The sequence below is a fragment of the Zalophus californianus genome, chromosome 10, assembly GCF_009762305.2.
Source record: "Zalophus californianus isolate mZalCal1 chromosome 10, mZalCal1.pri.v2, whole genome shotgun sequence".
Classification (NCBI taxonomy): domain Eukaryota; kingdom Metazoa; phylum Chordata; class Mammalia; order Carnivora; family Otariidae; genus Zalophus; species Zalophus californianus.
This window is the reverse complement of record NC_045604.1, coordinates 73,010,413-73,142,396: the sequence shown is the minus strand read 5'-3', so window position 1 is coordinate 73,142,396 and position 131,984 is coordinate 73,010,413. Positions and strand designations below refer to the sequence as shown.

The 131,984-nt window shown below is 50.4% G+C and overlaps 4 protein-coding genes and 1 pseudogene across 17 annotated transcripts; 2 read left to right on the top strand and 3 right to left on the bottom strand.

Annotated features, from left to right (window-relative positions):
- The first annotated feature begins 3,245 nt into the window (after nt 1–3,245).
- Nucleotides 3,246–8,829, top strand: UBALD1 (UBA like domain containing 1). The gene is made up of 3 exons (XM_027612862.2): nt 3,246–4,079; nt 7,354–7,416; nt 7,733–8,829. Exons 1-3 carry the CDS (start codon nt 3,810–3,812, stop codon nt 8,084–8,086), a joined length of 687 nt encoding a protein of 228 aa, XP_027468663.1. The 5' UTR covers nt 3,246–3,809; the 3' UTR covers nt 8,087–8,829.
- A 6,392-nt stretch (nt 8,830–15,221) lies between these two features.
- On the bottom strand, nt 15,222–52,166 carry C10H16orf96 (chromosome 10 C16orf96 homolog). The gene is made up of 16 exons (XM_027611879.2): nt 51,726–52,166; nt 40,916–41,020; nt 39,315–39,395; nt 39,065–39,151; nt 37,616–38,957; nt 36,227–36,312; nt 35,785–35,895; nt 31,761–31,835; nt 30,921–31,085; nt 26,515–26,633; nt 25,748–25,810; nt 22,960–23,052; nt 21,816–21,996; nt 21,580–21,679; nt 16,146–16,226; nt 15,222–15,439 (listed from the first exon to the last, which is right to left on the bottom strand). The coding sequence occupies exons 1-16, from the start codon at nt 52,143–52,145 to the stop codon at nt 15,222–15,224; spliced, it is 3,327 nt and encodes a 1,108-aa protein (XP_027467680.2). The 5' UTR covers nt 52,146–52,166.
- Nucleotides 52,167–60,785: 8,619 nt separating this feature from the next.
- On the bottom strand, nt 60,786–65,575 carry LOC113933107 (annotated as a pseudogene).
- A 4,027-nt stretch (nt 65,576–69,602) lies between these two features.
- CDIP1 (cell death inducing p53 target 1) lies at nt 69,603–94,694 on the top strand. Of its 11 annotated transcripts, none has more exons than XM_027609798.1 (7): nt 69,603–69,709; nt 91,225–91,313; nt 91,726–91,827; nt 91,969–92,124; nt 92,914–93,187; nt 93,309–93,445; nt 94,390–94,694. In XM_027609798.1, the coding sequence occupies exons 3-6, from the start codon at nt 91,743–91,745 to the stop codon at nt 93,418–93,420; spliced, it is 627 nt and encodes a 208-aa protein (XP_027465599.1). In that variant the 5' UTR covers nt 69,603–69,709; nt 91,225–91,313; nt 91,726–91,742; the 3' UTR covers nt 93,421–93,445; nt 94,390–94,694. The 11 variants fall into 11 exon arrangements, with proteins under 11 accessions (XP_027465599.1, XP_027465600.1, XP_027465597.1 ...); XM_027609793.2 differs by adding an exon at nt 74,171–74,326 and having other exon boundaries at nt 69,607–69,709; nt 93,309–94,694; XM_027609794.1 differs by lacking the exon at nt 69,603–69,709 and adding exons at nt 69,927–70,037; nt 74,171–74,302 and having other exon boundaries at nt 93,309–94,694.
- Nucleotides 94,695–95,406: 712 nt separating this feature from the next.
- Nucleotides 95,407–131,568, bottom strand: HMOX2 (heme oxygenase 2). Of its 4 annotated transcripts, none has more exons than XM_027609787.2 (6): nt 118,057–118,400; nt 99,715–99,840; nt 98,379–98,496; nt 97,465–97,956; nt 96,345–96,471; nt 95,407–96,252 (listed from the first exon to the last, which is right to left on the bottom strand). In XM_027609787.2, the coding sequence occupies exons 2-6, from the start codon at nt 99,798–99,800 to the stop codon at nt 96,125–96,127; spliced, it is 951 nt and encodes a 316-aa protein (XP_027465588.1). In that variant the 5' UTR covers nt 99,801–99,840; nt 118,057–118,400; the 3' UTR covers nt 95,407–96,124. The 4 variants fall into 4 exon arrangements, with proteins under 4 accessions (XP_027465588.1, XP_027465586.1, XP_027465589.1 ...); XM_027609785.2 differs by lacking the exon at nt 118,057–118,400 and adding an exon at nt 111,450–111,564; XM_027609788.2 differs by lacking the exon at nt 118,057–118,400 and adding an exon at nt 100,966–101,002.
- Between the last annotated feature and the right edge of the window lie 416 nt (nt 131,569–131,984).

The following is a 131,984-nucleotide window of genomic DNA, read 5'->3' as shown; positions in this document are numbered from 1 at the left end:
CAGTGGCCAGATCTCAAATCCTCTCAGTCAGCCAGCACTGGTTCTTTTGAAACAGACACTAGGCACAGTTAATGGGTTGATGAGTCCTTGAGTCCAGACTTCTTCCTTCCTGAGCCTCCTTGCCTATTCATTCTTGTGCTCCCAGAATCAGGCACCCAATGATCTATGGAGTATTTGAAAGAATGGAGGTGGAAGGGTGCCTGGCTGACTCAGTCAGTGGAGCATGAGACTCTTGATCACAGAATTGTGGGGTTGAGCCCCACATTGGGTGTGGAGAAAATTTAAAATCTTGGAAAAAAAAAAAAAAAGGAAAAGGAAAAAAGGATGGAGGTGGGAAGGAGGCCAGGGCAGGCTGGGAGACTTTAGCAGGGCACCCAACTTCCCAGAACTTCAGTTAAGATGTGGGCACTGCTAGAAATACCTTTTTGGGGCGCCTGGGTGGCTCAGCTGGTTAAGCGACTGCCTTCGGCTCAGGTCATGATCCCAGGGTCCTGGGATCGAGCCCCACATCGGGCTCCCGGCTCGGCGGGGAGCCTGCTTCTCCTTCTGACCTTCTCCCCTCTCATGCTGTTTCTCTCTCTCTCTCAAATAAATAAAATCTTAAAAAAAATAAATAAATAAAAAATCTTTTTAAAAAAATACCTTTTTGTCCCCCTGTCCTATCTACTGGTCCCAGCTGTCAGGCCCCATCTGAGCTAGCTAAGAAATCCAAAGTCCACTCTCCTGCCAGGCTGATCCTGGCTAAAAACAAGATTGTTTTTTCCTTCCCTGCTGCCCCTGGGAACACAAGCGGGCTAGGGGTGCCATGGGGGCCAGAGGAGTAACCTTTGCTCCTGCCAGCCTCATCTGCCCCACCCCAGCCAGCCTGCTGGTTTGGAAGTGCTCCTTCTGAGCTGGACAAGCCTGGGCAGGTAACTGAGTGTTGCTGGATAAGGATAGGTGGAAGGGGGAAGGTACTTCCTGTTTCCCTGAGCCAGAAAATCCCCTAGTGGGCCCTGCCAGGGCACTGCCCTCTCTCACTCGCCAGAAATACACCCTCATGGCCTACTGGGTGCCTGTTCTCCACTGGCTCTGAACACTGGCAAGAGCATAAGGTGGTTTGGATTCCAGCCTGTTTCTTCATCTTTAGTAAAAATGGGGCTTGGGCTCCCTAGAGTGGTCCAGATGCAGGCAAAGAGGTGAGTACTAGAAATGGTACACTGAGTTCTGGGCCCTTGCTGAGCACTGCACGGGTATTAATCCCCTCAGCAGGCCTGGGATTGCCCCACACTGCTACCTCGGGTTCTACAAATGAAACAAAGCTCAAGGCTGCAGTAGCTTATCCAACATCAGTCAGTAAGCAGCAGAGTTGACTCATACCCAGGTCTGTCTGGCTCCAAAACCCACTTACCTTCCAGCATGCCCTGATGCTATCCTGGTATAACAGGGACAGCAATAACCACTTTCAGAGCCACCTACCTCGGGCTGGGTGCTTTACCCACATTAATTCATGCTTAGGATGCTTTAAGTAGAGGAGCCATTCTTAACAAGACCAGAAATCTCATGGCACTATCAGGGTTTGCAAAAAATGGTGGAGCCTGAGTGATCCCATGTAGCAGAAAACACCCAAACCTGACTTCCCATGCGGACAGGTTACTTCTGCCAGAGCCAAGGTACCCCCTTGGGGCACCTCACAAGAGGACACTGTGAGTCCGCTACCTGCAGATAGACTTAGCCCAGGGCACTCTAGCCCTCAAAGGCCGCTTGGGGGGGTCTTACTGTGCAGGGCTCCCTTCCCTCCCAGAGCATCCGGGTGCCCCAGCCCACCCACAACCCCCACGGATTCCTAGGACCCTTCAGGCCCTGTCCACCAGTCTCCCATTATCCTCCCACTCGCCAAAGCCAGAACCTCTGGAAAGGTTAGGACCCAGGTAGGGCTTCTCTCCACCCCTCCAGTGTGGCATAGTTCCCTCCACCCAGTGCATTTCCTCTACTGAGGTGCTGGGTTGGGGGGGGCACTCCTCTAGAATCAGACACATCCAGAAGATCTCCTGATCCCCATTGGACCCCTCCACAACCTCTGGACCCCACACTAAGCCTAAAGCCAACAAGGGATCAAATATAGGAAAACCTGGGCGCCTGGGTGGCTCAGTTGGTCGGGCGGCTGCCTTCGGCTCAGGCCATGATCCTGGGGTTCATGGATCGAGTCCCGCATCGGGCTCCCTGCTTGGCGGGGAGTCTCCTTCTCCCTCTGACCCTCCCCCCTCTCATGTGCTCTCTTTCTCATTCTCTCTCAAATAAATAAAAATCTTTAAGAAAATATAAATATATATATAGAAAAACCTCCCAATGACCTTTCACCCCAAGCCCCCAGGGCCTGTGTCACTTCCCAGGGGGCACTTTTTTACATTTCCACAAGCCTACATCCGTCCCTGAGATTTTTTTTAAAGATATTTACTCGACAGAGAGAGACATAGCGAGAGAGGGAACACAAGCAGGGGGAGTCAGAGAGGGAGAAGCAGGCTCCCCGCTGAGCAGAGAGCCCGATGAGGGGCTCGATCCCAGGACCCTGGGATCCATGACCTGAGCCCAATGCAGAGCTTAACGACTGAGCCACCCAGGCGCCCCCGTCCTTGGGATTTCTGATACACGGTCCCAACACCCCCGCCCCCCCTCCCCAGCCAACCCTTCCGGGGTGCGCTCTCCGCAGTAACGCTGGGTCAGGGCAGGGCAAGAGAAAGGGCTCAAAGAACGGTTGCCCAACGGATGAAACTGGAGCCCAGGGAGCGCGAGGAACCGGGCCAACGTCCCTCAGAGCGGGGGTGACCGAGCCAGACCTCTCCCCGCCTCCCCCCCGCCCCTGGGATCCCGTTCCGAGTCCGCCCTGGCCCCGCACGCCCGACCCGAGAGATCACCCGGAAGCCGCGCGTGCAGAGCTGTAAACACAACACGCAACTCCCCCCCTCCCGCGCTCCCCAGTCCCGCCCCCGCCCGCCACGTGACGCGCCCCCGCCGGCTCCGACCCAGCGCCCGCCCCCGCTGCAGCCTCATTGGGCCGCCAGCTTTGTTTACCTTATATGGCCAGGTCCTAACACTCTGCGGCCGACCATTGGCGGTGGCGCGGCCTCACTCACTTGACGTCATTCGGGACAGAACGATGCAAATAAACCGGGGCATTCTGGGAATAGGAGTTCGGGGCCGCCCCGGAACTGTCTCCGCCAGGTCCTGGCGCCCGCATCCGAAGGCCGAGATTTCCGACAGAACGTACGAGATTTTGCGTGGGAAAGTGGGAGCCCCGCGGGGAGGGGACCCCGAGGCACCACAGCTTGCCCGCCTCGCCGGCTTGTTCGGGCGCCATGCCATCCCCAAACGTTCCTCGGGTCTACTGTGTGCCTGGTCGAGCACAAGGCCGGGAAGGTACCCGCATCACGAGTGGGCGATGTGAGCTTGTGCTCGGGGCGCTGGGGAGACCGGAAGGCTTCCTGGAGGCGGTGACTCTCTGCAGAGCCCTAAGGGGTACATTCATTCATTCAGTGAAGGAGTATTTATTGGCGCCTACTCTGTGCCAGGCATTCGGGGCTGTGTGTCCCAGTGCTTACGATTTATGCCAAAATTTCTAGGGGCCTCCTTTCCAAGTGTACGCCCATTCAACAGAGGGATGCCAGGCATACCGGGCAAAGACGCCAGCGGTCTCCGCCTGCTGGACCCCCACGAGCCTCGGTGAGGGCCTGCAGACGCGCCCGCCCGCTTCCGCACACAGCAGGGGCAGCGTCCGGACACACCTCCCTGCGCCCCCCGGCCGGCCGCGGCGCGGGACTACATCTCCCAGCATGCCCCCGCGGCCCCGAGCCAGGCGAGGCTCGGTGAGTCAGAGCCGCACAGTAAATATTTGTATTAGCCGGAGCCGGCTCGCTAATGGTGGACGCGTGAGGCGGAGGAGCGCGGCGGCGGGAGGCAGCGGGCAGCGCGGCGGCGGCGCCATGTCCGTGAACATGGATGAGCTCAAGCACCAGGTCATGATCAACCAGTTCGTGCTGACGGCGGGCTGTGCGGCCGACCAGGCGAAGCAGCTGCTGCAGGCGGCCCACTGGCAGTTCGAGGTGCGCGGCCGGGCCGGGGTCGGGGTCCGGGTCCGTCCCGCCAACCGCGCGTGTGCGGGCGGGTGTGGACACGTGCCGGTGCGCGCTGCGCCCGGGCCGGGGCCGCGCACTCGGCCAGGTGTCCTGGCGGCCGCGCGCCCCGGCGGTCGGGCCCTAGCGCGCACACGCGGCGTGCGGGTCCGGCCGGGTGTCGCGGCCGCGTCTACGCGGCCCCCGGAAACGCCGCCCGCGCGGGGTGTGCGGGAGGGGCGGACCGCCCCCGCCGGCACCCCGAATCCCCACCCCCCCTGCGTCCCCGGGCGGTCGGGATGCAGGGACCCCCCTCTTTTGTTCGGGTAACGGCCAGGGCGGGGCGGCGCGACGGCCCGGACGGACAGTTGGCAGGCGGCCGGAAGGAGGACGCCCCGGGCCAGGACCGCGCGCCGCCCCCATCTCGGGAGGCGCGGGGTGAGACGGGGAGCCTCGGGGCCAACGAGAGCCGGGGCCCCGCGCGAGTGGGTCTGAGGGTGTGCGTGCCCGATGGGCAGCTCGGTGGCGCCTGTGTCCACGTACATGTGCGTTTGTATTTACGCACGCGCCACGCTACGTGTGGGCATGTTGGCGTGTGTGTAAACACGCAGTCCACCCGGCGCGCGGGTGCGGGCTGTGTGTGTTCCGTGTACACACACGAGTGTACCGGTGCTGTGTTGGATCCCACACTACAGCTAGGGGTGTACATCTGTGCACCCCGCCCCAGAGGCGTGCCCAGGTGGCCGCCTCCGTGCTGGCAGGAGAATCTACCTGCTTAGTGCTCGGCGTGGTTTACATGGCTCAGTAGCTTCCAGTCAGCTGGGCAGGAGGTGGGGCTGCCTCAGTCAGGACCCCACCCACCAGGCCTCCCTGACCCACAGGGCACTAGTGCCCACAGCTTGTGCTGCCAAGGGGCCACTTGGCTTTGCCTAGCTCAACTGCCCCAGAAATAACCCAGGGTGGTATCTAGGAAAGAGGCCAGAGTCCTTGAGCTCCACCCCTCACAGGTGTAAGGTCACCGCCCAGCCAGTGTCTGTGCCCAGCCAGGACCCAGGGGCCTGGTTTCCTGATGGGGAGCCATCCCAGGAAAGGTGTTTGGGCCTGCTGAGGGGACAGTGAGCCAGGGGATTCCAGGGCGCAGTTTCCTGAGAGTGGGATGGGGATCAGAATTCCAGACCAAAGGTTTGGACAGCCTGGGGGAGCAGTGGCCTGTCCAGCCAGGGGGATCTTTGCTCACCAACGTCTACCAGAGCTTTGAGGAGGGACCGCTGATCCTTTGTGGTTCTCACACCCCAAGATGGGAGGCTCCTCGCTCTGGGCAAGTCCCTTCCCTCCTCTGGCCTCAGTTTTCTCTGCACCTCCAGTGTGGGACTTGACCTCTAAGAAGTGAATGGCCACTCCCTCCACCCTCCCCACCCCCACCCCCTGCAGGGCCTGCAGCCCCACCCTGCAGGAAGCTCCCTAATCAGCCTGTTTGTCTCAAAGGCTAGATGTGGCAAAACTTGTAAAACCACATTCATGGCAGTTTGCTTGAGTCCCACATCCACATACATGGTTCCCTCCCTGCCTGGGGCTGGGCAGGCAGGTGTCTGGTGGGAAGCCTCTGCGTGTCTGGACTCTCAGCCCAGCACAGAGCCCGGCACCCGCTGGGCTGTCTCTCAGCACGGGTTGGTGTCACTTCGTCATGGGAATTAAAATGTAGCTTTGAGGATTGAAATGCTGGGGAAAACTCTGTCCCCAAGAGGGGCAGGAGCAGCCTGCAGACTTGGTAGCTCTGGTCTGGGCTCCCTGAGTCTATGTTTCACATCTCGAAAATGGAGGATATGGATACTAGGGAGGTTCACTTAAGGTGAAAATGGGATGTGAACCCCCAAACCATAGGTTCTTGCATGAAAGGGAGTGAGGGGTTCCTCAGGGCTACCCTTCCCCCACGGTAACCTCCCCTGCAGGCTCACCGGCTGAGGGTTGACCCAGCCAAAGGCTGTGTTTTGGGGTCGTACCTTTGTGATTCAGGTGTTAATGAGGACAGGCGGCTGCAGGGGGAAGGGGACCTGTGTGTTTTTTAAGTGGTGGTGCTTTAAGGCAGCAGAATGTTCTCACTGGAATTCTCACTCAGGTGGCCTTTGGATCTGCTGTTGGGAAGGAATGGTTTGGGTGTGTCGCCTGGGGCTCCCAGGTGGGAGGGAGTCCTGAGGAGGTACTTAACCCCAGCCCGTTCCCACACCCTGTTTGGGGACACTGGAGTAGGAAATCTCCAGCAGGAAATTCCCAGAAAAATTAATCTGAATCCAAAAAAAAAACAAACCCCCAGGGCAAGCCCTGGGAGCCAGCTTGGTCTGGCTGTGCTGCGGGGGGGGGGGGGGGGGGGGGGGGCGTGGGCAGGGGATTGGGCTGGGTTTGGGGGGCAGGGAACCTAAAGGGGTGGCGAAGGAGGGCAGCTGGGGCTGGGGCTGGGACTTGGCACATACTCCCTTACCCAGCACTTTTGCAAGAGTAGCTGGCTCTCTTATTTTCCGCAGCACCTCCTCAGGCTCCTGGAGCCCCCTCTTGCCAGTCCCCCAGGGCCTCCACATGAGCTTGTCTGGCATAGACCTGCTCTCTGCCTCCTTTCCCACTCCCCTTCTCACCACTCTGGGTGCAGACCCCCTTCTGCCATCCTCCTGCTCTGCACCTTAACATTCCAAGGGAGGCTTGGGTGAGTGGGGCAACGAGTGCAAAACCCAGACCATCCTACGTAATTCTGGCTCTCCCAAGTGGAATGTGGATCTCAGGTTATTGCAGCAGGGGAGGGGAATCTGGAAACCACCCAGCCCAGTCTCCTTGTGGTGCAGATGGAGAAACTGAGCCACAGATCATAGCAGGCTCCTGTGGCCAGCCAAGGAGAGGGGCAGGCGGGTCATAGACTTAACATCTGGGAGTCTTTGCTATCCCCTGGCTCACAGATGAGGAAATTGAGGCTCAGATGAGGGACTTGCCACCCATGGAGTTGGTGACAGTCAGGTTAGAATCTGAATCAAAGGCCTTGCCCTGTGAGACCGGGAGAGGGTGCTCCCTGCTCTGCTCCCGAGGTCACAGTGACCACATAAGGTGTGTGCGGAGCTGGAGGCTGGCCTGCCCGCCCGGGAGTCTTTAGCGCCTCCTTGGGGGTTGACAGGCACACTCCTTCCATTCACTTCTCTGTAGCCAGGCCCAGGGCCACACCAAGTCCTGGAGATTCTGGAAACAAGGGCCTGAGGGTAATTAAATCTGGGCCTTCTTTCCACAGACGGCCCTTAGCGCCTTTTTCCAGGAGACCAACATCCCCTACAGCCACCACCACCACCAGATGGTAAGTGTCTTGCGGCCGCAGGGGTGGCGAGAAGGGGGTGCTCCTGGTCCAGGGCGGGGAAGCCGCAGTGGCTCTCTGCTGTGGAGGGTCCTCCTTGGAGACTGCCTGGGGGTGTGGTGGGCCGGCCTGTCTCGGCTGTGCCTTCCCTCTGTGAGCCCCGAGCTAGTGGACTGTCTCGCAGAGCCAGGATGCAGCCAGCACAGAGGCCCAGAAGCTCCCCACAGTGGCTGAGTGTGTGTCTCCTGGGAGGCAGCCGGAGGCCAGGGGCCCTCCCACAAAGGGGTGCTCACCCCACCCTCTCTGTTTTCCCCTACAGATGTGCACTCCTGCCAACACCCCTGCCACGCCCCCCAACTTCCCTGACGCCCTCACCATGTTTTCCCGTCTCAAGGCTTCCGAGAGCTTTCACGGTGGTGGCAGTGGTAGCCCAATGGCTGCCACGGCCACATCCCCCCCACCGCACTTCCCCCACGCCGCCACCGGCAGCTTCGCGGCCCCGACCTGGCCGACTGCGGCCTCGCCCCCAGGGGGGCCACAGCACCACCAGCCGCAGCAGCTGCCCCTGTGGACTCCGGCACCTCCCTCCCCAGCGTCAGACTGGCCACCCTTGGCCCCCCAGCAGTCCGCTTCAGAACCAAGGGCCCACCCTGCCATGGAGGCCGAGAGATAAGGGAGGCCCCTCCCCCCTCCCGGAGGCCAGGACCCTGTGGGGGGGGGAGAGGATGTCTCTGTGGGCCCCCTTCACCCTCCTCTGTCTGCACCCCCCGTACCCCGGAGCCCTGGAGGGGAGAGACCGGACCCTGGTGCCAGCACACAGGCTGCCCGCGCACAGACATGGACGCGCAGGCACGGAGCACCCACGTTGCATGGATTTGGTTCAGAGTTGTCTTGGTGCTGGTGGACAGAACTTCGGAGAACAAGCAGCCTTCCCCAGAGGACTTGCTCGCCCTGCCCCACCCCAGGGGGCTGTGGAGAATCGCCACAGCAGCGGAGACTTGGCTGGCTCCTGCCTTGGAGCTCTTTGGGGGCCAGCAGGCCCAGAGCCCCACCCTTGGGAATGCAGAGCCTTCTCCGCACGTGTGTGTAGCTGTGTCTGTATTTATATGTATGTCGTTCTCCAAGAAGCAACCTAGTTTAGGGGGCAGCTGGACTTTGCATGTTAGAGTGAGCCCCCAAGCCCCTTGCCCACCACCCCGCTCCCCAGGGCCCTGCCTCTCTCTCCCACCCCCTTGTCAGCCAGCCTTGCTGTTCCCTGCAGAGAAAAGAATTGTGGGAAACTCCAGGACTCTTCCCACCCATTCCCCAGCGCCTGCCTGCTGGGGCTGCCTGCATGCCTCCCCCAGAGCCCGGGGGTACCTCACACCCTTTCAATTCCCCCTTTTAACAAAAGAGAAGAAAGAGTTCAAACCACCACCAGGCTCTGTGGTCTTGCCTCACATCCTGAGCTTTGCTGCCGGCTGGCTCCATGTGGAGAGGCAGGGCACTGACAGAGCCCAGAGCAGAGGGCACCCCCAGTCCTGCCTGGCTCCACACGGCTCCTGTCTGCTGCTGTCTTTTTCAACCACAACATGGCTCTGGAACTTTTCTGCCCATCCAAGGCTCTTCCCATGAAGTTAGTTTCTGGCCTGTGTTCCCAGAATCCCTGCCTCCTGCCCATCCTTTCCCACTGTCAGGCTGGACTGATCCTGACCTCCAGGGCTAACAACTGCCTTCCCGTCTGCTTGGGTCTCACACAGGACCTTTCTTTGTGTCTTAGGGTCCCAATGGCTGGCTGCAGGCTGGACTCTGCAAGCCCAACCTCCAACAGACATGCTGGGTAGGGCAGGGCCCTCCCCCTCCAGAGGTACACATAGCCGGCCTCTGTGCAGAGCCAGTGGGGGCTTGTGGCAGGAACAGGACGAGCCCAGGGCAGAGTCCAACCTGCAGCTCAAACCTTGGTCACTAAGGAGACTGGCAACCTAGGAGTGATAAGGATCCTGGGCTACTCCGGAGCTGGGCTGGGGCAGACACCTGCTCTCACCCCAAGGGAGAAGCCAGGGGTGCCCCACTCTGTGCAAACCCCCCCACCACTACCGGCAGCTGCCCTTGCTGGGAAAGGGGCTTCCTGGGGCAGCCTCAGCCTTGTACCTCTTGTGAGGGGCTGGGTTTTGGGGAAGGAGGGAGGCCAAGGTCTCTGCCCAACGTTCAGTACAGGTGGACCTCACTCTCTAACTTAGGACCACCTGTCTGGCACCCACCCAGCACCTTGGTCTTCTGCGGATGACACCTGGGTTGGAGAGTTTCTTCTATCTCAGAAGGTCTGCTTGACTGACATCTCTGCGCTCCCCACTGGCAGTCCTGCCCTTGCTTCCAGGGATGGGGCTGGGTCTTCTGATGAAGATTCTCCTGTGTAGGGTGTTCTCCGAGCCACTACCTGGCTTCCCCAGCTTTGTCTCCACCCTGCTGGACCCTGGACAGGCTCAGGGGACTACTCTGCTCTCTGGCTGTTACTGAAGACTGACCGCTAGGCCCCACTCCAGCTGTTGTTTCTGTCCTGGAATCGTGTCCTCACCTTGAACCGCCCACCCCCCCTTCCAGCAGCCTTACTGGCCATCTTCCAGGAGGACAGCTCTGTGAGGAGTTACTATGGAGAGGGGAGGGAGGGAGGGGCGGGGCAGGGGCAGGGTCAGGGTGTCTTGAGCCTCCTGAATCTTCACCACAGCCTTCTGATGGGAGAAGATGCGCAAATAACTGCCACACAGCCCCCTCGAGTGGCAGGAGAGATGCAGAGGCAAGTACGTGTTTGTGGGTTCTCAGCTCTGTAGGGGTGTGTGTGCCTGGGTTGTCCTAGTGAGCAGATGATTGGGTGGTGTGTGTGTCAGAGACAAGGAGACCGTGCACCATCGAGAATTTGCACTCTTGGGAGGCAGAGGCTCAACCCCGGGTAGGCCAGCGAGGGGCCTATAAATAAGCCAGTCTTGCTACTCAGAGTTTTGTTAGATGCAGGACCTCAAGCTCCACATTGAGAGGTGTCCCCACACAACATCTCTACTGAGTGCTGACCTGTTGGAGGTGAGGTGCACTTCCGTGTCTGGGGGTCACCATGGGCTGGCCTGGAGGCCTCAGGTGGTCACATCAGGCTGGAAAGGATTTGAGGTTCCTGTAGGTTCTGGGTTTCTAGCCTGGGCACTGTGGATATTTGGAGCTGGATTACTGTCTGCCATGGGGCGTCCTGTGCTCTGGGATACTGGCCAGCATCCTGGCCCCCACCCACTACATGCCAGTAGCATCCCCTAGTTGTGACAACCAGAAGTATCTGTAGACATGGCAAAATGTCCCCTAAACCCAGGTTCCCATAGTTGGCTGCACAGCAGAGCCTCCAGGGAGCTCCGTAAAAAGACAAACCAGACTCCCAGATCCCATGGCATCAGAGTCCCTGGGGAGAAGCCCTGACAGTATTATTTTAAACGTTCCACAGGATATTGGTTGATCAACTTCAGAATAAAAACCACTTAATCATATACCTTGAAAGGGTGAACTCTAGAGAACGCCAACTGTATGTCAAAGCTGTTACTCACCTCCCAGGTGTTTGTGAGGCAGGAGCCAGGCACATGCGCCTCCCAGTGACTGGGAGCCACCAGACTCATGACCCCAAACTTCTAGGGCATAAGGGTCCCCTGCGTGCTTGAGGCAACTGCTCTGGAGGAGGGCCCAGGAATCTGACTTTACATCAGTGCTCCAAGCAAGGAGGGGTCAGAGAGCAGGGCCAGAGCCGGGGCTGGAGACTCCCCTAACTTCCCAGCAAATGCAGAGGCCCTGTCAGGTGTGTGCTGGGAGCTCCTGGTCTGAGATGCTCAGACCAGGGGAAAGGCTGCAAAAGCAGGCCAGACAAACGAGGGAGAGCCAGAGCTGGGAACAGAGAACCTGAAACCTTCCTCAACTTCCCTAAGGCTGGAAGCTCAGACGCAAGGCTGAAGGAGTCAGTAACCATCTATTACACATGAGAGTGTAAAATGGCTGGAAAGCAAAGGTGCTGGTGCATGAACGGAAGGGAAGAGACAGCCATCCTCAGCTGTCCTTGATCTCACCGCCTCCTGGGAGCTACCCCAGCAGCACACACAGGAAACTGGCCTTGTTACTTCAAAGCCCAGCCTCTTCTGGGCATGGTCACCCCCTACCTGCCTGCCAGACTTGAGCTCAAATGACCGTTTCCAAAGTTCTGCTCTAAACACCATTTGCATCCGTGACATTGCTTGAGACGATTTGAGCTCTCATTTCTGAAGACTGGACGTGGCAGCATGTGGGATGAAGGTCTAGCTTCCCCAGGTGACAGGCAGTGGGTGTGTCTTTCCGGTCTGCCGTTAAAACACCTGAGCGTGCTAACTTAGGGGTTTGCAAGCTCCTAGTGCCCTGACATGCTGCTGGGCTTGCATCATGTTCCATGTCTTTCTGAATGGTCTATCAACACTTTAAAATGAGAGTTTGCACGAAAAGCCTCACTTCTGGCTCACCTTGGACATTTGTAACAGCTGGCCCAGGTTCCTGCAAGGCTGCAGCTGGCTGAAGCAGACTGTCACAGTGGGGACACAGCCAGCCTGCCCCTAGTCAGCCAGGCCACTCCGCTGGCCACAGACATGTGTGTCCAGTTCCTGTCTCCAAATCGGTTGGAATCTGGAGGGACCTTGTTTTTTACCAGGAAGAGCTTCACAAGTGAAAGTCATACTCCGTGGGTTGGAGGGGGGCAGCTGGTGGATGAATGGAGACTCTAAAATGCTTTCTGCGGGCAGGCAGGGCTCCCCTTCAGACAGCTTTCAAAAGAGAAGGGCTTGTTCTCCAAGATTCTCTCCGATGAAGTGGACACTCCCAGGGCTGCTAAGGGTCCCCAGGGTATTTCGAGGGCTCTCTGAGATCGCATTGTGGCCAGCAGCACAAAACCACGCTGTCCCCAAGGCCGGCCCCCAAACCCGGCAGTGGGCGGGGCCACCATGGCTCTGGAAGTCTCTGAGGGGCTTTTATAGCAGGACTTATCTGAGGACAGATGCGAGCTTTGAGTTTGGTTACTTCCCAGGGTCAGTGTTGGGGAGGCTGCCTGGGCTGGACAAAAGGAGGTCTTTTGAGGCAAGGCTATTTCCAATTCCAGCATTTGGAAGGGTCTCTGGTTGCTTAGCCACAGCTTCTGTTCGGGCAATTTATGTGTTTCAGATGCACCTTAGAATAACCACTCTTTTAGGGGTGGGGGGCGTTGGGTCCCCTCAGACCCATTTCTAGGATGGCCGAGGCCGTGTCACCAGCACAGCCCAAGGTGCTGGGAGCCTGCTGGCCGACTTCTGCTCTGCTTCCCGAGGGCATTTCTCCTGGGGAACAAGAGCTGCACATGCTGGTGGGGTGGTTTCCTGTGGATCCTGCTGAAGCCATGAGCCAGGCAGATCTGGGACAGTTGGTCACCTTACCCCCTGTCCAGCCTGACACTGCTGCTGCATCACAGGCCAGGAGCCATGTCCCCCTGGCAAAGGAGGAAGCTGGACCCAGGACCTTCTGAAATTCCCACTCTGCAGACCCCATCCTGGTTCTGTCTGCTCCCCAAGCACGTTTCCCTGCTGGGAGAGGGTGGGCTACCTTCCTGAGGCACCTGCCTGGGGGTCGGTGCAGCACCTCCCTCCCAGCTTCCTGCAGGCCCCACCCTCTGGGGCTGGAATCTGGAGGGGCAAGGATTCTGCCTGCAGCTCCCATCTGGGACCAGGCCAAAGGCCAGCTTGTTCCCCCACAACCTCTATGGGGAACAGGACTGTTGTCTTCTGACACTGCTCCTGGCTGGCTGCTGGTGGTTTTCCCCACCTTCCTAAACTCTGAGGAGCCTATCCTAATGCTAATGGTTACATAGTCACCTACCTGGGCCTCACTCCTCGATGTCTGGGCTGCAGGAACCAACTCAATTGGTTGGATTCCCTTTGTAAAACTGAAAAATGGCTGGGAAGGCAGCTTTGAGGGGCGACTAGGGATGGATAGGAGGGTCTGAAAATCGAACCTGGATGTGTGGGTGCCCAAGGGTCAGGGCTGCAGGGGACAAGCCTGACATGGGATTCTTCGCCTGAGCCCAGGCCACACCTCCCTTTCCTACCGTGGGAGGCAGTGGAAGGAAGTTGGGGCCCTTATACCCATGTACAGCACCCAAGGAGGACAGCTACTGGGCAAGGGGCTGGAGAGCTGAGGCCTCCCTGAGCAAACCTGGGCAGCTCACACCACCACCCCTGTCCTCAGAACACAGGGTTAAGGCACCTCGGGACACTTTGCCATGGTGGAAAATGTAGCAGAGGCAAGAATGTTTGCTGTTGATTCTCTACTGGGACTCAGCCACGGTGGTTCTGGCTGGTGGCTCTGGGAGGCTGACTCCGGGGTGGGGGCCCGAGTAGGGACCAGCAGGTCCACTCACCCACGTGGGGCAGACAAGGCCACCCTCTAAAGAGGGCACCAGGCCAGTCACCCTCATCCACAGTCAAAAAGTGAAAGATTTTATTCTGGGGAGAAGTTGCCAAAAATACTCATCTGTGATATGGGGGTGAGTGCGGGGTCCAGGACTGCACCAGCCAGTGCTCCCTAAGGCATCCTGAACAGGTAGGTCGCCTGGGTCAGGAAAAGCTTGGCCTCATTTAGACACAGTCCTTGGAGAAAGAAAAGAGAAGTCAAGGTCTGGGAGTGGTCACCGATGAGGAACTGGGGAAAGCGCCAGGGGACCATTAGGAAGGGGGTAGGCATGCAGTGTTCCTGAACTCTGATGGCTGCCAGGCTGGGGATCCTCCTCCATGCCAGCTTCCTGGCTCCCCCCTTGGCAGACCCCTGGGCACCTCACCCCCCTCCAACTCCCTTACCCACCTGGCAGTCCCAGGAGCCTCTAGTGGATGTTGGGGGTGGGGGGAGAGTCATGTCCCAAAACCACGCAGAGGGAAATATTTTAGACTTTGTGTAATGTGTAGACACGTCAGAAGTACAAAAAGCATAGAGGACACAACTAGACAGAGCTGAGGAATGGAGAGGAAGAGGGAGAGAAGTTGACAGAAGGAGGGAGGAACAAGCTGCCTAAGGGGAAAAAATCAAGCCATGCATGCCTGGTGGCAGCTGCCCACTAAATGGCCAGATCAGGACATTACGACCTCTTTATTCTACAAGTGCACAGGCAGTTAGCACGGGAACCAGAAGGACATCAAACAGGCGTGCGGGATCCCAGCCCTTGGTGGGAGAGAGCAGTCCCGGAATATTCCAGGGCCGCTGCTCCAAGTTCCTCATGGATTGGCCAAAAAAGTAAATATAAACAATCAGGTTTTAAAAATATCCAATTCATAACCGTAATTACTGGTGGGAATAATCAACATGAAATAAAAAAAAAGGATGCACACAGTAAAATTTGGTTCCCGTGAGAAAATTGGTCTTGTTAGAAACAATGGCCCCCAAAGAAAATGTCCGTGGGCAGTAGCTGTAATTGGAACTGATTCTGATAGAGTCATTTCAGCAAAATAAAAAGGAAAGTGATTGTTTTTAAAAGCACATTAGCTGTTGTATTGAAAACTCGTCAAGGAATTATATTGGCTTAGTGAAAAATTCAATCTATAAAGCTATGTGCTCCACGAAGCGTAGGATAAGAAGGATTGTGTTGTATTTATATGCATGAGTTAAAATAGCCCCTGGGTCAAAATGATTCCCTTATGGAGGCCCCTCCCCCACGCCCAGGGCCCCTGCACCCTCCTGAGGCCAGGCTCAGGGCCCAGTCTCTGCGGGCAGGGGGAGAGGACAGACGGTAGGGGTGCGGGATGCAGGGGTGCGGGATGCAAGTCTCACGGATTGGTGGGCTCCTCGGATGGCTGCGTGCTGGCTCGGGACTCGAGGCGCAGAGCCCTTGGGTGCCGGGCGGGCCCTGGGGCCTGCTGGGGGTCCCGCCCGGATGGCGCCAGTGGGGGGAGCAGTGGCAGGGGCAGCAGCGATGGAGGCTGAGCTGGTGTCGTAGGCGGGGGGCCTGAGGCAGCGAAGCGCACGCTGGCGTGGGGGTGCAGGGCTGGGAGGGGCAGGAAAGTCGGTGATGTGTCCCAGGAACATGCCCTGGGGTGGGGGGGGAGGCTGGCCGGATGGGGTCATGCCCACTAAGGAGCCCAGAAGCTACCAGACTAGAAGTGGTTTCCCACGGCTCACCCAGTCCCAGGCACCCTAAACTTCCCCGGGGGGGGGGAGTGACCCCAGATAAATGACACCAGAAACGGACGCTGAACCCGACATGGACCTGGAGTCCAGGATCGGGGCGGGGGTTGCTGTGCCCCCAGCTCCACAGTCAGCCCGGAGAGCAGGGCTGAGGACACAAGGGTGAAAGTGCTCCCGCAGATGCCTGGTGCATGGTGAGAGGACTCCGAGGAGTCCCCCCAGCCTGGCTCATGGGGCCCCAGGCAGAATGAATGGGCTTCTGATCCCATCCCTGCAGCTAGCTAGACACCTGCGGACAGACATCGGGCCTTGACCCCTGGGACTGGCACCCGGGCCAGGAAGCCCCACTGAAGGGTAAACTAGGAGCCCAGAATAGCTGGAGGCACTGGCCAGGGAGCGGGTGCTGGGTGGGGGCCACTCAAGGGGCCTTCTTGGGCCCTGGCATAGAGCAGGTGAGAGACGCATGAGGTGGGGCAGGTCTCAGAGCCCCAAGTTGGGACTGGGAGGCACCAGAGACCTTGCCAGAATCCCAGCTGGGCCAGGGAGTTAGGAGGGCAGGTACTCACGGGGGTAGATGGAACCGTAAAAGGTACTCTGGCGTTCACGATCATACAGGTTTCGAGTTGGAGGGTGTGGAATCTTCACAGCTTCACCGAAAAGAAAGGGGAAGAGACAGGACCGGGTGAGGGCTCTTGCAGAGTTCGCCCCCTCCCAGAAGCCCCGCCCTGTCGCCCCCCCACCCCCGCAAAGGCCCCTTCACTGTTCCCCAGACCCGCCCATCCACACACCTGCCACCCAGCCCTTGGCAGAAGACTCCTCCTCCCACCTTCCCGAGTCTAGGGTTTCTCAAGGCATAGATATTCCCATTGAGGCCAGACCGCCACTGTGCCCCCGCCCCCACCTTCCCGTCCCTCGTCATGTGTGTGAATTTTTTTTGGCGGGGGGGAAGTAAAATTCACATACCACAAAATTAACCATTTATTTATTTATTTTTAAGATTTATTTATTTGACGGAGAGAGAGAGCGTGCGCACAAGCAGGGGGAGCAGCAGAGGTAAAGGGAGAAGCAGGCTCCCTGCTGAGCAGGGAGCCGCATGCCGGGGGGCGGGGCTAGATCCCAAGACCCTGGGATCATGACCCCAGCCGAAGGCAGACTGAACCACCCAGGTGCCCCACCATTTATTTAAAAAAAAATTTTTTTTAAGTAATCTCTATGCACAACATGGAGCTCGAACTCACAACCCAGAGATCAAGAGTCACACGCTCCAACAACTGAGCCAGCCAGGCGCCCCACAAAATTAACCATTTAAAACAGTTAATTCAGTGACTTTGTTCATTCACAGTGGTGTGCGACCACCACCTCTACCTAATTCCAGAACATTTCATGCCCCCCAAAGAAAACCCTGTGCCCAGGAAGCACTCACTTCCGGTCCTCTCTCCCCCAGCCCCTGGGGGACAGGGATCTGCTTTTTGTCTCTGCAGTATGCCTGTTCTGGACCCCTCACAGACCGAGGACGGTACAATATTTGGCCTCTTGGGTCTGGCTCCGTCCTTCACTTTTGAACCCAAGGCATCCCCTTCTCCATGTCCAGCCGAGAATCTCCATGACTGGCCACCCAGACCAAAGGCTGCACAAGAAGAGGTGGGACCGTGGGGGTGGGGTGGAGGCCATGAGAGTGAAGATGCGGGTGAGGGGGCGCCTGGGTGGCTCAGACGGTTAAGCGACTGCCTTCGGCTCAGGTCATGATCCTGGAGTCCCGGGATCGAGTCCCGCATTGGGCTCCCTGCTCGGCGGGGAGTCTGCTTCTCCCTCCGACCCTCCCCCCTCTCATGTGCTCTCTCTCTCTCATTTTCTCTCTCAAATAAATAAAATCTTTAAAAAAAAAAAAAAGAGGCGGGTGAGGACCCAGGCCTGCCCCTCAAGACGAGTTACAGGGGCACCAAGCTCCTTCCCATGAAGGACACCGGATTCTTCCTTCTGCCCAGACACTGTGTCCTTCCCTGGCTGTCCTGACAATTCTTGCTTCGAATGTCCTTTCTTTAAAGAGTCCTTTAGCTCAAGTGGTCATCCTCTCCCTCACTCCCATGTTTCATCCTACTCACTGAATTATTTCTTTAGTTTATATCTTATGGTCCCTCATGGGGTAAAAACTCTAAGGGGGCAGTAACTATTTTGTCCACGTCTTGTCTCCCCAGTGGTATCTAAAGTACACATGGCGCCAATAAGGGCTTGGGAATGACCAGCTGAGTGACCAGGGTCTTGCAGCAGCAGGGTCAGCTACACGAATTCCCTTTTAAGGAAAAACTCGCTGTTCAGCCGCAGGAGCAAAGGGAGCCAACGGTCTCCACCTGTTGGCACCTCAGGGGCTGTTAGCAGCTCCGGCCAATGGTAGGAGCGCAGGGGTGTTTGTTCAGCTCCCCACGGGGCTGGCATGGACCTCATCAGATCTGCTTACTATCTGAGGGTCTCTGCTTGCTCTCTCCCTTTCCTCCCCCCCTCTTTGTAACCCTCCCACCCCAAACCTCTTGTATTCCTAACTCTGTCTCAAGGTCTGCATCAACTCCTCCTTGAGTGTGAACTAAGAACTAGCTCCACTGTGCTTCCTGGGTTCTGTGAAGAGCAAATGCCCAGTTGAGGGGTACTCCCTGGCCCCCGCTCTGATCACCAGTTGGCACCTGGATCCCTCCACAGGTCAGAGGCAGGACCGGCCAACCAGCTGACCAGTGAGACTGTCTCACTGCTTCCCTGCCAGGTGAGGGATGTGGGCGCAGGGCACAGGTTCAAAATCGAGACCCAGTGAGGCTTGGCAACCCAGCTCTGACCCAACAGATGCCCTGGACTCGACACCTGACCCAGACACCTGCTCCTCCCAGGCCCTCCTCTGCGGCTTGCCCCCCTCTGCAGAAGCCAGAAGCCGATGAGCTGGGAGGCTCTCAATGGGAGGGGACCCTAAGCTCTGGCAGATGAGAAAGATTCCCCAGGGCTTCAAGGCAGGCACAGAGCACGGGCAGAGGCCCAGAGGCGGGAGACAGCCAGGCTCACTGACAGACAGGAAAACAGTTCTGAGATGCTGGAGGGAGGGGCAGACAGGGGACAAGCACCCCTTTCTACACCCCCCCTGCCAGATTGGCCAAGGAGCCTGGACTCGGAGGGCAGTGCCCCTGAGATATCCCCGTCCTAAACCCTAAAACCTAGGACCCTGAACTATCCAGATGGCCTAATGTAATTGCGAGGCTCTGAAGAGGGAGGCTGGAGGGTCCAAGTCAGAGAAGGGGAGGTGAGGACACAAGTGAGGTAGGAGTGACGCATCTTGAGCTGGAGGAAGGGGCCGTAAGATAAGGAACGCAGGAGGCCCCTGGCAGGTGGAAACAGGGTGGAAACAGAGTCTCCCCTAGAGCCTCAGAAGGAACTGGCCCTGCCAACAGCTTAGTTTTAGCTCTTTAAGACTCATTTTGGACATCTGACCTCCAGAACAAAGATAATAAATTTGGGTTAAGCCCCTTGGTTTGCGGGAATTAGTTACAGCAGCCATAGGAAACTCATAGGGATGGGCTCTGAGCCGGGGAGGGTCCCGGTCGCGGTGTGCGTTTTAGGCAGTCCACCCAGAGCTGGTGAGGAGGGCTGAGGCCTGCGCCCGCCCCTGCCACATCCTTCTCCGTCCTACCCAAGTCCTGCCTGAACTTAGCCTTCCTTCCAGGGCACTTCTCTGAAAGTCCAGCCTGCTGACCACCCACCTCAGTGCGTCCATTCCCCTACTGCGGGGGCACGGCTCACTGGGGACCAGCCGTTCCCCTGCCCTGGCCTGATCTCCTGACTCAGTGCAAGCATCCGGAGGGCACAGACTGCCCAGCTGCTCCTCAGTGTCCCCTGTGGGCCTGGCAAAGGGCTGAGTAAACGGCAGGGCATGCTGGATGCTGATGTGAACAGACGAACGCATGGGGCGGGGGGGGAAGGCTGGACCTGGGGCGGGGCTCATGCGGGCTCATTTAGGTTTAGCTTTCGAGCCTGTTTTGGATTAGAATGTTCTTTTGAGTACATAAATGAGCAATAAGAACAATCTGGTCAAAAGATCTGGCCACAGGCGGGTTTCTGATTGATTTCTAAGCTTTGTTGTCCCCAAGCAGGGCAAAGCAGTTGAGGAGTTGTGATTCAGGCCTGCTTTGCTGCATGGGTCTCGAGAATGAATGAGCCATGGGGAGAGAAGCCCCATCCCTCTGGGTGACAGCCCAGGGGAGGTGGGTGGAGAGGGGTCCTGTCTGGTGCCTGAGCAGGAAGAAGGGCCCCTCCACCAAGGGTGCACTTCCAGCCACCAACCCTCAGCTGCCTTTGTGCAATGCCTCAACAAGTTGTTGCTGGAAGAAAGGAGGCAGCACAAGCCTGGCAATAAGTTGGGGCTCATTAAATATTAGCCACCATTGTTATTACCCTGCCTGGTGACCCCTGAAGCTTAACCTAACAGCAGCTGCTGCCGGGGACTGAGCCTTGTCTGGGATGAGCCATGAACGCCACATGGGCCAGATCCATGCTGGGGGAATGCAGGGCTCAGATGGTGTCCTGCCCTCCTGGGTTGACGGGTGGTCCCCAAAAAGATACATCCCCCAGAACCTATGACTATAACCCTATTTGGAGAAACGGCCTTCGCAGGTGTAATTGAGGATCTTGGGCTCATCCCGACTTAAGAAGGACAAGTGTCCTTATAGGAGACAGAAAGACAGAAGAGAAGACACAGGGGGAAGGCCACGGGAAGATGGAGGTGGAGACTGGAGGGACACAGCCACCATCCAAGGAATGCGTGGAGCCGCCACAAGCGGGAAGAGGCAGGAAGGAACCTCCCCTAGAGCCCTGGAAGTGAGCACAGCCCTGGGACACCTTGATTTTTGGACTTCTAGTCTCCTGAACCATGAGAAATTCTGCTGTCTCAAGCCCCAGTTTGTGGCCATTTGTTGCAGTCATCCCAGGACAATAACGCGGGCTCTTCTTTCTTTGTCCAGCACCCGCAATTGAACAGTCCCCTTTCATTACGCGTCTGGTATTTCGTCCTCCAGTCAATAGGGACAATGTGGGATGAAGAAGAATACCATGGGCAGAATTTAACCCTCCAGCCACCTTGGGGCTCCCTGCCACGGGGCAGTGTATGGCTCCCACCCAGGGCAAAACTGAGAATTCCTCTTCCCAGAAGGAGAAAACCCCGAAGGGTGTGCACAGAATGTACCCCTTCTGGTATTGCCGGCCCACTGCTGGAGCCAAGGACTGGGGTTCCCAGTAGGAGCCAGCTGGAGCGGAAGCCTTGATGCTGCAGCAATCAGAATAACTGATTCCATGTGTCCCCTACTAACCCAAACCTCACCTAACCTGGGACACTAAGACACAGGCCTCCAGGGTCTGTCCACATCTCTTCATCATTCCCAACCCCTTCCTAATCTCCACCACAGGTAGACTCAGCTTCCTGAGTTCCAATTGTGCCTGGCTTCCAGCCCCCACAGGATCTTTGTACCTGCTATGCCCTCCACCTAGGCTACTCTCTTTCCACCTGGCCCCTTGATCCAGCTAACCTCTACTCCCTCATCAGAGGCCTCTTCTTGGACTGATGTCCTTCTCACAACTCTCCCATCCCCAGCCCAGCATCCCTCTTTCCTGAGGCCATCTGGCACCTGTCCCTAGGCCAGCATCCTTTGTCTCCAGGGTCCTCCCCTCAGGTCAGCTACTCACTGCTATTCCAAACAATGGGGCCTCATCTTCAGGTTATTTGCTCACAGTCTGCTTCTCTCACTGGTGTGGAAACCCTGGAGTGATAGCCCATCTTTCTTGGCTCTCCACCACCTCCCCAGTGCCTGGTGCAGTGCCTGGCATACAGTGGAACCCATTTCTGCAAGTGACTGTGTGAGGACCCCCCAGCCCAGGATGGGGCCAGCTCTGAGCCCGGCCTGCACCTCCTCATCCTCCCCAGCAAAGCCAGGACGTCCAGGACACGGGCTCCCAGGAAGTCCTAGAAGCTCTCACCTGTCCTCTTCTCAACGCTGGTCAAAGGCCGTGCCCCATCCTGGTTGGCCATTCGGCCCTTGTACAGGATCCCGTCCACTCCCAGAATGTCCACCTCAGCCTGTTAGATGGCCCGGATCCCAAGTCAGGGAGTGTCCTCCCCTGCATCTCTGGTACATGCAGAGGATCAGCAGACAGAGCACGGCCTCCCCGGGGTCACCCACGCCCCGGGGTCACCCACCCACGACACTACTCACGGTGTCATAGTCGAACACGTCAGGGTCCCCGTAGGGGTAGAGCGTTGACAAGTCATAGGAGTTGAACTGGAGGTTGGCAAAATTGCCAGGGCCATCGCCCCAGTCCTTCTGGGACCCCAGCGAATCCAGACTACTTTGCTGGTCTCCAAGGTCCCGGAGCTGCTGTAGCCGCAGGTGTTCCCTGGGGTAGGCAGGTAGGACAGCAGGCGCTGGGAGAACCCTCTGCCCCAGAGAAGCATCAGGATGGGCCCAAGGGCCCGCCCAGTGGCAAGACAAGACTGGAATTTCTTCCAGCTTGAGTTTGGGGGGTACGTTGGGCTGGCGGGTGGATACGGACAGGCGCAGTCGGGGCAGAGGGGAAACCCAAGGCCTATGTTCCCCCAGACCCAGCCACCCCTGGGGGCCTTGGTCTGGCCCGACAACAGAAGGCTTTTAACCTGTGATCTCAAGAGGGAGTGATGTCAAGAAGGAGTCAGGCACAGGAAGGTGGGGGTGCGGGCCCAGGTCCCCATGGCTCTCCCCTTCATGTGGCTGTGATTGTTGGTCAGCCTTCATTTCCCCACCTGACCAGAAGTATCTCAGGCAGGGTGTAGGAAGCACCCACAGTGCGTGGGAGGTCAGGAGGTTGAGGGTGGGGCCACCCAGGGAGCCCACCAGGTGCGCTGGGAAACTGTAGGTCAAGGCACCAACTCTGCCACTTACTAGTTGTGACCTTGAGCAGGTCGCTGAAGTTCTCTGAACCTCATTTCCTTCAACTACAAAATGTGGTGAAGAAGAATACACCTCAAAGGGAAGGCTTAAGGATTCACTGAGGTCGGCTAGGGCAAAGCACTCAGTGCAGTGAGCTGAGGCCATGGCCCTCGCTTACTTCCACCAGCTGGAGGCGGGCACGTCCATCCTAGCTCACAGGAGTGGTGAGATTTAAATGAGAATCCTTCCCGAATGGTCTCCGCCCATAATAGATGTCCAATAAATATGCCCATTCCCTTCTGCCAGTGTCCTCTCCCAGGCCATCTGCTGCCCCAGCACCTCCCCAGACGGCTCCCTTGCAGATGGCTGTCAATGCCCTGGGACTGGAGCTGGCATCTCTGCAGGGCTCCGGGCTCCTGAGGGCTTCTGCGGGGCAGGCCCCCAGCCCACTCACCTCAACTGTTGCTGCTGCAGGTACTCATACGTGTTGGCACTGGCTGGCCGCAGCCTCGAAAGCAGGTGGGCTTTGCGGATGGTGATGAGTTGCCTGTTGGAGGACAAGAGTTCAGGGGGAGACACAAGTGTCCAGCAGACAGCCCCAGCCTCCTTCCTCCTCCAGGAAGTCCACCCTTAAACCCATCCCTCTCTCTGGAGACATCCACAGCACGGCCCGCTGCGCTCAGGGCCCTAAAGAGCCCCAGTGATCTTTGACAGTCACGAAGAACAACTGTTCTGATTATAAAACTAAAAGCAAGAACAGGTGAATCCTAGAAACAGAACGCAGATCGGAGGTTGCCAGGGGGCGGGGGAGGGGATGGGGAATGGCCACAAATGGGGCTGGGGTTTCCTTCTGGAAAATTGGTGAAAATGCTCTGGTGCTAGAAGGAGCGGTGGTTGCACAATATTGTTGAGGTACTAAATGCCCCTGACCTGCCCAGTTTTAAATGGTTGATTTGTGTTGTGTGTTTTACCTCCACACACACACACACACCAAAAAAAAAAAAAAAATACATATATATATATCAGCTCTCTGAGCAGAGGGAACTATTGTACATGTTGATCTCAGAGGTGGTTATAAAGGTGTGTACACGTGTACAAATTCATCAGATTGCACCATAAACATTTATATACTTTACCATTTTAACCACAATAAAATGTTAAAGTAATATATACTGTCAGTATTTTAGAAAGGACAGACCACAAATAAACACAAAAAGCTCTATAACCATGTGACAAATATTTTGATATGTGTCCTTTCCAGTAATTTTCTGTTTATGTATTTTTTTGAAGATTTTATTTATTGGGTGCCTGGGTGGCTCAGTTGGTTGGGCGACTGCCTTCGGCTCAGGTCATGATCCTGGAGTCCCTGGATCGAGTCCCGCATCGGGCTCCCTGCTCAGCAGGGGGTCTGCTTCTCCCTCTGACCCTCCCCCCATCTCATGTGCTTTCTCTCTCATTCTCTCTCTCTCTCTCAAATAAATAAATAAAATCTTTAAAAAAAATAAAGATTTTATTTATTTATTTGACAGAGAGAGACAGTGAGAGAGGGAACACAAGCAGGAGGAGTGGCAGGCAGAGGGAGAAGCAGGCTTCCCACTTAGCAGGGAGCCTGATGCGGGGCTCGATCCCAGGACTCTGGGATCATGACCTGAGCCGAAGGCAGATGCTTAATGACTGAGCCACCCAGGCGCCCCTGTATTTTTTTTTTTTTTAACAAAAATAGGATCATGGGCAACCCCTTTGGGACCCCTCCCTCCTTGGGAGCTTTATACTATCACTGCTATCGCTCAATAAACCTTGCTAAAAAACAAAACAAAACAAAACAAAAATAGGATCACACACAAACTACTTGATTTTCTCATTTAAGTTATTGTGAACCTTTTTCCAGGCCACTAAATAATTCTTCCACAACTGTGCCATCCAATATGGCAACCACTGGACACGGGAAGCTATTTAAATTTATGGTTAAACTTAAATAAATTTAAATAAAATGCAAAATTCCATTTTCAGCCGCATTAGCCCTATTTGGCTGTCGGCTACTGCGTTGGACGGTGTAGCTGCAACCATTTCCACATCTCAGAAGTTTCCATTATACCTCCTTCTACAACATGACTTATATCAGCTGATGCAAATGTACAACTCATTCACCGCTTCACATTGTTTCCTTTTTTTTTAAATATTATAAATAACGCTGCAACTAGGGATCTGGGGCTTTAACCAAAAAATCTGGATATAGGCTCAAATCCCCTCCATGAGCATGGACTGATGATGTAGGGTGGTGAGCTTCGTGGGTCACGGGGGCCAGGCTAGTGTGGGCGCTGCAAGATTCAGGCTCTTAAACCCTACGAGAGTGTTGTTTGGTGGTTCTTCAAAGAGTTAGCCATCAAGGGACCACATGACCCAGCACTCCCACCATCTCCAGGTTTATACCCAAAATAACAGAAAGCGGGTGTTCCAGCCAATCTCCGTACATGCATATTCACAGCAGCACTAATCACAAGAGCTAAAAGATGTATCAACCCAAATGTTCATCAGCGTGTAAGTGGATAAACAAAATGTGGGCGGCTTATATAATGTGATACGATTCAGCCATAAAAAATGGAATGAGGCACTGACACCTGCCACAGTGTGGATGAAACTTAAGAACATGATGCTCAGTGACAGAACCAGGTCACAGGTTGTACGACTTCATTCATATGGAGTGTCCAGAACAGGCGAATCCACAGAGATAGAAAGTTAGTGGTTGTCGGGGGTTGGGGAGACTGCTAATGAGTCTGGGGTTTCCTTTTAGGGAGATGAAAATGCTTTGGAATTAGAGGTGATGGTTGCAGTTCACCATGAATGTGCACCAAATGACACTGAACTGTTCACTTTAAAATGGTGTGTGTGTGTGTGTGTGAATTTCACCTAAATAAATAAAAAGTATTAGACTCTAAAAATACATGCAAGGAAGTCCCACAAAGTTCAGCTTTTCCCGTTTCCTTCTATCCTTTTGCTTTTGGAGTTGACCTTGACTCTGGGACACAGCAGGCGCCAGGCAGAGCTGGTGAAGGAGGGGATGCCAAGTGCCCCTGCCCGGGACCGGGAGCAAATGAAATCAAGTGTACGGAATAATGTGTATGGAATAATGTATACGGACAGACGGACAGAAAAATGATGGACCTAGAACCTCCCCAGGCGCCTAGGTGGGGGAATCCAAACAGAGAGGGTGGGCGTGGGCGCCCCCTGGCGGCGGTACTCACGGGCCCGTCATCAGCTCCACAGGCCGGTCGCAGGAGATGCATTTCACCTGCTCAAACAGTTTCCTGGAAGACAGCCAGCCGTCAGCTGGTGCACCGTGGGGTAAGGTCTATCTGTTCCTCAGGGTCAGGACCTCCCTCCACACCCTACTCCCCTGCTGACCCAGCCCAGCTCAGCTCAAGTCGGCTCTGCTGGCCCCTGCTGATCCCTACCCTGTGGCTGCCTGGGGCACAGGTAGGGGATACAGTGTGTGTAGTTAATGTTCCTGCCCCAAACACAATGGAGGTCTTGAAAACCAGGGGCCTCTGGAAAGCTACCCTACACAGGGGATATTTGGAGGGATGAGGGGTCATCTGAGGACAGGAGACCCCTTCCCCACCCCAACACTGAGTCCGTCTGCCTGGGGCTCTATCTGGATGGGCTGGGGGACATGGCAAGAGGGCTCCAGTCCCAGATCCCCAGGCTCCCTGTGAGGCCTTGCATGGCCCCTACCCTCTGTGAGCCTTGGTTTCATTCGTGGCAAGAGGGCTTTAGAGCAGATGTGTTCCTGGAGCCCCTCGACAGCCAAGGCCAGAGCCCCTGGGTGCCCTCAGCTCCATCCCACCTTCACCCTCCTCCCTGAAGCCGGAAAGCCCCACCCCTTTCCCCTGGGTCCACAGGTCTAGAACCCTTCTTCCCAGAATCCGCTGGGATGCCCCTCTGGTTTCCTCTCTGGAGAGAGGGTCTCCCCAGCCTCTGGGAGCTGCACCCCTACCCAGGTGGGGCTCACTTCCTAAAGCCGGCAGCACTGTCAGGGTCAAATCGTAGGCCTTCAATCAGGAGATTCCTGAGTACTTTCCAGATCTCATCCATGTCTTTCTTCAGACCATTCAAATCACTGTGGACCAGCTGCAAACAGCCAAAGGGAAGAAAAGAGCTTTTAGTCAGCTAATTCATACACACACACACACACACACACACACACACACACACACACACACACACACACACTCCCCTGTCCCCAGCTTCACTCCAGAAAAGGAACTGCAGCAAAATTACACAGAGTGTAACAAGATTAAACTGAAACAGTGAGGGGGTCAAGGAAAAGGAAAATGACAAAGCTTTGGTTAAGGTTCATCTCCCTAATGCATGCTGTTGCAAGTGGTGAAGTGAGCTCCAAACCCCCAGTGTAGGCAACCCACTAATCCAGTTTTTGTCTATGGATTGCCCTGTTCTGGACATTTCATATAAATGGAATCACACAATCCATGGCCCTCGGTGTCTGGTTTCTCTCACTCAGCATCATGTCTGCAGGGGTCACCCAGGTAGCAGCATGAATCTGAGCTTCATTTCTTCTTATGGTTGAATAATATTCCACCACAATTTGTGGATGGATAGACCACAATTTATCTATCCATCTGTTGATGGACATTTGGGTTGCTTCTACTTTTTGGCTATTATGAGTAATGCTGCTATGAACATTTGTGTACAAGTTTTTATATGGACCCATTTTCATTTCTTTTGGGTACACACCTGGGCCTGGAAGTGCTGGGTTGTATGATGACCCTATGTTTATCTTTTTGAGAAACTGCCAGACTGGTTTTCACAGTGGGACTTGTGAATTTTTAAATCCAGCATGTGACTCTTGATCTTGGGGTCATGAGTGAGAACCCCATGTTGGGGGTAGTTTACATGTTTGTTTTTTTTAAGATTTTATTTATTTATTTGACAGCGAGAGATACAGCAAGAGCAGGAACACAAGCAGGGGGAGTGGGAGAGGGAGAAGCAGGCTTCCCGCCAAGCAGGGAGCCCGACACAGGACCCCAGGATCATGACTAGAGCCAATGGCAGATGCCTAACGACTTAGCCACCCAGGTGCCCCTGTTGGGTGTAGTTTAAAGTGTTCCTTCCAGTGCCCACATTTTGGTCTCTAAACACCACTCCCCACTAACAGGAACCGAGACTCTGTAGAGAAATGACTGAATCAGGTCTGAGGAAGGGAATGTTGAAGATGAGCCTGGAACATCTTGTCCTTTAAGGAACCAAGACCGCTTTCTGAGACAGAGGGTCAAGTCAAAGGGCTCAGAGGCCAGCTCACAGGCCAAAGATGAGAACATGTAAGTGACAAAAGAAATAGTAACTTAACTGATTGAGCAAATTGAATACATTAAAACCCATGATTCACAGTGACATTCACAAAAAAGAAAAGAAATAAAAAAAACAGAAACCCCCATTTGCCACCATATATTGGAGGTATCTGTAGCAGTGATATCATTCTTGAACACCAGTAATTAAAGGAAATAGCTCATCATTGTTCTCATCTTTCCTGCAAGAACAATATTTCAGGGCGCCTGGTGGCTCAGTTGGTTAAGCGACTGCCTTCGGCTCAGGTCACGATCCTGGAGTCCCAGGATCAAGTCCCACATCGGGCTCCCTGCTCGGCAGGGAGTCTGCTTCTCCCTCTGACCCTCTTCCCTCTCGTGCTCTCTATCTCTCATTCTCTCTCTCTCAAATAATAAATAAAATCTTTAAAAAAAAACATATTTCAGGGTAATTGGCTCAAGCTGATGAGGGAGAGCTCTTCTTTTGGGATTTCTAGCTGGTAAATGGAGAAGCAGTGCTAAGATTAGAGAACTCACTATTTTGCAACCGTGAAATAACCAGTTCAGGAAACGATTCTCAATTTATGAGGAAACCACTAGGAAAATGGCCAATGAGGCAACAGACATTTCCAGGGTGCCAAAGGGTCACCCCCAAATCACTTGCTGCTTATAAGGGGGGAATGTACCTTTACAGTGGTGCCATCAGCTTAGCATCGCTGGGCTCTGATGAATCTGCTTCACCACTGAAGGGACCACTGGCCAGCATGACGTACCTGCCGACCCAAGGTGACACGAAGTGCACAGCACCCCAAGAAGACTCTTTCCCCCAGCTTCCTATTTTGAAAACTTTTAAATCTACAGAAAAGTTGCAAGAATAATCCAAAGGACACTTGGACATCCATTTAATCAACTTTTAACATTTTACCACATTTTCTTTATCTATACGTGTGTGTATCTGTTCATTTTCTGAATCATTTCAGAGTGAATTGCAGACATAATATATCACCCCTACCTATAAAAAGTTAAACAGAGGATTACCATATGACCCAGCAATTCCACTCCTGGCTATCTACCCAAAAGAACTAACAACAGGCATTCAAACAAAAATGTGTACATGTATGTTCACAGCACCATTATTCATAATAGTCAAAGGTGGAAACAGCCCAAGTGCCCATCAACAGATGAATGAATAAACAGAATGTGGTCTATCTTGTCGATGGAATTAGTATTCAGCTATAAAAAAGAATGGAGATCTGATCCATAAATGAACCTTGAAAACATGATGCTAAGTGCCAGAAGCCAATCACAAAAGGTCACAGTTATGTATGATTCCATTTATATGAAATGTCCAGAATAGGCAAACCCACAGAGAAAAAAAGAAGCCCAGTGGTTGCCAGGGGCTGGTGGGGGGTGCTGCCTATATGAGTATGGGCTTCCTTTTGGGGAGATGATAGTGTCTTACCACCAGACAGAGGTAGTGCTTACAGAAAACTGTGAATGTACAAAATGCCACCGATTTAGTCATTTTAAAATGGTTAAAGGTTAACCAGCTGGGTGTGGAGCCTGCTTGAGATTCTCTCTCCCTCCCCTACCTCCCCGTGTGTTCTCTTTCTCTAAAACAGAAAGACCGTGATACCTCACTCATAAATACCATAGTACTCATGAGGACATTTTCTTTTTCTTTTTCTTTTTTTGTTTTTTAGCTTTATTTATTTATTTTTGAGATGGGGTGGGGCAGAGGGAGAGAGAGAATCTCAAGCTGACCCTGTGCTGAGCATGGAGCCCGACGCGGGGCTCAATCTCATGACCCTGAGATCACGACCTGAGCTGAAACCAAGGGTCAGAGCCTCCACCAACGGCACCCCCCCGGTGCCCCGCCACCGTGAGGACATTTTCTTACGTGACCGCAATGCCATCAGGACACCGAACACACGAACAGGAATTCCTGACTTTGCACCAATTCCCAGCCCATGTGTCGAGCTGGCACAACTGAACCAGGACACAAGCCAGGTCTCCTCATGAGCTGCATTTGGTTGTTTTGTCTCTGGAGACACTTGTAATCTAGAACAGTCTCTGTCTCCTCTCTTTTCCCCACCCCATCATTGAATTATTGAAGAAAAGTAGGTCAGTTGTTCTGTAGATGAGTGGACTCACTCAGGCTACAATTCCGCACTGATCTGTGTGACTTTTATGAGGAACGTGTCCCTGAGAGAAACACGTCCGTATCTGCTTTGCTTGTCATTACATCCACTGTAGGTGCCCACTGCGCAGTTGATGAACGAACAAATCCTCGTTTTGCGGAGGAGAAAGCTGAGGCTCAGGGAGGTCATACCACTTGGGGCCCATGGCCGCTCAGGGGAAGCTGGGACTTGCACCCAGGGCTGCCGGACTCTGAACCCAAACTGCAGGAGCTGCACAGCACTGTAATTGTTGGTTTGACTGTTGCTGTCTCTCTACTAGACAGTCTCAATCAAGGCAGGGGCTGGGACTCATTATCAACATTTCTCCAGAGTCTGGCTTATCACAGGTGGTCAGTAAATGACAGAAGAAGAAATAAATGATCAGCAGATTCCCCCCCGCCCACCACCCTGCCATGCCCCTTTGCTGGGCCAGGCAGGAGAGTTATGGTAGTCAGCCTCCAAGGTGCTCCCAGCCCACACCTCTCGGTCCTCACACTCTCTCACACGGAGTAGGGCTGGCCTATGGAACCACAGGATGCTACAGAAATGATGCGGTGTGGCTGTCCTAGAAGACAATACACAGCTTCCGTTGGGCTCTCCTGGGTCACTCATTCTGGGGAAGTAGGCTACCATGTTGTGATGCCACTCAGGCAGACTTGAGGAGAAGTCTGAGTGGCAAGGAAGTGCGGTGTCTTGCTGACAACCACGGGAGACTGCCATCTTGGAAATGGCACTTCAGCGGGCTGAAGCCCCGATGGCCTCTTGACTGCAGCCTCATGGGAGAATCTGAGTCCCTCAGCTAAGCTGCTCCCCAATTCCTGGCCCTCAGCAAATCTGAGCATTTGTCGTTTCAAGGTGTCACATTTCAGGACTACTTGTTATGCAGCAGGTGACAGCTGCTATGGGGTACTCACCTTGGTGCTCAGGTCCTTGCTCAGCTGCTCCAGAGCTTTCTTCCAGTCATCCTCGTGGGTCACGACCCTGAAGAGCATGCCCTGAATCATCTCGTTCAGCTCTGTCACTACTGTCTCCAGGTCGGCCCGGCTCGCCTTGCTTGCCAGGGTGCTCCTGTCGGCTTTCTAGAGACACAGGGGACTCAGGGAGCCAGGGATGCTGGCGTGGGAGCAGGAGGAAGTTGGGGGATCCAACCACTCTGGTCTGTGTTTTTTAGTCTGGGACCCTGAATGCCCGGCCTTGGTTTAAATTCAACCTTGGGGTCTAACTGGCTCAAACACGACTGTCAGGTCTAAGCCAAGGTCTTCCTGTGGATGGAGAAACTGGTGCATGGTTTTTAAGTTCACATAATAAATTGTCATTAATTCTGAGTCACTGAAAATAGGAGTTGACAGGACAACTTTGGGGAAGCTTCCCTAGCCCTTCTATATGAGAAAGATGGAAGGAAATTGTGGGATGTTCTCTGCCTGGTTTTTGTCTTGGCTGGATGACTCCATTCCCCTGGGTGGGAGAGTTGGGCTCAGGATGCACAGGCAGGAGGAGAGAGGAAACTGCTCACTTATCTCTTTCTTTCTTTCCTTTTTTTTTTTTTTAAGATTTTCTTTCAGAGAGAGAGAGAGAGAGACTGTGCATGAGCACAAGCATGAGCTCAAACATGAGGGGGGAAGGGGCAGAGGGAGAAGCAGACTCCCTACTGAGCAGGGAGCCCGATGCGGGACTCGATCCCAGGACCCTGGGATCATGACCTGAGCTGAAGGCAGACGCTTAACTGACTGAGCCACCCAGGCGCCCCCACTCACCTCTTTCAACTCCTGCTCCATCACACTTTTGTCCACCTTGTGCATTTCAAGGTTTTTAATTTGAGCATGGACAATCTAAGAACAGAAGAAAATGGCATGTTCCCCGTCCCTGGAGACCTTGGAAATAACATCTTCCTCCCATGTTGACACTTGCCACACTGCTAGGAAGGGACAATGGGGCCAGGTGGCTAGCAGGTAGGGTGGGCACATCCAAAGGTGTGGATTCCAGATGCCAGATCAGAAGGGAAGGAACGTGAGCCTTGGGACAAGATGTCCCCTCAGAGGTGGCATCATAGGAACTTGGCGGCATGGGGGGAGGGGGGCAGACTTGAGGAAGGAAAACATAAACCAATGCTAACACTTTGGTTCCCTGGAAGTTTGAGGCAAGTTCAGCTCTTATCTGTAATGGGGTCCCAGTGAGAACTGGAGTCTATTTATCCACCAAGCACTTGGTGGATAAATAGGCACATGCTGTGCCCCGGTGTCAGGAGGAAACTCTCATATCCCACCCCCTCACTCCATGAAGAACCAGCTCTGCTCGTTAACTCTGCCCGCTCTCCATTTTCTGGACCCTGCCTGTGGCAGCAGCAGCTAACCTGCTTGGGAAGAGCCTCAGAGCCTCACCACTTCCTGAGCCATGTCCCCAGAGCCTTGTCCCCAGCCATGTTTCCTCCAAAGCTGGAAACAGGCTTCTGTTTCTTCCTTCATGTCTGGTTTCCCTCTCACCCTTAGGAACAGAGCCCCTAAACTTTGAGCTGGCACCTGGCAGCCCAGAATCATGAATTCATTTCACACCTTCTTTTATAGCTCAGTATGACCACTGGGGTGTAAATGGAAGTGGGCAGGAAGTAGGTAGGAAAAATAAGAAATATTTAATGATGTATGTCCTCTCTGCTGCTGGCTTGAATGCAGAGTTAATGACTGGAGTGCCAGTAGCCATCTTGTTCCTTGAGGTGAGCTTGGGAATGGAAGTCATACACCATGGAGTTCTATACCAGCTCTGGACAAACCACCTCTGAGTTTCTTGAATGTGAATGGGAAATACACTTACACCTGGTTTAAGTCAGTTATTTGTGGGTGGGGGGGGCGGAGATTATGTTATCTGAAGTTGAACCTAATTCTAATAAGTGCCAAGTTCCATCACATCCACCTTGCCTGAAGATGGGTCCCCAAGGTCTAGAATGGGAAGTGGAGGTATGGAGGGAAGGCCCTGTTTGGGCCTCAAGTCAGGTTGCTTCCTCCAACCCCACATAAGCAGAGAGCCCTGACCTTTTGGAGTCATCAGGCCCAATATTAATACTTACATCTCCACTTGGCTCTTTCTAGTTAAAATCTAGAAATAAAGAGGAGTGATTGGGCTTAGATCTTCTAACTTCTGTTAGGGTCACCTGTGTACTGGGTTGATTAACATCTTCCCCAAAATCCATGCCTTCCCAGAACCTGTGAATGTGGCCTTATTTGGAAATAGGGTCTTTGCAGATATATTAGTTAAGATGAGGTCATACTGGAATCCATCGACTGATGTCCTTATAAGGAGATGAAGACAGACACGCAGAGGGAATAGGGAAACAAGAGATTGGACGGATGTGGCCACAAGCCAAGGAATGCCTGGAGCCACCAGAAATTGGAAGAGGCAAGAATCCTCCCCCAGAGCCTTCTGTCAGAGCGAGGTCCTGCCAACACTTGGATTTTGGGCTTTTAGCCTCCAGAACTGTGACGGAACAGGTGCCTAGTGTTTTAATAAAGAATGCAGTTTGCGATCATTTCTTACAGTAGCCCCAGGAGACAAATACACCCAGTCAGTGGGAGGACTAGGACGCAAGCCTAGGCCTATCTAACCCACAGCCAGGGCTCTGAACCCCAGCACCAGGCCGCCTCCCGGCCGGGTGAGCCCCACCAACTCCTTTGCCTGGATCGGTTTTCTGCTCTTTCACGGGGCACTAATCCCTTAACTCCCCCACAGCCTAGAGAGACAAGAAGTGGCATCTTCTGGCTAATTCTGGCAGAGTCAGCACTCCGTACCCACTGGCCGCCTTACCCGTGTCCTCCCACACCAAGCCCAAACTCTGAATATCACCGTTTGTTTCAAGAATGGTTTTGGAATGCAGCCTCTGGCTTATGGAAGACACTTGTCCCCTTGCAAAACGCAAATCACGTTTTCCGTAAGGTCCGTAAGAAAGAGTTTGGCCCCCACTTATTTTCTGGCTGGGGTCTCAGTGGGAAACTCTGAGAGAAGCACGCCAAGGGGACAGAAACATTTCCGTCTTGACTGGATGGTGGGGGCATGGCTACACAAACAGGCGGACGTGGACTGAGCTCTTGGACTTAAGACTCGGGCATTTCACTGTGTATAAGTTACACTCCAGTTAAAAATAAACAAATACACCACTGACCCCTCCCCCCGAAGGGCCTGGAGGGTGTCTGTCTTGCTGACTGCAGCATCCCCAGCCACTAGCAGGGTGCCTGGTGCAAAGTGGACGCTGGTAGTACAGGCTGAATCACTCAGTGAATAAATAAGAGGATTTCTTGTGCCACCTGCTGTGTTCCTGATGTTTCTCGCAGACATCCAGGGAGAGCTTCACATCTCCAGATGTTGCAAAAGAACCACAGCGGATGGGTCTGCCCTCCCTCATTTCCCCGGGAAGGGCTGCACAGGGCTGCTGATTTCTTATCGCCTGTATTCATTTAGGAAATATTTAACGAAGCATGGGTTGTATACGGAACCTTGCTCCAGGTCCTCCCAGGGCTAACTTTTATAAGCAACGGATTCCTGTTGGCACAGGGGAAGGGAGCACAAAGGCTGACTTGTTCTGTTTGGCACTGTTTGGACAGGCCTTGTCCTCTGCAGTTTCCCTTAACAAGCAACAGCTACTCGGAGGCAGACAGTGAGCAACTCCTTCCCCCGGCACAGGGTGGACCAGAGCACTGGGCACACATCACGCGTGCCCGGGCACTGGCTCCAGTCTTGGTCGGGGAAGGCACCCTGCAGGGCATGGCAGCCCAGCCTCCCTGTAGGGCAGTTGACAGGGAGGGCCGGCAGCTGGCCAGAAACAAGGGAGTTCCCAATCTCGGCACTCACAAAAGTCTGCGCCGGCAAGCCTGCGGCCCCTCTGGCCACACACAGCACCCTCACCCTAGCTCAGGCTACGACTGGTTCCCCTTTCAGGAGTTCTCTGCATGCCAAAGGCGCCCTGCGTGTGTCATAGCCTGATTCCTCTGTGTCATGGTCTCAGGAGGGGGAGATAAGCCTTCGCCTTGTGCCTCCTACATCCTCATGCATCCCACCAATAGCCCCCTGACTTGGAATCGGAAGCCCCCGTGGAAACCATCTCCGGTGGTTTTGTGTGGGGTTTTGTCTCTTATACTCTGAGGGAAGGTTATCTCCTCCTGCTAGGAATGACTCTGAGTGCTCCTCCAAAGGTTGGGGACACCTCTGAGACAAGGCATGGACTGGACAGCTCCTGAGGACCATCAATCAGGTCAGGGTCATCAGGCCAGCTGAGTCAGACCCTCCAGGCCCACGGGAGGGGGTGTCAGGCTGAGTGAGCCTCAGCTAGGTGCTCTGTGTCTGTCTACACAATTGTGGGGTCAGCAAATCTGCGGTTCCAGAAAGACACACACCCCCCGCCCCCGGCCCATGCCCCGACGCTGAGAATTCACCAACAATCTGGGTTAGGGGAAATGTTAGGAACCTAACAGTTGATGCAAGAAATCCTCTTATTCATTCACTGATTCCCTCAGCACATTTTGAGCATTTGCTGTGTGCCAGGCACCCTTCTGGGGGCGGCTGACCCAGCGGTCTGTAACACAGACATTGCTCAGGCCCTCTTGTTTCTATGTTTGGAGGTGCAGGTGGGGGTGGTGGGATTTGTCTGTTGCCACTGAGGTGTAATTCACACAAAGTAAAATGTCTGTGCAGCATCCCTAGTTTCCCCACCATCGGTGTATCCGTGAAACCTTCAGGGAGGGTCCGAATGTCCAAGCGAGGAGCCCTCCCTGCAGCTGCCCACCCAAGCCCCCAGACCTTCAAGTCATCCAAGCGAATCTGCAGCTTCTCCACTGCCCTGTCCAGCACGACGTGGTGGTTCTTTATCTTCTCTATCTGGTGACCCCAAACTCTCTCGAGTTCCTCCTCCTAAAAGGGGGAGACATGGACAAAAAGGCCTCTGCTTCTAAGGTCACCATGGCTGGGGAAGGGGCATGAAGAGTATACCAGGCCAACGCGTCTCCAGCCTGTCTCCAGCCTGCCACCTAGGTGACCCCCAAAGACCCTCGCCACGGAAACCACACAGGCACAACCCACTGGGACCCCTGCACCTGCCAGGTCTGCCTCCTCGGCCCCACTGACTCCCCCAGGCTGCCTTTCAGCTATGGGACAGACAAATGCTATCCTGGGTCAGGGACTCTGCCATCAGCCCACCTCAAGCCACCCGTCCCCTGAAGCTCTTTCTGTCTGGGGCACTCACCTTTATCCTGGATCTCTGGAGGGTCCCGATCTTTTCCTGCAGTACGTCCACTGTCGTCCCAAGCTTGGAAGAGGCTCCCATATTAGCTGCAAGCAAAGGAGGGGGTGGCTGTCTGGGGCAGGGATGGGGAAAGAGGCTTCATCTAGAGCTCCACCTGCTTCTGAAAGGAGTCGTTGGAAGTAGTACTGTCCAAAGCAAGAGAATGTGAGCCTGGGGGCCTCTGAGGTCATTTAAAATTTTCTAGTAGCCACATTCTTTTTTTTTTAAACTTTTTATTTATTTATTCATGAGAGACAGAGAGAGAGAGAGAGAGAGAGAGGCAGAGGGAGAAGCAGGCTCCCAAGGAGCAGGGAGCCTGATGCGGGACTCGATCCCAGGACCCTGGGATCATGACCTGAGCCGAAGGCAGATGCTCAACCATCTGAGCCACCCAGGCGCCCAGTAGCCACATTCTTTAAACAAATCAAAAAAGGAGGAGGCCCTGGGTGCCTCTGTCAGTTAAGCGTCTGGCTCTTGATTATGGCTTAGGTCATGATCTCAGGGTCGTGAGATTGAGCCCCCTGTCGGGCTCCATGCTCAGCAAGGAGTCTGTTGGAGATTCTCTCTCCCTCTCCCTCTGCCCCCACCCCCACTTGTGCTCTCTCTCTAAAATAAATAAATCTTTGAAAATAAAAAAAGGAACAGGTAAAAGTAATTTTGATATTTTCTTTAACCCAATATATTCAAAATAGTATCATTTCAATATGGGATAAAAAGAAGTGAGATATTTTATGTTCATGTTTTCATATTAAGTTTTTAATATCTGATGTGCGCTTCACACTTAGAGCACATTGGCACTGGACCTCGCCCCATGTCACAGGGTTGAAAACTACTCAACTAGACTATTCTGCCCTCCACTCCCCTCAGCGAGCATTTTGCCCGTCGAAGACATAAAATCAGAGCATAAATCTACCGTTTTGGCTGCCACCCAGAAAGCTTCTGTGGTCTTTAAGGATATGTATGTTTGCCCGGGAGTAGCTCCTAACCCCACACGGACCATGTCATCCGGGGTCTGTTCAGTGGGTCATTCTGGCGGGATCCAGACTTATCGAAACATTGTACGGTAGGGCTGTGTTGTATGGGCTGTGGAAAGGGAGTTTTCCAGAGTCATTGTGACATGCGATTTTCCTTCTTCAGGGCCAGCGTTAGACCCCAACCACCCCTCTCCCCTATGAGGAGACCTCACAGTACCTTCGTGATGAAGGAACAGACTAGTAAGAGGCAGATGCTGAAGCCAAAGGAATGAACAGCTAATGGTTAATACAGCTTTTGTTGGGGGAGCTCAATGAAGGAGACGAGGGACTTCTCGAAGGCTGCAGGGAGGGAGGGCCTGAACCAGGCCAGGCCTACCTAGGTAATTCAAGCGCTGTTGAAGGGTGGATGACAGCTGGGCAAACTCTTCTTTCAGGGAGTCGTGTCTAATGGGCATCTGGGCTATGCGGCCCATGGAGTACCTGACGGCCGTCTTCTTGTCTTCAGGGGTCACAGCCTTTTGGGCAGTCAGCATGACCTGGGACAGGGTCCTTTCGGGAGGGAGGCTGGTAGCAGGGTACAGGGGAGAGAGGTCCTCACCCAACACCTTCAAGTCCTCCACCTCTGTGTCCTCAGTGAAAGCCAAGGCCCCGCGGGAAGAGCCCGCGCCCAAGCTGTCTGCGAAGGCCCCTAAGGGCCCGGATGCAGCCACAGACGTTGCTATGGTGGCCAACTTGGTGGCAGGGGCATCCCTGATAGCCTTGGCGACAACCTCGGCTCTCCGGGCCGCTGAGGTGGCAGCAGCTGCGTAGGAGGCTGTAGCACCGGCCACGATGGCCGCAGTGGTCTTCGGGCGCTGAAGGGCAGACTGGGGAGTCTTAGCAGGTGCCTCTTTGGGGACCCCAGCCCTGGGGGCCCCAGCCCCGGGTGCCCTGTCCTGAGGGGCTGGCACGTCCTGGGATACATAGTCTTCCTCAATTTCTGAGACAGTTGGGAGCAGGTGCACCTCTGCCTGGCCAGACTGTGACTGCAGCGGACGGGGCCACGCTGAGCCAAACTCCCTGGCTGGCGGTGGGGCCCTGAAGTCCTGGGACTGTGCAGGCTCCAAGAAGCCTGAGCCCCAGAAGGGCCACGTGCTAGCCCTGGACAAGCCTCTGGGGGAAGGCCAGCGTTCTCGCGGCGAAGGCTGAAGCCCTGGGGCAGGTGCATGCCCGGGGGCAGTCCCAGGTCCGAGAGCAGGCCAAAGTCCAGGGCCAGCCCCAGGTCCAAGGGCAGGTGAAGGGCCAGGGCCAGGCCCAGGTCCGAGGGCAGGCCAAGGGCCAGGGCCAGGCCCAGGTATGAATGGAGGCCAAGGTGGTAGTGTGAACCCTGGTGTCAGACCGGGTCCCAGCACAGGCCCCGGAGCAGGCATGGCCTTGGGCTGTGGCCCTGGCGTGGGCACAGACCCGGGCTCACGTCCCGGAGGCTGCCCTGGGCCCTGGGCCCCAGTGAGTAGAACAGCTTGGTTATATTCCTCCTCCTGTAGCTGCCTGGGGGTCTTGTTATGCCAGATAGTCTCCAGTAACCTGGGGCTCTGGATGGCCTCTGAGACCTGGACATGCCCAACAGCTTCATGGTACTCGGTGGTCTGAGGAGGACCAGTATCTTGGAGCTGCTCCACCAACTGCCACAGGTCTGAATCCTCAATCTGTGTTGGACCAGATCCTCTTGCAGAAGTTCCCTGCAGAAAAGGGGCAAGGCTGCCCAGGGCTGCTCCAGGCCAGCTCAGCAGTCACCCTGCCTTCCCCGACCCTCCGCTGCTGCCCCTCCTTTTCCTCCTTCACTCACAGGGTTGAACATGGCCTCGTGGAGGCTGCTCCAGAGCACCACGTCCTCAGCTTTGGGGATGGTGAGGATTTTGCTCTGGAGAGTAACCTGGGGGGCAGGAGAGGAGGTTGAGAATGAGGGGTGATGCCCTCGGGTGGCTCCTTTGTCCACACTTGCCTTTCTAGATTGTGTTCTCTTCCTTACTCTTTCCTGCCCACAGCACCCCAGGCCTGGAGGTCACGGGACTGGGAAGGGAAGCGGAGGCTCTTACCACTTCCCGCTGCAGTGCATTCATCCTCCTGCTCTGTCCTTTCAGATCTTCGAACAAAGTATCCATTCTTTCCGGCTGTATCTGTCAAATAAGCCGAGTCCATGGGCCAGGGGTGCAGGTTCTGGTCCTGGCCCTGCTTGCCCCACAGCTCAAAGACAAGGACTCAGCTCTAGGTGACTGAGTTGGAGAAGGAAGAACAGATTCCAAAGCAAATGTCTCCCAGTGAGTGGGAAAGGGGTGGAAGAGGGTCTCCTGGGAAAATAAGTTTGGAAAATGCTGGGCTTAAAAAGTATTCAATGGGGGCGCCTGGGTGGCTCAGTTGGTTAAGCGACTGCCTTCGGCTCAGGTCATGGTCCTGGAGTCCCGGGATCGAGTCCCACATCGGGCTCCCTGTTTAGCGGGGAGTCTGCTTCTCCCTCTGACCCTCACCCCTCTCATTCTCTCTCTCTCAAAAATAAATAAAATAAAATAAAAAAGTATTCAATGGGCTTCTACAGTGCAGGACTTCTCAGAGCCTCTAGTGGGCAAAAAAAAGTACATTAAGGGGGCACCTGGGTGGCTCAGTTGTTAAGTGTCTGCCTTCAGCTCAGGTCATGATCCCAGGGTCCTGGGATTGAGCCCCACATTGGGCTTTCTTCTCTCCCACTCCCCCTGCTTGTGTTCCCTCTCTGTCATAAATAAATAAAATCTTTTAAAAAAAAGTATATTAAGAATCTCCAAGAGGTAGGCTGAGGAGGCACTGTTTTCTCCAACAGATTTGTTGAAGGAATCTTTTCAGTGTTTTGGGTTTTTTTTTCTTTGTAGGGTTTTGTGATGCCCTTTCTTCTCAGATGGGAGCTACACAGACCAAGTTCTCACAGTTGCCATGACAATCAAATGTGTACACTGACCTGTGAATTGGGGATAATACACTAAACCATGCTATTCGGGGGCAAGTTGTAAAACCTCAGCACAATACCAGCCTGCCAGTGTGGAGGCCTGGCCTCTGAGCCCAGCTCTGACTCACCAGCTGTGACCTCAGGCTTCAGAGATTCTGTGTCCTTACACATCATGGTAAGGATTGAGTATGTACCTGGGTTGATATCCTTGTGACTCTCAAGGGCGAGAGCCTGTATGCCTGTGCTGTTTGTTCCATATTTCAGTGTGGACAGAGCTTTACAGAATAGGAAAAGCTGTTCTCTTTCTGCTAAGTTGTTGGTATGCAAGCCTGGAGTCTTAGGGAGTACCTGCCTAAGAATGAAGCCAACCCACAGAAAAACATCACTGACAGAGAGATGTTGATGCGGTTGAGCACCTAGATCTGGTTGTACCTGAAGGCAACTATGGGCTTTTTAGTAAATGAGACATTAAATTCTCTTCTTTGCCTAAGCCACAATGAAGTAGGTTTCTGTTACCTACAAATGATGTCATAACCCAGAAGTGTGGGAGCCATGGAGAGTTTAGTGGGTTGGGCCAAGTGGCTGGGCAATGTCTAAGCCCTTCTCCTGCTCTCATAGCTGTGTTCTTTGACTAAGAACAGGCTCTCTAGATATGCCCTGTCACCCCAACCACCTGAGGTCCAAGCAGCATGGCCAGTATAGAGGATGCTGGAGAGGGTCTACCTTGTCAACTATGTCCTTCAGTCTGTCCACATCCTTTCTGAGAGTTTCAGTGGTGTTCCTGAGTGCATAAATATCAGTAAGCAAATCTTGCAGAGTCTTCATGGACTAAAGGGGAAGAAGAGGAGAAAATGTAAAGTTTGGTGTGGCTGGGGGAAAAGGTATATAAAATCCAGAAGCTCTCTGTTGTTGGCCATGATCCAAGAAGTCCTCTTGGCTCTATCAAGGCCTGGGCTGGAACATGCTCAGAGGCCAGCAAACGACACCAAAGTCAACAATGCTGAGATCTCAGGGTGGCCTGGGTGGGAAGGAGACAACTCTACATCGTCTCATCAATGCATCAATGCATGAGACATCAAAAGAGTCTCATTATGAAACACGTCAGGACTTTCAGTGGGAGTCACTGGAACATCAGCAAAGGACTTATGATCAGAGTTACATTTTTATTTATTTACTTTTATATTTCGTAAAGATTTTATTTATTTATTTATTTATTTATTAAAAAGATTTTATTTATTTATTTATTTATTTGAGAGAGCGAGAATGAGAGATGGAGAGAGAGCACATGAGAGGGGGGTGGGTCAGAGGGAGAAGCAGACTCCCCGCCGAGCAGGGAGCCCGATGCAGGACTCGATCCCAGGACTCCAGGACCATGACCTGAGCTGAAGGCAGTCGCTTAACCAACTGAGCCACCCAGGCGCCTCAAGATTTTATTTATTTATTAGAGAGAGAGAGCACGAGAGGAGCAAGGATCAGAGGGAGAGGGAGAAGCAGACTCCCTGCCAAGCAGAGAGCCTGACATGGGGCTTGATCCTGGGACTCTGGGATCGTGACCTGAGCCAAAGGCAGATGTATAACTGACTGAGCCACCCAGGCACCCCCAGAGTTACATTTTTAAAGGGTCCCTCTGCCTGCATGTGTAGACTGGCCCTGGGAGGGGAAGGGTGGAGGCCAGAGGACCAGTGAGGAAACCTCCAGACAAGAGCTAATGAGCTGATGGCTCATAGCTCAGCTCCACCACTGACTGGGATCATAATTGCATCTTCATAGGTTTTAGATTCTGTAATCATAAAATGAGTATAAAAAATGTAATGATGAGGGCGCCTGGGTGGCTCAGTTGGTTAAGCGACTGCCTTCGGCTCAGGTCATGATCCTGGAGTCCCTGGATCGAGTCCCGCATCGGGCTCCCTGCTCAGCAGGGAGTCTGCTTCTCCCTCTGACCCTCCCCCCATCTCATGTGCTTTCTCTCTCATTCTCTCTGTCTCTCAAATAAATAAATAAAATCTTTAAAAAAAAAACGTAATGATGAGGGACGCCTGGGTGGCTCAGTCAGTTAAGCACCTGCTTTCAGCTTGGGTCATGATCCCAGAGTGTTGGGATCGAATCCCACGCTGGGATCCTTGCTCAGCAGGAAGCCTGCTTCTCCCTCTGCCTGCTGCTCCCCCCTGCTTGTGCTGTCTCTCTCAAGTAAATAAATAAAATCTTTAAAAAATGTGATGATGAAAAAAAATGTGATGATGTATATGAAGGGTCCAGTGCATAGTTAGGCATTCAACTAACAAAAACAACTAACAGCAAAATGGCAAAAGTCCTTCTTATCAGTAATTATATTACATGTAAATGGATTAAACTTTCAGTTAAAATGCAAACATTGGCAAAATGGATAAGAAAACATGATCCAACCTCATGCTGTCTACAAGAGAAACAATGTATAGTCAAAGATAGGTGAAAAACAGGTGAAAAACAAAAAGATAGTTTTTGCTTGCATTACATGCAAGCAGTAATCAAAAGGGAATTTGAGGGGTGCCTGGGTGGCTCAGTGGGTTAAGCGTCTGCCTCTGGCTTAGGTCATGATCTTGGGGTCCTGGGATGGGCCCAATGTGGGGCTCCCTGCTCAGTGAGGAGTCTGCTTCTCTCTCTCCCACTGCCCCTGCTTATGCTCTCTCTCTCAGTCACACACTCTCTCTCAAATAAATAAAATCTTAAAAAAAATAAGTGAACTGGAATGGCTATTCTACTAATATTGGATAAAATAGACTCTAAGACAAAAATTGTTGCTAGAGACACAGGGGAACATTTATAATGATAAGATGGTCAATCCCTCAGGAAGATATAATAATTATACTTGATCTTAGCCAAAAGGCCAAGAAGCGATGGAAGATATAATAATTATAAACATATATGCACCTAACAACGTAGCCCCAAAATATATGAAGCAAAAATGGACATAACTGAAAGAAGAAATAGGCAATTCAAAAGAATAGTTGGAGACTTCAATACCCCATTTTCCATAATGAATAAGACAACTAGATAGAATATCAGCAAGGAAATCGATTTGCACAACATTGTTTTTTTTTTAAGATTTTATTTATTTATTTGAGAGAAAGAGAAAGCGAGAAAGAGAGAGCACGAGCAGGGGGAGGGGCAGAAGGAGAAGCAGAAGCAGACTCCCTGCTGATCAGGAGCCCAATCTAGGGCCCAATCCCAGAACCCCAAGATCATGACCAGAGCCAAAGTCAGATACTTAACCAGCTGAGCCACCCAGGCGCCCCTAGATTTGCACAACATTATAAACCAACTAGACATAACAGATACCTACAGAACACTCCATTGAACAATGGCAGAATACACATTCTTATCAAGCACACCCAGAACATTCTATAGGACAGACGGTATGCTAGTCATTAAAACAAGTCCCAATACATTTGAAAAGGACTGAAATCATGCAAAATGTGTACTCTGACCACAACGGATTTAAAGAAAAAATCAGGGCACCTGGGTGGCTCAGTCATTAGGTGTCTGCCTTCTGCTCAGGTCATGGTCCCAGGGTCCTGAGATCAAGTCCCACATCAGGCTCCCTGCTCGGCGGGAAGCCTGCTTCACCCTCTCCCACTACCCCTGCTTGTGTTCCTGCTCTTGCTATCTCTCTCTCTGTCAAATAAATAAATAAAATCTTAAAAAAATAAAGAAAAAATCAGTAACAGAGGAAACTATTGGAAACTCACAAAGAAATTAAAAAACAACACTCTCCTGAATAACCAATGGGTCAAAGAAGAGATCACCAAGGAAATTAAAAAAAAAAACAACCACTTTGAGATGAATTAAAATGAAAACATAACATACCAGAACTTATAGGATGCAGCTAAAGCTAACCTTAAGATACTGGGAAAAAGCAGAGCAAACTAAACCTGAAGCAAGCAGGAAAACTAAAGCAATAAAGAGTAAAATGGAAACTAATGAAATAGAGAACAGAAAAATAAGAGAGGAAATCAATGAAGCTACAAGTTGGTTCTTTGAAAACATCAACCAAGTTAGCAGATCTTTAGTGAGACTGACCAAGAAATAAAGAGAAGAATCAGAAATACAGGAGGGAACATTACTATTCACCCTACAGAAATAAAAGGACTTATGAAGGAATGCTATGAACAACTGTAAGCCAACAAATTAGTTAAGCTGGATGAAATGGACAAATTCCTAGAAAGACATAAACTACCAAAACTGATTCAAGAAGAAATAGAAAATCTGAATAGACCTAAGACAAGTGAAGACATTGAAATAGTAATAATAATAATAATAATAAATACCACAAAGAGAGGCCCAGGCACAGATGGCTTCACCAATGACTTCTATCAGACATTCATTTATTTTAATTTTATTTTTAGAAAGATTTTATTTGCCAGAGAGAGAGAGAGCACATGAAAGAGAGAGAGAGAGAATAAGCAGAGGGAGAAGCAGGCTCCCTGCTGAGCAAGGAGTCTGATGCAGCAGGACTCGATCCCAGTACTCTGGGATCATGACCTGAGCCGAAGGCAGACACTTAGCCGACTAAGCCACCCAGGCATCCCTAAAATTTTATTTATTTTTTTAAGATTTTATTTATTTATTTGACAGAGAGAGACAGTGAGAGAGGGAACACAAGCAGGGGGAGTAGGAGAGGGAGAAGCAGGCTTCCCATGGAGCAGCGAGCCTGATGTGGGGCTCAATCCCAGGACCCTGGGACCATGACCTGAGCTGAAGGCAGATGCTTAACAACTGAGCCACCCAGGTACCCCTAAAATTTTATTTTTAAGTAATCTCCACATCCAGTGTGGGACTCGAACTTACAACTCCAAGATCAAGAGTCACCTGTTCTACCAACTGAGCCAGCCAGGTGCCCCTTCTATCAAAAATTTAAAGGAGAATTAATACTAATTCTTCACAGGCTTTTCCAAAAAATAGAAGAATTCCAAACTTATTCTATGAGGCCACTATTACCCTCATACCAAAATCAGACAAAGACATCACAAGAAAACTAGAATATAGATGTAAAAATCCTCAAAATACTAGCAAACTGAATCCAGAAACAAATAAGACAACCCAATTAAAATGGGCAAAAATCTGAATAGGCATTTCTCCAAAGATAATATTCAAATGGCCAATAAGCACATGAAAAAATAACATAAAAAAAAAGAAAATACTCAACACTATGTCATCAGGGAAACACAAATCAAAACCACAATGAGATACCACTTCATATATATGAGGATGGTTAGAATCAAAAGCCAGAAAATAATGTGTTGGTGAGGATGTGGAGAAATTGGAGCCTTCTACAGACGCTGGTGGGTACGCAAAATGGTGTGGCCATTTTAGGAAATAGTGTGTCAGTTCCTCAGAAGATTGAACATAGAGTTACCAAATGACCCAGCAAGTCTACTCCTAGGTATATATCCAGGAGAAATGAAAACATGGGTCCACAAACTTGTATATGAATATTTATAGCAGCATTATTCATAATAGCCAAAAGTGGGAATGATCCAAATGTCAATCAACTGGTGGATAGATAAGAAAAACATGATATATTCATAATATGGAGTATTATTCAGCCATAAAAAGGAATGAAGTACTGATTCCAGAAAGATGAAACCTCAGAAATATGATGCTAAGTAAAATAATCCAAACAGGGACGCCTGGGTGGCTCAGTTGAGCGTCTGCCTTCGGCTCAGGTCATGATCCTGGGGTCCTAGGATGGAGCCCAGCGTCGGCCTCCCTGCTCAGCTGGGAGTCTGCTTCTCCCTCTCCTTCTCCCTCTGCCCTCCCCCATCCTGCTCATGCTCGAGCGAGCTCTCTCAAAAAAATTAATCCAAACACAAAAGACAGCATATGGCAGGACTCCATTTATATGAAGCATCTAGAATAAACAAATCCATAGAGACAGAAAGCGGGTTAGTAGTTGCTTAGGGCTGGGGGTGAGTTGGAGCGGGGACTGAGGAAATAGAGTGGTGATAAAGCATATGGGGTTCCTTTTGGGGGTGGTGAAAATATTCTAAAATTGACTGTGGTGATGGTTGTACAATTCTGTGAATAGATTAGAAACACTGAGGTGTCCACTCCTTCAATGGGTGAATTGTATGGTATGTGAACTATATCCCAATAAAGCTGATTGTTAAATCAACCAATCAAGCAATAGCACCCTGTGCTATGTATTTCTTGGGTTGGAAGACTAATTTCCCAAACTGATCTACAGATTAAGCTTAATCCCTATGAAGATGCCAGTGTGCTCTTTTTCATAGAAATTGACAGCTTGATCCTAAAATCCATAGGTTAATGCAAGGGACTCAGAATAGCCAAACAAACTCGAAAAAGAAGAACAAAGCTGGAAGACTCACACTTCCTGATTTCAAAACTTTCTGCAAAGCTAGGGTAATTGAGACAGTGTGGTACTGCCATAAGGAAAGATACATAGATCAATGGAAGGGAATTGGGAGTCCAGAAAGAAACACTCACGTTGGGGTGCCTAGGTAGCTCAGTCGTTAAGTGTCTGCCTTTGGCTCAGGTCATGATCCCAGGGTCCTGGGATCGAGCCCTGCACTGGGCTCCCTGCTCCACAGGAAGCCTGCTTCTCCCTCTCCCGCTTCCCCTGCTTGTGTTTTCCCTCTCTCACTGTCTCTCTCTCTGTCAAATAAATAAATAAAATCTTAAAAAAAAAAAAAAAGAAAGAAACACTCATGTCTAGTCAGTTGGTTTTCAGTAAGAGGGCCAAAACAAATCAATAGGGAAAGAGTTGTCTTCAACAAATGGTACTGAACAGCTGGAAATCCACATGAATGAAGCTGGACTCCTACCTCATACCATATACAAAAGCTAAGTGACAATGGCTCCTAGACCTAGATGTAAGAGATAAACCATAAACCATTTACTCCTGTGTTGTAGAAGAAAACGTAGGAGTAAATCGTCGTGACCTTGGTCAGGCAGTGGTTTCTTAGATATGCCACCAAAAGCATAAGCAACACCACACCAAAAAAGGTAACAAAATAAAGAGAGGCATACGCTGTACTTCAGCAAAATTTAAAACTTTGCATATCAAAGGGCACCGTCAATAAAGTGAAAAGACAATTCAGAATGATAGAAAACATTTACAAGGGACGACTGGGTGGCTCAGTCAGTTAAGCATCTGCCTTCAGCTCAGTTCATGATCTCCGAGTCCTGGAATTGAGTCCCGTATGGGGCTCCTTGCTCAACAGGAGCCTGCTTCTCCCTCTGCCTGCCACTCTTACTGCTGTGCTCTCTCTTTCTCTCTCTCCCTCTCTGACAAATAAATAAAACTTAAAGGGGCGCCTGGGTGGCTCAGTTGGTTGGGCGACTGCCTTCAGCTCAGGTCATGATCCTGGAGGCCCCGGGATCGAGTCCCACATCGGGCTCCCTGCTCGGCGGGGAGTCTGCTTCTCCCTCTGACCCTCCTCCCTCTCATGCTCTCTGTCTCTCATTCTCTCTCTCACAAATAAATAAAATCTTAAAAATAAAATAAAATGAAATAAAATCTTAAAAAAATTTACAAATCACACACATGGCATCATATATCCAGAATATATAAATAACTTTTTTTAAGATTTATTTATTTTAGAGAGAGATAAAGTGTGCGCACGTGCGTGTTTGAGCAGGGGGAGGGCAGAGGGAGAGAGAGAATCCTCGAGCAGACTCCCCACTGAGCATGGAGCCCCACTCGGGACTCAATCCCAGGACCCTGAGATCATGACCTGAGCCAAAACCAAGAGCCAGCCATTCAACCGACTAAGCCACCCAGCTGCCCATATATAAAGAACTCTTACAACTCAACAATAGAATGACAACCCAATTACAACTAGGAAAATAATCTGAACAGATATTTCTCCAAAGAAAAGACACAAATGGCTGGTAGGCACACGAAAAGATGCTCACCACAATTAATCACCAGGGAAATGCAAATCAAAACCACAATAAGGTACACTTCATACCCACGAGGGTGGCTAGAATCAAAGAGGTAGAAACTAAGAAGCACGGGTGAGGAGGTAGAGAAATTGGACCCCTCACCCACCGCTGGTGGGAACGCAAAATGGTGCAGCTACTTTGGGAAACAGCCTGGCAGGTCCTCAAACCTGAAACACAGAGTGATCGTGTGATCCAGCAATTCCACCATGAGGTATATGCCCAAGAGAAATGAAAACACACGTCCAGAGGAAAATGTGTGCCCCACTGTTCATAGGGGCCAAGACTCCTAACAGCATACAGGCGGAAACAGCCAAATGTTCACCAACTGATAAACAAAAGTAGTCTATCCATTCCGTGGAATAGCATTTGGCAATGATAAGAGTCAAGTACTGATACATGGGACAGCATGGATAAACCTTGAAGACATCATGGTAAGTGCAAAAGTGGGGCTCAAGGAGGAGCAGGAAAAAGAATGATAGCTAATGGTTAAGGGTTTTTTGGGAGGCTGTTGAAAATGTCCTAAAATTGATTTTAATAGTTGCAGAACTCTGTGAATATACTAAAATCCCTGAACTGTATACTTTTTAAATTTTTTTTAAATAGGCTCCATGCCCAACGTGGGGCTTGAACTCATGACCCTGAGATCAAGAGTCGCCCGCTCTACAGACTGAGTCAGCCAGGCGTCCCTGAACCATACCCTTTAAATGGATGAATATTCTGGTATACACAGAAATATATGTATGAATATATTTCAACAAAGCTGTAAAAAAATAGCATCCTTATTTTAGATAAAATTGGGGGAAGTTCAACACAAAATTATTGGATGGCTATTTGGGAGTTGTTAATTTTGTCAGGAGTGGGGGCACTGGGTGGCTCAGTTGGTTAAGTGTCTGCCTTGGGCCCAGTTCATGATCTCAGAGTCCTGGGATTGAGCCCCTCCTTGGTCTCCCTGCTCAGCGGGGAGCCTACTTCTCCCTCTCCCTCTGCCACTTCCCCTGCTTATGCTCTTTCACTCGCTCTCTCTCAAATAAATAAAATCAATCAATCAATCAAACTGGTTCTGGGCAAGGCCTGCGAGCCTGCAATTCTGGGAGAGCTCCGCAGGTGGGGCTGGTGCTTCAGCAGGCTCGGAAAGCCCTGGGTCGGAGCCTCCCAAGGGGTCTTCGGGGACAAGTACATACTGCGAGCAAGGGGAGCCCAGTTTTCCTTGCTCAGGAGTTCTCAATAGGGGCGAGTTGGCCCCCAACAAGCCATTTGGCTAAGTCTGCAGACAGTTTTGGTTGTCACCACTAGGGGTCGCTCCTGGCACCTGAACGGTGGAGGCCAGGGAGGCTGCTCAACATCCCCCAGGGCACAACACAGTCGTCACCACAGAGAATTATCGGTGAGGGTGAGGGACGCTGCAATCTCAGCGTCTAGTAAGGACTTGTGGCAGTGCCCGAGCCCCAGATCTGGCGGTGTGCTAACCATGCCTGTGGAGCCCCGCAAACCTTTCAAGAGCCCCCTTGTTGTCAGCCCTCATTTTCTGGGCACCATTCACCCCGTCTGGGGTGGGTGCTAGGGCTGGCAGGCTAGTCTTTCCCCACTTTGGGCCCTCACACCTTGACAGGTGTTTGTAAAGGACGGCAGAGGACACTAACCCAGCCAGCCCCAGAGGAAGGGGGGGTCAGCGGCAGGTGAGGTGACCTGGACATCGACATGACATTTGGTCCGCCAGCCTGACCGGCTGGTTGGTGCAGACACTTAGCTAAGCAGCTTGCACCATTCCAGAGCCAGCTACCATGGCAACCCACTCGAAGAGGAGGGGCTGGGAGATGGTCATTGTGGTAACTCCCAGCAACATCAGCCAGGCCTGGAGTTGGTGGGGCGGGGGGCACATTCTCTAATCCTAGGTGTGCAAACAGTCCTCTGAGGGCTGCACACCCATGGCCGAGCCTGTCTGCTGGCCTCCTTCACGAGCCGGCTGGGTCACTCTGTGTACTGTGCATTCCAGAAGCCTCCACCCATCAAGGGAGGCAGGGGAGGGGCGGGGGGGGAGCGGAGGCTGCTCGGACACTGTGTCCACGTTTCTAGCCTCCAAGGCCTCCGTAACCTGAACTGGGCCACCCATGCAGCCTTTTTTGTCTCTAGCAACAATTCCTGTCTTCAAGTCTGTCTTGTGTGATATGAGCCGCGTGGCCACTCTAGCTCTCTGCTGATTGCGGCGTGCATGGTTTATCTTTTTTTCTATCCTTTTGCTTTCAACCGATTGGTCTTTGAATCTAGAATGTGTCTCTTGTCGAGGGTATAGTGAGATCATGCCTTTTTTTCTTTTAATCCATTCTGCCAATCTCTGCTGTGTGTGTGGTAACACGAAGAATTCAGTGGCATTCGGTACATCACAAGGTTGGCAACTGCCACCATCTAGTTTCCGAACATTCTCAACACTCCGAAGAGAAACACCATACCCATCAGTAGTCACTCCCACTGCCCCCACCTCCTAGCCCCTGGCAAATGCCAATCTACTTCCTTTTGCTACTGATTTGCCTGTTCCCAATGTTTCATAGAAACAGAAGCATGCGGTATGTGGCCCTGTGTGTCTGGCTTCTTCACTGAGCACCTGATTTAACGTTGGTCCGTGTTGCCTCGCCTCTCAGCCCACCTTGGCCAGACCGCACCCTCTCCCTGTCCCTCAGGGCTCCCCGGTGCGTGACTTTGCTGAGGTCTCAGTTATCCCAGTTTCCCTGCTCAGTTCAAGCCTCTGGATAATACTAACAGTGGCCACAGATTGGATGCCCAGGATACCTGGAGCTCTGTGCTGAGCACTTTCCACACATTATCTTGTTTAGTATTAATCTTTAGGCAATCCTGGGAGGGGGAAACCATGATCATCGCCCGACCATTCCAGTGGGTAAGTGACAGCACGCTCAGCACTCTACATTCCTATGCCTTTCACTGACTTTCTTGGCCCAGGTTTGCACCAGCTCCCCATTTTCTGACACTGTGTGACCCTGAGTGGGTTAACCTCTCAGTCCTTCAATTTCTCACCTGTAAGCTGGGGGGTCGTAATCACACCTGTCTCACAGAGGTGCTATGAAGATCAAAGGAGCTAACAGACATAAGCCTCTGGCTCACCTGGAGCATAGTGAGTGCTCCTTCTAGCGGTTTCTCTCGGGAGGGAGCCAAACAGAGCCTCAAGGGTGAAGGGGACAGTGAGGAGATGAGGGAACCAGGGAATGGCGGACTTTGGTCTGTGTTTCCAAACTCTTTTCATCACTGCAAAAGGAGACCTCCTTTTGGGAGGCTATCCTTCCCTACCCCCCTCCTCTTCCCCCAGCCCCTGGCAACCACCAGTCTGCTTTCTGTCTTTATGGATTTGCCTGTTTCATACAAATGGAATCATACCATATGTGGCCTTTTGTGTCTGGCTTCTTTCCTCAACACTTGACTGGCTTCTTTCCTCAACACTTGGCTCTGCCTTACTCCAAAGCCCCATTCCTGCCCCTGTGTTTGGGGAGAGCCCATCACAAGGGGCATAAGGGAACAGGGGGTAAAATGCCTGGGAGGAGAACAAGAAGGGCAGGAAGCTTTGGGAGGCCAGGTGGTTTACCTTTGCCGTGGCTTCTTCGTTGCCCTCCACCATCTTCCGGAGCTTTATTAGGTGCCACAGGTCCTGGGCAGGCTGGCCCTTGCCCTGGCTGCCCTCCAGCAGCTGGGAAGTGGAGGGCAGGTCCTGCAGCATGGCCATCTGGCTCTCCATCTTGTCAATGCGGCTCACCACGTGGTCAAAGACATTGCTGAGCCTCTTCATGGGGCTGAGGACGGGCTGGGCGTCTGCTTCCCGGGGCATGAACACAACTGGTGAGGTCTGGAGAAAGTCCTCGTCTCCTGAGAGGACCTTCTTGAGCTCAGCCATGTGGATGTGCTCCAGGATGCCCTGAAGCAGGAGGTGCAGGGCCTTGAAGTTCACCACCCCGCACTGCGGGATGGCGATGTTGACCAGCTCGGAGAATGTGAGTGAGAAGCTCATCCCGCAAGTAGGCTCGGCGTGGCCGGGCTTCTGGGCGTCCTCGGGGACAAGTGGTGGCTTTCAGGGAACCCACAAGCTGTGTGGACAGGTCCTCAGAGGTCCAGGGAGGCAGCAGTTCATGGGAGAAAATGGCCTCTGTCCAGGCGGGAGTTCAGATGAGAGCTTCTGGTTGCTAGGACACCAGAGAACGTGGGCGAGTGGGCGTGATTCCGAGAGCCCAGAGTGGGGCAAGGGTGGGTGCTCAATTAGAAGGTGCTGGGTGTTTGAACAGATGGACGGTCAGCCTTTCAGTTCAAGCCCTTCAGTTATGGAAGACCGATGACCCCTTCCAAGAAGCATGCAGCGAAGGTGATGGGGAAGCAGCTCGCTTCCTGGAAGCCTCTAGAATCAGGACAGAAGAGAGTTCCTGGAGTTAGGAAAGCCTGGTTTTGAGAAAAGAGGATGTAGAGAAAAGAGACCAGCTTCGTGCTTCAAATGCCCTGCAGGTGTTAGGGTTTCTGGCGGGGGTGGGGCTGGTGGTAAAAAAGGGTAAGAGGCAGCTGGCTTCCCACAGGTCTGAACCCCGCGTGGCCCTGCCCACCCAGGGGCACCAACGAGGACGCCCGTGCCAAACCCTGCTCTGCTTCCCCCTAGAGCCAGGGCTCGCTAACACCTCAGTGCCCCGAGGACATATCTGTGAGCCAGCTGCCACAGGACCTGGAAACCGCATGGGGCCCTATGTGGTCAGGCCCCGCTTGTGTCAATTCTTGGACAAGAAAATGGCAGCCTGCTCGTCCTGGTCTCCGACAGAAGTCTACAGGGAAGGTCCTTGGCTTAACCCCTGGAGCCCCAACTCCTGGCCCACCCCCACCGTTCTGGGCATGATACACACTGCTTATATATAGCGCATGGCAGGAGTCCTGCTTGGGGGTGTCGTTGGCTAAGGGGCAATCTCCCCCAGCTTCCCCATAGAAAGTGGAGCACCCGTCCACTCTGGGTTTATGGAAATGGGTGCGTGACTCTTTATCAACAGCTGTGTGACCTTGTGCAAATGACTTAACCTCTCTGAGTTTCAGCTTCCCTGCCTGCTAAATTGGAAATAAAACCTTCCATGTGAGGTTGCCGCCGGGAGGGGCAATGTGTGTGTGTGTGTGTGTGTGTGTGTGTGTGTGTGTGTGTGTGTGTGTGTGTACATAGAAATAATACATGTGAAGGGCCAGGCCACTATGACTCAAAATAATTCCTTTCCCCCAGAACTGACCTGATATCCCACTCCTGCCAGTGATCGTGGCCATTGGAGAAAGAGCCCAGGAGGCTCGTTATGAATTCAATAGAAGTATATTTTCAGGGATGTTGTTTGCTAATTACATGTTCTTTTTTTTTTTAAGACTTTATTTATTTACTTGACAGAGAGAGACACAGTGAGAGAGGGAACACAAGCATGGGGAGTGGGAGAGGGAGAAGCAGGCTTCCTGCTGAGCAGGGAGCCCGATGCAGGGCTCGATCCTAGGACCCTGGGATCATGACCCGAGCCGAAGGCAGACGCCCAACAGTTGAGCCACCCAGGAGCCCCTAATTCCATGTTCTTGACCTCACATCAGCAAATGTTTCTGCTGAGGCCATTACTAGTCTATCCACAAAAGCTAGTTTTTCAGGAACAGTGGGCACTCATGTCAGACTCTCTACGCTACCGTGGCCACTAATCTCCAGACACACCAGCCTGCTTTGAAAGAATTGCTTAATTACATTAAAGGAATTTGCCCACCTCAAGAGGCAATAATAATAATAAATAAAATGACAACAACAACAACAAGAAAACACACGAAGACCCACTCCTCCCCCATTCAGTCTGGGTCCCACTTGGATACTCCTTTTTTTGTTGTTGTTTTTGGTAACAGCTTTATTGAGATATAATTCCCATACCATACAATCCACCCATTTAAAGTATACAATCCAGTAACTTGTAGTATGTCACAGAGTTGTGCAACCCTCACTGCAATCAACGTCAGCCCATCACCCTAACCAGAAACGCCATACCCATTAGCACACGCTCTCCGTTTCCCCACCCTCCAGTGCCTGGCATTCATTAACCTACATTCTGTCTGCAGATTTGCCTATTCTGGACATTTTGTATAAATGAAATCATATCATGTGTGGCCTTTTGTAACTGGTTTCTTTCTCTTTCACCCACCCAAGCATCATGGTTTCAAGGTTCATCCACATTGTGGCAGGTGTCAATACTTTGTAGTACATTGTAGCAGGTGTCATTCCTTTTTACAGTTAAATCATATTCCACCGTATGGATGGACCAGTTTTTAATCTGTCCATCCTCGGATGGATATTTGGGCCAATTCTACCTCTTCACTATTGTGGATAATGCTGCTACGAATGGTAGTGTACAAGTCTTCAGTTAGTTGGTGTTGATGGCTAGGGGCTGAACTGCTGGGTCAGACGGTGAGTCTGTGTTAACACTTTGAGGAACTGCCAGACTGTTCCACAGCAGCTACAGTATTTTACCTTCCCACCCCCAGCTGTGGGGGTTCCGACTTCTCTCCATCGACATCAACACTTGTGATTGCCTGTCTTTGTCATTACAGTTGTGGTGGATATTGGATTCTCCTTGCTATGTAGCTATCAGACATCAGGCTTATAGCCCCCTGTCATACACTCATTTATCCTGGGCATTCAGGATGGTTGTTTGAGATTTTCAGATGTTTAAAATGACCACCCTTCCAGTGAGTCACGTTTCTCTGAAAAGAACACCCAGAAACCTTGGAAAAGATGCAAGCAGGCTACCCGGGGCAGCACCCAGAGGGACGGCCACTCTCTCTCTCCACCAGCTGTGGTACCCACGCAGGGGTAACTTGGATGGATGACCTTTCCCATCCCAAACTTGTCTCTGACCCTAGCAGATGTCATAAACGACACATTTGCTGCCATCCCAGCGAACCAGGTGGAATGTACCTTCATGAGTGGATCATGAAGCCCTGAATTTCTTGTTGTCAACCCAGGGGGAGTTGATGCTCAGACAAACATTCTTGCTGCACCTATGTAAATGCTACGTAAATGCGATGGGTCAAGTAGAACAGTTTGTGACTAGGCTTTAAAAAGGAAAAGCCACCTGGCTCTCTAAGGAAAGCCAGCTGGACTCTGGGGCAGGTTTTCACAGCCTGGGTTTGGCAATCGAGGCCGCAGTCTTCAGGATCTGGTACCAGAGCCAGGAGCCAGGTTTGTTTCTGATAATGTGGCAGGTGGCTGATACATTCTGTGCATCTTCAGTGCAGCAACGGGTCGGGTGACCAGTGAGAGGCCGGACCAACTCACTCTGCAGGACGGCGGGAGGCAGGGTGTAACCCGAGCCCAGCTGCGGTGACGTTCTCTGAACCACCTCCTGACCAGCAACAGTTGGCCACGGCAAAGCTCTGGATCCTGGAGACCAAGCTTCTGAGGACCGACTGTGGATGCCTCTGGCTACACGGGGTGTGGAGGGAGAGAAAAGGAGCCCCTGAATGGGGAACTGGCCTGGAGCTATGGGCCCTGAGGCTGCTGGGAGGGCCTTGGTATGCTTCCGTGGACACCAACAACCTCACGGAACGCCAGCCCCCGACGGGGCGGCTCTGCCCCCATGATGGGCCGACACAAAACAAGACCAGCTGCAATCATGTCTGAACTCAAATAAAAACAAGAATATTGTCCAGACCAACAAACACGACCAGACAGCCCCCCATCCTGGCTAATATGAGTGACCTTGGCTTCTTGACCTGTAGAGCATTAGCACTCCTTCATTCCTCTTGCCTTCTAGATAAGACTGCTTGAGAGACCTGATCACAGAATTACCTCTGCTTCCCAACTGCGCCAATCCGAAACACTCCCCCATTACCTAACATGGACCCCAATTCTGTAAGCCCGTCTAACTTAACCCCCTCCAACATGCCTGTGGGTTCCTCAATTCAAGTGCCGCCCTGACATCTTTGAGCCTCCGAGGGCTCCTGAGTCCCCTGTACTCGTCAGATGTGACCCCTCCCGCCCCCCCCATGGCTGCCACCATTGTTGGAAAAAGCTCCCCACCCAGCCAGTTCTTCTGCCAGCCAGACCAGCCACACTCCACCCCGTCCTCAGTTTGGGAGGGCTTTGGTTTTCCTGCCAGTTTGCAAGCCAATCACATCCTCCTGGACGAACCAGGAGGCACCCCATCCCACTATTATAAAGGAGAGCCCACAGCTTTTGCTGGTTCACTCTGTTGCTGACTGCAACCCCGAGTGGCCCCATGTGGTGAGCGGTGTCCTCCTTCCCCCCCCAAGCCGTGAGTCCATGTGACTAATTAACCGCTGTCCATCTTACCCGGCCAGCACTGGGTGTCATACTATTGAGAGCGGGGGTCCCTACCACACCACCGCGTGCCAACAAGTCAATGAGCCCAGCTTTGCTCAACATAGTGGGTTCTTGGCTGGAGGGGCGGACTGCAAACTTAACGAAAAACCTTGCAGTGGGCAGAGCTTTGCGGATTTTGGAACTGCAGGCGAGGGATCGAGGAGCTGTATTATTGCAGAACCGTGAGCAAGACTTTCCTCAGCAGGCAAGGGACCATCAGGGGAAATGAGTAGGAGAGAGGAGCACGGGGCCAGACCAGGGGCTCCCCACGGCCCTTACGAAGACGTGTGAGTGCCAGAATTTGAAGCAATTCTTGGTCACTGGAGCTAAGCGGGTGTGGGTGTAATGGGGTATGGGTGTGGGTAAGTGGGTGTAATGGTTCTTTGTCATTTGGGGGAGTTGCCCAGCATCCAAACTATCCCTGTACTGGAGGAGGAAGCTTCCATTTGAGGAGTCCTGGTGGGAGGCGGAGAGCTGCTGACTAGCTCCCCAGATCACTCTGAAGTGAGGGCACGGGCATGTTTTGGTCACTCTGGGGCCCAGGGTGTGTGTGTTCCTCCGGGCTCGAAGAGAGTGAAGCTACTAAATCAGTGCAGGTTGCAATAGTTCAGAGAGCTGGAAAAGCACCGCAAAGAGCCCCATCTGGTCTCAGGCCTTCGAGATAAGGCTGCAAGCTGACCACAGAGATACCGATCTGTTCCCCCGCACCCGGCACTGGGCCTGGTGCTTTGTTCTTTTCTTCAACCAATATTTACTGGGCACCTACTATGTGCCAGAGGATGCTCTTAATTCTGGAGACCACAGCGAGCAGGTCTGAGGAGGTCTCTGACCTCAAAGAGCTTGCTGCCTAGCGGGGAAATGTTATTTTACAACAAAGAAATAAACTAACGTCAGGTAAGGATAGGAGTTAGAAACATAATAAAACACAATGAAATGACAGTGAGGGATGGGCACTAATTTAATCGGGCTGGTGGGGTAGCCAGGCTCCAACACTCGCCCGCCCCCCCCGCCCTGGCAAAGACACCCTGTGTGTGGCCCCTCCCACATGACACCAACAACCCTGTAAGTATATACCAGTGTATACTGGGTACAATGTATACATGTATATCACCAATCCATATCTACGGACACACTGGCCTTCACTCATTTCACATTACAGAATGGCAAGATTTGGGAAAGTTGTGTATGTTGCAGGTGATCTGATGCCACTAAATCAAAACAGTTGTGATAAAATGCAATAAATAAATAAATAAAGCCAATGCGTTAGACTTGAGAGGATTCGTAAACTTTATTTTTTTTAAAGATTTTATTTATTTATTTGAGAGAGAGAGAGAGAAACAGCATGAAAGGGGAAAGGGTCAGAGGGAGAAGCAGGCTCCCCGCTGAGCCGGGACCCTGATGTGGGACTCGATCCCAGGACTCTGGGATCATGACCTGAGCCGAAGGCAGTCGCTTAACCAACTGAGCCACCCAGGCACCCGAGGATTCGTAAACTTTAAAGATCACGTCATTTTAGGTCTGGAAATAAAACACTTGTTACAAAAACAAAAGAGCCGAAGACCGGACCATTTGAGTAGAAGAGGACACAATGTGACTTCACGGGCTGTGCCTTGCTCCCCAGGAAGCATCCCTGCCCTTCGGTCACCAGGCAGCACTTGTGATTTGGCATAGCTGAGTTCTGAGGGCAGAACTCCCGATAAGACAATTTCAGGACAGGAGCGCCTGGGTGGCTCAGTCGTTAAGCGTCTGCCTTCAGCTCAGATCATGATCCCGGGGTCCTGGGATTGAGCCCCGCGTCGGGCTCCCTGCTCAGCCAGGAGCCTGCTTCTCCCTCTCCCGCTCCCCCTGCTTGTGTTCCCTCTCTCGCTGTCTCTCTAATAAATAAAATCTTAAAAAAAAAAAAAGACAATTTCAGGACAAACTTGTCACCAGACATTCTTTGGATGGCTGGTTGGAGCCAGAAGCCAATTAACATGATTGGAAATGACCATTAGCATTTTTTTCCCTCTCAAATAAATTGACGTCAACAATTAAATCCGTTTTGTAAAGTGCTATTCATCCACTTTGCCCAGACAAGCCATTCTTCATGCTGCATAAATAAGCTAAGAAGGATAACCAGGTCACCTTTCCTCTTTAGCTCCAGGAAGAACCAGGCGCCAGGGGGAGGATAGAGGGTGAAGGATCAGAGTTTGCGGTAAATGTGTGCGGTTTCTGGCTGCCTAGTATCTGGACATTCTCCTTACTGGGGGACAGGGAGGGGCGGGGGTGATCTCATGACAGGTGCAGCAACCTGCCCCTTACTCAGAAGCTGTCAATCCCATCAGATCTCCCTCACCCAACCCACCTCAGTCTCATTCGTGGTTAGGTGTGAAAAATCAACAAGGCAACTGCTGTTCCTGGTTCTGAAATTCAGGACCAATATTTTTTAAATTAAGGGAAAATCATATCTGTACTAGCCTGCTGGAAACCGTGGGGCTGTGGGGGTGGCGTGTGGGGTCGGGTGACTCAGCCACTTGCCCTGTTAGGCAAGACACCTGACGTAATGAAGGCCACTTACCGCCCTGGGCCTCAGCTTTCTTGTCTCTAAAATGGAATTAATGGCCTTTCTCTCACTAGGGGGAAGAGCAGATGGAAAGGGAAGGAAGCTTTCAGGATAGCCCCAGCGGAGTTGAGGGGCTGATGGGCAGGTACATGCTGAGCTCCCCAGACAGCCTGTCCTGGGGTGGCATTGTGGCCAGGCCCAGCTTCCTGAGTCCCATGTGAGCTCTGTTCTCCAACTAGGAACATAATTCTGTGAGCAACCATGACCTTCCAGTTGAGCCCTTTCCTGCTCAGGTAACCAGAGTCAGGTTCTGTTACTTGCCATCAAGAACACCCAACTGGCCCAAAGTGCTCATTTGTGAGGCTGGCTAACCGTGAGAAACCACCAATGGAACTCAGCAAAGGGCAGGTGGATGTGTGTGTAGAGGAGGCCACAACCAATCCAAGCCGGTACCTGCTAGGGCCCCCAATGCCCACCCACCCAGGAGGGTGTGTCCAGGTGGGAGTGCGGGCTGCAGGTGCCCAAATTTCTTCTTGGGAGGCATAAAATCTAAGTTTACATTTGCACGGGGACCCGGACAGAGCACCTTAATGAGACCTCAGACTGGAGGTTTCCAGAGCCTCTTGGGAAATGCTCAGGGATCTGGGCGGGGGTGGGGTGGGGTGTCTTCCTCCCCCAGTCACTCACATCACATCCGCCATTGGGCCCTAAATATTTCCCAATGTCACCCATCCCTCTTTTTTTTTTTTTAAAGATTTTATTTATTTATTTGAGAGAGAGAGAGAATGAGAGATAGAAAGCACGAGAGGGAAGAGGGTCAGAGGGAGAAGCAGACTCCCCGCCGAGCAGGAAGCCCGATGCGGGACTCGATCCCGGGACTCCAGGACCATGACCCGAGCCGAAGGCAGTCGCCCAACCAACTGAGCCACCCAGGTGCCCACACCCATCCCTCTTTGTCCACCACCAGCCCTGAAGTCATTTGCCTAGGACAAAGACCAAACCACGTGAACTCTCACCTCTTTGGGCTCAACTTCCAGCAGCTCTTTCTACTCTGACTCACTGCCTGTTCCTCCTTCTCAGCCCCTGGCAACCACCCCATTCTGCTTTCCACCTCTATAACTGTGACTACTCTCAGGACCTTGTGTGAGTGGAATCACGCACTATTTGTCTTTCTCTGTCTGGCTTTCTTGCACTTTGCATCGTGTCCTCAAGGTCCATCCATGCTGTAGCAGGTGTCAGAATTCCTTTCCTTCTGAAGGCAGAATAGTCCATTGTGTGTACGCACACACTTTGCTCATCCATTCATCCGCTGGTGGACGATGGGCACTTGGGTTGGGTTCGCATTTCGGCTATCGTGGATAATGCTGCTGGGCACACAGCAGTACAAACGTCTGCTGTCAATTCTCTAAGCCAGGTGTGGAACTGCTGAATCATATGGTAATTCTAAGGTTAATTTTTCGAGCACCTGCCATACTGTTTCCCATGGTGGCTACGTCACTCCCACAGCAGCTCACAAGGGCTCCGGTTCCTCCATGTGCTCACCAGAACTTGCTATGTTCTGTTTTTCTGATTAACAGCCACCCCAGTGGGCATGACGGGGTAGTTCGTGGTTTTCACGGGCATTTCCCTAATCAGTGGTGAGCATCTTTTCATGTGCTTCTTGACCATTCCTGTATCTTTGGAGAAATCTTTATTCCAGTCCTTTGCCCATTTTAAATTTTGTTGTTGGGTTGTAGGAGTTCTTTTTTTTTAGGCAGGTGAAACAATTTTATTTCACAGTTGTCTTTAAACCCACAAAGACACTATGTTCTTCATATAAAAACATCAGTACAGATACCTATACTTTCCAGAAAATGATTATATAGACCCTTTCTTAAAGAAAAATGCATACCATTACATGGTTTCAGACAAGTTGCTAGGGAAAAACACATCTGGACTGATTCCTACACATAGATTATTGTCATCAGTACATGTTCCTGCATTCTTACAGATTTGATAATAAACATACAGACTGGCTTGTAACTTAATGTTCCATTGGTTCATCAGCCTTTTCTGCAGGTTCATCAGCAGGTTGAACAGGCTGTGCCTTTCTCTGTGGTCTTTCTTCAATACCTTCCAGGAATGGAGATACATCATCATCATCATAAATCGTAAACTCCCAAGTCTTTACCAACAATTCCAATGGAAACATTCTTTGTAGTTAGGTCCTGTTCTGCAAGGAAGTGTCTCTCATAAGGCACGCAGACCATGTTTAACCAGTTCATTCAAATTGCACTCCATAAACCCAGACATATGTCTCTCCAAGTAAGTACGAGCTGATTGAGAACAGGCTCCAATGGACATGGCTCTACAGTCAAAATAGTTGGCAGATGGACAGGTTTGGAAAATGTGAGGGCCCATATCATCATAACCAGCAATAAGCAGCCCAACACCATATGGTCTCCGGCCATATCGTTGTGTTGGTATCTGGGTCTTGCTTCCAATTAGAGATACAAGACGAGACACAGGAAGAGGTCTGTCAAATACAAATCTGGAATCCAAACACTCTTGGCGCATAAAATTACGTAACAGTCTAGCATTAGCAGTAAGTCCCACAATTGAGATACCAATATGGTTGTGAATGTGGAGAATTTTTTTCTGATGAGCTGCAAGCTCTGACTGTGCTCTCTTCAATGCAACCAACACTGCATGGGTTTTTGATTTCAGACCAACTGTGGCTGAACCTTGCTTGACAGCTTCCATTGCATACTCAATTTGATGAATCCTGCCCTGAGGGCTCCAAACAGTGACATCATTGTCATACTGGTTGCGAAACATGGTTCCGGCGCGGGTCGCGGGTCCGCCTGCGGCCTCCTGCAAAAATTGGGTTGTAGGAGTTCTTTACATATTCTGGATAGTGACCACTTATCAGACATATAATTTTCCAATTAACTTTTTTTCAGTCCCTGTTGGGGAATGCAATCAAAAAGCCGTGACCACCAGCTGACCTGTGAGCAGGGCCCACGTACTGGAGGCTCCTCAACCCCTCCCCTGTCCTTGGCTTCCACTTGCCCTCCCCACTCCCAAAAACTGCTCCAAGGACACAGCCTGGAGACAGTGTTGTGATGTTGAGAACGCCTGCATGCTCTACGTGACTGAGCCCAGTTAGGGCCCCTTTATAAGCTTTAAAAAAATTATTTATTTATTTATTTGAGAGAGAGAATGTACATAAGCGGGGCTGGGGGTACTGAGCAGAGAAAAAGGGATAAGCACACTCCCCGCTGAGCACGGAGCTGGACATGGGGCTCGATCCCACAACCTTGAGATCATGACCTGAGCCGAAATCAAGAGTTGGACCCCCAACCGACTGAGCCACCCAGGTGCCCCTTTTAAGCTTTTAAGACCTGGTGCATGAGTGTAGGGATCTACTTGTCTTGTTGCCTCCCAAGACAAGCCTCATATGTTAAGTTCCCTTTGCTATTATTTTTTTTTAAGATTTTATTTTTTATTTTTTTAAAGATTTTTATTTATTTATTTGAGAGAGTGAGAATGAGAGCTAGAGAGAGCGAGAATGAGAGCTAGAGAGAGCACATGAGAGGGGGGAGGGTTGGAGGGAGAAGCAGACTCCCCGCCGAGCGGGGAGCCCGATGCGGGACTCGATCCCGGGACTCCAGGATCATGACCTGAGCCGAAGGCAGTCGCTTAAAAAAAAAAAAAAAAAAAAAAAGGGCGCCTGGGTGGCTCAGTCGGTTAAGCGACTGCCTTCGGCTCAGGTCATGATCCTGGAGTCCCGGGATCGAGTCCCGCATCGGGCTCCCCGCTCGGCGGGGAGTCTGCTTCTCCCTCCAACCCTCCCCCCTCTCATGTGCTCTCTCTAGCTCTCATTCTTGCTCTCTCAAATAAATAAATAAAAATCTTTAAAAAAAAGATTTTTATTTATTTATTTGACAGAGAGGAAGAGAGCACAAGTAGGCAGAGCGCAGGCAGAGGGAGAGGGAGAAGCAGAATTCCAGCAGAGCAGGGAGCCCAATATGGGACTCGATCCCAGGACTCCGGGATCATGACCTGAGCCAAAGGCAGACACCCAACCACTGAGCCACCAGTCACCCCTCCCTTTGCTATTATTAAAACTGCCACCTACCCACTCGGAGTGGCCTGCCTCTTTCTTTGGTCTCTCCCTGCTCTCTGCATATGGGGGCGGTTTCAGATTACACCAGGAAAGCTCCCAAGAGGGTTGTGAACCTACGGTCCCCTTGTCTTTGTTCTGTTTCCTCCTGCCGCAGGCTCTTTGCACATGAAACATTTTTCCTGCCCATATTTATGAGGGAAAGGAAAGTCCTACTCATCATTCAGACCTCAGCTCAACTATCACTTTCCAAGGGAAGCCTTCCCCACCTCCTCGGTTGGGATAAATGCTCCCTACCCAGGGATCTTAGTACCTCTCATGTCCTGCCTTTACATGCTTGGCACGGTCATTTGTGTGGCTATTTGGTGAATGCCATTCTCCCTCACTACTCTCTGAGTTCCTGCAGTTAGATGTTGAGTTCCACGGGAGTATGGCTTCTAGCAAGCACACAGTAGATGCTTAATAAATACGTACTAATTGATGAATAAAATAGTCATTTGTAGAAAGCTTTTTTCCTAGAAAGGACCACAAACGGAGACATTTGCTTCTTTTGGCTAAACCTCCAGATGGGTGTAGAAGGACTGATTTTTACCTTCTGCCACGGTAATATTGAGCTGCCGCCGCCAACTCACATAGGGTGTATTAAATAACATAAAAGAGGCAATTGGAACTACACTGTATGATCCTTAGTAATGTGTTCAGAGAACTGCTGCGGTCAGACACTAAACTCACAGTTCCTGAGTCCAAACAATAATGCTACAACACAGAGGTTACCCTTATTTATTTCTACTATATTTTCCACTTGGAATATATCATTCCACTGCCTTGTGGCCTCTGTTGTTTCCAAGGATAAGTTAGCTGTTAATCTTTTTTTTTTTTAAGATTTTATTTATTTATTCATGAGAGAGACACACAGAGAGAGAGAGAGAGGCAGAGGGAGAAGCAGGCTCCCAAGGAGCAGGGAGCCCGATGTGGGACTTGATCCCAGGACTCTGGGATCATGACCTGAGCTGAAGGCAGATGCTTAACCATCTGAGCCACCCAGGCGCCCAGTTAGCTGTTAATCTTATTTGGGTTCCCTGGGGTGCCTGGGTGTGCAGTTGGTTAAGCGTCTGAGCATCTGACTCTTGGTACCAGCTCAGGTCGTGATCCCAGGGTTGTGGGATTGAGCCCCATGTCGGGCTCCTTGCTCAGCTTGAGCTGAGTCAGCTTGAGATTCTCTCGCCCTCCTCCACCACATGCACTCTCTCTCTCAAATAAATAAATCTTTTTAAAAAATCTCATTTGGGTTCCCTTGTAGGTGATGAGTCATTTTTCTCTTGCTCTTTTTTAAAAGATTTATTTATTTATTTATTTGAGAGAGTGAGAAAGAGAGAGCGAGAAAGAGCGCATGAGAGGGGGCAGGGGCAGAGGGAGAAGCAGACTCCCTGCCAAGCGGGGAGCCCTATGTCGATCCCAAGACTCTGGGATCATGACCTGAGCCAAAGGTAGTTGCTTAAACAACTGAGCCACCCAGGCGCCCCTCTTTTGATCTTTTCAAAATTTTTTTGTCTTGTCTTTTAACTATGATGTATCTGGGTATGGAGCTCCTTGCAAACTCCTCTTTAGAGTTTGTTGATATGCTTGGATGTATAGATTAATGTGGGTTTTTTTCTTTGATTACGTTTGGGAATTTGGGGGCATTATTTCTTTAAATATTTTTTCTGCTCCTTTCTCTCTCTCCTCTTTCATTCTGAAACGCCTGTTACACATATGTTGGTGCACTCAAAGTTGTCCCACATTTCTCTGAGGCTCTGTTTGATTTTTCTTCATTCTATTTTCTCTCTTTTTCAGATTATGTAATTTCTCTCAACCTCGCTTCAAGCTCATTTGTTCTTTCCTTTGCCAGTTCAAGCACTCTTGTTTTATAGATGAGGAAATGAGGATCAGAAAACTTAAACAATTGAGGTACCTGGGTGGCTCAGTGGGTTAAGTGTCTGCCTTCGGCTCAGGTTATGATCCCAGGGTCCTGGGATCGAGCCCCATGTCACGCACCCTGCTCAGCGGGGAGCCTGCTTCTCCCTCTCCCTCTGCCCCCCAACTTGTGCTTTCTCTCACTCTCTATCTCAAATAAATACATAAAATCTTAAAAAGAAAAAAGAAAAGAAAAGAAAAGAAAACTGAAATAATTGACTGAAGGTCTCAGACAGTGGATGAGTGGCAAAGCCACGACTTGAACCTTAGATCTCAGGTCTCACCCTGCCTATCACTTATTCCATCGTTCACTCACCCAATAAATATGTACTGAATGCAGACTATGTGCCAGAAACTATGCTAGAGGATAGAGAACACTGAGCAGACGAGATTCTTGCCCTCGTGAGAGCACCAAACACGTCAAAAAACAGGTAAACAAGGTACCTTCGGTGATGTACGTGTCATGAAGAAGATGAAACAGGCAATGGGTGATGCGGGCAGGTGCTCTGGGAGGCCAGTCTGCAGATATGACATCTGAGCAGATACCTGAAGAGAGGATGTCCCTGGAGCTCCTTCAGGACAGCTTTCTGCTTTTTTTTGTCTCTCTAGCACCAGCACACAGAGCCCAGCACGCAGGAAGGGCTCAGTAAATGTTCACTAAATGGATGATGGCTCCAATGGAGTACTCCACTCTCATGAGCTGTGTGAACAACAGAAATGTTACCAAATAGACGTTAACACTGAAATCATGCGGGTTTCCACTTAGAATCATTGAGCGTTTAAATCGGAGGGTCTGGCCATGCCAAGTGTTGGCGAGCATATGATGAGCAGAACTCCCATCCTCTGGTGGAGTGTAAATTGGGAGAAGCACTTGGGGAAAGCTGAATGCAGGCAGACCCTATGACCCAGCCACTCTACCCTTCAGCGGGCCACCAAAAGTAACGTTCTCATCCCATGCACTGCAGTATCTGCGACAGCAGTACTATAATAGCTAAGAATTCCCGTCTGTGAATTCCCCAGATGCCCATGAACGGCACAACAGAAGGACCACGCTATAGTCCCATAATGGACTGTCACATGGCAATAAGGATGAACATGGGCAGCTATGTGCACCCGTATGGATGACTTCCGCTGATATAAAATTGAGCAAAAGAAGCCCTATACAAAACAGCTCATACTGTACGAATCCCTTTCTATAAGAAAGTACAAACATGGAGAGAACTGTCTTTGCTGTTAGAAGTTAGGAGCATGGTGGCCATGGGGTGACCTCATGCTTGGGAGGGAGCGTGAGGCTGACTGCTGGGAGGTGGGCATACTGGTGTGTTCAGTTTGTGAAAATGCATCATGCTGTGCACTTCTGATAAGGGCCCTTTTCTGTATCAAAGGTCTGAGAAGCCGCAACCGTTCAAACAAATCAATGACCTAACAATGTGGGGTCCACAGGGGTCGCAGGCTCCCTTCCTGTCCTGTGCTGGGTGTAAGGACAGATTTTTAGGGAGAACAGGCCTGCACGTGATGGTTTCCTGGCTCACACAATCTCTGGAGAACAGCTGAGGTAGCGAGACCACCGGTCTAGAGTCACGAGATTTGGGGTCTGCCAGCTGCTGGGTCTGCACCTCTGAGCACGTTATACTCTCTGCTCAGGTTTAGGCAAGTGTGCACAGGCTCCTTGTGGGGAGGAAGACAGGTGTGCATGCAGAGTGCTTAACACAGTACTTGGTGCAAAGGAAGTGCTCCGTGATGTTGGCTGAACCTCTCAAAATGACCACATGATTTTGTTTGAGGCTTTCAAGCCAATGGTGGGTCAGCTTGACAGAGGAGGGGGTGAGGGAGGAGGCAGAGGGTTGTGGCAGGAGAGGAGAGAGGTGTCCCTGGCGATACCTGGGCTTTCTCCTTTGGGGAGGACTGTGCTGAAAATGCCCTTTGTCACCTGGAGTTTGCGCTGCATTACAGCAAGTGCACACTGCAAGCTCCAAGTGGTTCCAACTTGTAACGAAGATGCACACGCAGGCAAATGAATCTTAGGAGTTGGGCTAGTGACCTCCTTATGGGTGGACAGTGAGTGGAAGGGGGCACAGAGGAGGTTGCTGTGGGATGGTCACACTCTGTCTTGACCTGGTGCCTGCTGCACCAAGAGTGAGGTTCCTGAAACTCCATCAAGTTCAATACGTTAGACATGGGCACTTTTCTCATGGTTCTCATTGTAGGAGGGAGGTCTGGTTTAAACTCCAGCCTGAGAGATCTAAGAGGGATGAACGGCACTCCACATCGCAGGCTCCAAGTCTGGGAAGGAAAGGCACACAGGGGAGCGACCACTTCCCCTGCACCACCGTTTGAACAGCAGATGGCACTGCTTGTAGAGAGGATGGAGGAACTCCCACTTTTCCCATCTTTGGGCTGTTTTCTGTAAAACCTGGGAAACTGGGGTCCAGCCCCCGTGAAAGCAGACAGGTGTTCTTCCGGTGGCAGCAGGATGTTCTGGAGGCAGGGGCCAGCAGAAGGACCACGGAAGCTGTCCTGGGCCCAAGGCGCTCTAGCTGACCCAGTTAGGGTATAATCCTGACTAAAAATAAAGTGCGGCTGGCTTTGCAGCACAGGTGTGAGGCTCGGAGGCTGGAGGGGTAGGCAGATGACGGGGAAGCAGCCTTGTGTGTGTGTCTGTGAGAACAGCAGGTGTCAGCAGAAAGCAAACGCTCCCGGGAAAAGGTGAGATCAGCAGGACCACAAGTGACAACTCCCGACACCTCCTGGGACAGCCGTGGGCTTCTGGTCTCAGATGCGCCCCATGAGGATTCTACAGCAAACAGCACGGGGAACGTCACCCCATCTCTACACAGGCGCGGCTGTGTCTTATGATGTGTCTGATTCTTCCTGAGTTGCTTTGGGTATAGTCTCTCCCTGGTTGTTTGTTTGTTTGTTTTGGTAACTGCCTTAAGATATAATACACATTCACCCATTCAATGGCTTTTAGTATATTCACCGTGGCATGCAGCCATCATGACAATCTTAAGAGTGTTTTCATCACCCCAAAAAGAAAATCTGCACCCATTTCCCCTGAACTCCCCCAGCTCCAGGCAACCGCTGATCTCCCCATCTCTGTGGATCTGCGGGTTCTGAACATTTCATACAAACGGAATCATACAATATGTGGTCTCATGTGATTGGCTTCTTTCGCTCAAGCATGCTATTTTTAAGGTTCATCCATGTTGTAGCCTGGATCAGCCACGGTTTATCTATTTATTTGTTGGTGGGTTGTTTCCACTTTTTTGGCCGGAGTGAATGTGCGCATTCGTGCTATGAATATGAAGAAATGCTACAGACATTTGTGTACAGGTTTGTGTGTGGCCATATGTTTTCATTTTCTTGGCCATATTCCTAGGAGTAGAATTGCTAAGTGACTGTTTAATCTTTTGAGGAATATCTGCTTTTAGGTGTTTTTTGTTTTTGTTTTTGTTTTTAAGTAAACCCTATGCCCAACGTGTGGCTCAAATTTACAGCCCTGAGATCAAGAGCTGCACGCTCCACCGACTGAGCCAGCTGGGTACCCCCTGCCCTTAGTTTTAAGTGCAAATACAATTCAACCATCTCTTTTTTATTCCATGATTCCTCTAACAGCAAGTGAGAGATGGCAGTTCCCTTTTTGTAAGCAGGGGAACTGAGGCCCAGGACACCCTAAGGAGAGCAAATAATAATTGTGTCCGCTGTGGGCATGCGTGAAGAGACCCAACCGCAGTAAGCCCTTCCATCCTTACAGCAGCCCTAGGAGGCTGGCCTCATATTTAACCCCACTTTCTGGTTAGAAGATTAAGTATCTTGAACAAGGCCATTCAGTGGTGTGGTCCAAGACTTGACCCCAGTTCAATCTCACCCAATTTTAGCCTTTCATGGGCCCTTAAGCCCTCTGCTATTCGGTGGACTCTGGAGGGTCAGCGAATCTCCCCCAAGCCTCTAGCATAGTAAGGTTGGCCCGTCCTCTTCCTGCGTGACCTCTACTGCACAGGATACTCTGCAGCTTGGGGCTACACTTGCACACTGTTTTAAACAGCAAAACCACCAAGAAAACCCACAAAAATGCAAAAAACGTGGCACTAAACATATACGAGACACTTGTTTACAGTATGAGAGCTAAAATAAGAAGGCACAAAGTTGTCTTATTTGACCTCAGCTTGGACCCTCCATACCTAGCAAAACTAAAGCCTTTCCCATTCTGTGCATGTTCACAGAACACACAGCACCTAACGTCAGTGAGCATTGGTTGAATAAATGAAGGAAGGAAGACGCGCCTTGCTCGGACGGATGCCCTGGTGCTGCGAGGGCGGGAGGGAGCGTTAACTGGGTCCTTCCCCTAACCTCATGCCACTCTTCCGCAGGACAAAACCCTCCCGGGCCCTCCTACGTGTCCTGCCTTAGCCGAAGCGCCTCCGCTCTCCGTGACGTCACCAGGGACCGTCGCGTGTCGCCAGAAGCTCCGCCCCGGCGCTGACCTCATGGCTCCGCCCCTCGCCCTGACGCCCTGCTCCAAAGCCTACCCGCCTCCTTCTGACAGACGCGCGACCGCGAGCTGCGGAGGCGTGCGTTCCTGCCCCTGCGGTCGCCGCGGGTGCCGCGGGGACGGTGAGTCGCCTGGGCCGCTGGAGACAGTTTCCGGTGGAGCCCCCCGGGAGCAAGGCTTGGCGCTCCCGGCGCTCGGTGGGGAGGAGGGTGACCTCGGACCGCTGAGCCCCCAGCCCCCGCCTGCGCGGTGCATGTCGGACACTGTGGTCTCCCCGACCCGCGGAGCGCGCCTGAGGCACAGGGACGGACTACATCTCCCAGAGGTCTTTGAGCGGGCGGGGGGCGGTGTGTGCGCAAAGCCCCGCGGGGCCGAGGGTCTCGTCCTCCCAGCGCCTGGACCCCGGCCTGTCTCGGCGTTGGTTCGGCCTCGGGCGCCTGGCCTCCCGAGGTAAAGGGTCCCCGGGGCGGCGCAGCGAGTCCGTCGCCTCCTCCCCCGGCACTGATGCGATCCAGAGCGGCCCTCGGGGTTTTGACGTCGCACCGTCGCTGGGTTGGCCAGTGACCCGCGGGGCTGCGGTTACAGTTTGGCCAGGCCCGGGCGGGGCGCCGGGGTCGGTGCCTTGGGGGCTGCCGGCCCGCTCCTCGGGGTTCCGCTTATCACCCCTCCCGCATCCCCTGTAAGGAAGGGTGGGGAAATAACATCTCCAGCTTCCGCGGCGGCTGTTTCGTCGAGGAAAGCGGGTCGGGAGGAGGGTCCCGGGGACAGAGGAGCCCCTGCTGAGCTCCTCGGTGACCTTGGCAGGCCCGAGGGGCCCGCGCGCCTCTCCCTCCCCGCCCGTCCCCGCTCGGCGACGTCTGTAAATCTCTGCGCCCGCACTCGGCCCGCACGCGCCGGGGCTGGCGGGGAGGCAGTGACCAGGCCTGGCTTCGGGTCCAGCTTCGTGCAGTCGAGGACCTTGGTGTAGTTGAACCCACGGCGTCTTCGAGCCCAGCTTTGGGCACTTCTTCGTAGGTGTGTGCGTTTCTGTTTTTCTCTAAATGTTCCCAGGAGGCTTCTCAACAGGTGTCAGGTAAGGAGCTAGCGGCTCGGAGTGTCTCTAGTGTGGGTCTCAGATCCTCTGCCTCAGAATCACCAAGGGCTGATTCCTGGGCAGCTGCTCCCCCCATCCCCCACCCCGAAGGTTCTGATTCAGCAGTTATGGGATGTGGCCAGGACTGTATTTAATAAGCTCCCCAGATAATTGTCAGTCACATTTGGGGTTGAGAGCCTTTATCCTAAAGTGAAGAGGTTGGAGGTCCTGGAGCATAGCACTTATACCAGTTTTGTATGTAGAGTGGGACCTGCTGCTGGGCATGCAGTGCCTAGGCAAGTGTGACCTCTCTCCTTGGCACTTTCTTACCTCGGGGCTGACTTAAGAGTTGGGTAGGGAGAGGCATGCCAGCTCTGCCTTGTCTGCAGCCCCACATTTAATTATGAAGAATTTTAAACACGTAAAAGTTGAAGAAACTTTACACTGAATGCCAGTAGACCGCCACCTAGAACGCACAACATTTTATCGTATTGTCTCAAACCTAACTCTTGTTTGTTTAGGTTGTCAAAGTAAGTGTAGACATCAGTCTGTTTTCCTCCCAAATAATTAAACGTGCATATAATTAAGCAGACTCTTAGAATTTTTGCTTATTGTTTTTTAACCAGTAGAAGCCCTGGGTATTGAAGGGTTATCTCTGTCTCCCATCCCTGAGGAGCTGGAGGAGTTTGAAAGTTTTTCCATAGTATGGGCCTCTGGAATCAGGAAGGAACTTTACATGTGTTCTTACAGAGATTTGAAAACAGTAGGCCATGGCTCTGAAGTCACAAAGTGCAGAAACATGGAATGTGTGATGTGCAGTAATACTTAAGGGAACAAAAACGTTTTGAGGGAGTGCTAATGAAATGTATCCCAATAGTCAGATTGCCCCAGCAGGTCTCGGTGACACTCAATAATATAAGTTGTCAGCCTGCATACTCTGTTGCTACTCTTTACAGTTTAAGTTTGCCTGGTTTGAATCTGCTAGTTCCGTGTATTTTCTCAGGCTCCAGGGGAACAGGGCTGCATAGCCCCGTTGACAAGCTTTGAGTCCCTTGGGCTGAGGTACTGTGTTCTGTAGGCACAAACACCAGCCCTTAATCCTGTTCAGTTGTCTGAGAGGGAGAGGAGACAGGTCTGTAGAAATTCATCTCCAGCTTCAGCAACACTCTTCAAAGGACATGCACATCTGTTTATTCATGGAGGACACAGGGAAATGTGGTAGAGTCATGGCACCTTATACTGATGTCTCTGTCCTTATGTGAAGGAAAACTGTCATGCTGGTGAGAAGGCAGCATGCAGGGGGAGCTCTGCAGATAACGGAGGCCCTTAGTGCGGAGGAGACCCAGGCTTGCAGGGCTGGCACGAGGGTTATTAGGCCTTCACAAAGGGACTTGGAAATGGAGTGTGCAGAATGGGAATGTGCCAGTTTCTAGAACCCCACAGAGGGCTTCCGGCTCCTCATCTCTGCAGTCAGGACTCTCCCAGGCATGTCTCCCCAGGAGGTGGTAGAGGCTGCATTGCAATTTAGTGCTGCAGAGGAGAGGGGGCCCTTGATCTGGGCCTGTGGCAAAGCCTCTCCCCCCAGAGAGGGCAGCCCACCCAGGGAGATGCAGGTCTGGTCGCTGTTGAGGCTGCAGACCAAGACCCTCTCCTGCTCTGTGAGTTACCAGGTTCTGGTAATAAAGGTGAGGTCCTGGGACCAGTACTGTCTAGACTTGGCAGACCACGTTGGTGGCACTTCTGTCGCTTCCAAGCTGTGTGACAAGGCGTTTGCCCTGCCAGAACCTCACTTGCTACATCTGTGATAGGTGAAAAGCAACACCCAGGTGAGATGAAGACCTGTATCCACTCATGCGGAGAGGCTAGGGTCCCCTAATGTTAGATGAAGTAAAACCAGCACAAAACCACGCAATGCAGGGTAAGGAAGTCCAGTGACATTCTGAGTGTTTCCATAAAAGTGGTTGTGATGTGTTTGGTGATGTCGGATCAGTTTTCCAGAAAAACGTTTCTCATCATCTTTTTGGTTCTCCTGATCTATGGGTGCTGTGAGCTCCTTTGTGATCTGGCCCCTGGGTGAACCTGCACCATCGATTCTCACCACAAGGAGTTGTCATGAAGGTCCAGTAAAAACTGGATGCGCTGGAAACGTAATGTGTTCCCTACGTGTTGATTCAGTCTGAATCCAGATCTATTCCAGTGTTTGTGTTTTCCCCTGAAGGAGAAACAGAGGAAGGCAGAAGTAGGTAGAGAAGGTTGGAGGGTTGTTCTGGGTTGGGGTTTGAGAATTCTAAGCCTTATTACTATGGGAGGAAGTGAGACGTGTCGTGGTTCTAGGCAGCATTAAGAGCAACAGTCTTACAAGCTGGGGAGGCAGCAGGAAGGCAGTTGTGTTTGCAGGGGCTGCTCTTTGGAAGTGCTCCAGGTCCACTTGGCAGCGCCCGCACCTGTGCTCCGTCCTCGAGGGTCCTTGCAGCAGCGGGGGGGCCACACTGGCATTGGTCTCGCAGCCGAGGAAACAGAGTTAGTGAGTGGTTTACTGAAGATTGCCAGATACGGGCACAGCAGGGCTGAAGGGAGTGAGGCTGAGGGGAATGTGGGCTGTCCCCACCCCATCGTGGAAAGTGCTCCATGGAGTTGACTGTGACTCTAAAAGGGGGTCTTCTATCTGAATTTTTGGACATAAACCGAGCACGTTCATCCCTGGAAGCCAGGGACTCCATCTCTGCTAAGGCTGTGTTCTGCCCCAGTGGCTGTGGGTGGTGGGCATTTGGACAAGAAACAGCATGGGAAGCCTAGTTAGGCTAACCCCAACCCTCACGGACTCGCTTATTCAACGCACCTATGCCAGGGGCTGAGCAGGGCCTGCAGGGCCACTGGTGGGAGAGCCCCCCACCCCCAGCGTTCTCTAGGTGGGAGGTGAATGAAGTGTGGGGGAGTCATGGGGAAGGCTCGGGTTTGCTGGAAAGGCAGGGGTTGGAGGGCAGGGGGAAGGTGTGTGGAGGTTGAGGAAGGGTCTGTGGAAGGTCCTTTGGTAGGGGTGAGGTTTGGTTTCTTTGGAGAAGAGCGGATTACAGTCTGGGTGGCTGCAGTAGGTTGTAGTAGAGAGATGTGGAACATGGGGCCAAGTCTAGACTTTAGCCTTTAAACCTTGAGCAATAGATGAGAGAGTGGATCTGAGACCTTTTTGAACCATGGCATTGGCAGGACTTGCTGACAGGTCAAGGTTTAAGGGCCAGAGAAGAGTCTGGAACATCCATCTTCGTGGCTGGGGTACTGTTAACAGCACAGGGCCTATGGGACAGGGAAGAGCCCCTTCCCAGAGTACCAGCCAGACTGCATTACTTATCCACCCAGTGACAGCGAAGGTTTGATGTGCTGCTTGGGGCTATGGAGACACTGGCCCCAAACCCCATCCCTGCCCTCTGGGAGCAGCCACTCTGGCCTGGGGAGGCTGGGCCCTTGACCACAGTGTTCTCTTTCCCCTCTGCTTACAGTGACTCTTTTGTCCCAGACCAGGAATCCCTGCCCTCCTGCCTGCAGGGCCCACCCGGTGCCTGAAGCCTCCCCAGTGCCGGGACCCACAGACGCCCCTTCTCTCACCAGGAGCACCTGCTGTCATGGGTTCTCGTTTGGATTTTGCCAAGTATCTTCTGTAAATTTTTCTTAGGTGTGAGTTAGCTTCCTAGCTGGATCTGCAGCTCCCTGAGGGCTGGGGCCACAAAATGAGTGACCTCCATAGAGGGGCCCATGAAATGTTGGCTGAATTAAGGAGTCAAGAACCTGAAGGCTTTTTAAACAGGTAGTCACTTGAAAGAAAGAAAAAACAAACTTGGATAGTGATGGCTCTGCTGAATAAAACTGGCTTTTCCTAGGCCCAGAAGAATTCTGTACTGCTCCAGGCAAGAAGGCCCCCTGTGACCCCTTGTCAGCTCTTGGACTCTGGGCCATTCTGTACTGCCTGAGGCTCAGGCCTTATCTCTGTCCCTGTGTCGTCAGGCTCAGGTTACACGCATTTCTGTGTGCATTTACCTGCTTTATTTGGACAGCGTATGATCCACGCCATGACCCAGTTCTCTGTGGCTCCAGTCCAACTGGCCACGAAGAAACCATGCCTGCTGGAGGTGGGGGCTGAGAACTGACGGTCCCCCACCTCTAGCAGCCACCTCTTGATATCAGGACTTTGGGGGCCCACATTCGTACACCAGACATAGGGCAGGAAGTGGAGAGCCGAGACACAACTGGACGGCCTGATTTCCTGAGCCCTCCCTCTTGCTCGGGGAGTAAAGTGGACGTCCTTTAGCGGCTTGAGGACCTGGCCTCCCTTCCCTCAAGGGCCAGTCCCTCTTCCCTCAGCTCCTCCCACTCTCCTGGCACCCACGCCACCCAACCCCCAGCCCCCAGGGGGTTGAACGTGCAGGCACATTCTAGGCCTCTGCACTTAACTCTTTCTGCCTGGACCTTCTCTCCACAGCTGTGCACGTGACCTGTCCCATCTTGGCCTGAATGCTCCCCACTCTGAGAAGCCCGCCCTGTTGAAAATTGCATCCGTGCAGCGCTCACTCCCTTCCCTGATCATCATTCCTCTATGGCATGCGTCACTGTCTGACAAACTGTATACTTGACCTGTTTCTGTGTTATAACCCCCAAGCCCCCTGCAAATGTAAGCTCCACGAAGACAGGTTTTTCCCCACCTTCAGGGCCTGGGCTGATTCAGAGCGTGTGCCGGTTATTTATGTGTTGAGTGAAATTGTGTCCTGTGCCTGCATTTCAGCTGTCCTGGCTTTGGAAGGGCTGGTGAAGTCCTGAGGGGTGGGGAGCGGAGTATACATGTGTTCTGGCACTCCCTGCAGCACAGGTGAATAGAGGTGAATTGCCAAGCGAACATTCAGTGGCTAGGGTCTAAAGTCAGCTGGTAGAGCAGACACCTCAGGGTCCAACTGCCCTGTAGAGTCCTTGAGTTGCCTGTGAGCTCAGAGGTGTGCAGGAGCTGGGCCCCTGCGCAGACGGCATGCGTGTCCCTGAGTTCCAGTCCCCTCCCAAGCCCTGCCATCTCCAAGGGAAAAGCAGGGGGCCTGGTTGGGCTCACTTCAGTCGTTTCTCTTTTTTGTTCTGGCCATGGTGAAATCCATGCACACTCCCTTGGTGGAATTCCAGTGTGCAAAAGCCCTTTGTTGGGAGTGTGAGATCCTGCTTGAGGATAGTTTGGAGAACGTGTGAGAAAAGAGGGCTGAGACCGGTGCATCTAATGCGCATGGGGCATGAATCAGGTCTCCTCTCCGAGCAGCTGGGCTGGCTCCTGTCAGAGAGCAGCCGGGGGTGGGCGCTGCTTGTCTTGCCCACTGCCGTCTCCGGCACAGCACCCTGCCTCTGGGGGGGTTCAGTAAATGTCTGAAGAGTCATGAATGTCAGCTGAGACTTCGGACTTCGTGATCTCTAATGCCATTTCTGCCTGGAAGGTGGTCTCTAGGTGTTTGAATCATAGAGAAATCGCACGTGACCATAAATGAAGCAACCGCAGATATTCCATGAGCTCTCATTTTCCCAAGGAGAAGATTCAAAATAGTTCTTCTGTCCCAACTGGCATGAGTAAGCTCTCTGGGTCAGATGTGCGTTAGAGTGATAGGAATCTGAACTTCCATATACTCTTCTGTGTCATGTAATTTGAACCACTGACCTGATTTGTTGCTCACTCACACGTCCCAGAGCACTTTGTTCGCACTCTTCCCTTTCTCCACTGTGGACATCATGTTGTGGTCATGGACGCCGGCCCCACGTGCTCAGCAGCAACAGCTTGTCCAAGTGCCCCCAGCCCCTGGGACGCTTGCACTGGAGAGCGTAGCCCTGGAATGTTCTCTTGTCTCAGGTTTTATTCCACTGGTCCTGCAACATAGCTTCTTACCGTGCTGTCTACGGCAACACCCAACCACTGCAGTGGGCTCCGGGAACAGTGATAAATCTGTGACATGTCTGCTGGTTTTTGGCTTTTTTCTTTTGACTGATGCCATCCGGGTGACCTCTGGAAGCCTGTCACACTGGTACTGGTGAGGTTGCTGCAGCTCCTGTTCTCCATCCAGCTGTTCTCTGTTTAACTGAGAGAACGCTCTGTAGCATGAAGGATTTAAACGATGTACAGAAACGTCCTCACTGTTGGGTGGGGAGACCTGGGCCAGGCCCGGCTGCCGGCTAAGCTCCCCTCCGGGACCAGCAACGGTGGTACAGGGTTTGTGTCTGAAGTAAGATTCTTCCAGCTGGATGGCCATGACGACAGTGGCCAAGTGGCTTGGTTGCACGAAGGGCCTCGTGCTTTTAGCTGGGTCACAATGGTATGTCTTGATCTCAGATAACTGATTAAAATGGAGTCAAGCCAAAGACTGCTTTGTCAGCTTAGTGGAGGCAGAGGTTAGGACTTTTTCTTTTCATGGCTTCATTTTGATTGCCTGAGTGATGGTTTTTGAGACTCATCCTGCTTCTAAAATTAGTTGGCCTTTTAGTTCCCAAGCCCTGCCCACCTGACAGGTGCAGATGACTTGTTTCTTCACTAGTGGCTCCAGCTGTATCTGTTTTCCTCCCTTTGCTGCTCGTTCTCCTCCTGTGTCCAGCTCCGGAGGCCCTCCTGCCTGGGAGGCACCTCTGAAGGTGGAAGAGGTGCTGGACCACAGCTTGGAGGCCTGGGCCGAACTCCCCGCAGCTGCCCCGGCCGGCGGCCCCGCCCCAAGCACAGCTCTATTGCCCCGTCTGTCTCCGCTTCATGTGTGTCTGCTGGGCTTTTCTTACCTGCCCTCCTCTGCCAAGTGACCTCGTGCCGGCTGTCCCGGCAGGGTCTCCGAGGCCAGAACTACCTTGGATGGTCTTTATGTTCCAGCTTCACAGATCTAGATCTTCAATTTTACCGGAGTATGGTGAGGTGACCTGAGTTAGAGAACGGACGCATGCTACCAGACTCACATGAAACCAATATAAAGACCGTAACACCACTTTAGGAGAGAAAACTGGTAAATAGTCCCTGCGTTTGCTTCTTGGACTATTGCTTTTCCCGGAGAGTATAGTCAGAGGCACCTTTCTGGACTGAGGAGGAATACACATAAATTTAACACAATTACCATGAGCCTTTTTGAGGAAAGAACCAGTCAAAGGAGCTGCCCATCCTAGAAAAACTAGAAACTACACATGCCAGTTTCTATATATGTATCTGTATATAAACAAATGATCCAAAATCTTAACATCCAGAGAAAACAATTAACATTTGGTGTGTAATACGTATGTAAACATGTACTTTTAAAGTAGAATCCCTACACATACTGGTTTTACAGTGCAATATCAAGACCATCGTTCTGCCTACAAAAATGGGTCTATATCGTTTTGGGGGTGAATACAGTTACATTATGTAGGTAACCAGGGGGGTAACCAGTCCCTTTGGTGGAACAGAAGACATTGGTACATACAGACATTTGCCTGTAAATCTTTGCTCACATGCTCACTTAGCTCTAAGAAAAATGTCTTGAAATGGAATTAATGAGCCAAATAGAATGTACAGATAGCAGAATTGTCCTCCAGAGTTGTCGTGCTAACCTGCTCCGCTGTGGTCCGTTGCTCTTTTTTTTTTTTTTTAAAGATTTTATTTATTTATTTGAGAAAGAATGAGAGATAGAGCGCACAAGAGGGAAGAGGGTCAGAGGGAGAAGCAGACTCCCTGCCGAGCAGGGAGCCCGATGTGGGACTCAATCCCGGGACTCCAGGATCATGACCTGAGCCGAAGGCAGTCGCTTAACCAACAGCCACCCAGGCACCCTTGTCTGTTGCTCTTGACACTCGGGGAGTCAGAGTGGTTGGCCAGGACTTTGACAAGAATTCAGTATGACATAAATTGTTATGATTGTTATTATCATCACAGTTCCTAGAAATCTTACTGCTTTTTAGTTTAGAACCATTCTTTGAGTTCTGTCTGCCTTTTGATTTTGCTTCTAAGAGCAACCAGTGTATTTTTTCTCTCTTTTTAAATTGTGTACTTCTTTCTCATGCTCTGCTTGCGGTTCCTAAATACCAGTGATACAAGCAAGAATTTGTTTATTGAACACTGTGTGGCCGGCTCTGCACTGTGTGCTCTTCACACACAACCCCACTCAGGCCTCATCATGCCTCTGGAAAGCTGGGGAGCCAGATGGCTGGCGTGGGACCGAGCGCCTGGGCACCCACAGGTGAGGATTCTGTCCTGTCAGCTGACGCCATGACCAGGGCTCAAGCCTCCTCTTGGGGCCATGGGCTTGGGCTGGTGTAGTAGCTTCTTGGAGCCGTGATACGGATCAGGGAGGCGCGTTCAGGCCGGGTGGGACGAGAGGCAGATGGGAAAACCAGATCTGCTTTCTGGTCCTTTCTGTGTCTTAACTTTAGCTTGTTTTGAAGTATTTAGAATTCCCATGGCATCAGATAAGCCTGTGTTCACATGCGGTTCATAGCCCCCAGTGATGCTGTCTGAGGGAGGGATTACCTCTCCCGTCCTGCCTCCATCAGTAAGAACAATGGAAAATGGACCACAGGCAGGATTTCCCAGGCCCTCCAGGGCTAGAACTTGGCAGACCTAGGGGCTGCTCAGTGAACCCATGTGGAGGCCGCAGTGTCAGCTCAAGAAAGCCAAGTCAGTGGGAAGTCCGTAATGGGAGGCTTTCAGTTATGGACCACTTGTTGGCATACCTTCAGCCTGACTAGCACTATTTCTAAGGATGCCTGCTTCCTTCTTTGTTAATAATCTGGAAATTGACCAATCACAAGTAATTTCTGGCTATAGTGTGTTTGAGAATTGCTGGAAAACTAGCATTTCCGTTTCCCTTTGATTACTGGAATTAGGTCTGGCTGTATTTAGTAGGAAACCTGAAGTTACCAACTAAAACAAGTTTTGTTTCTTTCTCACATAGAAGACATGAGAAGTGGTCACTTCAGTGCTGGCATGGTATCTCTGTGGTCGTCCCGGGCCTGGGCACCTTCTGCTGTCCTTAGTATGGCTTCCATGCCCAAGGTCACCTCATGGTCAAGCATGGTTGCAGGCGCTGTCACAGATGTATTCCAGGCAGTAGACAGGAGGGCAGGAGGACGGAGGGTCCCCCTGGCCAGGATGGCACCTTCCTGACAGTCCTTACAGCACTCTGCTTGTGACTCATTGGCCGGAGCTTAGTTATGTGGTCACAGGTGACTGTAGGAAGGGCTTGGAGCGTCTTAGTTAAGACCCTGTTGCCCTGAATAAAAACGGAGTGTGGTGCTCTAGGTAGGGAAACTGAGGTTCAGAGGAATTCAGTAACTCGTCCAGGGTCATACAGTCTATCATGGTGGGCAGGATGCCTATGAACCCTGTGCTCTCAAACTTTATTGCTGGTCAAGGAAGGAAGTTGACGGCTTTGTTCCTGAAGACTGAGTGGTTGTGGATGGGGGCACCACTCAGGAGAGTGGGCTGGGAAAGAGGAGGGCTGGGGCGCTGCTGTGGGCTTCCTGGCCTGTGATCCTCATCCTGCCTCTTGGCCCAGGTCCCCCGTGGGGGCCCATGGTCTGTGTGCTCTGGTGGAGCAGCCCCTGTGGCCAGGTGCCCCTGAAGCAGATGGGCAGCTTGAGCGTGAGCTCCAGGCTTGTGACCTGCCCCCCCCGCCCCCCCACCGCGGGTGCAGCCTCCTTCCTTCAGTCTGTGACTCACCGTCCAGCCGCTCTTCACATCCCCTCCTTTGCCTGCTGGTCTCATTAATCCCGCCTCCTGGCTTGCTTAGAGAGACGTTCCCTGATCCCAGACCAGGTCCAATTTTCCTTTGCTTTCAAAGTCTCCTCCACTTCTGCATGCCACTGGTCACACTTTTCATTATGTTTGGCATTTCTGGTGTGATGATTTAATGCCTGTCTCCCCCTACTCGATTTTAAGCATCTGGAAGGCAGGGATCGGGCTCTCACTTCCTGCCACACTGTACAACTACCATCGTGAAGAGACAGGTGGTTATTCCCAGAAGAAGCGCCGTCCTCCCTCCAAGGGCCTCTGTGAAGTGGCCACCACACAGACTGTTCTTAAATCCGCTCCTGGGAAGTTGGAGAACAGGACAGTATGTGGTGTTGCCCAGGGTGTCAGTGCCCATCCCTGGCAACCAAGTCTCCCAGTCAGTGACACCTCATATTGCCTGGTCCTTACGTGGCTTCTGCACATCCGTGTCTCTGTTCTCACACAGGCCCCAGGGGTGGGCGGGCGGGATATGGATGATGCAGTCACCTATGGGCCAGTCCTCCTGTGAAGGGACTCAGCAGGGGCCAGGTGGGTTCTGCTTCTCCCCTCCTCTGGGTGGCCAAGAGGACCCAAGAGGGTGTTTGGCTTTTACTCTGGGCCTCCAACCGTTCCTGAGCAGTGGGAGGCTGTCGGCAGTGTAGAAAACTGTTTTTCAGTTTCCCCAACAAGTCCTGCCTTTGGCCAGCCACCTGGAACCTGTGTCCTGGGGACTGAGGAGCCCCCTGAGGCCTGCTGACATCCTAGCGCTGTGGCTGCTGGGAAGGTGAGTTCCTCTGGAGAGAGGCCCCTGGGAAAGGTGGTCCTGCAGTTGCTGTTGCCTGGCCACCAACCTGCCACCACAGTCTCAGGTAGACACCCAGAGTCTTGGGGCGGAGCGCCTTTGCCAGGGCCATTACTGACCGTAAAGTTGCCCGAAAGGAGAGTTGGCCCTGAGGAGGATTGCTGGTATCTCTGCAGGAGTCGCGCAGAGCAGGTGGCCTCCACTTGGCTGTGTCATGGATGAACTCTGCTGGGTGGGCTGCTCAGGTGGGGTTTGATTCCAAGTGTCCCCGCATCCTGTGAGGAGCACATACCAGGACCCCCACAGTTCGGGGGGAGGTGCTGAAGCTGCTGTGGCAGAGACCTTGATGCCTGTTTTGTTTTCCTTCCTGATGGAAGTAGGTCACAGTAAATGGTGCTATCAGCAGGTGCCGTTTGTCCCATGTTCTCATGTGCTGGGTCCGGAGCTGCTGCTCTGGGTATTTTGCACACACTAGTTATTTTAAACCTTGCTCCCACCCCTGGAGGTAGGCATGATTACCTCTGCTTCCAGATGAGGGAGTCTGAGGCTCAGTGAGGTCACGCAGCTACTAAGTGGTGAGCTGGGTCCAAGCTGGTCCGATGCTTCCTCTCAGGCCGGGCACACCGCAGCCTGGGCCGGGGCCGGGGCCAGGGTGCAACACCAGCAAGCTCAGAGGCTCACCAGGACGGGCCGCTCTGGGTCTCTGTGGTGGTGGAGCCCCTCATGGTCTTCGGGGCCGCCTCTAGCACAGCAGGGGCCGTGTCCTGGGGGCTGCCAGGGGGCTGAAGGTCAGGACTCTTTATGGCAGTGCCGTTCTCACCATGTTGGCCACCACATCTGTGGTGCAGAAGCATCGAGGACCGAACTGCTGTCTGACTCAAGGCAGAGGCACCAACCTGGGCTCATCATCTTTGTGATGATGCTCATCACACTCACAGGTCTCATTTAAGAAAAAGCAGTAAAAAGGATTTACTGTGTTAAATCATCTTGACCCTCAAGTGCACATCTCTACTATTCTGTGTGATGAAACATGAGACCTACATCACGCACCTGCGGAGTATGACAGATGCCTCAGGGAAAGCACATGCACAGTTGTTTGAATTGTGAGCTGAACTAGCTTTCTTGTGAAGCTCCAGATTTACTTGAACAACTGACACACAAACTGTGGTTATTCACACTTGGGGACTTAGTGGACATTCTCTTGAAAATGAACAGTGAGCCCACTAAAGGGGAAACCGCTGACGTTTGTTTTTGTAAATGTCACCAATGATAAATTTGTTAATCTACTTGTTCCCAATGATGAAACTGGGAACTTTCAAGGGAAAGTTAGAATTTTGGGAAACTTGTATCTGCTACCGTGAGCTTAACAGCTTCCCAGTAGTTAAAGACTTTTCCGATGAGATTGGTGGTGATGCTAGCAATGTGATTTGAGTGGGGGGAATATATAAGACACATGAGCGCTGTTCTGTCTTCATAATCGGGGCTCACATTGTGAACCTGTGTTTTCCAGATGACCCATGTGTGCTGTTAGAAACCATGCATGGGTAAAAGCCATTCCAAATGCAAGGTAGACGGATGAACTATAACATAACAGGAGGAAGAATTCATTATGCATTCAGATTCCGTATTGTACTACCCCATCAGGTTTGGGTGTGGTATGGGAGAATGTCCACAGTTCCGTACCTGAAGAGACTCTTCAAACGCCCCTCCCATTTCCAGCTGCTTTCTTTGGGAAGCTGGGTTTTCTTCACGTACTTCAACCCAGACACCGTAGCACGACAGACTGGGTGCAGGAGCAGATAGGAGAATCCAGCAGACTTCCCATAAGGGAAGTGAAAAAGGGTTGCAGAAATGAGAAACAATGCCAGCTGTCTCATTATTACAGTTGTTTTGGAAGGTAGTTATTTTAACTATACTGACATGTAATGAGTTTATTGATGTTTTTAATGAATTAATACTTTTAAGAAGCCCTCACTTTTTATTTCTAATATGGTAAGTGTTGATAGATATAACCCACAAAAACAAAACCTTTTTAGAGTCCTCAATAATCGAGTGTAAAGGAGTCCTAAGACCCAAAACATTGGGGAACTGCTGCCCTAGCAGATCCTGGGGGACACTGGTGTCAGAAAGTTCTCCTTCCAGGCACTGCCCTCACTGCCTTCTGCCTTCACCTCTGCCTCATCCCCCACCCCGGGCGCCCCCCCTCAGCCCTCCAGGAATGCCCACTCGTGCACAGATGGAGCTTAGCATCAGACTGTCCCTCCCTGCCCTCCCGGTCTGTGCCTTCCTCCAGAAGGGAGTGTCAGTGTGTGTCCCTGGCAGGTCATGTGTGGTGCAGCAGGGGTATCCCTTGGCTGTGTGCGGGACCGACCGTTCAGACTGCAAAATTGGGTTTGCAGCTGTGGCTGCAGCCGGGAAGGAGTGTCTCCTGCTGGCCTGGGCCCAGGCCCTCCCAACTCCCATGGGCAGCCCGCCTGGGCTGCCGTAGGCTGCTGCCAGTTGGCCCAGCTTTGGATCAACAGCAGCTCTCTGCAATGAATGATGAATAGTTGGGAGCCAAGCAGAACGCCAGAGGCCTTTCCCAGGGCCCCAAAATCTTTGCTTTTAAGTCCTCTCTGGGATGTGGGGGGACCCAGAGGAGAGCCACTGAGCTCAGTGCACAAGGAGGTGGAGACCCCCTGCCTCCTGTCACCAGGGATTGAAGTTGCCCATCTCAGCTCTGTCCTAAAATTGTATTCTTTTCAGAAATTTTAGTTCTGCAAATACACAGATACCTTTTTGTTTAAAATATGCGTGTGTAAGTCTGTAATGACAGAAATCCTCACCTCTCTTGACCGTTGGCTGCCGAACTTCAACCCCAGAGACGATGATCCTTGTGTCTGGGGTGTTTCTTCCCCATCTCTCTTTTATAACTGTGCACACAGAACTATCCACACCTGGGTGGGCTTTGCTCTTGGGGGGATGTAATTATAATTCATGTGCCATACAATCCACCCTTTCGAAGTGTACAGTTCAGTGGCTTTCATATGTTGGAAGAGCTGTACTGGCATCACTACTGTCTAATTTCAGAGCCTTGTCATCCCCTAAGTAGACCTGTGTTTGGACCCAAAAGTGCTCTGCTCCCCTGCCAGGTACTGGGCACCTGCTGTTGTCACCACTCTGCACGCAGCCTGGCCAGGAGGCAGGGGTTCTAGTCCCAGGTCCCAGGAAGACTGAGGCTCAGGGAGGGTCTGTGACTCACCCAAGGCCACCAACTTCAAGCCCAGGGCTGTCTGACTCCAGAGCGCCACACTCTTCATGTTTGCCCTGTTTTCCCATTAACTGATGACTGACATGGGGTAAATCCTTTCCCCCCTGTGAATGGGAGAAGTGGGTGGGTTCTTGCCTTCCTGTCCTTGGAGCTGTCATTGTCAGTAGCTGCTTAGAGTATTGTGTTGGATGCAGACGGGGCCTGGGATGGGGCGGGGGGCAATAAGGCAGTTTTGCTTGTTTCATGGCCCCACACCCTAAAACCCATAGCAGGCACCTCAGGACGTCATTTCCTTCCTCACACCTGGGGAAACTCTCTCCTGGTCCCACCAGTTCATCCGAGGAGAAGGGCTGCTCTGTGACACGGCTGAAGGTGGAATGGGGCTTCCAACATTGGGATGTGGAGCAGAAGTTTACATTTTGCAGTGGACCTGCGCTGAGTGCCGAGCAGGGCCCAGCTCTAGGGGCTGCTGGTCCAGCAGGTGGCACTCAGAATTCTGCTGGACTGGGATCCTGGGGGGCTCAGTCGGTTAAGCATCTGCCTTCAGCTCAGGTCATGATCCCGGGGTCCTGGGATCGAGTCCCACATCGGGCTCCCTGCTCAGCAAGGAGCCTGCTTCTCCCTCTGCCTGCCACTGTCTCTCTCTCTCTGGTAAGTAAATAAAATCTTTAAAAAAAAAAATTTAAAAAGAATTCTGCTGGACTAAGGAGGGGAGCTGTGGGCAGCTTTGCAGAAAAGGGCCTGGGTCTATGTTTGGCAGCCCCCAGAGGCCCCAGCATCTGCCGTCCTTGGGAAAGTGAGATGAGATCGCGGGCAGTGGGTCTGCAGAGAGATGTGAAGACAGGCTTCATCTTGTTTTAGGGTGACTTGAATAATTCTAAGTAAGACCACAGTGGGTGCTAGTTAGGCTGTGTTGGTTGTGGGCGCAGGGGCCAGTTTGGGCCTCAAGTGGCCCCATTCTGTCTCCCAGGAGGCTAAGGAGCATGTATAGGCCTGCCCTTGCCTCTCTTTTGCCAGAGACCACTCAGGACCCTCTCTCCTGGGCATACCACCCCCTGTCCCTTGGGGCTCCCCTACGTCTGCCCCCAGATCTCCAGGGCCTTACTGTTCCCCTTACAAGGGCAGGCTATGGCCCTTTCCATTCTAAGGGTTTTCTTGCTAATCTCCTGGACACAGGCCTGTGGTAACAGCATGGAGAGGCTGCAGGCACAGGGTATCTGTTGGACGCCACTGCACCTTCTCAAGTATCTTGAGCCTTCTAACTCATCAGCCACCTGGCCCATGCTGCCTCCCTGCCCTGGCAAGGGTCAGGACCATTACTGGCAGGCTCGCCTCATCCTGAAAATGCAGTCCAGGGGACATTGATCTCCTCTGTCAATTTGACCCCTGAGGCTCCTGTGCCCGGGTGCCATCTAGTAACCTCCACTCTTCACGCATTTCCAGATACTGATTAGTTTCAAATAGACTTCCAGCCTCTGGAAAGCAGCTGTCTCCCAAGGGCCAGTGGCTTCTAAAGTAGGAGCCATTGGGACTGGGGCAGTGGCATGTCACTTTTATCCAGGACTAAGTGGGAAGTTCCTCAGCATCCCCAAAACTGTGCTGAAAAACTGGTAAGCAGGAATTTAAAAGCTCAAAGAGAAATCGTTGAAAACACCTAAAACGCTATTGTGAGGCCATGTGACCCTGGGTGTGACATGAGCTGTGTTCACCTTCTCTAATGTGAAGATGTTAGCAGGGCTGCCCCGTAAGGGCTGAGGAGGACAGTTGAACACCCGTAGCAAGCACCCCAGGGGTGTCAGGATTATTGCTTCTCTAGGTGCATACTCAGTACCATCTCTTGGACTTCTGCAGTCCTCAAGAGGCATGGAAGATCCATGTCCCCGGAATACACTGCCCTTGCAGCCTGCATGGGATGAGCGTCTGACCCACGTACCTGCACTGTTCCACTGTGACAGGAGAACTTCATGTAAGAATTTTCCTTCTTGGGGCGCCTGGGTGGCTCAGTCGGTTGAGCATCTGCCTTTGGCTCGGGTCATGATCTCAGGGTCCTGGGATCGAGCCCTGAGTGGGGCTCCCTGCTCAGTGGGGAGTCTGCTTCTCCCTCTGTGCTCTCCCTCCCTCTCTCTCAAATAAAATCTTTAAAGAAAAAAAACCAAAACAAAACACTTTTCCTTCTTGTGTAATGTGCTATGGTTCACTGAGAGCGCTTCTCCCGTGTGGAGTGCAGCCCACGCCCTGGTGTTCTGGGTACCCCGCTCTGTACCCTCACACCTGTGTGCTGCTGGGGTCAGCACCTCATTGGCTGGCCAGCTGCTGAGCGGTCAGCTGGATCTCCAGTTCTGAGAACCAGAAGTGGCAACATCTATTCATCCATAAAATCCTCTGGGCCCCAGGGCAGCCCCATTCAGTGCGACAGACTTGGGAGGGTTTTCAGGCGATTATGTTTCTTCACAGTTCACATCTAAGAGATGGGAACAGGAGACTGAGAGGCATGTTTTGGCTTTCCAGGGCTGCATGCTGACTTCACTGAGCTTCCAGGACTGCAGGCCTGCCTCTCCTCAGGGGAACTGCAAACTGCGGGGACTTGGGTCTTGCAGCCCCTTCCATAGCCTCTAGTTACCAGTGTGGCAGCGCCTGCGCAACAGCAAAGTTGCCAGGGTGCCATCTCAGGTTCCACATTTGCATTTGTAGCGTCATTTGAGCAGTGTGCATTTTTATTGGAAAACTGTTTTGCTTTTAGATGTGTGATTTTTTTAAAGATTTTGTTTGAGAGAGAGCGCACAGCAGGGGGAGAGGGAGAAGCAGGCTCCCAGTTGAGCAGGGAGCCCAATGTGGGACTTGATCCCAGGACCCTGGGATCATGACCTGAGCTGAAGGCAGACACTTAACCTGAGACACCCAGGTGCCCTGACATGTGATTTTTTTTTTTAAAGGTTTTATTTATTTGACAGCACAAGCAGGGGAGCGGCAGGCAGAGGGAGAAGGGGAAGCAGGCTCCCCGCTGAGCAGGGAGCCCAACGTGGGGCTCAATCCCAGGACCCTGGGATCATGACCTGAGCTGAAGGCAGACACTTAAGCGACTGAGCCACGCAGGCGCCCTGATTTTTCTTTTTAAAGATCATAGCATTCTTAGTTTTTATTGCACCTTAGACAACATAGTTTTATGGCACGCCCCTTGGTTTTATATTGGGAGGCACTCGGGGAACTAAGGGTTGAATTCCAGAAAAGTTCACAATTCATTCTTCAGAAACCTCTCTCCTTCATTTTTTCCCCTAAGATTTTATTTATTTGAGAGAGAGCATAACTTGGGGGGGCGGAGGCAGAGGGAGAAGTAGACACCCCCACTGAGCAGGAAGCCTGACATGGAGCTTGATCCCAGGACCCTGGGATCATGACCTGACCTGAAGGCAGACGCCCAACTGACTGAGCCACTCAGGTGCCCCAACCTCTCCCCTTCATACTGAAGTGTCCTGCCCCCCGTCTCTGCCACAGTTGACAGCTCCAGAAGGCAGCTGGAGGATGGGTGTGGAGGGGAGGGGAGACGGAGAAGCAACAGGTGTGCTGGCCGAGGGAAGCTGTGGAAGCAGGTGGTGGCCCAGTCAGTGGCTGGCGTCCATGTGGCACACATCAGTGCCTGCTCTAGGTACAGAGGTTGGCTCAGTTGGGTGGATACCATAGAAGGGCTTTGCCCTGTGTGCCAGGCTTGTACCATCATTATGATGGCAGAATTCCAGAAGTAGAATCTTGTGCTCTAGGAAACCGGAACTAGATGTGTTGATGAAAAGGCAGGCCATGCTTGCATCCTCAGAGGGTGGTGCTAGTGGTATGTGCCCTCTGGACACGGAGGGGCCGGGAGGACCCAGGCTAGTTCCTCTCTCCTAGCACCGGAAAATGCTCCAGTGGCTCACCAAGCACAGTGCACCTTTTCTTCCTGGCGGGATTCCTGGTGAGCTGGGGCTGAGATGGACAGTGGTACCACCTGTGGCATCCCACATGCTGGTAGGATAGGAGTCTGTGACAGGTGCTGGCCCGTATTCTAAGACACTCAGCAGGATACACAGTTTTCCTCGGAAGTATGACAAGCCTCTTTCTCTGCCATCAGGCGGGTGCCTGGTGGGCTGGCAAGGATCTCCGGGCCCAGCACACACAGCCAGTCCTGCCTGGAAGGGGACTTTGTGTGATGTCCCTTTGAGGCTCTATAGCTTCCCTTCATCGTGCGCTATTGAAATTCACCTGCAGGCAGGGGTGGGTGGGAGAGTCATGCAGAGTCCTACACTCAGCTCTACCTCTTTCTCTTACATGCCACGTGACCTGGGTAAGTCCCATTTTTTCTTGGCTTTCATGTCTTTGAAGGATTATTATAAGTAGCAACTCAGAAGAGAAGGTCATAATATATACAAGCACTTGTGACATGTTCTGCTTCTTGGTGGTCAAAGAAATAAGTACCGACTGTCATTTTAACATTACAAATTAATGATAACAGTAGTATCCAAAGTGTGTACTATAAATCGCCATCATCCTTCTCAAAGGCACAAAATGGCCATACCCTTTGACCTAGTAATTTCATTTCTGGCAAGTTTAACCAAAGAAAATGATCCAAGAAAGGGAAAGAGCATTAGCCAGAGGTTTTCCCTGTTGGTGGTGGTGTTGGTTTTTTTTTTTTTTAAAGTAACAAGCATTCTAAATGCTTTAATAAGGGTTGGTCAGGTAAACAGTGATGAGCCCATTTTAGGGAATATTAAAATTGATGGTCATGGGGTCTTGCAAGACGGACAAAATATATAGGACACGATGTTAAAACTGTCACAACAGCAAGTATATAAAAATACACATGACTACATACAGACGGGCAGGGGCATGCAGGGAGACTAGCTGCATTAAGGTGGTGAGATTGAGCAATTTTATTTTATTTTTTAATAAGTTTTATTGACATAATAATCCACCTATCGTATGATTTCCCCATTTAAAGTGTGCAATTCACTGGTTTTTCATATAGTCACAGAATTGTATAACCATCATTACAGCCAGTTTTGGCACATTTTCATCACCCCAAAAGGAAACCCCGTATTCATCATTCTGTCTGCCCCCACCCCCCCCAAGCCCATGACAACCACGAGTATGCTTTCTGTCTCGATTTGTCTGTTCTGGGCGCCTCACATAAGGAGCACACCACATGTAAGCTTTCTTGTCTGGTCTCTCTGAGCGGCCTGTTTTCCAGGTTCATCCAGGCTATAGCAGGCTCATTCCTGGTCATGGCTGGGTACGTTTCCACTGGAGGCGTACACTACAGTTTGTTTATCCACTTGCCAGTGGTTGGACACCTCAGTTGTTTACACTTTTTGGCTACTATGAATAATGATGCTGTGAACATTCATGTACAAATTCTTGTGTGGTTTTCAGTTCTCTTGGGTGCGCACCTAGAAGTGGAACTGCGTCATGTGGTAACTGTGTTAGCACAGGGACAGCTGCCGGCCATTTCACACACCCCCACCCGCCCCCAGCAGTGGGAGAACTCCTGTGTCTGTCTCCACATAATACTTGTTACTTTCTCACTGTAGCCATTCTCATGGATATGAAATGGTACCTTATTGTAGTTTTGATTTGCATTTCCTCTAGGCTGAGTGTTCAGCTTCTTTTCAGGTGCTTATTAGGCTTTTTTTTTTTTTTAATCTTTGGAGAAAGGTGTATACAGATCTTTTGCCATTTTTTAATTGGGTTGTCTTTGTTAATGAGTTAGAGTTCTTCATATATTTTAAATACAAGTCTTTTAGCAGATGGATCTGTAAAACTTTTCTGCCGTTCTGGGAACTGTCTCCACTTTCTTGATGGTGCCTGTTGAAGCCCAAGGTTTTGTTGTTTTAACGATTTTATTTATTTGAGCGTGAGTGAGCAAGAGCAGAGCAGGGGCAGAGGGAGAGGAAGCAGACTCCCCACTGAGCACAGAGCCCGATGTGGGCCTCCATTCCAGGATCCTGGGATCACAACCTGAGCTGAAGGCAGCTGCTTAAACAACTGCACCACGAAGCCCAAGTTTTTAATTTTACTGACATCCAGTTTTTTTCTTTAGTTGCTTGGACTTGATCTCTTGGGCCCTGCCACTGATCTGTGACATTTAATAAACATAACTGACTCCAGGCTCCTTCTGCTCTGGTGGCATTCTTAACTTCCCTCTAGCGGGGCTCTCGGATGGAGCTGCCCTGGGAGAGCTGCTTTCACTGTGTGTCTCTTTGTACTGTTGAGAATTTTTTCTGATTCATACTATTTTCAGTTAAAAAAATTAACTGAGCTTCACTTCAAAATGCTACTGATTTCAAACCTTCTATGCTGAACAGTGAAAGGAAGTGCCTTACTAAGGGAGACAGGATGCTGACCCAAGGCAGGAAGGCCCCCTGGTTTCCTGCGTCTCCCCTAGGGCCCAGCAGCAGGTGCTCAGTGAGCCTTGGGAGGGAAAGAGATGAGGGAAGTGTTTCACTCTGTGTCTTCCTTCCCATCCTGTCCTCCACAAAAACGGGGCAGGGGCCCTGCGTGCACAGCTGGCTCTAGAGCTGCTGGGGTGGGGAGAAGCCTGTTCTCCTTCCTTCCTGCAGTAGGTGTGGGTCTGTGGGGGCTGGTGTGAGCCTGGAGCGGACAGGACCTGCAGCCGTGAGAGGGGAAGCGGAGCTGAGGAGTTGGCGGGCAGGCGGCTTGCTGCTATGCCGGTGGGAACCACCAGCCAGATGGGGTGGGGTGTGTTGGCTGTGCCTCTCGCCCTAGTGCTGAGGCTCTGCCTGTTGTTCTCCCCCTCAGGACAGCTCCCTAGAGCCCTGCGTGTCTGCTCAGGCCGCCAGTGGAAGGAGCCTGTCCTGTCTTCCCCTTCTGAGTACTTGGGACTTGAGGTAAAAAGTCTCCCAGATCCTCTCCCACAAGCATAGTGCTCTGGCACTGAGGCAGCCTCCTGCCCTGGGGGAAGGGTCTGCCTTACCAGCTTCTTTCCTCACAGGGCACCCTTGCCTTCTGGCTTTGACACAGGAAGCGGGGATGATGGTGGATGGTGGCGGCTCTGGGCCTGATTATCCTTGGTGATGGTGGGAGATCTCCAAGGCCTAGAGGGAGCCCGCTGACTCTAAACCGCTCTACTGAAGGAATCCGTCCCAGTCCACGAGCCCTGTCCCCACCCAGAGTGCAGAGATTGACGTGGGGGCGTGAAAGGCCACCTGAGTTGCTGGGGCTCAGAGAGCCATCACAGACCCACGCGTGACCAGCATGCAGGGGCTGGGAGCTTAGTTCATGTCGTGGCTTTCCTTCCAGGCCCAGAAGCAGCAGAGATGTCCAGCGAGCCACCCCCTCCTTATCCTGGAGGTCCCACAGCCCCCCTTCTGGAGGAGAAGAGTGGAGCCCCACCTACCCCAGGTAGGGTTCAGTGTTCCTGGCGGTCCTGTCCCTTGTGCCTTGCCCCTCCCCGCTCCTAGGAGCTGGTGCCTGGAGCAGCCCTCCCAGCGACTCTGCAGCCACCGCCCTCTGAGCTCCCTCTCCCTGCCCTTCTCTGTCCAGGCCGTACCTCCCCAGCTGTGATGCAGCCCCCTCCGGGCATGTCGATGCCCCCGGCAGACATTGGTCCCCCACCCTATGAGCCACCGGGTCACCCAATGCCTCAGCCTGGCTTCATCCCCCCACATGTGAATGCAGATGGCACCTATATGCCTCCAGGTAAGTAGGAAAGGGGAGCCCAGGGGTCTGCCCAGTCCAGCATCCAGCGTGTTATCTGGGCTGCCGTCCAGCCTTTGCTGCAGGTAGGTGGTCCTCCTGCCCAGTGTTTTCTCAGGGCTGGGGGCGTTGATTGTGGGTGTGGATGGAGGACATGGGAAGGTGTCCTAAAGCAAAGCACTGCTGTGCAGGTACTGTGGGCAAGCCACATGAGCCCTGCGCCCTGCTGGGAGGGGGGCTAGCTCCCGGGAAGGCCCTTCAGGCGCAGTGGCAGGTGCTGACTCGTGGGTGCTGTGGGGGCCTCTCCCTGCCAGGGTCCTGAATCCATGGGAGGCCTGGGCTCCTGCTCAGCCAGCAGTTCTTGAGGATTCCTCAGGCCAAAGAAAGGCCCAGGGCTCTTGCATAGGTGGCCCCAGGTTGAGGTGGGCCAGTCCCAGTATTTCAGTGCGGGATCTGACGCTGGTGGGGCCAAGAGCCCTGTGTGCATAAGAGAGCTGGGCTGGTGAGTGGCAAGGCTCTCCCTCCTGTGGTTGAGGTCCCCTGCATGTCAGAGGCAAGGAGCAAACACATCAAATTGAGACCGAGGAGAGATTAGGCCTTCTTCCTGGCTCTGCCATGTCTGGCTGGGCCAAGTAGCTTCTCTGTCTTGGTCTCACAGGGCAGGGAGAATGTAGATGGTCACCTTGGCCCAGGGCCCGGTCCTAGAGGCCTCCCCTTGTATCCTAGGGGCCACATGGGGCAGGTTTGGCAAGCCAGTAACCTGTCTTTACTCTGTCTTCTGTGCCATTCCAGGTTTCTACCCTCCTCCAGGCCCCCACCCACCCATGGGCTACTATCCACCAGGGCCTTACCCTCCAGGGCCCTATGCTGGCCCTGGGGGCCACACTGCCACAGTCCTAGTTCCTTCAGGGGCTGCCACCACAGTGACAGTACTGCAGGGAGAGATCTTCGAGGGCGCCCCTGTACAGACAGTGTGTCCCCACTGCCAGCAGGCCATCACCACCAAGATTTCCTATGAGATTGGCCTGATGAACTTCGTGCTGGGCTTCTTCTGCTGCTTCATGGGGTAGGTGATGTGGGCGCTTGGGGGGTGGGGGCTGTGCCCACCTGCCGCCAAGCTGGAGTAGGCCTGCATGTCCTCTGTGCCTTCTCTTCTCACCTCCCCGTCTTCCCGGTCTCTGATTCAGGTGTGATCTGGGCTGCTGCTTGATCCCTTGCCTCATCAACGACTTCAAGGATGTGACGCACACATGCCCCAGCTGCAAAGCCTACATCTACACGTACAAGCGCCTGTGCTAACGGAGCCGGGACTGGACTCCCTGCTGTCAGTCTGGCCCCCTGTGCTTTTGCTCCCCTCGCTCAGTGGCTCGCTTCCCTGCTCCCACTTGGGGGTGGAAGCCATTCCACCAGTCCCCTGGAAGTCTTGTCCTCTTTGGCTTGCCCTTCCCTGAGCATCTGACTCTTGCGGCAAAAATTCTGTTGGATTTAAGGCCAAGGGTCAGCAAGTGGCAGGGGAATAGCACTGAGCCTGTGTGTTGCTGGTTTGGTTGGTGTTTATGATCAGGAAGAGAAGCTGTGAAGGGTCTCCTCGCACGGTCTCCCTGCTGGGGTCTCGTTCCTCCATTTCTGTACAAAGTATAGATTTGGTCCTAACTCTCCCTGGGACCAAAAGCAGCCAGAGCAGACCTGGAGCCTGCAGTGGGGCTCTACCTATAGCCACAGTTATTTCTGTCTCCTGGGCCAAGAGTGGGGGAGTGGACCCAAGCAGGACAGAGTCCTAAGGCCTGGCTTTGTTCCTGGGGTGCTAGAGGTGGACACGATGATTAGAAGGATGACTCTGGCTCTTTGAACTCTCAAACTCTTAACACCCTGTCCAAGTGCCCAGGAGTCCCCTGGAGTAAGGGAGAGAGGTGAGCATATCTGCAAAGTCGTGGGATGAGTGGTTAGGCCCTGGCTTGCTAAGAAGGGACTTGCCTCTGGCCCCCACCCAGCTCCCTTTCTGGCCACCCCTCCACAACCCCCGTCTTTGCTAGGGCCAGAAGGAATGCCCAGGAGCCTAACCCATCTGTCCATACCATGTCCTTGCTATGTATCGGCAAGACCTTTGCCCAGTGGCTGGTGTGTTCAAACTAGGACTGGAGATGACAGAGAAGGGGCCTCCTTGCAAGCACACTCAGATCTGTCATGCACGCTCCATGGATCCTCTTCTCAGTAAGTGCTGGGCCCTGGGCCCTGGCTGACTTGCTGTCACTGTGCTTGTTTCAACAGCAGGTACTGCAGCAGGAGCAGCTGTGGCACTGGACTGGGACAGGCTGGGGACAAGGAAGGAGCAGCCCCAAGTGGCGGAAGTGCCCTGGTGGACACCTGCCCTGGGCCTGAGCCCACACTGTATTTCGTGGATGGTTTGTCTGTGAACTTGCTCACGTGGACCGCTGTATCCTGCTGCCGCCCCTCTCCTGGTCTCGCACTGCCACTGCATGGCCTCCTGTCACTGTGAATCATGGCTGGTCTCAGTTTGTAGTTTCTCATTAAATTGGCCCTTTCACTCCCCTGCCCTGGGCCTCTGCTCTCTTGCCTGGCTTCTTTCTTTGAGGGAAAGAGGGTGGGGGCTAGAAGTGGTCTAAGGGCAGGGGCTTGAGTCCTCGGGGTCTTTGTGCTTGTGCTGCACTGACTGCCCAGGGATGACACTAAGTATCTGATTAAACCACACCCAAACCCAGTGTGGACAAGCCGTGGGGTTCTAGCTGTGACTGGGTCGGGGTAGGAGTTGGCTTCACTGCGCTCAAAGGGCACCTTCCTATCTCTGACACTGGTTTCACCTATCTCCATGCCACGGCAGATGCCCACACTGTCTGCAGGGTGGAGCCCCCTGGCTTTAGCTCAGGGTCATCCCACCCTGCAGGCAAATACCCTTGCTCCCTTAAGCAAGACAGAGTCACCGGGGCTGAGGCTTCTGGTCTGAAGGCTAATGGGGGGCAGCTAGTCAGCCCCCAGGTACTGAGCCAGCTCCACCCCTACTAGCCCTCATCTGAACTGTGAAAAATGGGTAGGCTTGGTCAGTAGTCGAAGACAAATGTTTTCCCTGCCATTTAACCCTTTTCTGAATAAAACTTTTGCAGATCCTCAATATATAAAACAAGAAACTGATTCCTATCAATAAAAATATTTAAGTTCACATTTGTATTTTAGACAAGAATTGTTATAATACAAGTATATACTTTTTATCCTTACTTATAAACAAATTGTTTCAAAAAGGAAACCTCCCAGGCACTTCCGAGAGAATCACAAGACCAGATTGTGAGACACGGTGGCTTTGCTCTGGGCAGAGGGCTGTGAGTGACCAGGGGTGTTGGGAGCACAGGAAGAGCAGGAGTGGCTGAGAAGGATAATGCTGGCGCCAGGAAAGAGGGAGGCAGCTGTCAGAGTCCACTTTATTGAGTGCTGTAGCATTTACACAGGTCAAGGGAGGAGATAGGCCACAGCTAAACAGACTCCCCTCTTCTGGAGTTTCTGCTTGAGAGGGTGAGGATTGGCTGTTCAGGACGGAGCTCCCCAGGCCTCTGAGGTAGGGTGCAAGCCACCCCTCCCTCCCACAGAGCTACCGCAGTGTGGGCTTGCTGGCTGCTCTGTTCCCATCAGGGGAAAGGTACCCACCTAAATGCTAACATAAGGAAGTATGAAGGGAAGGAGCCTCAGGGTGAGCAGTGTGGAGGCCCCTGGAGCAGAGCTGGCTCCAGAGGCCCGGGCAGATCTGCTGAGCTGCACTGGCTGCTCCCAGGACCATGGCCTAATGGCTGCAGGAATGGTGGGCCTACAGCCAGCTCAGCGTCTAGTCCACAGAGAGGACGCTACAGGCAGAGGCTTTAGCGTCTGGCCTTTATTGGTTTTCTCAAAACCAGCATTTAAGAAAAGTCACCTGAGGTGGTAGTTTAGTCACCGGTGGAGGTGGGGGCAGGCCAGTGGTCACTCAGGAGGAGGGCGCCAACGTGGTATGATGGGTCCTTCACATGTAGTACCAGGCCAGGAGGCCAGCAACCAGGGCCACACCGGCGGCCAGAATGAACTGCAGGCTGGGCTTACTCAGCACAGCCAGGGCTGTTCGGAAGGGGCAGCTGCTGCCCTCCAGGGCACCTGTGTGGCAGCACCAACAGGGGACATGGCATCAGTGGGGAACATGGACACAACCCACCCCGGGAGGAGAGTTCAGGACAGGCAAGACCTACCTCTGTCTGATTTAGCAGCATAGTAGGGGCATTTACGCACATCTCCTTTCCCATCGTGCACGGGGAGCCCGTCCTCCAGGGTCTCTTTGGCCAACAAGGAGCCAGCCTGGTCCAGTTCATCGAATATCTGCAGGGGCAGGGGATGAACAGCCATCACTTGACTGTGTCCACTCTGCTTTCGGAGAAAAATCTCTTTCTTCCCCCATGCAGAGGGAGCTAGAACTGGTGAGACTTACTCAGGAGGGCAAACCAGTAAGTGAGCAGCCCCAATCAGCAGCAAGGACAGCCACACCAACCCAACACCTCTCTGGCCCAAGCTCTGAGAGGTGTGACCACACCTGTGCCCAGCATCCCACTGCTGCTGACTGTGGTGGCTCTTCCCTGGGCACTGACCAGACAACACAGCCCACAGCTGAAACTACCAGGGCAGAAACAATGAGGAGAGAACAAAAGTGCTGCCCCAAAACACCCTGTGAGCACTGGCACTATGCCATTTTCAGTGGCTAGGTATTTTTAGCAAGAATGACAGAGAAGAACATGTGAAAACTGAGGCCCCACCAGGGCTGACCCATCCTAAGTGGCCCTTGGAGGCTTGCTAATGTCAGACTAAGCCAGTGGGCCTGCACTGGGGCCGGTGCTTCACTGCCCCCAGCCATGGCCACTCTCCTGGTGCTGAGGGCTGGCCTGGGTTCCAGGGATGGAATCAGCCTCCCCAGGCTTGGCCCCATCTAAAGGCTACTTGTAAACGGAGTCCTGCTTCTCACTCTCCTTGGTTCTCTCCATGAACTTATCAAGTGGGGCTTTTCAGAACCCTCGCTAAAAAGGAGGAAATCCACTCAAGACCAGAATCCTATGGGCAGAGAGAGGGAGACAGCTTCATTTTCCCAAAACCCTCTGTGCTAGGGCCTCGCCCTTCCCAAAGCAAAAACACACAGGCTGTCTGTCAAACAAAGTGGAGCCACCGCTGGGCTCATGCCCTCTGTGGCCTATTTGGTCCTTCCACTTTCTCTCTGGCAGGCTACAGCTCATCTGGCCTAATGCACTGATGCCCGTTCAGGCAGCTCTGGATTGGCGCCCACCATCAGAGCAACCCCCCCCCCCCCATGAGCCCCAGCAATACCTGCATGTTGTACTCAAAGGCCCTATTGGCCTCCTCCACAATCCTCTCTTTGGTCTTCAGGTTCAGGTCCAAGGCATTCATCCTAGCCCGGTACAACTGCTTGAACTGTTGTGCATTGTCCACGTTCTCAAACAGATAGAACTGGGTCCCTTCTCCTGTGCTGGGGAGTTTCAGGGCCCGCTGGGCCACCTTCTTCAGCACCTGGCCCCCTGAGAGGTCCCCCATGTAGCGGGTGTAGGCATGGGCCACCAGCAGCTCCGGCTCATTCTGCCCCACATAGTGGATCCGCTCCACGTACTTTTGGGCAGCCTCAGAGCACTGCACCTTCTCCCCCCAGTCCTCACCAAAGAAATACTCCATGTCCTTGGTCAGTGCCTCCTTCCGGTGTAGCTCCATGGGGAAGTACAAGGGGGCAAACGCTGGGTGGTCCTTGTTGCGCTCCATTTCTTCCTCAAGGGCTGAATATGTGAAGTAAAGTGCAGTAGTGGCCAGCTGTTCAGGGCAATGGGGGAGACCATGGGATAGGGCTGTCAGCCTTGACCAGCAAGCACATTTCCTGAGCCCACCTGCCCCCGCGTCTGAGGAGCCACAAGTGAAGGCTCCAGCAGTGTGCCCCCATCACCCCAATTCCCCAGAAGCCCATTTTTATAGTGAATTATTTCACACACTCAGGAAACTTTCATGTTCCTTAAAGGACTGACATGGTGAATTCTTAGGAACATGGATACCTCTGCTTCCTGCACACTACCACTATGCTCTTCTATTTAAACTTCGTGAAAACCACAATCTGATGTCAAAAGAGTGGAGAATGGGTAGAGAAAGGCCCAGCTTCCACCTCCGAGTAGTTCCAAGGGGATCTTCCTCATGGGACTAAGGGCCCCAACCTGACCCTATCCACAACCAAGGACACCAACCTTAAACAGCTCCTTCCTGATGTTGCCTTTCAAGAAGTCCTTGACAAACTGGGTGTTTTCTGCCCGGTCATGTGCTTCCTTGGTCCCTTCCTTCAGGAGCTCAGAGAGGTCAGCCATCCTGTGGAGATGCGGGGAGGGGTGTGTGTGTGTGTGTGCGCGCGTGCGCGTGCATGTATGAATTAGCCCTTTCTCGTCTCAGGGTGTCCCCCTACTGAGCTGGAGGCAGAAGCTGCTCAGAAACTCCACTCCAGCATCAATACAGGGTCTTGCCAGAGAGCAGGCAGATATGAGTTGGCCCCAAGGACTTGGGTAACAAGGGGGATGACTGTGGCCTACTCCTTAACAGTGTCCGTGTATCTATGAACCACCCAAATAACAATGCTTTGCCTCTGTGCCCACCTAGTGCCTGAGGAAACACATACCTCTAATCCCACCACAGCGTTTGCTGGCTTCTCCAGGGAGCAGCCAGCCTTGGGGAACGTGTCTGGCAGAATCCGTGCTGCTGTGATGGACTCACAGTGGCTGTCCCAAGGCAGCCTTGCTGCCTTCCTCCCACTTTCCACCCACAGCCCTTTCAGGACTACATGGGGCTGGGCCCAGGTTAGGATCCGAATGAGACGGGCCAAGGCAGTTGGAGCCAGGACGCAGGTCTGTATCACTTAAAATGACACAGGATGCAGTTGCGCTGATAGGTGCCACAGCCAGTACACGACAAGGCAAACAACGCATGACCCTAAAGATGGACACACCGGGTAGCAGCTCACGCGGTCCACACAATCTATCCACCAGAGTGACAAAAACTTGGTCCTTCACGGCCCACCCTCCCTCTGCTGGCTTCTTTAGTAGAATTATTATTAGCAATTATTTCAAGATATAAAAAAGCACTTTGTCAGTGACAGGGCTACAACGAGAATAAGAACAATGAAGAACAGGCTTTGGTAACTTGAGGCTTAGCATGAACTATCCCTACCCAGTAAGAAAAATCCCTGGAGTTAGAGCTACTCCCACATTCTAAGGAGTGGAAAACACTGGTCAAGGTGCCAGTTTTGCCTAATGACCCTTTTTCAGCACAGAAAAGAAAACACTTAGGGTTTTAAGAAGAAAAAAGGATCAGAAATACCACCAAATTCCATTCCTCAGCACTCCTAGCAGTGCCTGACCTGCTTCCTTGGGAACAAAGGGGGAGAATGCTCAAGCAGCCCAGGGTGCTGTGTGCTATTCCTCTCTGCAGTCCCAATCAGGTGTCCTGGGCAGCTGCAGCAGCACAACACGACCCCAACCACACCCCGGCGCCCTAAGCCCACAGGACTCAACACAGCCAGCCCCCACCACTCACCTGGTGTGGTTCTCTTTTTCTGAGGCCCCAGAGCTCTTTTTCTCCGACTCATCCACCCCCTCCGCAGTCTCTGGTTCCGCTGACATCGTTGCCGAGTGTGATTCCTGCGCGCTCACTCTTCTGGTCCTAAGGAGACACAAGGAGCTGGTGATGTGGCACCCATGGCACCACTTCCCCCAAACACCTGCTGGTGCTGCTCTCATCTGAGCCAATATAATGGAGGAGTCACCCACGTGCCTTAGAGTGTTTTCTTTAAAAAATAAAGCTCTGCCATTACTGGGACCATTATCTGAGCATGGACAAAATTTGAATATGGACAGTGGATTAAGTAATAGCATCATAATGATATTGAACCTGCTGATTTTTATTAATTGTACTGTGATTATGTACGAGAATGTCTTTGTTTTAGGAACTGTATCCTGAAGTTTTTAAAAGTAAAGGAGCACACTGTCTGCAAGTTACTGTAAAATGGCTCAGAATGTGTGTGTGCATGCATATACGTAATAGAGAGAGAGAGAGGGAGGACATACCAAGTAAAAGCAAATGAGGCAAAAGGCTGGTGGTGAATTTGGATAAAAGGTACGCAAGAGTTCTTTGTACCATTCTTACAACTCTTCTGTATGTTTGAAATTATAACAAAATTAAAAGTTATGTAAAATACAAAATAACATCATAGATAAAGCTTAGAACAAAAACAAGAAGCGGCGGGTACAGTGGCTCTGAGTCGGGCAGCAAGGGCATCTGGGCTGGCCCGTCCCAGCTGTCACCGGCAGGCCAGCCTTGTGCACAGAGCAGCCCGAAAGGCACTAGACAAGCAGTACATGGAGTCACCACAAGGAGACCGGCCCCAGCCTACCCCTGACTCTGTCGGGCTGAAGGAAATAAAACAAGCTAGCCAGTCAGTTCCCAGTGCTGCTGCCAGGGCCAAGCCTTCGTCAGCCAGGGAAATAGAGTCCCACAAGACAAGCTAACCTCCCACCCCCGGAGGCCTCTATCTGGCAGTGCACAGGAGTAGCCCATCTGGGGAACTTTCCAGATGAACAGCAGCACAGTCGCACCAGCTACTAAAGGAACTTACAAAACCAGAGCTACTCAATCAAGCCAAGGAAAGAAGAGACCTTCATTTTCTACTTCCACCAGTATCTACTTATTGAGCATTTTCTACATGTTCACCCAGAAACAGGAGTCTAGGGGGAGAAAAAGTCCAAGTAATGGTCCTTCGAAGGTATAAAGAAGAAAATAAAAACCTACCTCCAGGGGGTGAAGCAAGATGGCGGAGGAGTAGGAGACCTGGATTTCGTCTGGGCTCAGGAATTCAGCTGGATAGGGATCAAACCATTCTGAACACCTACGAACTCAACAGGAGATCGAAGAAGAGAGTAGCAACAACTCTCTGAACAGAGAAGCGACCACTTACTGGAAGGTAGGACGTGCGGAGAAGTGAATCCGAGGCAATTGTTCGGGAGGATAGACGGTGGGGGAGGGGGCCTCCATCGGCCACTTCCGGCAAGTGATAGAGCCGCGGAGCACAAAATTGGAACTTTTAGAAGCCGTCTCCGCTGAGGGACGTCGCTCCAGTGGCTAAGCGGGGGGGGGGGGGGGGGGGGGGGGGGGTGGAACCCTCGCGGGACAGTGTGGTCTCAGGACCCTCGGGGTCACATAAAAAACCGAGGGTGCCTGAGTGGAGCAGAGCTCCCAGGTATCGGAGCAGGGAAGCCGGCTGCAGAGACAGAGCCGAGGCCCGGGCTCTCAGCTCGGGGTTGCCATAAACTGTGATCCACGGCCCAGTCGGGCCAATGCTCCTCCAGCAGGACCCAACAAGCGGCAGAGCCGGGGAGACTTCCCTTCCTCCCCGGGGAGGAGCGGCGCGGGAGCGCACCGCAGGGATCTGCTGGGTTTGGGGACTCCACACGGGGTCGGGTGCCAGAGATAGAAACGCTCAGTCACAAGCCGGGTGAGCACCGAGTGCGGCCGGAGAGCGGGGAGACGGGAGTGACTGCTTTTCTCTGGGAGCGCACTGAGGAGCGGGGCCCCGAGTTCTCAGCTCCTCCGGGTGGAGATTGGGAGGCCACCATTTTCACCCTGGTCCTCCAAAGCTGTACCAGAGCTTGCAGTGAAAAAAAGCTCCTGAGAGCAAACCCGAGCAGCTTGCTTAGCCCGGACTGACAGGGGCGGGGCAATTCCGCCTCTGGCAAAGACATTTGGGAACCACGGCAACAGGCCCCTCCCCCAGAAGATCAGCACGAACAGCCAGCCAAGACCAAGTTTACCGATTAAGGAGAACAGTAGAACTCCAGCACTAGGGTAATACTGCACATAGAATTCATAGCTTTTTTACCATGATTCATTAGTTTTTCAAAGTTAATTTTTTTAACTGTTCTTTTTTAAATTTTTTTTCCCTTTTTCAACCAACATCTTATCAATCCCTTCTTTAAAAAAAAACATTTTTTATTTTTCATTTTTAGAGTCATATTTTTATCCCTTCATACTAGTTACCCTTATTTTTGGCATATATATATAATAAGTTGTTCTCACTTTAAAATTTTGAGATACAGTTTCTTCTAACAGATCAAAATATACCCTAAATCACTAGTGTATGGCTCTGTTCTAGTCTCCTGCCTGATCACATTCTTTTTTTAAATCTTCTTTCTTTTTTCAAACAACTTCCTACCTTATCAATTCCTTTTATAGAATCTTTTATAATTTTCATCTTTACAGTCATCTTCCATCCCTTCATTGTATCAACCCTTATTTTGTACATATATGTCTTTCTTCCTTTAAAATTTTAAGAAGCACTTTTTTCTAACAGACCAAAATACACCCAAACTCTAGTGTGTGGCACTGATCTATGCACTAGCCTGATCATATTTGATCATATTCTGGGTTTTTTTGTATTTTGTTTTTGTTTTTATCTTTTTCTTTTTTTTCTTTTTTCTCTTTCTTTTTTCTTTCTTTCCCTTTCTTTTCCCCTGGTTTCAGGTCTTTTCTGATTTGTATACAGTATATTTGCTGAGGACATTGTTAACCTGTTAGCATTTTGTTCTCTCATTCATCTGTTCTCCTCTGGACAAAATGACAAGATGAAAAAAATCACCTCAGCAAAAAGAACAAGAGGTAGTACCGTCTGCCAGGGACCTACTCAATACGGACATTAGTACGATGTCGGACCCAGAGTTCAGAATCATGACTTTAAAGATACTAGCTGGGCTTGAGAAAAGCGTGGAAGTTATTAGAGAAACTCTTTCTGGAGAAATAAAAAAACTAAAATCTAACCAAGTTGAAATCAAAAAGGCTATTCATGAGGTGCAATCAAAAATGGGGGCACTGACTGCTAGGATAAATGAGGCAGAAGAGAGAATCAGTGATATAGAAGACCAAATGATGGAAAATAAAGAGGCTGAGAAAAAGAGAGAGAACCAACTACAGGATCATGAGGGCAGAATTCGAGAGATAAGTGATACCATAAGACGAAACAACATTAAAATAATTGGGATCCCAGAAGAAGAAGGAGAGAGAGGGGCAGAAGGTATATTGGAGCAAATCATAGCAGAGAACTTCCCTAATGTGAGGAAGGAAACAGGCATCAAAATCCAGGAGGCTCAGAGAACCCCTCTCAAAATCAATAAAAATAGGTCAACACCCCGACATCTAATAGTAAAACTTAAGAGTCTCAGAGACAAAGAGAAAATCCTGAAAGCAGCTCGGGAGAAGAGATATGTAACCTACAATGGTAGAAATATTAGATTGGCAACAGACCTATCCACAGAGACCTGGCAGGCCAGAAAGGACTGGCATGATATCTTCAGAGCACTAAACGAGAAAAATATGCAGCCAAGAATACTATATCCAGCTAGGCTATCACTGAAAATTGAAGGAGAGATAAAAAGCTTCCAAGACAAACAAAAACTAAAGGAATTTGCAAACACGAAACCAGCCCTACAAGAAATATTGAAAGGGGTCCTCTAAGCAAAGAGAGAGCCTAAAAGCAGCATAGATCAGAAAGGAACACAGACAATATACAGTCACAGTCACCTTACAGGCAATACAACGGCACTAAATTCATACCTTTCAATAGTTACCCTGAATGTAAATGGGCTCAATGCCCCAATCAAAAGACACAGGCTATCAGATTGGATTAAAAAACAAGACCCATCCATATGCTGTCTGCAAGAGACTCATTTTAGACCCAAAGACACCCCCAGATTGAAAGTGAGGGGTACAAAACCATTTCCCATGCTAATGGACACCAAAAGAAAGCTGGGGTAGCAATCCTTATATCAGACAAATTAGATTTTAAAACAAAGACTGTAATAAGAGATGAAGAAGGACACTATATCCTACTTAAAGGGTCTATCCAACAAGAAGATCTAACAATTGTAAATATCTATGCCCCGAACATGGGAGCAGCCAATTATATAAGGCAATTAATAACAAAAGCAAAGAAACACGTTGACAACAATACAATAATAGTGGGGGACTTTAACACCCCCCTGACTGAAATGGACAGATCATCTAAGCAAAAGATCAACTAGGAAATAAAGACTTTAAATGACACACTGGACCAAATGGACTTCACAGACATATTCAGAACATTCCATCCCAAAGCAACGGAATACACATTCTTCTCTAGTGCCCATGGAACATTCTCCAGAATTGATCACATCCTAGGTCACAAATCAGGTCTCAACCGGTACCAAAAGATTGGGATCATTCCCTGCATATTTTCAGACCACAATGCTTTGAAACTGGAACTCAATCACAAGAGGAAAGTCGGAAAGAATTCAAAGACATGGAGGCTAAAGAGCATCCTACTAAAGAATGAATGGGTCAACCAGGAAATTAAAGAAGAATTAAAAAAATTCATGGAAACCAATGAAAATGAAAACACAACTGTTCAAAATCTTTGGGATACAGCAAAGGCAGTCCTGAAAGAAAAGTATATAGCAATACAAGCCTTTCTCAAGAAACAAGAAAGGTCTCAAATACACAACCTAACCCTACACCTAAAGGAGCTGGAGAAAGAACAGCAAATAAAGCCTAAACCCAGGAGGAGAAGAGAAATCATAAAGATCAGAGCAGAAATTAATGAAATAGAAACCAAAAGAAAAGTAGAACAGATCAACGAAAGTAGGAGCTGGTTCTGTGAAAGAATTAACAAGATTGATAAACCCCTGGCCAGACTGATCAAAAAGAAAAGAGAAATGACCCAAATCAACAAAATCATGAATGAAAGAGGAGAGATCACAACCAACACCAAAGAAATACAAACAATTAGAAGAACATATTATAAGCAACTCTATGCCAGCAAATTAGATAGCCTGGAAGAAATGGGTGCATTCTTAGAGATGTATCAACTACCAAAATTGAACCAGGAGGAAATAGAAAACCTGAACAGACCTATAACCACTAAGGAAATTGAAGCAGTCATCAAAAATCTCCCAACAAAAGCCCAGGGCCAGATGGCTTCCCAGGGGAATTCTATCAGACATTTAAAGAAGAATTAATACCTATTCTCCTGAAACTGTTCCAAAAAAATAGAAATGGAAGGAAAACTTCCAAACTCATTTTATGAGGCCACCATTACCTTGATCCCAAAACCAGACAAAGACCCCATCAAAAAGGAGAATTACAGACCAATATCCTTGATGAACATGGATGCAAAAATTCTCACCAAAATACTAGCCAATAGGATCCAATAGTACATTAAAAGGATTATTCACCATGACCAAGCGGGATTTATCCTTGGGCTGCAAGGTTGGTTCAACATCCACAAATCAATTAACGTGATACAATACATTAACAAAAGAAAGAACAAGAATCATAGGATCCTCTCAATAGATGCAGAAAAAGCATTTGACAAAGTACAGCATCCTTTCTTGATCAAAACTCTTCAGAGTATAGGGATAGAGGGTACATACCTCAATATCATAAAAGCCATCTATGAAAAACCTACAGCGAATATCATTCTCAATGAGGAAAAGCTGAGAGCTTTTCCCCTAAGGTCAGGAATGCGGCAGGGATGTCCACTCTCACCACTGCTATTCAACATAGTATTAGAAGTCCTAGCCACAGCAATCAGACAACAAAAAGAAATCAAAGGCATCCAAATCGGCAAAGAGGAAGTCAAACTCTCACTCTTTGCAGATGATACAATACTGTATGTGGAAAACCCAAAAGACTCCACCCCAAAACTGCTAGAACTCATACAGGAATTCAGTCAAGTGCCAGGATATAAAATCACTGCATAGAAATCAGTGGCATTCCTATACACCACCACCAAGACAGAAGAGAGACAAATCAAGGAGTTGATCCCATTCACAACTGCACCCAAAACCATAAGATACCTAGGAATAAATTTAACCAAAGAGGCAAAGGATCTGTACTCAGAAAATTATAAAATACTCATGAAAGAAATTGAAGAAGACACAAAGAAATGGAAAAACATTCCACACTCATGGATTGGAAGAACAAACATTGTGAAGATGTCAATGCTACCTAGAGCAATCAACACATTCAATGCAATCCCCATCAAAATACCATCCACTTTTTTCAAAGAAATGGAACAAATAATCCTAAAATTTGTATGGAACCAGAAGAGACCCCGAATAGCCAGAGGAATGTTGAAAAAGAAAAGCAAAGCTGGCGGCATCACAATTCCAGACTTCCAGCTCTATTACAAAGCTGTCATCATCAAGACAGTATGGAACTGGCACAAGAACAGACACATAGATCAATGGAACAGAATCGAGAGCCCAGAAATGGACCCTCAACTCTATGCTCAACTAATCTTTGACAAAGCAGGAAAGAATGTCCAATGGAAAAAAGACAGTCTCTTCAACAAATGGTGTTGGGAAAATTGGACAGCCACATGCAGAAGAATGAAACTGGACCATTTCCTTACACCACACACAAAAATAGACTCCAAATGGTTGAAAGACCTAAATGTGAGACAGGAGTCCATCCAAATCCTAAAGGAGAACACAGGTAGCAACCTCTTCGACCTCAGCCGCAGCAACTTCTTCCTAGAAACATCACCAAAGGCAAGGGAAGCAAGGGCAAAAACAAACTATTGGGATTTCATCAAGATAAAAAGCTTTTGCACAGCAAAAGAAACAGTCCACAAAACCAAAAGACAACCGACAGAATGGGAGAAAATATTTGCAAATGACATAACAGATAAAGGGCTAGTATCCAAAATCTATAAAGAACTTATCAAACTCAACACCCAAAGAATAATCCAATCAAGAAAGGGGCAGAAGACATGAACAGACATTTTTCCAAAGAAGACATCCAAATGGCCAACAGACACATGAAAAAGTGCTCAACATCGCTCGGCATCAGGGAAATCGAAATCAAAACCTCAATGAGACACCACCTCACACCAGTCAGAATGGCTAAAATTAACAAGTCAGGAAACAACAGGTGTTGGCGAGGATGCGGAGAAAGGGGAACCCTCCTACACTGTTGGTGGGAATGCAAGCTGGTGCAACCACTCTGGAAAACAGTATGGAGGTTCCTCAAACAGTTGAAAATAGAGCTACCATACGATCCAGCAATTGCACTACTGGGTATTTACCACAAAGATACAAATGTAGGGACCCGAAGGGGTACGTGCACCCCAATGTTTATAGCAGCAATGTCCACAATAGCCAAACTGTGGAAAGAGCCAAGATGTCCATCGACAGATGAATGGATAAAGAAGAGGTGGTATATATACACAATGGAATATTATGCAGCCATCAAAAGGAATGAGATCTTGCCATTTGCAACGACACAGATGGAACTGGAGGGTGTTATGCTGAGTGAAATAAGTCAATCAGAGAAAGACATGTATCATATGACCTCACTGATATGAAGAATTCTTAATCTCAGGAAACAAACTGAGTGTTGCTGGAGTGGTGGGGGGGTGGGAGGGATGGGGTGGCTGGGTGATAGACATTGGGGAGGGTATGTGCTATGGTGAGGGCTGTGAATTGTGCAAGACTGTTGAATCACAGATCTGTACTTCTGAAACAAATAATGCAACATATGTTAAGAAAAAAGAAAAAGAAGAAGACAGCAGGAGGGGAAGAATGAAGGGGAGTAAGTCGGAGGGGGAGACAAACCGTGAGAGACAAACCGTGAGAGACGATGGACTCTGAAAAACAAACTGAGGGTTCTAGAGGGGAGGAGGGTGGGGGGATGGGTTAGCCTGGTGATGGGTATTAAAGAGGACACATTCTGCGTGGAGCACTGGGTGTTATGCAAACAATGAAACATGGAACACTACATCAAAAACTAATCATGTAATGTATGGTGATTAACATAACAATAAAAAATTTAAAAAAATAACCTATCTCCATCTCACCCCACAGATAAACTCATTGCTAGTATGTTGGTATAAATCCTGAGTTTCTTCTAGGCTTGTAATTACATTTTCTTTATCTTTTCAGATATTATAATAAATGGTTTGCTCGGCATGCTTTTTCTGAACCTTCACACCTTTAGATTTAGCATTTATACAGTGGGATTAATGATAGGAAGGATTAAGTGAGAACAGGGAAGGTAGTAAGGCTTTTATAGCACAGTGCCTACCACATGGTAAGCACTAAATATTAGATATTACATTTGTATTTTGACAGAGGCTTTTTAAAAATTTTTATTTATTTATTTGACAGAGACAAAGCGAGAGAAGGAACAACAAGCAGGGCAAGTGGGAGAGGGAGAAGCAGGCTGCCCACTGAGCAGGGAGCCTGATGTGCGGCTCGATCCCAGGACCCTAGGATCATGACCTGAGCCGAAGGCAGACGCTTAATGACTGAGCCACCCAGGCCCGCCCCCCTTTTTAAAAGATTTTATTTATTTATTTGACAAAGTGAGAGAAGGATGTATTTTAATAGAGGCTTAACTGATGTTGTCCTAGAATGCTTAGAAAATAAAAAGCAGAAAGTGAAATGAGCCAGGCAAAGATATACATGGTATCACTTGTATGTGGAACCTGAAAAAAAGATTTAAGGGGTGCCTGGGTGGCTCAGTCGGTTAAGCATCTGCCTTTGGCTCAGGTCATCCTGGGATCGAGCCCCACGTTGGCTCCCTGCTCAATGAGGAGCCTGCTTCTCCCTCTCCCTCTCCCTACCACTCTGCCTACCTGTGCTGTGTCAAATAAATAAATTCTTTAAAAAAATAAAAGTTTAAAAATAAAGATTTAAGTCATAGAAACAGAGTAGAATGGTGGTTGCCAGGGGCTGAAGGTGGGGACAATAGGGAGAGGTTGGTAAAAGGGTACAAATTTTCAGTGACAATTAAGGCCTGAGGACCTAATGAACAGCATGGTGACTAGAGTTAATAATAATTTACTACATAATCGAAATTTGCTAAGAAGTGTAGCTTTTAAGCATTATTACAAAAGAATATGTGAGGTGATGGATGTGGATTCAATTGTGGAAATCCGTAATTATAGACCATACTGTACACTTCAAATATATTGTAATTTACTTGTCAATTATATCTCAATATGCTGGAAAAAAAAACAACCCAGAATATATAGAAAATGGGACCTCTTATCTCCAAATCAGATATACTCTCATCTCCAATAATAATGATGAACTGTGCAGTTCATTAGTGTTAAGTCCAGAATGTGAAGGTAGGTGGTCATCACCTGGAGAGAAGAGTATTCAGAGAGGCTTCCTGGAGAAGAGAGGGCTTACCCAGGACCCTCAAAGACAGACAGCATTTGGGTAAGAGAGGAAGGGCCTCTAGATCAAGGAACAACATGAACAAAGTAAAATGGGACAGACCACAGAGTTGATGTAAGGCTGCCCAGCTATGCATCCTGCATTCTTTTACCAAGGGGCCAAGGTAGACTTTGTTGACTGCAGAATAAGCCCCACACCAGCTTGTCCACGCTGACCTCTTTTTACAGACTTTTAAGAAAGAACATCTCAGCTCTATGTCCTTGGGGACCCTGAGAGCCAAGATTTATCCTGGGCCACTCAGCACGCAGACTGCTGAGAGAACAGGGAGCTGGATGGGAGCTGAGGGCCACCCAATGCAGGAAACAGGGCAGACTAAAAGGTCCCAGAGCCTCTAGACAGGTGGAGGTGCATGTGGCCATGCAGAAGACATACCCCAGGCAACTGAAGACTGCAGGTCCCACATGCTGCTTGCATGTGAAATTAAAAGTAGGCAGACGGGCGCCTGGGTGGCTCAGTTCGTTAAGCGACTGCCTTCGGCTCAGGTCATGATCTTGGAGTCCCGGGATCGAGTCCCGCATCGGGCTCCCTGCTCAGCGGGGAGTCTGCTTCTCCCTCTGACCCTCCCCCCTCTCATGTGCGCTCTCTCTCTCAAATAAATAAAATCTTTAAAAAAACTAAAAAATGAATAAAAAATAAAATTAGGCAGACAAGAACAAGTGCAATCTGGTTGTCTAGGTTACTAGTTATGGTAAGTTAGGTAAACTTCCTGCACCTAATTATCATGCTGCACAACAGTGATTATATATGTGATTAAATCTGATCATTAATTGTTTTGTTTGATAACTGCACACTCTGGGAGGGCATGGTCTTGCTCTGGGAGGGCATAGTCTTGCTGGAGCAACAGAGCCTTTTGCTTATCTTAAAAATACAAAAGGGAGAAGAGCGCCTGGGTGGCACAGTTGGTTAGGTGTCTGACTCTTGGTTTGGGCTCAGGTCATGATCTCAGGGTCCTGGAATCCAGTCCCCGCACTCAGCAGGGAGTCTGCTTAGGTTTCTCTCTCCCTCTGCCCCTCCCCCAACTCTCTTGCACATGCTCTCTAAAATAAATCAATCTTAAAAAAAAAAAAAGTAGGAAGGGAAAGCCAGCTTCCACAGATGTCTTCTCCTTACCACTTTGTGGCAGTCTCCCTTTGGGTACACTTTCCTCCCACCTTCCTCAACCCCAGTCCTGCCTGAGACCCCTAATTCCCTCCTCTCAGCTCAAAGGAGGCCCAGCTCTGGCTCCAGAGGGAGGGCCACAGCTGTCTCTGGTGGAGTTCTAGAGCCCAGAAAATAACAAGTTCTCAACAAACACTTTCTGAATAAAAAATCCAAAGGAGGGGCACCTGGCTGGCTCAGTCGGAAGAGCATGCAACTCTTGATCTCAGAGTTGTAAGTTCGAGCCCCACACTGGGTGTAGAGATTACTTACATTAATAAAAACTTAAAAAAAAAAATCCAGGGGCGCCTGGATGGCTTGGTCGTTGGGCGTCTGCCTTCGGTTCGGGTCGTGATCCCGGGATCCTGGGATCGAGCCCCGTATCAGGCTCCCTGTTCAGCAGGAAGCCTGCTTCTCCCTCTCCCACCCCCCCTGCTTGTGTTCCCTCTCTCGCTGTGTCTCTGTCAAATAAATAAATCAATCTTAAAAAAAAAAAATCCAAAAAGGAAAGGCAGGCAGGCAGTGTTCTCATGCATACTGCCAACAACATGGCACCTGTGGACAACAAAAAGTTATCTGCTATTGACTACTTCAATAGTCTTCTAAACTCCAAGCATGATTTAACAATTTTGTTTTGAATGAAAAATAGATACAGTCCTACTCCAATTAGAGGCAAGAATACTAAGTCCTTAATGTGAACTAAAAGCACCATCTACACAGACGGGAAGAAGGTTCTGGGGAAAGCTCCATTAGCACATTCAACCCACACAAGCAGGGCCCAGGGAAGGCAGCCTTTGTCCACCCCTGTGGCCTGGTCACTGTTCTTCAAGGGAGTGGCTGTGTGGGGCAGCATGCAGAAACCACCTTGCAATGTCAGAAGCAGAATTCATTTCATTCTCTGAAAAGCTACGTGTCCAAACTTGGTCTGACTGGCCTCTACACTTGGATCCTTTTTTCTTTGCAGCAACCACTGGAATCCCTAGAAAATCAGAGGCCAAATCATAAACGTAGAAATTTTCTAGACTTCAACCTCTCATTATCAACAAGCTGCTGCCACACTCCCCCTGGGGTCTGCTTAGGTTTTTCTCTCCCCCTTTTGTTGTTGAAAAACAACAACAAAAAAATTCCACTCTGGGAAATACACTTCAAGATGTATTAATAGTAATCTGTACCAAAATGGTAGGTAGCCATACTATGATGTTAGAAAAAAAGTCACACAGCCTAACAATACAGGGTAGGATTGCTCGAACGACAGTAAACAAAAGAATCTTGGCACAGATGGGAAAAGTTGATAGGCTGCATTCACTATGGAAAAGTCTACATACACTTGTTTTACCTAAAGGACTCAAAATACTGACTACAAGTATGTGCAAAAGTATGTAAGTAAAAGTGGCACCTGGATGGCTCAGTCGGTTAAGTATCCGACTCTTGATTTCAGTTCAGGTCATAATCTTAGGGTTGTGAGATTGAACCCCACATGGGGCTCTGTGCTCAGCTGGGAGTTGGCTTACAGATTCTCTCTCTCCCTCTCCTCCCACTCGCACACGTGTTCTCTCTCAATCTCTAAAATAAATAAATCTTAAAAAGATATACATCTATATACACAAAAATGAAAAAACAAAGTATCTAAGTATACTGATAACAGGAAGGCAGTTTGGAAAGGTATAAACACTTGCTATTTGTTTGACTTTTTAGCTAATTGGCTCCTTCTTTTATATAAAGTGGCCCAATTATCTTGAAGAGTGGGGGAAAAGATGGGGAAAGAAGAGAGGGAGAGAGACAAAGAGAGGAACTGGACCAAGCAAACCAGCTAAGGTAAGATACTGCACTAACTAGTCCATAGGAAGTCACCTGGGCCTTTATTTTGCTTTTACAAATTTCAGAAAGGTCCACCTGCCGTCTGTATTTTAATTCCAGAAAACTGTGACCCTCTGTTTATAAAATCTACCTCCGTAACTCCCGTACTAGCTGTTCACCTGACACAGGTTTTTACTCCTGTACCAGATCTGACAGAAATAGCAACAATGTCCCATCACCAGTGTTCCTTCCAGCAAAGGTCCCGTGGACCTGCCCAGCAGATCCAGAACACTTATTTCAAAGCCTTTGTTCCTGGTAAATTGCAGGCTCAAGGCACTAGGGCTCTTGAAAGAACAGATGTGTTCAGGACTTTTTTTATTATATCCTCCTCCATGGACACGTCCTACAAACCTCAGAAAGCGCAATGCTGCCAGACAGGACTACATTATCACTCATTCCCCATTTGGTGATTCAAAAAGCCACAGGCGCGCCTGGGTGGTTCAGCTAGTTAAGTATCTGACTCTTGATTTCGGCTCAGGTCATGATCTCAGAGTCATGAGACCAAGCCCTGTGTCAGACCCCCACTCGGTGGGGAGTCTGCTTGAGATTCTTTCTCTCCCTCTCCCTCTGCCCTTCCCTGCGCTTGTGCTCTCCCTCTAAAATAAATAAATCAAAAAAACCCAAAAAGGCACAAAAAAGACTTAATCTGTAATAATTCTTTTTCCATTTTGATTCTTTTTCTTTGCCCTGGAAAACCACTGAAGAAGGGAGCATGTTGCTGAGCTCAGCCAGCACTAGACAGCAAGGTGGGAGAAAGAGTAAGAAAACGCATGGCAACCGGCTCCCTGAAATTAGAACAACTCTCCCACTCCGGAATTGACAGTGACCAGCTACAGATGCCCACAACATTAGCTAGTGTTGTTATCCCAATGTGCAGAGGAGGAAACCGCCACAGGGAAGGCATAAGCAGCCACTCAGACTCCTATACTGGGTCCGCCATAGCTCCCACCCCTCCCCACTAAACAGCCTGTGGTTGGGCACCAGGAGTTCCTGCTTGCTTACCAGAAGGCTGTTCCCAGCTCAGAGTTTACTCCTGTATAGAACTGGCATTACATTAATAAGAGGTGATTATTCTTCGGCTTTCACAAGTGCTGTCATCGTTGTTTCCCCAGTTAAACCAGAAGCTTCCTACAAGACGGATCATCAAAACTCCCTCAGACTCAGTTTCTCAGAGTCCAATGCCACATTCCAAATCACTTATAAGTCAGTACCCTGGGGAGTCTCCAACTTGAGTTGTAACTGTTGTAGATGCACAAACAGAATGCCTACTGAGAATGCTAGCTAAATGGGGGTGGGACAAGAAAATATTGGTTAAATTCTAAAATACCAGGGGTGCCTGACTGGCTCAGCTGGAAGTCATGTGGCTCTTGATCTTGGGGTCGGGAGTTTGAGTCCCACTCTGGGTGTAGAGATTACTAAAAATAAATAAATACCAAATAAAATAATAATTTTAATTGGGGAAAAATTTTTTGATTGGGTATTAGGCCTCTAACTGGTATGTAATCTGGTTTTCTTTCTTCATATCTCCCTCCCTTCCTCCTTCCCTTCCCTCTCTTTCTTATGGTCTGAATTTTCTACCTGATGACCTGTTTTGTGTTTCCCATGCCTCTAAGCTGGCCAAGGCCATTCTCATCCCATAGGGCCCAGTTAGGCTGGGTTCTGCATTTACCCAGGTATGTTGTATTTTCTCTACTGCTCCCCTCCCGGGGCTCCAGAAGGCCTAGGGTCTCCCCTGTAGTCCCTGCCTCAGCTGTTCTCTTCACATCAAAGCTGGGCACTGGCTCCCTGGCCCCCTCTGAGCCCTCCAAACAGGCCCAGTTCAACGTGCACTCCCCCGCCCCAGGAGGCAGCTTCTCACCCAAGTGCCTATGAGGGCAGGCACTCCACTGGGCTCTGCTTACTTTTCTTAGCCAGTACTAGAAGTAATGAGGACTCCAGTTTCTTTTCTTTCTTTTTTAAGATTTTATTTATTTATTTGAGATGGAGAGAGAGCACAAGCAGGGGGAGCAGCAGAGGGAGAGGGAGAGGGAGAAGCAAGCTCCCTGTTGAGCAGAGAGTCCAATGTGGGGCTCAATCCCAGGACCCTGGGATCATGACCTGAGCCGAAGGCAGATGCTTAACCGACTGAGCCACACAGGGGCCCAGGACTCGTTTCTTTTATCTGAAGGCTTACCTCTGGTCACTGGTGCAGGTTCCTTCCCACTGCCCATAGTTTTGTGTGTGTTTTCTACTTTTGCATTCAATAAATACCTTTCAATAGCATACATCTTTGTCTATGATCTCACCTCACTCACTTATATTGTGACATTCAGGAGGGTCACAGTTCAAAAATAATATACTACCTCTCACAGAAACCATGTTCATTATATGCCCCATAGATGTTAGAATACAAGAATCCCAGACTCTCTCTTTCCTGGATTATAGGATCTGTTCCTTCGCTATATGCCCTAAAGGCTTTTCATTATTTAAGTGAGAGAATATGTGTTCCCATTTACCAATACCATAATCAGGCCAAGTCAATTCTTAATGATGCCACAAAGTCCCATGGGGCCTCAGCAGATATAAATAAACTGTTTACCTAAAAATTCTTTTCTGAATATGTGTCAACATAAAAAGAGTAAATTCTAACATCCTACATATAAACCCTTTATATGATCTGGGAACAAAGAACCCTAGAGCTACTATTGAGAGAAGAAACCGGGGACAGGAAGGTACATCTCTTCAGAGCCTCCAAATCTATTTTTCACCTGTAGGAATGAATACTTGCCCAGTGTTCCATACCAAAAGACCAATGGGAGGATCAAATAAGATAATGACTGTGAAAACACTTGATAATAAATGTTAAATGATACAAATGCTACAAAAGGAATTGAGTATGAACCTAGAACTATTTACTAGCTGGTCTGCCCTAAACGACTGAGCTTTTCAAACCTTACTAGGACACCAGGAAACTCTCAAGAGGAGGAAAAAGCCCTGTTCCTGGATATGGTGTGGACAAGAATTTGTTCTCTTTGGCACGGTTTACAATCCAGCATTGATTGCACCAAGGGCCAGTTCTGCATGCCATTCAATGAATGGACATGCAGAAGTGCCATCTGCCTTAGGTAAACAGCCACTTGACTGGCCCTGCTCTGCTCCCAGACTTCAGGGAACCTGGAATGTAGAGAGGGGCAAGGGAGTGACACTCATGGACCTGTCAGTTTACTGGGGCACTTCTGGGCTCCTGCTAACTATTGATTATTGCTATAGACTCAGCTCACCTTTGGGAATGGAAAGGCGACCGGGCCTTGCACACAGGGCATGGTCTTTAGAGCTTTAGAGATTTAGGATTGAGATCTGGACTCCCAATGTTTAGTAGTTGCATGGCTGTAGTAAGTCATAACTCCTTGAAGGCTGAGTCTCCTCATCCATAAATAGGGTAACTCCCTTTGCCTCACATTTTCAAGTGCGCTGTAAGGACTAAATGAGCTAATGTGCATATAAGTGTTTCATGAAATGTAAAGCTGCCTCAAATGTTGATGGTCTCTTACTGAAGAAGTTGCTGAAGAAAATGAGCAGCTAAGGGGTACCTGGATGGCTCAGTCGGTTAAGCATCTGCCTTTGGCTCAGGTCATGATCCCAGGGTCCTGGGATTGAGCCCCCACATTGGGCTCCCTGAGGGAGCCTCCTTCTCCCTCTCCCTCTGCCTGCCACTCCCCCTGCTTGTGCACCCTCTGTCAAATAAATAAATAAAATCTTTAAGAAAAAAAAAAGAAAAAGAAAATGAGCAGCTGAGTGATTATGAAACACTGAGAAAGATGACAAAATCCCAGTGAATCAACAGATAATTCTGATCAAGTCACACCCAAGGTCTTCTGAGTTGGCCCTCATTCTCTGGCGGTGCCAGAAAATGGGAATACCTGTTCTTTCCAAGGAGAGACATGTGACCACTGCAGCCAGAAAATCCTCATTGTAGATGCTGGCTGAGCCAGATGCTGGGAGCAGTGGGTCGGGGTAAATCCGCTCTAACCCAACAAGGCACCTGATAAGAGGTGCCTCCCAAAACTCTGAGGAAACCATATCATCTACGTCAACAGCTTTTTAGTTTATACAAGGAATGGCCTGGAGTCTCCGCTGAACTCTGGTGCTGCCACTCCTCAGGAAATCTTACACACAACCTTCATCCCTTTCATTTTAATCACTGGGTGAATTCAGTCCCACAGTTCATTGACTGGATGACTATTAACCTCTTGATAAAGAGTTTCAGACAAGGAATCCTGGGAAAGTAGAGACTCCAGGGACACAAAACTCTTGCATCAGATTTACTAAGTACACATTTGCACATCTGGACAATAAGCAACCTGAAAACAAAACAACAACTAGTCCAAAGGCACTAGCCTCTTAGTAACCTCAAAAACTGACCGCTCAGGAAGTCCAAAACTTCTTGGGCAAGCTCTCTTTTTACTGGGGGGTGGGGGGTGTACTCATCTCCAGCATGTTAAAATACAATTGAGCAAGCATTCAAAAGCAGACATTGGGGATGAAACCTGAAGCACTGAAAAGAGCTCAGAGTAGGGGCCAAGAGTCTACTGTTGCTGCTCCCAAGGGAAGTCCTGGTAAAAAGAATTCCTACTATGAATGAAATAAATATGAGACTCTCCTGTTCCCTGAGCGTCACCCCACCTCATAGGAGAGGACCAAGACTCAGGGCTGAGAAGAGGAAGACTCTTTCCCATGAGAAGCACCTGGGGTGGGGGCTGAAGCCCTGACTGAATTCTAAAATGGATAGGATCACATTTTATAAGAATAAAGCCTAGGCACCAGACATCCCACAAGGGCTGGTTTTAACAAAGGAAATGCTGACATGACCATGAGTCACCCCCAGGTACCATCAAGTGAAAATTATTCCAACTTTGGAACAATCCTGAAAACATGTCCTGTGGCTTAAGCGGAGTCTTTATTCCCTTTCGTTCAGGTGTAACAGTTGTCACATGTGGCTTCAGCTTCACTCATAGATACGATGACTATGAACAGCATTTGGGGGTGGAGGGAGAGTGGCTAATTAGGATGCTTCTGCTGAATCTTCATTTTGGAAAATGAGGTGCTATCGGCTCCCAGGTGCTTTCCTCTCCACAAAGAGACTCAACAGTGGCTCAGCAGCACCCCTGTAAAAACAGAAGGTCCTCGAATCCACCCTGGGAGGATGGTAGAGAGGAAGAGTGCCAGACTGAACTCTAACAGACCTGGGCACACAAGGCTAAGTCACTTTCAAGCAGGGTCCCAATGACCGGGAAGAAATGAAGATTAAGAGATTTAAGTAATATGGCCAAGGTCACTTAGAAAGTTAATCATGGAGTTGGGACCAAGTCCTTCCTGAATTCAAGCTCATTCCTCCTGTGTCCCAGCTAACATACATGTGCAATTAGTATGATGTCACCACAGACTACTAGCAAATGGAAAATGAGGCTATACTACACTGCATTTACGTGTGCAATGGAAGGGTTTTCTACACCACTGAGTGCCATTTGTTTTTTAGTATGAAAAGTTAGCTCAATCCTATGTTTCCTGAGAAGTAAATGCTCAGGCTCCCATTTGAAGCTTCAGAAGCTGGTGCTGCCCATCCCACAACACTCACCTTCACTTGCTTAGATTACACGGCAACCCGAGAAGATTGTTCCCTGGCAAGTCCTGCTTTTGTTGACTAGCAGGGGAGGCCAAGGCTGGAGACAGCTGGTCCCAGAGGCGAGGACAGCACCTCTACCACTCAGTGCATGAAGAGAAGCAGCCAGACCTGCCAGGCCCTGGTGGACAATGAAGCCAGAGACTCACGGCATCCCTGCACCAAGGAGAGGTCACAATAGGATCTGCACATCTCTATAGCATCTATCACCATAGTAACTACAGAGAAATAGAAGACCTGGTTTCAAGAACTAAAAGCATGTTCTCCATGCGCTGAGTGTTTAAAGTCTATTCAGTCCTGGGGTGCCTGGGTGGCTCAGTTGGTTAAGCACTGGACTCTTGGTTTCAGCTCAGGTTGTGATCTCATGGATCGTGGGATGGAGCCCCGCGTCCGGCTCCACCCTCAGCAGGGAATCTGCCTGGAGACTCTCTCCCTCTGCCCCTCCCTGCCTCATAAATAAATAAATCTTTAAAAAAAATCTATTCGGTCCCATCTTTGCCTACTAAAAATATATGTCTAACTTGGGAAGAGTAGTGCAATGGATAGGAAGTATGTCAACATAAACTTCATGTAAGATTAGGAACTCCACAGGCCAAGGTATTGGTCAATCTAACAAGGTGGTTCCTATAACTCACTTTGGACCTGTAAGGGATTTTAACATGTTCCCACAGGCCTACAGAGTTAGGTATTATTCCCAGGCTTTTTCACAATGACTGCCTAGATTCTGACAGCAGGGGGTAAGGGGTGGGTGAGTGGAGTGGGGGCAAGGAAACAAGCCCAGCTTCAGAACCAGTAACTCCAAGAGGCTGGCTCCATCCTACAAAAGCTCTGTCTACGGCAGCAGAGGACCAGCAACAGCAGCTATTGGGACTTTGTCTCAGAGTAAGGAGTTCAGCTTTTCCAGTGAGCCCTACCTCCACTGGTAGAGGGGTCAGGGGCACAGAGCAGTCTAATAGCAAGCATATGCATACAAGTCCTTTCTGCACAACACAATGCTGATATGCTGATGTGACACAGGAGGAAGCGAGGCAACGGCTGCACTGCATGGATGACCTGTGGCAGGCACCCAACAAATGTTACTTGAACTGAGCTCAGCCAAGAAAGAATCCATTGGCCACAAAAGCCAAAAGGAAAAGCAGGGAAGTGGTCAAGGCCCAAGCTCTAGTCAGGCACAACTGAAAACAAAGCCTGGTTCTGTCACACACCAGCTGGGTGGCCTTAGACCAGCTACTTCTCAGAATCTCAATTTCTTCACCTGTAAGGATAGTAGTAACAACTCTGCAAGGTGGATATGAGAATTTAATGAGATAAATTACTTACAGAACTGCAACATATTGTATAATGTTAATTGAAGAAAGTGTCCCTTAAAATTTGAAGTTAACGAATATTCCCATATACTTTTATTTTTATGGGTTTTTTTAGATTTTATTTATTTGTCAGAGAGAGTAAGCAAGTGCACAAGCCGGCGGAGTGGCAGGCAGAGGGAGAAGTAGGCTCCCCGTTGAGCAGGACCCTGGAATCATGACCTGGGCCAAAGGCAGACACTTAACTGACTGAGCCGCTCAGGCAACCCCCCATATACTTTTAGACAAGAAATGGAAATACCCCTGTCTCAATGAAAACCCTTACAGGCAACATCAAATCTGTACTGGGGTCCCACACTTTGTGTTGAAGGCTCACTGTGAAGAACCTGTTTTCATTCTGATAACACTAGATACTGAGAAAGGAATAGAAAAATCTTGGAATTTCTAGCAAAATAAATTTTGCAAAAGATCTAAATTTTTTTTTTAAGATTTTATTTCTTTATTTGACAGAGAGACACAGCAAGAGAGGGAACACAAGCAGGGGGAGCAGGAGAGGGAGAAGCAGACCTCCCGCTGAGCGGGGAGCCCGATGCAGAGCTCTATCCCAGGATGCTGGGATCATGACCTGAGCGGAAGGCAGACGCCCAACGACTGAGCCACCCAGGCGCCCCTTTGCAAAGGATCTAAAAGAAGATGATCACCTAAGTTCAAACTCTTTCAGGGACACTCTGAACATGAGTTAGATGAAGGTCCCCTCATGCTATGGTCAGGATGGAGGACAGGGCATGTTGTTTTGTTTCTTTAGAATAGCTCATCACTATAAATAAGGGTTTAGGTAACTGAAATATTTACTTGACTTTGTGATAAATCTGATTTGCTCTTACATCTCATGACACTCAATCCCCAACCCAATGGTTGTCAGTTGGGGACCATGCTGGCATACACCTACCCCCAGAGGTTATCTGGCAATGTCCGGAGACATGTTTGGTTGTCACAACTGAGGGGTGGGCCATTCAACTGGTATCTAGAGGGTAGAGGCCAGGGATGCTGCTCAACACCCTGCAATGCACAGAAAGCACAAACACAAGTGCACGTATGCACACACATGCACACGTGCACTCACACACCCACCACCACCACAAACCATTATCCAGCCCAAAATGTCAATAGCACCAAGGCTGAAAAACCCTGCTTGAATCTCAGAAGCAGCACTAAGGTTATTCAAGAAAGGACACACATCTAATACTCTTCTTATCCCTTTGTCAGTTTACAGAGACAAGATGACATTTTGGCACTATGCTTCACATTGTCACACCTTTATCAAATATCCTTTACAGAGATTTCTGGGGAAACTGAATTTATACCAGAAAACAGAAGAGGTGTTACTAAATAGGGCAACTTGGCACTGTCCACAGGTGACAATGAAAGGAGTCACAGTACCTTCCTGGGAATAGGACTGATTTGTATTTGGATCACTAGGAGGCAAAATCTTTAAAGCTTCAAGCTCAGTAACAAAGTCAGGTAGAGGTGAAGCCCCGACAGTACTGACTTCTTTGTGGAATGGAACAAAATACTGGAAGAAATCTAATGATCATTTATCAGTCTGGTGCATGACTGACAAGCAGGCTAAGAATTAGGAGAACTAAGTTTTATTACCAAGCCTGCACTGGCTAGCTGTATTATAGGACTTTCCGGAAATTCCAACATCTTCATTTATAAAACAAGAGGCAGGCACCAGGGTGGCTCAATCGGTTAAGCACCTGCCTTCAGCTCAGGTCATGATCCTGGGGTCCTGGGATCAAGCCCCACATGGAGCTCCCTGCTCATCAGGGAGCCTGCTTCTCCCTCTCCCTCTGCCCCTCCCCCATCCATGCTCGCTCTCTCAAATAAATAAAATTAAAAATAAATAAATAAGATGAGAGGCATTCCTCAGTAAGGTGCAGGAAGGATGGTATTTATCATGAGGAAGAGCAGGAAAATCGTGGGCTTCCCCCAACTGTTTCAGCCAGAGCAGCTCCCCTATTCCTTGCTAATCTTCCTTCAAAAATGGGGTTGTGTTACTTCTAAAAATAAGGTATTGAAAACAATGAGCTTGATGATCTTGGAGGCCTGATGTTAAGAGTAACCTAAACAAGACTTTTATGACCTATTATAGCACTCGTATCCCATTACAGTATTTATTTATTAGTACTTATTTATTTACATTCCAGATTACTGCTCATTTACCTTTTTCTCCTACTACCCAACACAGGGCACCCAATCAGGGTTTGCCGAGTCAATGAATGATTTCCAGAATTTGAAGTATTCTCAAAATTAAGGTATTCTCAAAGAGCAGATGACAAAAATGAGTCCCAGAGGGGTGCCTGGCTGGCTCAGTTGGTAGAGCATGCAACTCTTGATCTCAGGGTCCTAGTTCAAGTCCCACATTAGGTGTGGAGTCTACTTCAAAAAAAAAAGAAAGAAAGAAAGAAAGAATCCCAGAAATAAGAAAAATGTCTGGCTAATGAGTAAGCATTTTTACTACAGAAATTTCTACTGATGGGGGTGAGGTATTAGATTGGCCATGTCGCAGAACCAAACATGTGATGCTCTGTGCTCAACTAACAGTTTCATATTTGAAGAAGAAATGTTGCATTGCATTGGTTTCAGGGACTGTGAAAGCCTCACTGGAAGCAGAACACTACCTTATGGCATCCTCCCCCCACCCCTTTCTTTTTAAAAAAAATGGACTGGCAAAATTTTAATAGTCAAGGTAACAAATGCTTGCCAGCATTCCTCCACCCCAGGCAAGCACAAACCACCTGACACTTCCTGATATCTACCACTGTAAAAACCCTTTGGTCCTCCAGCTGGCTCTAGAGAGAAGGGATACACAGCAGCATTTTCATGTTTGTTACTCTAGGGAAGGGGTAAGCCCAAAGAACGCAACAGCTGTAGAACCTCCTAACAAGCTCACATCCTGTCTCCAAGCACATTTTGGAGGAAATACACCAAGGAATAAGATTATCATTATTAAGAGGGGAAAAAGCAAAAATGCTACAGTGATCACAACTTACTCAAAGAAAACAAAGAAACGACAGTTTGCCACTGTAAAACTGAATATCTTCCTTTTCCATGAGGCAGCCCCCACAAACTACATGAATTAAAGATACATGAAGTGGGTGCCTATAATTCCCAAAAGTTCCCAAGAACTGGTAAAACATCATTGTCTCTATTAATCATTATCAAGAAAAAATTCAAGTAGCCCAGAACATCTACTGTTGCCTAAGGACACGATTAGGCAATAATGAATGAATAACTTTAGGAAAAAAGAAGGTAGACAAGGTGGGGAAGGCAAACACTCAACAACTTATAGGCAAAGAAAGGCAGGGGACCATGTGCTCCAGGGTTCTGTGATGTATCTCACTTTTTTTAAGATTTGTTTTTATTTATTTGAGAGACAGCGAGCATGTGTACACACACACAAGCAAGAGAGAGGGGCAGAGAGGGAGGAAGGGAGAGAATCCCAAGTAGACTCTGCACTGAGCACAGAGCTCCATGCAGGGCTCAGTACCACAACCCTGAGATCATGACCAGACGCTCAACCAACTGAGCCACCCAGGCGCCCCTCAATCCTTTTTCTAAGCCAAATCCTACACAAAAGGCCAATATATAAAGCAAATACAGTGAGTGGAGCATCCACAGTTAAAGTGGTGGCAGGGGGCACAGGACTGGCTCAGTAGGTAGAGCATGTGACTCTTGATTCTCAGGGTCTTGAGTTCAAGACCCATGGTGAGTATAAAGCTTACTTAATTTAAAAAAATAAATGGAAAATAAAGCCAGGCCAGGTACTCAGGAGCTCAGCTCCTCCAGCATCCTTAGGAACTCTGAGCTCAGCCTAGTTTGTGGGCTGCGGTCTAGGGAAGCTAGGTCATTTGCTTTGAAAGAGGTGGCTTCCATTTCCTACTGCATGTGCTAAGTAACAGTGGTTCTAGGACAGTCTCTTAGGCTAGTGCTTCCAAGCAACAGAAAGAAACTGGTCCTGGATTAGCCCCTGTTCGTGGACCTGCCCAGGGCTCTCCGGCTGCTGCACTAGGGCTCCTTATACTCTTTCACACCTTGTTTCCAACAGTCTAGCAGCTTCTTGAAAATGTCCTGACCTTCCAAAAAACCTGTGGTTTCTGTGTCCTCAATTCACCCCATCCCCAACACTCTTACCTAGCTCGCATTCTGTATCCACTACACTTGATTCTAAGGTCCCTGAGGGCAGACCTAGAGCCTCAACCACACCAGTAAGGGAGGGTGCGTTACCTGCCCTGTTCCTGAAAACCAGATTAGACCACACTTCTGTGGGAACACACTGTCCTTTGCATGAGCACTCGTGCATGTCCTATGATGGTGTTTGGTGAAAGGCTGTTTGTTTACAAAGGAATTCTACGGTTTGTCTCTAATCTTCCACTCAAATACTTCCTCATCTGAAGACAGAAATTCAGAGACATGCACTTCTGAAGATGGGTAGGAAGGGTATTTGCCAGAATAGAATATAATCATTAACCTTTTTTTGGTTGCAAATCCCTTTTGAGAATCAGATGACAGCTGTAGACTCTCCAGGATAATTACATATAAAAAATGTTGCCAATGACATTCCAGAGCATCCACAGGCTCCTAAAGTTTACCCATAGACCCAGAATTCAGGTTAAGAATCCTCATTCCAGCAGAGTCTCTTTATGAGAGGCATTCTCATTGTAGTATGTGTTCAATGAGACCCTGAGTACTGATTAAAGAGGGCTTCCCCCTTTCTTTGGCTGCCTTCTTTTCTCTTAATATTCTTTCACCTAACCCCAATGGGTTCAGTTCAAGTTCTTCAGTCTTTTCTGTTTCTCAGATCTTCACTTCGCTGACCTCCCAAAATACTGTATTGGAACGACAATCATAAGCCTTACAAAGCAATTTTACTGTTTCGAGTTTCCCCAAGGTGACAGCCAACTCCATGTGAACAAGGACTGTGCTGGGTTTGTTGTTGTTTTGCACACCCCCTCAGTGCCAATACTCCACACACCACAGAGGCAATACATACTGCCCAATATGCAGGTATCACTGCTTCCTTGCCCTTCTACCTTTAGGCATTTGCACTTGAACGTTAACTTTAAAACTGGACAATATGCCCTAGAAAAGCCAAATGCAAAGGCAAGAAAGAATAACCTACAGCAGGGCGCCTGGGTGGCTCATGGTTAAGCGTCTGCCTTCGGCTCAGGTCATGATCCCAGGGTCCTGGGATTGAGTCCCGCATCGGGCTCCCTGCTCCTTGGGAGCCTGCTTCTCCCTCTGCCTCTGTCTCTCATGAATAAATAAATAAAAATCTTAAGAAAAAAAAAAAAGAATAACCTACAGCAGCTAGTCACTCTACTTTTCTCCTTCTGGATCCTCTAGTATGATTTTGCAAACACAAAGAGCAAGACAAATATGACACTGAAGACACACACTTGGAAATTTCGCTGTAGCTGTGAAAAAAAAAGTGTGTGGTACAGGAATGGAGTGTTTTAGAAGTTATTTTCTAGGGGGTACCTGGATGGCTCAGTCAGTGGAACATGCAACCCTTGATCTCGGGGTTCTAAGTTTTTTTTTTCCCCCTAAAGATTTTATTTGTCAGAGAGAGCGAGAGCGAGCGAGCGTGCATAGCAGAAGCAGCAGCAGACAGAGCAGGAAGAGGGAGAAGCCGGCTCCCCGCTGCTCAAGGAGCCTGACGCTGGACTTGATCCCACCCCAGATCATAACCTGAGCTGAAGGCAGATGCTGAACCAACTGAGGTACCCAGGCATCCCTCAGGGTTGTAAGTTTGAGCCCCACGTTGGGGATTACTTAAAATTAAGTAGAGATTACTTAAAAAATTTAAAAATCTGGGGCGCCTGGGTGGCTCAGCCATTAAGCAACTGCCTTCGGTTCAGGTCATGATCCCAGGGTCCTGGGATTGAACCCCACATCAGGCTCCCTGTTTGGCGGGAAGCCTGCTTCTCCCTCTCCCACTCCCCCTGCTTGTGTTCTTGCTCTCGCTAACTCTCTGTCAAATAAATATTTAAAATTTTTTTAAATCTAAAATAATTAAAGTTATTTTCTAATTAATGGGATACCTGCTATTACTAAACAAAGAGAAAGCCTGATTCTGCCCTTGCCTTCCAAAGAAAACCAAGGTAGTAAAGGTCAACACTTCACTACATCTGCGTTCAGACACTACCTAAGACTCCTTTCCCAACCCACACACAGTTTTGCTCACCAATTCTTTCCCTTCACCTGCGTGCCCTCCTCCAGACTGCCCTGGAAATAACTCATGACAACAGTTCCTCTGCAGCAGTGTGTATGGTCTTGCCAGACAGAAGAGCAGATCCAGTTAACTAAGGAAGAGGATGGCTACACTTGGGCACGTGACATGCCATAGCATCACCAACAAGCATGTATAATGCTCATGGGCTCTATGACTACAAAGAGGCCTAAGACTCTGTTTTGGACTTTAAGCACCTTTCAATCAAGACAGAGACAGAGAGAGAAATAAAAAAGATAAAGGTGTACCACTGTATAAATACTAATTGTACAGTACAGGCAACAGTCTAAAGATTGAACCTTATGTTCCACATTTTCCAAGACAGTTCTAATTCAAATCAAATATCCTGTACCATCAATTCCTTTAGTACACTTGTATGCTCAGACTACGGGTCCCAGTGTTTGGCATAGAAAATATGACCATCATAGCAACTGATGAAGAAGGCCAATCAACTAGGTTAGCTAAAAGCATGATGGCAGATTGTTTAAACCACTCTAGTGCCTTCCCATAGCCCTCAGATAATTGCGGTGTTGAACACAAAAGAGTGAAACTTGAGTCTTCTGAGACTAAGGGAGCTCATCAGGAGAAAGGCAGGAAGCTAGGAGTATTCAGAAAAAAGTCAGACAGGCAGAGTGCAAGACACCTGTCTCTGTTATGCCATTATTCTCCAAAGCCCTTTTAAAGTTACTGAGGACTATGGCAATAATTAGGCCTATGATACTCCTGGGAAAGAAACAAATCTATTCACGTGACAAAAATTAATTTTTTTCCCCTAAGCAGAGAGAAGAGACCATCTGCTTGCTCGGCCTCTGGTGTACAAGCTGACAGCAGTAACTGCCATGCAACAATTACCCCTTTCTCTCCTCTTCTGCTGTCCCCTTCCCCATGTACCCCAGTCACTGACTTCTCTACCCTCCTCGTCCGTCCACTCCCACTTTGGTCCAGCTTGTGCTTCAGAGACAGAGGGCCCTAAACAAGAATCACACGGGAAACCTTAAAAACAGATTCCCTGGCCCAACCCCAAACTTAACCAAATAGAAGAGGTTTGAAAACCCCTGTCTTACATCTATAAACACGATTCAAGGCACTAAACGTCTTTTAAGATGCTAACCTTAACCTCATTATCTTTTTTAAAGATTTTATTTATTTGACAGAGAGAGATACAGTAATAGAGGGAACACAAGCAGGGGGAGTGGGAGAGGGAGAAGCAGGCTTCCCGCGGAGCAGGGAGCCCGATGTGGGGCTCGATCCCAGGACGCCGGGATTGTTACCTGAACCGAAGGCAGACGCTTAACAATTGAGCCACCCAGGCACCCCAACCTCATTAAGTATTAACCCCATTCTTCAAATACAGAAACTAGCTCAAAGGGCTTAAATGTTTTCTCATGGTCAAAAATATACCATCACAACTTCCTTTTTTGGGAGAAACCAACCTTTTATTTTTCACTCTATTATAAATGAGTATGTATTTAGACAGACAAGTAAAACAAAACTGTCTAATGGTAAATAGCTGTGAATGAAAAAAAATGGTTACAGACTGACTAAATCAGCTTAATCTTGTACTTAACGATTCAGTCACTTTTTTTTAAGTAAACTCTATGCCCAACATTGGCCTGGAACTCATGACCCCCCAAGATCAAGAGTTGCACGCTCTACCAACCCAGTCAGGCACCCCAACAATTCAATCACTTTGAAGTACAAACAAAAAGTCAATCTATCCGCAGACTTTCACTGATATATTCAAGCACACATCTGAAGAAAGAAAATTCCTCAACATCCCATCACTGAACAGCAAGAATACATGCACTGACGTAATTCCTATTCCATAAATAGACTACTCAGCCCTTGGATTACTATTACAGTATTTGCTTAAAGAAATCTATCACACAGAGAAATGCACATTTGCTAAAAGCCTTTGAAAATTACATCAAAGCAAGAGAAAAAACCTGTTCACATAAGAGCCTTATGAATTTAATTGCTGTTTTGAAATGCCTAGTTAAGAGTTCAGAATATTGCCTTGTGAGGTCTGAATATAAATGTGTTGATATGACGACCCAGAAAGAGTTCCTGGCTCCATTTCACTCCCCCATGATTGCAAGTTCTTTGATGGGCATTTATAAATGGATTCCTTTTACAATAGCTATACACCTTTAACTTATCCGTAGTGAGCTCCAATAACCAATGTTATTTCTTAAATGGAAAGACAATGGTAATTCAGAAATGCAAGATTTCTTGCAATCTATATAAATGTAACTGCATATTCATAAATATATGTAATGTAGCTAAACCAGACCATCAGTTATGGGTACTTCAGAACCATGTGTCAAATTTATTAGAAATTTATTTTATTTTTTTAAGATTTTATTTATTTATTTGACAGAGAAAGAGATAGTGAGAGCAGGAACACAAGCAGGGGGAGTGAGAGAAGGAGAAGCAGGCCTCCCGCCAAACAGGGAGCCCGATGTGGGACTCGATCCCAGGACCCCGGGATCATGACCTGAGCCGAAGGCAGACGCCCAACGACTGAGCCACCCAGGCGCCCAATTTATTAGAAATTTAAAAAAAATGAAATTTCTGAGGGCCGCAGCTACCTTCATTAGTTGGCTTTAAAATGTGTAATACAAGGGCGCCTGGGTGGCTCAAGTCGTTAAGTGTCTGCCTTTGGCTCATGATCCCAGGGTCCTGGGATTGAGCCCTGCATCGGGCTCCTTGCTCAGTGGGGACCTGCTTCTCCCTCTCCCACTCCCCCTGCTTATGTTCCCTCTCTCGCTATCTCTCTGTCAAAAAATAAATAAAATCTTTGGGGCACCTGGGTGGCTCAGTTGCTAAGCTTCTGCCTTCGGCTCAGGTCACGATCCTGGGCTCCCTGCTCCGCAGGAAGCCTGCTTCTCCCTCTCCAACTCCCCCCTGCTTGTGTTCCCTCTCTTGCTGTGTCTCTCTCTGTCAAATAAATAAATAAAATCTTTAAAAAAAAATGTGTAATACAATGGTAGATAATATACTATGGTAAATAAACGGAGTCAATGTAGAGAAGTAAACCAATGTAGAGAAGTGAATATTACAGAACACCTGAATGGTCACCAGAGTAAAATATCTTCCAGGATTTAAAAAAAAAGAAAAGAGGGCACCTGGGTGGCTCAATCGTTAAGTGTCTATCTTCGGCTCTGGTCATGATCCCAGGGTCTTGGGATCGAGTCCCGCATTGGGCTCCCTGCTCAGCGGGAAGCCTGCTTCTCCCTCTCCCACTCCCCTTGTTTATGTTCCTTCTCTCGCTTTGTCTGTCAAATAAATAAAATCTTTAAAAAATTAAAATACTGAAAAATTTTTAAAAAGGAAAGACCTCGTTACAAGCAGTTACAGTAACTGTTCCAATTAAAGATTCCCCCTCCTTCTACTTTTCTCTGTCCCTTCCTCTCCCTCCCTCCCAAGAATTAATCATAAATAGCACGGCTTCTCAGTACTGCAAAAATATCCTGAGAAATCATTCAAGTTACAACAAAAGAGCTTTCATCCTATGTTTTTGCACAAACTTAACAGATATAATAAATTTAGTTAAAAAGCACATAACCCTTACTGTGTTGAACACAAAAGATGTAATCCAGAGCTCTGAATTCTCTCACTGATTACTATAAGAAAAAAAGATTGCATTAAATGTCTATTTACAACTTTTCAGTTAACTGTGGCCAAGAACATAGCAGGAGGTAACTTACAGTTCAAATTTTTCATCTTTTTTTCCACCAAAAAGTTAACAAACTGAATTCTCAACTTTACAATAAATACACAATTCCAATTTTTTTTTTATTTTATTTGAGAGAGCGGAGGTGGGGTGCAGAGGGAGAAGCAGACCTCTGCTGAGCAGGGAGCAGGACATGAGGCTCAATCCCAGGACCCCGGGATCATGACCTTAACTGAAGGCAGACACTTAACCGAATGAACCACCCAGGTGACCCCACAATTCCAATTTTCAAAAATATCTTTCTCCTGAAGGAGTGATACTCTACTTTTTGATACAATACTGATGCAGTTTAACTGTCCTACGAAGACAGTCAGCTATTAAAAGAAAACCAAAAAAAAAAAAAAAAAAAAATCAAGGTAGCTCAAAGGCCCCAGCTGTCCAATTTTGCATTTCAACAAACTCAGTAAGGGGTGAGCTAAGGGCAATGAATACTTTCTGTAACTCATCTTTTCATTTGGCATTGTCATTTCTAGAGTAGCTCATACACCTGACTCTGGTGACTCACAGCATCTCACCTTATTGGCTCAAGCAGAAGAAAAAAGCAAATCAAACCAGACAATAAGAGAACCCGTAGATTTTCCTCCTCACATCCCCAGTTAGATGGGGTTACTCAGTGAGTATTTCCAAGACCCCTTTAATTCCCACACTCTCACCAGTGTTTTGGCTTAGGTGCTGTATTTAAAAGTTTTTCCAATTCCACCAAGTAAATTTGCAAATGCCCAAGTGAGCAATGAGCTTCTGGTAAGCTTGTGATGTTTCTTGAAAAATAAAAAGAAAAGAAAAGAAAAACCTACACAATAAAGCACATATTACTAAAGTGTATTCCTTAACCCACTCCTTGCAAAAAGAAAAACTAAAAGTTTTAAATATGGGAGTTAAAATTTTAATGAGAACACACCGACTAATGTCATACCAGAAATTCAAACACACAAAACCAATAAACTCCTGTTCCCTTCTACTTGGAAGACAGTTTCCCTGGAGAGGGAAAAGAGAGCTTAAACGACATAATCCATTTCCAATCTCTAAGACACTGTTTAGGAAAGATCATCGGATCTGTAGGCAGACGACTAAAATCAAAACCATCTGTGGCGACTTCTCCGTTGTGGGATGCAGGTGAAGTCACTGAAACCGCGTCTCATCATTAATTACATTTTATAAGTGGAAAAACCTATCAACTCACAGGCTTTTGGAAGGGGCTGACAGTGAACTGAAGAGCATTATACGGTGCTTCCCCCCCCCCCGCCCCCACCAATCACAGGCCGCCTTGTCTGGTTCATAGAGCCATGAACAAGAACTGCCACAGGCCACAACAAGCGGTTCATCAGAATCCACATAAATCGCATGACACAGGCAGGCCTTGAGCATAGAAAGACTGTGCAAGGCGCTCCTGGCAACCCCGGGCAATTAATACACCTACAGCACTGCGCCGACGAGGTGAATGGTAATTCCCCGCCCGGACTAAGCGGCCGGCGGTCCCTCCCGACCGGTGTGCGCCCCGGCGGCGGCGGGTCACTCATGAAGTCATGACAGTGACTCAAAGCGCCCTTCCGACTGAGGTGAGTCAGGAGGAAGCGCAGAGCCCGCAGCAGCCGCCAAGCGGGGCACAGACCTCGGGCGCCTGGGGGACAGGCGGGGGTCCCGGTGGGCTCACGGCTGTCGGAGGCTGCTACCCCCGCCGGGAACGCCAAGACTGCACGCGGCGCCCCCGGGGTCACCTCGCCCTGCGCACTCGTGACGCCGCGAGGGGCTGGGCCCAAGGCGGACCGGCCGCTCGGGCCTGGCCGGCCCGCCGATGCGACGCGTAGGAAGCGGGGACCCTCAGCTCGGCCCCATCCGCGCTCACCCCGTTTCCGGCCGCCCCCCGCCCCGGCCCGCCGCGTCTCCCTCAGGCCCGTGCCGGGGCCGCAGAGTGCCGCCGCCGGCCCGGCCCACGTCTCGAAGGCCCGGGCCGGCCGGACTCGCCGAGGACCCAGAGGAGGGCCGCGGAGGGCGCGGGCCACTCACCGGCCTCTGTTTCGCTCGGCCCCCCGCCCGTCGCCGAGTCCGCGCCTCCGTCAGCGACTCCCTGAAGTGCCGCGGCCGCCGCAGCCGAGCGGACGGTGCAAGGGCGGCCCGACGCGCGCACGCCGCGGGGGCGGAGCCTGAGGCGGACACGCCCCTGCGGCGGGCACGCGGCGCCTCCCGCGGGGCACCTGGTGCCGGGGAGCACCCGCGCTCCCGAGAGAGCGGGTTAACAAGAGCAGGTGTTAATGAGGGTGCCTCGGGGCTACGCGCTCTCCGTGCCCCGTGTCACCGCCTGTCCGGGTTCCTCTTGCGCTGGGCTCCACCTGCCCTTTCTGTTCCAGCCGCACTGGCTTCCCGTCATTTCCTTACCCTTGGACCTGGCTGCTGATTAAATGACCCGTATTGTCGGGTGTTGACAAAGGTATACGGAATGTGCCGTGTTCGTGGGAGTTACAGGGGAAGCGGGGACAATTTAGCGAGATCTGTTAGAATTAAGAATGGGCCTTCACTGGGCGCCTGGGTGGCTCAGTTGGTTAAGCGACTG

Excerpts from the sequence above, each read along its gene's own strand:
- UBALD1 (XM_027612862.2), top strand. The coding sequence starts at position 3,810 with ATGCCCCCGCGGCCCCGAGCCAGGCGAGGCTCGGTGAGTCAGAGCCGC. Across the intron at positions 4,080-7,353 it reads CGGCCCACTGGCAGTTCGAG|ACGGCCCTTAGCGCCTTTTT; the intron begins GTGCGCGGCCGG and ends TTCTTTCCACAG. Across the intron at positions 7,417-7,732 it reads GCCACCACCACCACCAGATG|ATGTGCACTCCTGCCAACAC; the intron begins GTAAGTGTCTTG and ends TTTCCCCTACAG.
- C10H16orf96 (XM_027611879.2), bottom strand. The coding sequence starts at position 52,145 with ATGAGCTTCTCACTCACATTCTCCGAGCTGGTCAACATCGCCATCCCG. Across the intron at positions 31,836-35,784 it reads TTCGCTTGGATGACTTGAAG|ATTGTCCATGCTCAAATTAA; the intron begins GTCTGGGGGCTT and ends TTCTGTTCTTAG. Across the intron at positions 21,680-21,815 it reads ACGTGTTCGACTATGACACC|GCTGAGGTGGACATTCTGGG; the intron begins GTGAGTAGTGTC and ends GCCATCTAACAG.
- CDIP1 (XM_027609798.1), top strand. The coding sequence starts at position 91,743 with ATGTCCAGCGAGCCACCCCCTCCTTATCCTGGAGGTCCCACAGCCCCC. Across the intron at positions 92,125-92,913 it reads TGGCACCTATATGCCTCCAG|GTTTCTACCCTCCTCCAGGC; the intron begins GTAAGTAGGAAA and ends GTGCCATTCCAG. Across the intron at positions 93,188-93,308 it reads TTCTTCTGCTGCTTCATGGG|GTGTGATCTGGGCTGCTGCT; the intron begins GTAGGTGATGTG and ends TCTCTGATTCAG.
- HMOX2 (XM_027609785.2), bottom strand. The coding sequence starts at position 111,475 with ATGAATTCTGCTTCTGACATTGCAAG. Across the intron at positions 99,841-111,449 it reads TCTGCTTCTGACATTGCAAG|GACCAGAAGAGTGAGCGCGC; the intron begins GTGGTTTCTGCA and ends GTGTCTCCTTAG. Across the intron at positions 96,472-97,464 it reads CCTTTGAGTACAACATGCAG|ATATTCGATGAACTGGACCA; the intron begins GTATTGCTGGGG and ends CTGCCCCTGCAG.